Source organism: Catharus ustulatus, chromosome 4 (assembly GCF_009819885.2).
Source record: "Catharus ustulatus isolate bCatUst1 chromosome 4, bCatUst1.pri.v2, whole genome shotgun sequence".
Lineage (NCBI taxonomy): Eukaryota > Metazoa > Chordata > Aves > Passeriformes > Turdidae > Catharus > Catharus ustulatus.
In genome coordinates, this window is record NC_046224.1 from 33,397,573 (window position 1) to 33,519,468 (window position 121,896).

Below are 121,896 nucleotides of genomic sequence, written 5' to 3' on the forward strand. Positions count from 1 at the left end.
TTTGGTCCTTGAGCTGCAAAGATGAGATGTGACAGGAGCGGCTGTCACTTTTGGTTGACAGTGCTTTGTCAGGTCAGCAGCTTCCAGCTCACTGGGGAGCTCAGGCTCTGTGGGTGCCGTGGGCAAAGTCAGGGCCCTTCCCTGTCTCATCCCATCTCTTCATTAGAGCAGGGTTCAATTGCTCTGGTGGATATTTTCCTGCATCTGGACCAATGTCTGCCTACTCTTAAGGGTACTTCCATTTCCTGGTGTCAGTGGGAGTTGTGGACCTCCTGTAGCCAGAGGAAATATGTTTCATGGCAATTGTGCCGTGGCTGTGTCACAAAGGTCAGCAATGTGTTCATATTTTCTGGGACAGGCACATGGTATTTTTAACTTTTGTTAAACCCAATGCCGTTTTGTTGTTGATATAACTGGCAGTCCTTCAAAATGTGTTGGGCAAAATGGAAAACTTGCAAGAAATGCTTTTTTCCAATGTGACTTGCTTCTGCATTTCATTAAAATATAAGCATTCAGAAAGTCATCCATGTAGATGGGAATATCCATATGCACTTTAGAGACAAAAGAAGTTTTGAAAGGAAGGCCCACTCTGTAAGTTACTTATCATCTGTATCACCACAGCTGACTAGGAAGAAGTGGGTTGTTTGATCTTCAGTATTCCACAGCCTGAAGTCTATAGATGTCCCTTATGTTCAATTACTTTCTTCTGGTCATTGTAAAAGAACTTCACAGCCTTCAACCTCTTAAAAAAAAAAAAAAAAAAAAAAAAAGGGCCAGCTCTGGCCCACATTTACAATTTCATAGAATTCAGTAGGTTAGTAGCAAAGCACATATACCCTTAGGATCTAAATAATTTTCATAAAGCAGCAAAATATATGTTTCTTATTACCTTCAGAATCCTCAAAAGTTATTTTAGGTTAACAGGTAATAGATTTGTATATCAAGACTACAGCTTTTCAGCAGTGCTGCACATAGAGACTCCTGGCAAATAAAATTTTCATTCCAGACTTTATTTGCTTGCTTTCAGTGCACTTCAAGCATTTACAATTGCAACTTATTTTTTCTATTTCAAGTATTTATACCCTGTGGCTACATGGTAGCCCAGTAAATCCTGCTTACCTTTGTAAACACAAGATTTTTTTTTCAAGCAATTAATGAAGGAAAGATAACTGGGTAATCACAACGTTCTTTCTGCCACACAATATCCTCTGTTACTTTGATATCTCCCTCCTATTGCAAAAACTGATTATGTGAAGTTGAGAAAAATCCATGGTGAAGTGTTTTATTTACATGTAAAGAGGGGCTTTACAGCCTCTAACTCGGGTGCTTGCATTTACAGGCTGTCTTTCCTAGGCACCCTGCCAGGGGCAGAAGGGCTCAGCTGGAGGACAATGCTATGCACCCAGGCTGAACTGTCCTTCTGCACTGCTGTGTGCATTACCTACACCCAAAAAAGCCTCCTTGAAAAAGGTATTTTTAAGAAGAGTGGTTCAAAAAGCACACAAACTCAAAAATCAACAGCAGGATTCAATATTTCAATTGCTATTGTATTTTTCCAGTTGGGAGCAGAGTTTCAGCTAAATCAAAATATTCAACAGCAACTTATTAATTTCACTGGAATTGTAAATTAAAAATCTTGTTGCAAATTAGTTTCTACAATGTTGAAACAATTCACTGTTATCATTTCAGCTTTTCTGTCTCATGTATCACAAATTCTCAAATGTTTCACTAGGATCAGTCAGCTAAGAATATATTAATTCCTACTTCCCTTTTCTAGCCTGCTTTAGAGCTGGCTTTAAATATGTGTAGAATAGAAAGGAAAACTTTGCACAGATCCTGTGTCCGCAAGGCACTTTGGGGAGTCTTGTGTAAACCTCTATTAGGCAGTCTTGGGACTGCAAACAAACAAACAAAAAAAAAACCTGGAAAACACTATATAATATCTTCATGTATTTATGAAGTTCTGGTTGCCCTAATTCCACCAACTTCGACCAGAGCAGCCTTGAACCTTATCTGAGCATATTCAGCCTGCACCTCATGCCCAGATTTGGAGGAGTGAGCATCCCTCCACAAGGTGCTATGCACTGTCTTCAGGGATCATTTTCAAGAAAAGTTGAGAGTATCCTATGAAAAATATTTGAATCTGTCTGGAAGAGACCTCACCTTTAAATATGCAGATAGGTCTTTGGAAAACTTAATTAACATAGTAAATCTTTAAAATCTCCATGATTCTGAAGTGGACCAAGCGCAGGTCCTGTGTGTGCCTGTGCATTAGTAACTCCAGTGGCTTCTCCCTGCCTGCTGAGGGAGGTACAGTGCAGCTCAGCACACCTGCCCTGCTGCTCCTGCCCTTCCACCCCCACCAGAGGCACACACCTGCCTGGTGTCCCACGCCCCCCCCGAGAGGCCATGGGACATGAGAATAAGGCCTGATGTTAAACACTCCTGGCCAGCCCCTGTCTCATGCAGATGCACCTGGCCCACTTCAGGAGTCACTGGAAATAGAAAACTCAGAAATCATCAAGCCATTGTGGGAAGCTACTGGCAGCTCTGTACATGGAGATGAATAAAAATCGAGACAAAGCTGTGTTATAAAGAATTTAATTACAGAAGCTCTATCACTGTCAGAATTTTGATTTGGTTTGTCAATGGAAAAAATAATTTTATTGCTATAGAATTAATGCAGTTTTAATTAGAAATAATGCTTGAATTAAAAATTATGATAAATTTCTTATTGTAAAGATGCCATGATGGTAATACTCTGTCAAAATATTTGTTTTTGTAAGTGAATAAATAATATTATAATAATACTTTTTTTTTACCTTTCAATACTAGATCTCATTAGTGTGACCCACTATGAATAGGATGATGTTAGATAAGTATTTGAAAGTGTTTATGAAACATTAATGAGTTCTGTCCACAAGCCTTGGGGGGGAAAAATGTGCTCTTATAACAATTTAACAGTTGGATAAACTAAGGCAGGTGGTTTATGCAAATTATTAGAGGACAACACAGAAAAATAGCACCTCTTGCATTCTGAATGCTCTTACCCTCTATTAACAATTTCTGTTTCTATTTATTTTATTTAATTACAATTTAAAAGACTTTTCTAAAAGGCTGCTGCCATAGCTGCAGGCAGTGTAGTATCTGGAAAAATACACAATACTCTGATTAAATATAAATACATTCAAACAGACAAAATATGAGGCAGGCATCACAATGCTCTAAGTCTGAGCCACTGTTGATTGTACATAGGTTTTAAAAGGTGAATTCAATTCCACATCCAACTCCTTATTTCTTCCCACATTCCATCTTCTGTTGTTTGTATTTAAAAAAAAAAAAAAAAAAGCCAATGTATTAATGGAAGAGAACAGTCTGTCACCTGAGCTTAAATGGAGTGGGTTAGTGGCAATCTACTGCCCAATCTACTGCATCTGGAATCTGACTATACATCAGAGCCACAGGGCAGTTACACCATTTTGCTGTTGTACAGCACAGATCGAAAATGTTTTTCAGATTATTATTTTTTTAATAAAGAGGAAGAGGCAGAGTGTGTGGATGCCTACGTATTTCCCTAACTGGAAGAAGCCCTCTCTGAGGAGGAGCTCAGTAGAGTATTGTTGCTCATGGCAGGGGCACAAAGAGGCTGCAGTGGGGGAATCACACAGGATCCACTGTTCATCTTCATTTTCCTGAGAGCATCCCTGTGCCTTGCAGTTTTAATGGTTTAATGGTTCATAAAACCACCCTGACAGAAATTTAAAGTCTCTTCTGATCCGCAAATGAAGTTATACTTTGAAGCCACTATTTAAGCTGACCTAACAAGCCATGTTGCCATTGGCAGGTTTGTAAACGTGCTGAAGAGTCATTTGACAAGCAGGAGTGATGACATTCCTGATAGATTGTCACATTATTATTAGTTATTTAATACTGTACTGAAGTCAAAGACAGTTGCCTTTGTGGGGGAAAGTTTCTGTCACAGATCCAGCATATTAAACAGAGTATTGGCCAGATTACTAACAGTTGAAAGTAACAATTAATGTATGTCACGAGCACTGAACTAGTAGTCTAGAAATAAAATCTTGCTGATATTTTGTTGAATATTCAGTTGTAGATGCTAAGCCTGGAACATAACCAGGAAGTGTTTAAAGAGATAAATACTGTTCAATTATAGTCTCGGCAGTTATGCTTTCTGGTTATTTTTAAATTTACTTTAGGAGTAAAGATATATGTTGGGATTTTGAAACAGAGTTCAATTAAGCCTAAATTGATTAATTTTAATGTTCATGAAGCTTTAGGTAGTTATTTGGAAAAGATTAAATAAACAAGTAAAATACCTAGAGATTTGCAATCACTGAAGTCCTCTTTTCTGGGAAGCAAAAATCAACATTCATATCTATGTTGGACAGAACAAGCTAATAAATGAAAGCCGTCTGAAGGGTTCATTTGCTCTCCAACCTGTGACTGCACAGCAACCAAGGCTTTTTATGCAGAAGGTGCTGCAGTCTTTTCGTAGACAGATACTTGCTTATTTTCTAGTCACAGTATGCATTTACTGCTCTTTGCTCCATGTGGTTCTGCAGAACTATTGTAGGCACTTAGAGACACCCAAGTGCCACAGCACTGTCAGACAGGTTACACAGAGCTGATACGAGTCAGGGAGGAGCAAACTTGACTTGCCCATGCAGATGAAACACCTCTAGGCCCTAAAAAAATAGCATCTCTGAATTTGAGATTTGGCCACATCCCAAAGAGTTAGCCAACATGGGAGCTAATGCTGCAGTTCAGGCGCTGACATTTTGGAGTGAAATTGCCCTTTTGGTTACTTCCTCTCAGCTAATTCAAGCTCTTTGAATGAAAGGTAGATTTTACATGATAGAGTCATGTTTAACAAAGGAAGCAAACTGACTGAATGACAGGTAAATATGATTGCCTATCAGATTATCAATTGAAATAAATATTGTAGAAGAGCAGCCTCTAGAAATATCCTGAAGACATTTTTTTTCCCTAGGCACAATAAAATTACCAAACACCATTACGAGAAAAACTGTTGTCATATTTAAATTATCTTGATAGCTGTAGATTTGCTACAGTAGCTCTATTAAAGCAATCAGAAAATAATACACCAAGTAATCTTGAAAGCTCACAACCCTATTTGGCTGTGACTGGCATGCCATTGACATCAAAGGAGTCACTCAATGAATCATGTCTCCTCCATCAGTCTCACAGGAGCAGGTGAGAGACAAAATATATAAGGTATGTTTGAAGAAACAATAGCTTGTTTTTAGGATAATAATCAACTAATGTGCCTAAATAACACCAATCTTCTGTGAATCCACTGTTCTTCAGTGCTTACTACTTTTGAAAGAACACAAAAAGTCCTTAATCGGCCTGAAAGAGTGAAAGTTTTTGCTTGACTCTCAGTACCCAAAGAACAATTGTTTAGCAGCTGTGTGGTTAAAAAGCATCAGGAGAATGGACATAGAAAGAATTGAACACAGGGAAGCTACAAAATGAGAACATCTCACCAAGAACTTCACTGACATGAAAACCACAAGTTTAATACAGATCATAAATACCAAAAGCATTTGAGACAAAGCCATAAGGACCAAAAAATAATTCTATTGTAGTTGGAAAATCATCAATTCTCATGAAGAAAGCAAACTTGACACTGAATATACCATGAACTAGTGGGTTTATAGCCAAAGTTTCAATAGAAGGAAGCTTCTCCCCTGTTGCAGGAGACCTCTCATTAGGGGTAGCAATGAGCCAAGACACAGACTCTCATTCAACAACATGAGAAGGGTCCTGGTTTAATCTTCTTTGCAGCTCAGCCATCCTGACTCTGGCTACATCAAGTTCCTGCTGTAGGGTGCAACTGCAGTACTCTGACTGCTGGCTATTTCCTGCTGGACTGTGACTGCAAGTACTGGTTTGCAGACTGAGCACAGCTTTCACCCAGCTCAGCTGTGACTGCAGGCTCCAACAGCAGCTCTGACTCCATCACACCCAGACTGACCTCACAGCAGATCTTTTACCGCAGCAACTCTCTTCCTTGTTTCATTCTTCTTTGTGTCTCTCTGGATCATTCCTTCTTCCTCAGGGCTCCTCCACCTCTTCAAAGTCCTCTTCCTCCAGGCCCTCTGCCTCCAAGATCCTCCTGACCAGCCGAGCCACCTCTTTTATCACACTTATCTTTATTAGTCACAGCTACACCCATTAAGGGCAAGGCTATTCCTTTTCTTTGGTGATTAGTACAACCGTGACTTATCAAGGACAAGGTTGCCTGTAATGTCATCTTCTACACCTACACACCTCAACTTCATATAGTGCTGCAAAACCTGAGGCACCCCATTGCAATAAAAAGATAAAGAAAATCTTCAGAGATGTACTCAGAAAACTCAGAGACCCATGACAAAGATCACAAAAGCCTGAGAAAGGCCCAGGTGTGCAAACAGCAATATGAGGGAACTGAAGAGATGGCTGAAACAGGGAGAGGAGCTTGTCTTAGAACATAATGGCAAGACCTGCTGCTGCCATAGGACAGCCAAAACAAAAAAACAGGTTCTGACTTAAAAAGACAATATATTTACTTTACAAAAGATCTAAGACCATGTAGTAAAAATGAAGACTCAGACAGGAAAACAGATGACGTGCAAGAGGTAGTCATGCCAAACCTTAACAAATCAGCACCCAAGAAATTTAAAAACCTCCCTTGCAAGACCTTCTGGTCCAAATACCTTGAAAATCAGCCTGCAATAATTTGAAAGCAGTTGTAGGTAGTGTAGAATGCCCAGTATTTTTAGGTGCTACAAATTTGTTATGCAGCAGGAGAGTTTAATCCCTCAAGCACAGATTGTCAGGTATGTTTCCTAGTTTCCCTTGTGTTCAGTGCTTTCTGATAGTATATCTCAAGTGCAGCCATCTGCAATTTCATCTGACCTATGTCTTATAAAGCTTCCTCTGGTGCAGTATAGATTTGCTGTCAGGCAGAAACAGCATTATTCTTTTAAAAGGGAAGACAGTTAATGATATGCAAATTCTTTTTATCACACTGTTTTCTGATTAGTTTTCAGCTAGATGAAGTTCTTGGTGAGAACTAGCCATTTACCAGAGTTTTGTATTTTTCAAAAATCAGGTCTATTAATTTTGCATGACCGGGTTTCAGTAGTGAGGGGACTAAAGGAGTTTGAGAAGCTGCCAGAAGCTTCCCCTACATCTGGTGAAACCAACACCAGCCAGCTCTAAGATGGATCCTCCACTGGTCAAGGCTAAATTCATCAGTGATGGTGGTAGCACCTCCAGGATCCTGAATTTAAGAAGAGGAAAAAGAAATTGAGCAGCCAGAGAGAGGAGTGAGGGTATGTGAGAGCAAAAGCTCTGCAGACACTCAGGTCAGTGAGGAGGAGATGGATGAGGTGCCCTAGGTCCTGGGGCAGAGATCCACCTGCAGCCCACGGAGGGCCTCACAGCAGGGAGGTGGATGCCTGCAGGAAGCTGTGATCCTGTGGGAAGCCAATGTAGGCAGGCTCCTGGCAGGACCTATGCCATGTGCAGAGAGGAGACCATGCTAGAGCAGGCTCCTGGCAGGACTTACAGCCCTGTGGGGAACCCATGCTGGAGCAGCCTGTTCCTGAAGGACTGCACCCCATGGAAGAGAGCCACATTGGAGCAGTTCATACAGAACTACAGCCTGGCAAGGTTCATGGAGCATTGTCTCCCATGGGAGGGACACAAATGGGAGCAGGGGAAGTGCATGAGGAGTCCTCCTCCTGAGGAGGAAGGAGCAACAGAGATGTGTATGAACTGACAACATCCCCTTTCCCTGTCCCCCTGCACCACTGGGGTGGGGAGGGAGAGAAAAGCAGGAGTGAATTTGAGTCCAGGAAGGGAGGGGTGGGGGGAAGGTTTTTATAAGATTTGGATTTATTTCTCATTACCCTGCTCTGACTTGCTTGGTGAAAAATTCAATTAATTTCCTAAAGTCAAGTCTGTTTTGCCCATGACAGTAATTGGTGAGTGATCTCTCCCTGTCCTTGCCTCAACCCATGAGTTTTTCATTGTATTTTCTTTCCCCTGTCCAGCTGAGGAAGGAATGATAAAGAGACTTTAGTGAACACCTGGCATCCAGCCAAGGCCAAACCCTCACTACAAATTGCCAGAAGTCTAAATAATATAATTTTTTTTTTCCTGGATTTTTGTTCTGGTCTTTTTTTGTGGTTGTTGTCATTGTGTTGGATTTTTTTCCTTAAAACCCAAAACATTTTAGGATTGTCCCTGTGGTAGTTCAGGAAAGCTGTAGCTGTCTCCATTCCCCTCTGTTGCCCAGGTTTTCTAGCTGGATTAGATATCCCATGACAAGTCCTACAGCCAGGAAGTCACACGGCAGGTCAAGGGAGGAGCAGTTTGTTTAAGAAGCCCCCACAGCTGAAAGCTTTGGAATATGAAGCATGCAGACTACTGCTCCCATGAGACTCTTGAGGTATCAAAACAAAACCATTTTCAGTTGAAAACATGAGCTTCATTTTTCATCATAAAGCATAATTTTCATTAAGAAAAATAATTTCTGAGCAGCTCCAAAAACAACAGTCCAGTGGCATACACAGTTCAATGGCTTATTAAAACCAAAATGGGGAATTTGCATGTAATAAAACTGAGGCACAGCCAGGATATTCTCGGAAAAAAAAGAACCAGGAGACCTTTGCAAATTATTAACAGTCACAAATGCCAGTGAAAACACATTATCCAAAACCTGTTACCTCTAAAGTCAGGCACCTCCCTAGAACACTGAGAAGGAAGCAATCAGGAAGGTTTTGGGAAAACTCAGCAACTAATAAATGCCTACTTTTGCCAAAGTTGAGTAAAAGTCCTTCCTTTTGCCAGCAAGTGAATGATTCAACATGTATACCTCTTTCTCCATCTGCATTAAAATGGAATGGTCTCTCCTGTATTTGGTTGCTGGTATTATCAGAAATACCCAATCTACAGACAAGATGCATATTACCAAGAAAAGCACCTGACATTTTCAGCACAAAGTGGTGCAAAATCCCTACGTGCATGTTCAATAACCCAAGTGCGGCATGACAAGCCCAGGTTCTTTCAGATTACTAAACACCTCTTGTTCTCTCAATGTCAGGCAGCTGGCCTTGTTTACCACCCTGGGATTTATTGGCAGCTGTGAACTTGTAAAGGCTTTCAGAAAGCTGGCACTACCTTAGGGTCATATTGCAACATCCTTCCCAGTTTTCCCAGCAAAATACTTTCTGCTCCATGGCTCTAACAGTCAGGACCTTTCTTTTCTCTCAGTGATTTTTCAGCGCTCTCAGAGACTAGGTGAGAGGCAGGATGAAAGCAATGGGCACAGCTGTGAAGAGCATCACCACAAGGTGTGTGAATCTCAGCAGTGAGCTCCAGCCCTGCAGGCTGGCACCCTGCCCCAGTGCTGCCTTTGCAGAGGGGGGCACAGGGCAGGCAACCACGATGGACAGGCAGCCACAAGGCAGCTGCAGAGCTCATCCATAATTGCTACAACTGTCCTAGTGCTTCAGCAGCCCTGGGATGGAGGAAGGCTGGTTGAGGTAGATTAAGGAAAGATCAGACAGTGGCTTCCCAAGAGTAGTAGAAGCCAATCTGAAAAGGAAAGCCTACAATAGCTACTCAAATCCCTGTAATAGGTTTCTTCAGGGAAAATCCTCCATTAAGACTGTAATGGAAGAGCTGCCTTAAAAAAGGTGAATATTTGAGCCTTCCTACATTGTTCTTTGCTACTAACTTCATATTACTTTTCCCAGGCTCATATTAACTCTCAAGACAGCATTTTTTATTCAGATTTTTTGGTTTTGTTCTGTACTTACAAAAAAGAAAAAGGGAAAAAATCAAATGAGAAAAGGTGCAAAAAAATTCCATTAGAATGATCAGTGCTTCATTACAAGCTGTCTAGCATTTTCTGCACTGCATTTTTAAAGTCGAATTTAGAAAATATTAATATATTTATAGTTTATAGTGTTTATGCCTGTTTTTTTATATTCCTTCTGCCTTGGACTCTAAAATATCTGTTGGAGTCAGACTCCTCTTCTAAAAATTTTAATCTTCCCTGACTTACATTCCCAGTGTTTCTTCAAATAAAAGCAAGTCCTGAAATACAACTGCTTATCTCCCAAAAGCTACATTTGAGAGTATATCGGCACACTGTTCCCTAAATCTGTTTTGTAAATTTTCAGTCTTTTAGTTCAGTTATTTGCCAATGGATAGGAAACTCATCAAACAGCACATTATCTAGGAATTCATAAGATGGTATTTGGCCTCTGCTTATGCTGTGAGATTAAGACAGGCTTGTAGACGAGGACATTAAACATCCTATCATACTCTCCATCCATGGATACAGATCTCCATCCATACATATCCTTGCCTATCAGTTTCACTCAAAGCACCTGAGCTTAGGGCCATAAATAAGCTCCAGCTGGAGCTGGAGCCCAACCTCCCCCACACTCATCTATTCAAGTCACCCAAGAGAGAGCAGGTGCCATGGCAGTGACCAGACCCAGACCTTCCTCTCCAGGTGAACACCAAATGCCTTTCTGAGCCAACAGCAAAGCACATACCAGCTCATAAACCACTTGGGGGCTGGGCTCAAGTAAGGGCTTGAAATTAAAATATCAGGCTAGACATGTCAACAGTGCTTCTACACATGACTGCAGAAGTGCATTGTATGTCACAATTACATGCCTACAATTACAGGAGCAGAACTCTGTAAAAATTCTCTCTATTTGCAAACGTATATGAAAAAGATCTGTCAGGCACAGTAGAGAAAGGTATTACTTAGATGCAAACTGTTGCTTGTATCTGCCGGTCACAACAATAAAAAATGCAACTCTTAGGTGAAATTGCTGACTCTCTAGTCTCTTGGTTTTTTTTAAAACACATTATTGATGTTGGTGTTAGATCTTGCCTGATTTACTTTCATTTGATCCAGGCCTCTACAGAAATCTGTTGCCTAGGTAACAAATGCTATGCACCATAATAAGGCAAATTGCTGTTGAAATAAATAGTAATTATGGCCCTGGTTTCAAAAGTATTATCTTTCTCTTTGTTTTAAAGTATCCTTAGGTACAGCTGTGATGTCTGGCTTTGTTCACTTTCATTGTCTCATTGCAGGGCAGCAGGGGAAGAGACGGTGCCCACGCATTTGTGTCCTCTACCTCTGCTCCCCGAGCAGCACTAAGTGTGTTTGTATGGATATTTCCAAATGCTATTTGATTCCTCAGGGTACATCACTACAAAGTGCAAAATTCCCATCAGAAATAGCAGGGTTTGATGTTATTCTTGTTCAACATCTCCTACAAGGACTGCTTACGTGTGAGTGCCGTCTCACAGTACATCCCACACACCCTGCAGAGTTCTGCCCTGACCTGGGGCCTTGCACACCCATTCCTATCAATTACCTGCTGGATTTGCTCAGTATACATCGCTCTTCGTCTAATAGTTTGGTGATTCAGAAACAAGTATGAGCTTGAAGGAATCAATAACAGTGTCATGCCTAACATTCCTGAATTTGTGCTCATAAAGTATTTGCACTGAACAAACAAACGTGGAAGGGAATGGTGATGGCTGCTTCCACTTACTGCCTTATTCATCAGTTTTTGGTAGAGTATGGTGGTCTCAGCTCTCTCGTGCAATGACCACCTGGAGGGAACTTTCCCTGTGGGTGCCTTGAACTAATCATGAGAGAGCACTGACTGTGGGGAGCACTCATTCACCTGTGTCCAGGGGTTCCTGTCACAGTCAACTGCAGCACACACCTGAGATGAAGTTCCACACTTCACCTTTTTGCAGAGTAATTAGGTCCCAGAGCAAGGAAGACTATTGCTAAGCAGATATGTGAGGGGCAAAATGCAATTAAACCAGTGAGAGACTGTAACCCCATTGCACATGGGAGCCATCAGCCAACACCCCTGCAGGAAAGGAGCACACAGCCTCCCTACCACCCATGCAGTGGAAGAAGGATGCTCAGGTTATAACTCCACATGACAGCTCCTCTGAGTGCACTCCATGTTTCCCTCTGCAGGAATTAGGGTGCAGAAGACAAATTTATTCAGATGTAGAAGACATGTGTCTGTAAAGAGTGACTGCAATTCCATCCCTAGATATATTTTCCATTGACACCAGATTTACTGTATTGTAATGAACTAAAACACTAAATTATGATCCTCCTGACCAGCAGACCTCAGCAGTGGTGGCACTGTCTTTAAATCATTCTTCAGCTTAATGATTTTCTTGTGATTTCCCTGGTGTTTCTGCCTCTGTAATACCTTTGCTTATCAGAGCCTTCAGGCATTCTGCCTTATAAACTATCATAGACCCCAATTCAATAACATTGATGTGACAGCAACTAGGGATGTGAGAGGATACGAATAACAGAAATGGTCAAAATACCACTTTACTCAGGAAAGTGACTTTTTCCCATTAGGAGAAAGCTTGGGGTGAAGGTGGGCTTGGTTTTGGAGAGAAGGAGTAAGGCTAGTCCTCCTCTTGGCTTCTCTTCACTTGTCAGAATGAGCTACAGCTTATGGGGACACATTTGTATAATCACATCATCACATCAGGTTTTTGCATGGCTCACTTTGGTTGAGGTTCTTTTTAAATGGAGTCAGGATTACATTATGGAAATCCTTATACACCTACTGTTGGTAAGGTTAGTATATATTTTTTTCAAAATGCGATAGGAGCAGAAGCATCAGCAGTTATTGTGGTGTAAGCTCTGGGACATTGCCCTGGCAGTGGAGGTATAGTCAGGCTTTAAAAGCTCCATGCTGAGCATAAAATTACCAGTGATGGGAAGTGAATTTTCACCTATTTTGTCTACTTCTTGAGACTTCATAAAATGTGCAGAATATGGATTCATTGCCTCATTGAGAAACAATAAGGGAGTGGGAAAGAATATGGGCCTGGCTTCTTTAAAAAGCCCCAAAACCAATTAAAAAGAGTGTGTGTGTGTGTGTGTGTACACATAGGTACTGGGGGGCAAGGTGTGAGAGAGAGTCAAAGATATTTTATTAACATAACCAGTTCTTTACAGAGTTTGACATACACAATCTTATCTAATTATTGAGAATACTTAACATCACCTAACTCCAGATAAAAATCTCTTTCCTCCTCCCCTGCCCCCTCTTTTCTGAAACTTAATACACAGAGACTAATACGGCACAGAACCGTCTCAGTGAGCTTTAAAATGTAAGACGACAATTCATGACCTTTGCCATTGATTGCCAGCCAAGTTACATACGGCTCAGGGGCTCAGTGGGCCACCATTTGTCACCAGGCTGACAGTGAAATACGGCTCAGCCTATTGTTCTGCAGAAGCACCCTCAGCCCAGGGAAGTCTGCAGGACGTGTCCCTGTGTTCCCTGGGAGACCCGGCAGTGTTTCATTCCCTGGATAATCTGTCCAAGGGGTTTGGGACAAGTCACAGCCATCAGGGCAATGAGAGAGCTAATCCTTGGAATGGCTTTGGAAACGGGGTTACAGCATTGCCAGCCTGGAAAGGGTGAACAAGCATCATGCTTTTGGAAAGATCATTGTATCTTGGATGAAAAAAATAAAAAAAAAATCGCCTTCCTCAACCACACAGTGTATTTCTACAGTAAGCTGCTGTTTGTGAATACTGTGTTCTGCACACTGGGGGTTGCTGTTCCCTCTGTGCACGTTTCATTTAGGCAAAGGAAAGAAACTGAATCAGACTGTTTACTTGGGTGTAGCTACTCTCCCACCGTGCTGGCCAAATTTCCCTTGTAGGCTTAGAAAAACAGCTAAGGGCCAAGCAGGCTGTCAGACAGCTATTCTTTACAATTTGATGCCCACAACTTCACGGCTACAATTGTGAGGTACTTTGCATTATGTGAAATACACACTCACAGGATCCAAGTAACTGAGCACCCATTATGTGTGAAAAAGCTCTTTGCCTCCAATTACCACCTTCACAACAGGAACTAAGTTTTCCAGCTGACTCCTGAAGTCGCAAATTAACATCCTTAAAATCTCCTTTTAACACTAGAGATAGGCAAAAGATCTTCCTGCTTTCTACATTTCTGCATATGAGTATCCCAGAACCATCTGCATCTTGGCAGCACTGAATTGTTTGAGCACATATATTTCATTTAAATATTTGCAGCAGTACTCCATACCTAGCACCTCAATAATGTGGTCTCTGCCCATCCTTTGAGACCAAACCTGGTAATCCAAATGCATTTAAATCCTAAAAAACACGCTGTGATGAAGATGTTGCTATTCTAATTAGCATTCTAATTAAGTACCTATTTTGTACCTATTTGGGATGGCAGGGGTGCTTTCCTGTCAACACAAGTAAAACTGCAAGAAAGCCATATGCAGCCAGATGAGTGGTCCAGTTCCATCAGTATCTCCCCAGCAGCAGCAGCCTCTGACCTTCCAACTTTATCAATCGGACTGCTGGGTCATCTACATGAAGGCAGTAGTTCTTCCATCTGGGGATGCTTCTGATCACATGTATAAATCATTCAGAGGAGAGACTGCCTCTCCTACAGCCTACACGAAAGCTCAAAATGCTGCTCCTACAGTGATAAATATCTATTTCATGCCAAACAGAAGCAAAAGCACAATATGAAAATGGGCAGAAACACCTTGGAAATGGGAGAGCTGAATTCCATTCCACCACACAAGTGGAAAGATCTAAGTGCTTACCTACACACTCAGGTGACCCCCTGGACTGCCAAGCTGCCAAACAAAAAGAGAAGGAAAGTTCTTCAGATTGGTTACAAGAAATGACATGCTGGGACCCCAGCTCTTAGCACAGACAAGGATTCCAGACTTCCAGCCCACAGGGTTGGAAGTCTCCCGGACCTGCTATCTTCCATATCTTCTAGCATCCTATGCTGCCATGATGATCTCACATGTGATTCTATATTTTAAAATGTAGCAGCACATAAGCTTGGTAAAAGAATACAAGTTTTAATTCTAAGGGCAAATATTTGTACTTCTGCTTCTAAGCACTATGGTATTTGACATTGTTCAAATTAAAGCTCCAAATGTTAATCTGAGACTCTAGTTGGAGTACAGTGAATACAAGCCTCCTTCTTTGCTTGCCCAGTGACCTTAACCATTCTCTCTAGAAACAAGAATTCTTCCCTAGGATGCCTCCATGTTTTCTGGCTCACCACGTAAGTATTGCTGTGATAAATCCAGTAGGAACTTGCATGTCATGTGTAAAAAGACTGACCATTTCTCTTTGTGTTTAGCTATACATCATTTCAGGGTAAGGAGGAAGGGAGTTTGGCGGGGGGGCGAGTGGTTTATTCTGATCACTGATCTTTTACTGTGAAAAAACCATAATTGTTAATTATGCTGGGTTTTGTTACTCATGCTGGTATTTTCAAACTCTAAATGTAGCTTAATTGGATTAGGCTTCCTAAGGGAGGATTCGAATAATTTAACAACAGAGTTGCAGTCACAAGAATACAGTAAAGGCTGTAGCATGTCAGATAGGTCCATTCAGCCCAGCACTATATCTGATAACAAGCTAACTTCAGAGGCCTGTGAAAGGATGTTGGAACAGGGTCAGCACCTGGTAATACCCCTTCAGCCTCCAACATTTTGCAGATGCTGAGCTTCAGTTTGCATATAATAAATAAACCTTTGCAGGTCTTTTTCCTTGGGCTTTTTAGAAGATAAAAGTCATGCTAAGACTGAAAAATACACTGAGGAAATTAGATAAATATCAGAGCTCTGCTAAAGTCAATAGATTTACATTTGAATAAAGCCAGTAGTAGAGAAAAAAAAAAAGGTACATTTTAAAGTGAGCTACGAAAAAGCAGAGGAAATCATCTTGACTGGAAACAATAGGAATACGCCCTGGTATTATTTTATTCATCTTCAGGTTGACTCCCAGCTTCAGAATGTAAACTTCCAAGTACTCTATAATTTTTCTTCACACTGTTGAACATCTGTACTCTTCCTTCATTTTAGCACATGACAGTGTTATAATCACATAAATAGTAAGCTCCACCGCAGTACAATTTGCAGTTATATTCAGTTTGAAATCAAGCAACTACCTCTCGGATATGATCCATATCCTATTAAAAAGATAGTGCCATTTATATTTATATATTGTAGGTAGAAATTATAGTAGAATAAGCTAAAACATCTCAGTGTATCTAATCAACTGACTTTTGCCTCCCCTCTACACAGGGATGCACCAGCAGTGTGTACCACCCGTAGTGAAGTGTTCTGGCCACTACTGAAAAGGAAGCGTGATGGTCCTGCCATGTCCACACTCCATTCCCTACTCCCAGAAAGTAGGGAAGCAGTGAGTGTGCATGGTTTGTAACTCACTGTTGGGTGCATTGTAGAAGTTTGGAGGAGAAAGCAAGAGGCCTGGCAGCCAGGGACAGGACAACCTGTGAAGTGCCCTCAGACTACTGGCTAGGTCTTTGTCAAATCCTGTGCCATGGGTCTGGAGGATCCTCTACAGTCTGCCTCCTCTTGATCATACAATTGATTATTTTCTTAGCCTTTTTCTCGAGAATTAAGAAACAAAGGATCACATTATGATGGATATGATCCCAGGAAAGTGGTGGAGCCAGCATTCCTGGGTCTATTTAAAAGTGTAGCTGTGGTACTCAGGCATGTGGATTCATGGTAGTGCTGGGTTAGTGGTCGGACTCGATAATCTTAAAGATCTTTTCCAACATAAATTATTCTATGGCACAGAAATGAATTTTTAACTATCACAATACAAGACTTTATTGCCCTCGTAAAACTCTTTGTATAGGCATTTGATCAAGCTAAAAAAAGTCCTGAGAACAAAGAATATTTGAATTCTGAATGTCTTGGGAATGCTATAATCCTAGGACTTGCCGCCACTACATTCACTGTGAGTGTTCCAAAACCTGAGAGGTGTTTCCAAGCTAGATTTAGCTCAGTTATGCTGAGTACTGACAACAGAACTAAGGAGGCATGGACTATAACAGGTCAAAATACTTAATGTTCCTGGCAGTCTTAAATTCATAATGATACTTATTACAAGCAGGGCAGTTCCTTATTGCCAAGAAAACTGATAATTAACTTGTTTGGTGGAAAACATGAATATGTTCAGTACTGGAACAATTCATCAAGCACTCTCTTCTGAAACCATTTCAAGAGTCTTAGCCCAGTTTCCATTGAATATGGTCAGACCACAGAAACACTGTCACACCTTGTACCTTCTCATATCTCCCTTGACCAGCTCCAGAAGGGTCATCCTTTTGCTACGAGAGATTTCTCTGTCACAGCACCTCAGTTTATTGGTGCAACAGTGTTAGGGAGAATGTAATTATTCATTAAGATAAGTTCATACTTAGAGCAACATTGCTTCAGGGAGAAAAATTTAGAACCACCCCTCCTCCCTGAATGAAGATTACAAATAACTAAAATTTCTAAACTTCTTATGCTATGACTGTCTGAAATAATTTATGTTCACATCCCATCTTTCTTGAAGTAAAAAGAAAAATGCTTCTGTAAAAAGCAAAACAGAATAGGGAATCAGAAAATGTCTTATACATTAACTTAAATGCATCGTTACAGCAGAAAATCAGAATTTTAGCTGTACAAAAAGCCAAGAAATAATAATGGGCAGGGGTAGATTATGGACTTAAATAACTTAAAAAGTTCTCTAGTTTTCATGTTCAAAGCCAGACAACTTAAGCAGCCATCTAGCAAAATCCCTTCCCTTCATCAGGGAAAAATGGTGTATGTATATATGTGTGAGTGTTTGGAGAACTAAGCATAAAAGTAATTTCAAATAACAAAATACTATTTGTTAATGTGCTGATGACAATCCCTCTTGTCCCACACTGTGGTTTATAACACTCCCTGTGAAACAAAATACTGTGGTAGTTTCTTCAGTTTATTTGAGCATTGCATACCAGTGTATTTTTATTTTTTTTTGCAGTGCTGGGAGCAGCCAGCCTTGAGACACAGAGCCATGCCCCAAAGAGAAGCTGGACCCACATGGATTATCTTCCATTCTGTGACACCGTGCCCTGCAGCGCCGCCACGCAGCCCCTGAGTGCCTTGGTCCAAACCTGCTCCCTGACAGGTAAGGTGTGCTCCTGGGGAAAGGTAATGGAAATGGGGGAACTTCTGAGGGTGCTGCTATTGGCACCTCACTTCACCCTGCCCGTGACATCAGCCACTCCAGAGCACAGGTCCATGCATCCACCCACAGAGCTGCTGGGCAGTGGATACACGCCAGTTCTGAAAAATGCCAAGGGAAAGCTGAAGCTGCAAGACAACAGTGCTATGAGCAATGCTTGATACCTGCTCTCAGAGGATTACTGCTGAGTTAATCTCTTCAATTAACACCTTTGTGGGAGGTACCTTTTTCGGGACTTTGAGTAATGACCATCCTTCTACTCCTAGACTTTGTGCTTCGAGCAAGAAGTGCAGCCACAAGCTCATTCCAGCTGCCTTGAGGAAAATAATGGGACTAGTCAGGTTATCTGGCAGGTTTCCCCTTGGGTTCCTTATTTATTGGTCCTTTGACATGCAAGTTTGTTTTCCATTTGAGTATCAGTCCACGTGGCTCTCAGGATGGGATTCACCTAGCAAGAATGCTAAATTTCTGCTGAGAACATGCTAAAAAGTGGAGTCTGAAGAAGGCAGAATAGTTGCTTACCAAAAGCCCCATTTTTCTTCATTGACTGCAGAGAGGATTTGGCTAGTTTACATCACACACCAGGCCTTTGCACTCTCAGAATTAGGTGAGATAAATTTCATTTTCATCAATTACAGGAGCTTGAGCTGTATGTTTTGAATTCTGAGGTGATGAGCTCTATGAAAAGCAGCTTATAAATGAAATTTGGGGGCTTATGTCAGCTTAAAAACTCTGGTGGGTCTCAACAGGAGGCAGATCCAAGTCCTTAGTTCCTTCTCAGCCCCCTGCTCTGTTCAGAGGCATTGACCAGCAGCTTCTGTCATTATTCCAGGTTTTAATCTAAGCTTGTACTGGGCAATCTTCACACTAATAACTATTTCAGCAAATACTAAGAGCATAAAGGGTAATAATAGCAGAACTTTCAGCAGGTTAGTAAAAATGTCTACCAGAAAACCACAGTGGTATAAACAAAAACTCTTATTCAAATTTTAACCCTCAAGTCCACCTACACAAACCAACAAAAAAAATTACCTTCCTTTGGAAGTACCTTGAGAGCAAGTAAATTATCCAGCTGAAGACTGCAGTTAGACCTGTTTTGGTTTTTTTAACCTGGTATTTTGCAGTGAGGATGCTGACTAATTCACTCAAAATCTGATAGTGTGCTACTATTTTGCCATCATTTCCCTTGAGGGATAAACAGATTTTTTCCCAAATTGACTGGGAAAGCACAGGAGTTAGGAACTTCGCAGTCAAATATATGCAATAAATTTTAAAAACAATGAAGAAACCACTGAGCGCATGTGGGTGTGCAGTTCACAACCAGCTTGAATTAATTTGGCTTCTGAGTGACCAACTCTCAGGCTAGAATGAAACTCCAAAAGAAATTTGTACATTCTCAAAATCTAAAATATTATATTACTTTTAAGAAAAATTAATTAGCTTTGGAAATATTTGTTTTTATGACCTTCTGGGACTGACATTTAGACATGGTGGAGTTACACAAATGTTTTGAATACACTAACAAGGATGATGTTCAAAAAAGAGACTGAATTGAGTAGGATTTGCCAGCTTGAAAAAGTGACAACCAGGGGGAAATGTAAGGCTTACAAAGAAATCAAATTATTACAGAGAAAAAAATGTAGGGAAAAGAATATTCAATATTTCTTAAAAATACAGGAGAAGAAAACAAATGAAATTACAAGACAGAGAGGTTAAAATGTACAGGAGTAAATGTGAAGGGTTTTTTTCCACACAGATTTTAGTTAAATAGTGGAACTCATTGGCAGAGGACACTGAAGGCCATATGTATATGCAAGTACAAAAGACGACAGGAAAAGCAGATGGAAAAAATGTCCATCAACAGCAATGAAACAAAACTCTGAGGAATCAGGAACTGGCTCAGGAAAATTCTGGGTGCAGTCTGCTGGAAATTGATTAAGAAAACAGGAGAAAATGTCTTTGTGTATTTGCCTCGTTCTTGTGCTTTTCCCCCAAACATATGTTGTGGGGTCTCAGAAGTTTGATGGGTTTCTTGGACTTGTCTCCTGGTCCAGTGTAGCAAATTTTATACTTATGTAGTCAGTGTCTCTCCCTAGATCTCCTTCATTCCTATGACTACAAACACTTTCTAAAATTTCCCAGTGAAGCCATAGCTTCCAAGTGCATTTTGTCAAAGCCAGTGTATTTTATAATATGTCCCAGGTCCATTCTTCTCCAGTTATCTATCAGGCCTTTGTCTCCACAAATTCTCCAACTTGGTCATATTGAGGACTCTGATCTATATTTCTTGATGCAAGCTTTGGATATAAGGAGACTTCCCCTTCACATGTGTTTTTTCTTAAACACTATCAAAACAAAATCTTTTTTTAACAAATACAAATATAATTATCTCATGACATTCTTCCACTATCAAACAATCAAACTGCAGTAATGAGCAGGCATTTTGTGAATAACAAGTACAGTGAAAGCAATTATTAAAATTAAACAGAAACCTCCTTTTAGCAATTTTAAAATCATATTTTTTAACTAGCCAGAAATATGAGTATGAGAAAGATGCAAGAGCTAAAGCCAGAACAATGAGTCAGTGTTCAGACTTACAGATGAAGGAAGTATGAGCAACTTAAAAATAAGCGAGAACTGGTAAATAGAGAAAATAATAAATGCAAATAAATCACAGCTGCGGAGGGAATTACAGAAAGTTAAATGTTTGATGATGTGAAATCTAAGTAGTTTAATTCTAAGTGTTAATTATTTCAAGTGCCTTTTGCAGCATGCTGAGTTTAGTGAAACAGTATGAATCACTGTCTAGCCTTAAATATGAACCATAATAGAGTTTATTTCAGTGATGGTGTCTGCTTTCTGATTTTTCTACTACAGCAGTCCTCAGGCATTGTTTATTTTGGGGGTTTAAGGCCCTAGCTTGTGTACAGAACAACAACTTATCTTTCACAAATGTGTTCACACCTGAGTTTAAATAGGCAGAAGTGCCATTTTTCATTCCCCTAAGGTGAAGAGCTGCCTTGACATAAATATTGATATCACTGGTTATTACAGCTGCCAACAGTTTGGTCTCAGAATGGATCCATGCTGCACATCAAGCTGCAGCAATGTTTTACTGGAGCTCAGCTTCAAATATTGGTTCCCACATGTATGGGATTGGGATCCTGGTGCTGTTTTTGGTAAACTCAAAAAGCAAAGGCATCTCTGAAGTTGCCATAATATGTTTGGGTTTTTTTTCATGCCTTGACTCATTAGGGAATTAATGATGATGCGCTGAAAGAATGATTCAGATCCTTCAGGAAAAAAGGAGTGTTTGGTTTTTTTCACTTTTCCTTGATTCATTGGTCCAATAGAATAGAGCACTTCAGGGCCCACATTCAGAAGAACACACATTAAAAGATTCCTCTGATGCACATACTCAGACTTTCTCAGAGGTGAATGATGAAATTCAGTTTATCACAATGAACAATTAGATATGGAGAAGTTTTTCATTCCTTGTAACAGCAGCCTTCAACAATTTAATAAGAACTACATTCCAGGTATAATTTGCAAGTACCACTACATGTCAATTCAGCATTAGCTTTTGTGGATGCTGTAGAGGGAAGAATTGTCAAGTTTAGACTACTACACTGCTTATGTGAGAATGTCTCCTAACTTCCAAAGAGAAAGGAAGTCTTAGGAACTTATGGAGTTGCTTACATAAATCATAGTAAAATCATGTCTATATCAATGGAAGTTTAAATGTTAATAAAAATTCTGTGGTAAGAAATGAGCTGTTTTTTGGCCATGAAGTGCAACACACACTTATGCCACTATGTAAATAAGGATGATAAAATATGATCTAGATATTATCTCAGAATCCACGAGGTGGCAGTGTCATAGTTTTCTTAGTATTGCATGCTAAAACATTAATACTCTTTTAAAAAACATTTTATTTTATCACAAATCACTATAATATTTATTACCTCCAACTGAAAAATTTGGGGACTTATTTGACACATCTCCTTAGTTTTTAATATCTGTCAAGGAAAATTTATTTTCCTAAGAAAAGGCAGAAACTGTTGCATAAAGATATGGAGCTGGCTTCCTGTGAGGCATCTGTCATGGTCTTGGGTGTTCAGTGCTAGGGTGCCTACAGAAGCTTATGAAGGATTCTGAACGCAGATGTGATCATATCCTGCAACCAAAACATCACATCCAAAAATCAGCCAGTCTTCCAAATCAACTTTCTTTTACAGTGATAAAAGTAAAGTAAACAACAAATAGCAATGTCTCCCAATTTCATTTTTATTTAGAAAACATTGACTTTGTTATTTGGCAAAAATATTAAATGTTAGGCCTATTTTTGCTCATATCAGATTTCTTCAACAGAAAGCTCCTTATCTGGAAAACACAAAATATGTCCCCATGTACATGTGAATATATCTGCATTATGTTTTTTAAAATAGTAAGACTGCAGAACTGCAAAGAATATCGAAAGGAGAAATTTCTCTAAGGGACAAATACCCTTGTCCTATTCTACTCTTCCCCAGGAAACACCACATCCCTATTGTAAATGAAGGAAAAGGTCATGAAGAATTTAGCAAGTGGTTTCCTTTGAATTCCCTGGCTCCCAGTGCCTTTGCACCCGCTGCAAGGCTGTTAGCAGGCTGGTGTGCTCAGTCCCAGGGGCTGGGGCTGTGGCCATCCCCAGCTGCTGGCTCTGTGCCCAGTGGAGCCGGGTGGCCCGCGCGGAGTCGCCGTCACTTTGAGAAGATTAATGCGATTGGATAGATCACATCCGTCAGGATCCCTCAGATTCCCAAGAGGATGATTAATTAGTGTAATCTTATTTAAACTCAGTATGTCAATTTCAATCTTTTCTGCATCCAGGATGAGCTTTCCTCCCTTTTTCTAGGGAGCCCTTCAATAAACACCAGGCCATGAGGGGCCATGAATACACAGAGCTGTTATCAGCAGGGCTGGTGCTGGGATTTCCTAGCTGCTGGGATTTCCTATCTGCCTCTCAGAGCATGAGCTGCACATTTGGCTGACTCAAACTGTCACCACCTTCCAAAACAACTGGTTAGGTTCTGTAGTAGCTATAGTGCTCTTCTTAAAAGTTCATGTCTGTGACTGCACCTCTTCTCTCCTGACCACTCCTCCATGTGATTTTCACCTCTCCTTCTCCAGCTCTCCACGTGCCTCTGACTCTTATTCCCTTTCACAGTTCTCTCTCCTGGGATAATCTTGCCCATGTGTAACATCTCTGCTGTGATCCCAGCTCTTTTGCCATTCCATACTAAGTTGCATGATGAAGACAGCCACCTGGAGGTGCCCATTTGCAGGTGTCCACATGTGAGCTGGCTCAGGTCACACTGTGTGGTGGTGTAATTTATACCAGCACTCAGGTCAGGAAACAGGCAGACACCTGAAGGGAGTCCCAGCATACATAAGGCACACTTTACACTTCTGAGCCAGTCTTTCATCTTCTCTGAACATCTTCCATCTCCAGCAGCTCAGGTCACACCTGGTTAAGACAGAGCTTCCACCCTTCCTTAAAGCTTTGTCACCTGTGTCCTGCTGCAAGCCCAAGTCATGCTGCCACCTCAGACCTACCTGCAGATGCCACACCTGGCCAGTCTCTAAATCACAGGTTCTGTCTGAGGCATTCTCTGTAGCCTTTCAAACCTATCTGTAACCATTCAGAGCAGTGGCACTCAGCTCTAACACTGGCAGGGGGATCAGGCAGAACCACTTCTGAATCCCTTCAAAAGGCATGAAGGCACCTTCCCACCCAGGATGGAGGCATGCTAAGTTTATACTCAAGCTAGTGAAAAATACATCAAGGTTTGATTTACCTTACCCTAAAACTTTCAGATTTAAATAGCACCCCTGCTCCACACAAAGGAAATGTTTATAGGCTATTTGGATTACCAGGATATGAACACAAGAAAAGAAACGAAGTGTTCAATGATCCAAAATGTCTGCAATCTCTTTGTGTCCATTTAAGAATTATCTTCAAAACTACTGTGTCAATGCTAATGGTCTAATGCTACCTTTCATAATGAGAAAAAATCCCAGAATTCTAGAGTAAAGAAATTAAGGATAAATTTAGGAGCTGCATAAGTGTTAGGTTTTTATGCTTTTATCTGTGGATTTTGTTTGCTTTCTTCCTCAAAAGCAAAGTGGCCTGCTCCAAAATCTCTTGGACAACACTGGTGATAACTCAGCAAGGATAGTTCAATTGAGAGTTAATCTAAATTAATTGGTTTTAAAAACTCCATCTTTTGCATTTTCTTGGGTACTTCCCTCATAGCACCTCAGGCTAAAAAACCTCAGTTTTTCTTATCTGACTGTCTATAACTGAGACTCAGATAGGAAGATCTTCTACATTTTGAATCAAATGTATGAAGAAAAATAAAGTGATTCATATTTCAGATGCATTGATTTAAATTCTCGGCGTTTTTTCTCTTTGTTGCTGTTTCCTATGAAAGGAGACCAGACTGAGATCCTTGGGCATCTCACAAGGCACACGAAGTGATCTGGGTCTTGCCTGGGTGAGAGGATGGCTGAGAGTCCACCTCTGACACAGAGACCACCCCACACTGGGGTGATGAGGCAGGAGATCTTCCTTTCCTTCCTAGAAAGCAGCAGCCTTTCCTTTTTATCTCCAGTCACACCTCCACCCCAGCCACTCCCCTGACATGTTTGGGTTGAGATTAGGCTTGTCTCCTGATTAATGCCAATAGGATGTGTGCAATGAGACACATTGCAGCCTTCTAAGATAATGTTAACAGTTATTACATCACAATTGTCATAAAAGAGCACTAACACATACCAACAAAATGTTTGTAATACATTTTAGCTCTCAGAAAAGCATTAAAAGCTACTTTAAGATGTAAAAGGTCTGTCTGGCTTGCACATTCAGAGGAAATTGAAAACCCCCAACAAATGGCCATTCCCACATTGCCCTCAGTGCAACTTCTGAGAGTTCCTCAGCCCTACTCCTCTGTTTCTCTGGGGACTGAGAGGACAGGCTGAAGTGACCTGGATGCTTTGAAGCAGCCAGCTGACCTCACAGGCTAGCTTGACCAAGGCGATCTTCACATGGTGACCAGGATGCTAAAGGCAGATGATCTAAATAATTCTGATTTCTTCCCTGTTTCTCATTAAGTGCTTGCAGCAAAAATCACTGGATTTCACCAACAAGCAGCTATGCACGCAGTCAGATAAACAAGTAAGTTCCTAATCTATAGATTAACACCACAACATTGGCAAAAATAATGTTTTCAGGATCAGCATTATAGTTCAGGGTTTTCCAAAGCTTTGATTTCAAAGCTGTGATTTTAATTTTATTTTCACTTGAGGCTTACCTCTCTGACCTATTTAAGCATCAAAAAAAACTCAATTTCCTTTAGGATTTTTGGACATTCAGAAAGATAATTCTACATTAGACCTGCTTTCATCCCTCAGCGTCTCTAGAGGTTTCCTTCCTGTCTTAACTTAGTCAAGAGAGTGGTTTTCTCAGTTCCTCAGTCCCCCATCAGTAAAATAAGCTAATAGTACTTCCCAATAGTGACTTTTGGGGAAGACTAAGGCAGCAGGAGTTTGAGATGTTCTCCAGTATGTTAGCATGGGAGACAGCAATAAGAGGGAAGAGCCTATGTGAAAATGAAGAAAAGAAGGGTAAAAATCTTTCTAGTCTCTTAGTTCAGAGTCAAACTTTGGGAGCAAACGTGGGAGTCAATCAGAGCTGGATTTGTCCTGATGGTAATTGCAGCTTTTATACGATCATTTAAATTGTCTGTCAAATGAAAATATTTCTGTATAATGAGCATGCTATTAAAAACACCCCTGCCAAAGCGAGGGCAGACACAGTCACCATATCTATGAGGGACTGGCACAGATTCACAGCTACCACTGGGCTCGGTGAACACCAGAGCACAACTCCTGAGCCTTCCACAGCCCTCCACAGCAGGCTGGGCAGGTATTCAGAGTGAGTACCGTGATTTAATTTGGAAAAAAAAGCATCAACTTCCAGTCTCTCACTTCTGATGTACTCATTATACAGCTAAATCTCCCTAACTGGATACACTTTGTCCTACTGGTCCCCTCTTTCCTGCTGCCCACTTCTTGGTGGGGTGCTTTTGTTCCTTCTTAGAGATAAAATTAAATCTATGAAAGTGACCAAAATCAGTAAGGTGTTCTTACAAAACCCACATTTTAACTTTGAATTTTGCCTTTGTTAAAAATCTCTCAGCAGACAGAGGGAAGTGAAACATAAAATTACCAAGCTGAAGTAATTCTTTTTGGTTTGGCTCAGTATTTCCTCTAAGTTCCTTGTTTCATTTGATTTGAAAATGTTCCCAAACTCAAAGTTAAACTTTAAGCTCACCTGAATACTTGCTGGTATGTTTAAACATGCTTTCTCCCTGTATGTTACACAACAGTGCTATTAGTACCCAAAGGACTACAAACAATAAAATTGTAACAATAGTATAAGGACACTGATTTTTTTTCCTTTTTTTTGTTTGTTTGGGGTTTTTTGTGGGGCGGGGGTTGTTGTTATTATTGGTTTGGGTTTTTTTGTTGTTGTTTTGTTTTGTTTTGTTTTGGGGTTTTTTGTTTGGGTAATTTTTTTGGGGGGGATGTGGTTTGGGGAGGTTTTTTTGTTGAAGAAATGTACTGGTATCAGTATAGATGATGTTAAGGGCACAAATATTTCCTGGCTACACATTATGGGTGTGCTCCTGCCTAATCTAAAATTATGGGATTTTAACATTGACTTCATTCTCCATAGTATTACATTCATAATCAGCACATGTGTCTAATTAAATAATGAAAGTTATTGAAAGGAATAATCTCCTATCAAGATTCTCATGAGTTGGGTTGTATCCTAAACCAGCCGTATGAAATAGAGCTTTTGGCAAATATCACATGCTTACATCATTACAGAATCAACTATGTTATTCTAAAGTTAACTTTAAAATGCAGATTCTTTAATGATAATGAACCAAATCCAAGCCTGACTTACAATAATTGGCTTGGTAACAGAACATATTTCCTTATCTTCAAAAATGTATCAGAACAGGTATTGTACATAAAATGCAACACAATCTAAACCACATCTGAGAAACATCTCATATTTAATGACATTAAGTAAAAAGCCACTATGAGATTTTAGAACTGTGCTCTAATTCTTCAAGGAGATGTAGAAGACAAATTTTACATATTCAAGGTAAAGTGAACGAGGTTTTCCAAATTGGCAAATATTTGTGTATAAGCCCCTAGACATTGGGAAAAGATGATGATGACATCTAGACAGAGCTGTTCAAGACTAAGCATGTCAGGCAAATTGCCACTATCAACGACATCAGTTTGATGTTTTGCCAAAGACCTACACTTTAGTAGTTATAGAAAGCTAGGACATGAGTTCCCAAGTCTGCAAACACTTGTGTATGCAATTGATTTCATTACAAACCATTCTGAAATGCCTCTCCTTTCTCTCCTCCTGAGACATGGTTAATGTTACGGCAAGAAAATATAAGATCAATACAGGATCTCAGTTTTTTCAGTATTCCCTGGCATTTTGTGGACGTTTTACGAAGATGGTTTCTGGTTTTAAAGTGTCTTCCTCTCTCACACATGTTGAAAAAAATTTATTGGGGAAAAATCTTTGAATTAATTTGAAAACAGGTAAAGTGCTATAAATTCAAGAAGGAACTAAGTTAGTAGAAAATAAAGGGGCTTTTTCTCCTCAAAACCTCTGTTCCACTCCTTGGAAATAGTCCTTATAGCAGCATTACCTTAAGCAGTAGCATTCTGAGATGCTTTCAGACAAAGGAAAAATCTGAAGGTGATGGCTCCCTTTCAGTGCACAGGAGCTCAGCAACAGTATTACTTGTGCAAATGGCAACTGCAGAGCTGTGTCACAACCTGCAAGGATGAGCACAACTGCAAAAGCCAGGCTGCAAATGCTCATGGCACTCAGCATCACCTAACTTAGGCAAGTGCTTGATTTTAGGCATCCGATTATCTCTAGTGAAGCTTATGTCCTCCAAAAGTAGGCTGAATCAAAACTGTGTTTGCTCATGCATGCTCACACGCGTGTTAGCATAGTCACACCCTTCCCCTGCTCACCAGGTGCACACATAGCTGGAGGCAGGATTTGTTCCTGTGCTTTTAAATAGGCAGATTTTCTATTTTCAATGATCTGGATGTTATGCCCTTCGTAAATACAAACAGCAAACTGAGGGGGAGGGGGAAAGCTGCACCTTTATTACAGGAATCAGACTTAAAAGAGACTTGGGGAAACTTTCTAGCAGCTACTCCAAAAATAATCCTGGAAATATAAAAATCTGTGTGATTTCACTATTAAACAAAAGCAACACATCTGCAGTTAAAATAAAGGGGTGGTGGTGTTGGAATTTATTTTAAATGTACTGAAAACAATGTCAAGAAACAGTTACGCATTTTAACTAAGTGTGCAATAGTGGTGAATGTATGAATATTATATGTAGAAATTTCTTCACTTTGAAGATATTTTAATTTTGAGTATCATCAAGCTTGTTTTCAGTTATGCAAACAAATCTGCTGTTCCAAAGTGGCACATATATGGTTTGGTTTGGTTTGGATTTTGTCACTGTGCTTTGTCTGAAGCAGTTCATGCTGAGCTATGCTAGAAAAGTTCTCTACAGCATATGCTGGAAATCCTTTGCTGCTGCAGTGTGAATGCACCAAGGGCTACTGCACTTCTGTCATTTCCAGAGATGTGAACACAAAGACTAGTCAGCTTTCCATCCCTGAAATGATTTCTTGGGTTTGTATGTTCAGAGGTACTCATTCAGGAATTAAATGTATTTCAACACCACTAGGAAAGGAGGCAAGGTTCAGGGGGGGAGCAGTGAGATCCATCCCATCTCCTCCCCTGCCTTCTGGAGGGTGAGGTGCCCCTTCCAGTTAAGCTGATGTAAATCTCGGCTGCCATGAGCCCACCCTCCTCGGTTTCTGACCTTGTCCTTTTGCAGCACTAGCACTCACATTACTGCATAGCAGATGGATTTGAAGAGCTAATCTATCTGTAAACTAATCTTTGTTCTTCTGAGTGATTAATTTTTGCTGGATTTCTGAACTTCATATACTAGTTTCCCATGTGATCACCAAGGCTCTGGGGTTGGCACAAAAAGGACAGAGAGCCATGGCAATCCAGACTTCAGATGCACTAATCCCAAAATTTTCTTCCATTTTCAAGAATTACATTGATGCATTTACCATTTGGATTTTAGAATGGCCCAGTTGTGGTGTTCATTTACAGGCATAAAGACAAACAAGGAGGAAAACCTCATGAAGTTAAACGAAAGATTTCCCTCTGCTCAGAAATCACCTATCATCTACAGTGCTATAGGTGGAAACACCTTTGGTTATGATCTGTGTTTCCATACAAATGGAGAACTGCCCATGGTAGCATAGCAGTTAGAGATTAGGTCTTCCAACTGCACACTTCTAATCCTGGCTTTGCAAGGGACTTTTGCAACCACCAGTTACAGGCTGAAATTTATTCCAATGACATTGTTGACTCTCTTACAAACAAACAGAAAGTACTTATTTAGTTTTCAGAATCTATTGGCTTAGTTAATAAATGGCTAGATAATAAATGCCATAAAATGCAGTGATGATCATATCATTGGAATCTAGAGATCTAAATATAAATTCTAATATTTAACCTGTTTTCCAGAGAGGCAAACAACACCATGGGCATTTTTTCTCCGAAGTCCAATCCCCCAGCCAACAGTGTCTCTCTGCCCAACTTGTGCTTTTTGAGCCCAGGAAAGATAGTGAAAGACAGATTGTCTCAGAGTGACTTAAGGGACAAAGTAGTCACAGGAAAATGTGCCTCAGGCACAACCCCTTCCCTGAGCTGCCCCTGGCATTTGCAGCCAGGCTGCCTTCCAGTGAATAAGGGTCTACAGGAAATACAGCTACACATTCCCCCAGCAGGCTGTTGCACTATAATTTTCCCCTTGGATCACTGGTCTGTGAGGCACTTGAGTTGGGTGGGTTTACCTAAGGCTCTTATTTTGTTTATCAACATCCAAGGAGACTCAGACTCAGCTATTCTGAGTCCCCATTGCAGGATTCTGTGACAGGAGGCTACCTGATATCCACCACTATAAAGCTCAGCTCTAGAGATCTTTGTCTTGTGTGTTCTTAAGCATTAAATTAATTCCTTTCCGCTGTCTTGCTCCTTCTGAAATCATTTACTCATGAGTAAGCTCCACTAAGTCAGAAGTCTCTGGAGTCTCACAATGATATTTGCATTTTATATCTGCTCCCAAAGGTGTGAATGGCTGCAGAGGACAAAGAGTAAATCCTCTGATGGTACCACATAGCTGTGGTGCCATATAGTAGAGTGTGGCTCTGGAGCAACGCACCGTAGATTTGCATTTGATTCTGCACTTCTAGAAAATGTAGTTAGATCCAGATTTGCAAGGTATTTAAATATATCTTTTTCTTATTGAAATTAAGTGTAAATTGGATACATAAGCCTATGGACTTCATTTTGCTACCTGTAGCTATAATAAATAACTTCCTAGGTTCTGAACAGAAGTCATAATGATACCAATAAAACTGAAGTGGACACTTTAGTGTGTTGAGATGCACTACTGCCAATGCACAGAAAAATAAATCATCCTTTGTTTTCATTCTTCATGCTTACACTTGAAAGTTTAACTTCAACATAGACTTGCAATTCATTTTTCTAACTCTATGTTTGTATTCTTGGAAATATGATAGGGTTTGCTCATCAGCTTCCTATCTCAAAACACGTCAGGGCTGGAAAGCATGTGCCAATACACTCCCCAGTGCGTTCCAGTTCTCTTACTGAAAAGATCACCCTCACAGACTCTCCTTCACACTTTTGAATTGTTTTTTCCAGTGCCGTCAGCTTTCTAAAATGTGTCACACCATCTTATGCCAGACTGAAGAGGGCCAGCTCCTTTTGGACAGGAAAGAGAACTTAGGAAAATCTATAAAGAAACCAGGATGATGAATAAGAAGGTCATAGTTTCTTTTTCATCCATAACTGCACCTTAAAGGTGCTTAAAGTCTCTGAGAAGCTGTTCATGGTGTACACATGTCATTACAAGCATGATGAAAAGAGTATCAGATGATTATCAAAGCCTCAGTGCAGTGTCACTGTCTCATAAAACTGACCTAAAATAACATGGCATCAGCATGGTCCAAATGGAAAGGAAACATCTGTTTCTCCTTTTTATGTTAGTGACAATTCATTTGTTAGCTTTAGAATAGCACAGGCTGTCCCACTGATAACAGCCTGGGCGCTGGCTGTTCAGCCCAGGCAGGTGCACAGCGAACTCAGAAGTGGACCAAGAACAGATAACACAAGGGGCTGTCCGTAGGATGAACTCCAGATTAAATCTTTATCACTTTCTTTCCAAACCCTTAAGGCAGATTCTTCCAAATCTGGTGTGTCTGTATGGGTGCACAACGACTGACTGATCACTAACTGAAGCCCAACATGCAGTACAATCTAATTGTAGCCATGCTTTTCTCTGGGGGAGCTGACACTGTGTCTTCCTTTTCTAACTATTGCTGAGTATTAATTGAAATAAAGGTCATTGAAGTAAGTGGATGGATTTCCAGAGACTTCAAAGAAAGGAGATCCCATCAGTCATGAAGTTTAACAGAGAAAAGTGCTGAATTCTGCACCTGGGATGGGACAACACTGGATGTACAAACAGACTGGGGAACAAGAGGCTGGACACCAGCACTGTGGAAAGCGAGGCGGGAGTCCTGGTGGATGGCAAACTGAATTTGTCATGGCTGTCAGCAGTGCCCTGGCAGCCAAGAAGACCAACCATGTCCTGGGGTGCATCAGGCACAGCATCAAGGGCAAGGGAGGGGATTGTGCCACTCTGCTCTGCCCTGGGGTAGCCTCACCTCCAGTGCTGGAGGCAATTTTGGGTGCCACAATGTAAGGAAAATATAAAGCTACTAGAGAGCATCCAAAGGAGGGCTACAAAGATGGTGAAGAACCTTGAGGGGAAGCTGTACGAAGAGTGGCTGAGGTCTGTTCAGCCTGGAGAAGAGGAGACTGAGGAGAGACCTCATTGCAGTTACAACTTCCTCACAAGGGGAAGCTGGGAGGCAGGCTGTCCTCAATCACACATCTGGTTTTGCCCAGAATCAATTTATAGCTAGGTTAGATGTCTTTATCACTAGTGCCGGCAAGTCCATAGGAAAGGGGAGACAGGTAAATTGAGAAAGTGCTGAAGGCTAGCAGAAGGCTGGCTAACTGCTTTTTGAAAACATTTTGTTCTGATGTACAGCTTTGTCTTTGTACACATCATGGTGACATCCAAGCCTAAAACAAATACATGCAATATTTAATTTTCCTTACAGAAAGTTTTGATGTAAGGTCTGATATTTTTCCCATGGTTAATCATAAAACTGGGCAGTGTTTCTTACAGTTCCTTGTACTTCACTCATGAAAAACATTCATCGGTTTAAATGGTATGATTAAGGGGAGCAGAGTTGGGGCCAAAAAAGGAAGCAAGCAAAGGGAAAATAGATGTCTTCAGTAACTTCTATTGGAATATGGAGCCTTTCACTTAAAATCTGGTTTAAATCAGTAGCTGCTGAAACTCGTTACCAGAAAAAAAAGATGGATCCTTTGCTGCATGCCCCAGTGTTGAGACTTGCAATCTCTCGGCAGCTCCACAAGTGTACATTGCACAGGCAGTATTGCTGAATGACTCAGTTTCTCAGCACCTCTGAAAGATGAAGTCATCATCTGCTTTGCAAACCTTGTGAGGGAGAAACCCCAACCTGTGCAGTTTAGTACTCTGTAGGAAGCACAAAGGGGGGAGACAGCTATTTGACAGTGTGTATAAATTGAGGTCATTTGCTTGAATTACATGTGGACAGACATTTAAAGCACAGTCAGCACTGACACCATGATAATACTATATGGACTAAATTTGTTCACTACTACACAGTCTGGGCGGGTCTCGGGACAAGCCTAGGGGTGTCCATATCGTGACCTCTCAGGGTTAGGCTTTAGCATCAGTCAGGCACTGACACCTGATGGTGGGTGCTCAGAGGTTGGGAGTGAGGAGGGAGTCTGTGCCTGACCCTGCCGGTACCCACTTGGCCCGAAAACGCCAAGCGCAGGATAAGGTCCAGTAAGGGTCCCCCTCCTGGCTTTCCTCATCTGGAGAGTTACAGCCATCCCTCCAGCCCCCGGGCTGGGGGAGCCTGGCCGGGAGGGACGAGGGGAAGAAAGGAGGGGAGGGGGAGCGAGAGAAGGAGGCCCCCCCCTCCCTCCTTCCCCCCACCGCGCACCCGGGCTCCTGCGATGTGGTGAGTCACAGGCAGGTCAGGACCGCGCCGGAGGGGCGGAGGGAGCGCGGGGACCGGCTGATTTACCGCTGGGAGCCGCCACCAGCGCGGCGGAGGCGCCGGAGGGAAGGGCGCGGAGAGCCGCCCCGCAGCCCAGGTGCCGTGCGGGAGGGACGGAAGGAGGGAGGGACGCCCCTGCCCGCCGGGGCGCGCAGCCCCTGCCGCCCCCAGGTAGGGACAGCAGCGCGGGCTGGGGCCGGGGGCAGCCCGAGAAGCGGGGCGGAGGAGAGCGGCGGGGCCGCGGAGGTGCGCCGGGCTGCGCCCCGCTCCGCCCCGCCCGCCCGGGCTGGGCCGGCTGCCGGGCCGGGACCGCGGGGCCAGCCCAGCCCGCCGGGGAGCAGCGCTCGCCCCTCCGGCACCGGTACGGCACCCGCTCCGCTCCGGCACGGACCGGCACCCGCGGGGGGACGCGGGGAGCGAGGTGAGCCGGGAGCGGGCGAGGACGGGCAGCGGCACGGTGCCGCGCCGTGCCCCGCCCGGGAACTTCGCGGGAGCGCGGCAGCGCCCGCGGCCGCCGCTGCTCTGCCGGGGCGGGCCGGGCTCCGCGGGGGCAGGTGATAGCGGTGCGGAGCTGCGGGCTCGCCCCGGCCGGGCTCCGCAGGGCGCTGCCACCCGGTACGACCGCGGGCAGGGCGGGCAGCGCTCCCTGGGCAGGGCGGGCAGGCGGGCAGCGCTTCCCGGGATGCTGTCGGAGCGGCCCCTTGGCCGCAGCCTGAGCCGCTGCCCCTCCCGCTCTGCGGGCGCGGCAGGAGCGCGCCGCGGGCAGGGTCCGGCAGCGCAGCCGGGAACTTCCAACTCGGGGACGGTGGCTCCGCGATTGTGGTGGCCGGTCCGACCGCCTTCCGTGAGCCTGCGGGATTCCCCAAGTTGGGGATGTGTACTTTAGGGTTGCGCGGCGTTCACAGTTTTCTTTGCGGTATGGCTTTTTATTTGTTGTTGCGTTGGGGTTTTCTTCCAATTTTTAAAAGCAGAATTTGCTTCGAACGGTAAACAAATCACAAAGGACTCATATAATAGCATTCCACCACTGTTTCCATGTCAGCATTAAATTATGTGGTCTTAGGCTTTATATGTACTGAATGCACTCCTTAGAAATTGGAAGTTTTGCACATACATCAGTAGGGATTAATAATCAAATACCAGTGTTGTTTAACAAACTGTGCGTTTGTAACCTGTAGGAGGTTTATTCAAGCTGCAGTGCATGCTTTTCCCGAGGAACCTATGCCCTGTGTGGTAGTTCATTTGCTTTCATCCCACAGGTGCTTTTTTCATTGTCCAGCTGCAAAAAAAGGATGGTGTCTCTTTTTTGTTGTCTTTTTATTTTAGATCTGAGAGGTTTGGATTCATAATCAGGCAAGATAAAGTGTCTCACATGTTTCTCAGAGAGCTGGTTAAATGTTTACAGACCATACACTGTGAGAGCAAAAAGCTAGCCTTTGGCAGGAGCTGCATGTTGAAAACAAAGTAACTTGGAGAATGACTGTATTGCTTGTTCTTTGTGCCCTAATCCTTCTTCAGCACTGTATGATACTTTTTCTGTCTTCTAATACAAACTGAATCATTTGGAAACTGTGATATTTTGTAAAACATTCATCTCGCTATTTTCAGCAGAGAGAGTCAACTTCTTTGCCTTTTTGGTGGGGAGGGAATGAATTGTCTTTATTATCCTGTAAGGATTTTCTCTTTTTTTTTCCTCCCTTTTTTTTTCCTCCCTTTTCTTCAGAGGTTAACCACTGCATAGCAGTTCTTTATTGGTAAGCTGAAGTGCCCATGTTGTGGCTGGAGAGGGGTTCATAGACGTGTTATTTGCTCAAGTGTAGATGACAGTGCAGCCATAGATGGATGGGAGCTCACTGGGTCAGGGCAAGACAGCCAGAAAGCCAAAATTCAGCAGAGGTTCAATGAAAAGCTCATGAATGCAAAACTAAGTAGCAAGTGTTGTCTTTCCAGGACTGCCTTTCCCATCATGATTCTCCTGCATTTATGATTTTCTGGTACCTTAGCTGTAATCTCTTCTTCCTTGTCCAATGCAATCAAAGGGGGCAACCCACCTACTCTTACTCTGCTATGATCTGCAAATGCCTGCTCTGTATTTTTCAACTCAGATGAGAAATTCAAAGCCTGCTGCCTCCCAAATCTGGCTTCCAGAGCTCCAGAGACTAACTGGCACAGCTGGCTGCAGTGCAAGAGCAGCAGTCTTGTCTTCGCAGCCACAAAGGGAACCTGATGCCGGCAGCATGCTATGCTGGGGTGGCCAGAGAGCCAGGGCTGCAGCAGTGGGAGTCACAGAGCACTGGGTGATCTGCTTTGTGCCACGACTGCTTTGTGGTGGGGATGTGTCTAGACTTTGTTTGCTTCAGGCAGAAAGCAAGGAGAGGTCCTGCATCTCCATCTGTGTTTGTGAAATAGCTAGTGTAAGGGAAATCCTGCTTGGGTTCTCTCTGCACTACACGCCACTTCTTGAACAAGAAGGGGATGGGGTAGCTGAACAGCATTCTCTGAAACTACAGAAACACAAAATGCAGTAGGGGGTTCTGTTTGGTGCAAAGCAGAAGGAATGTGTTCAGTGTGTGAAACTTGAAACACACCTTCCTAAGATTTTGGGTGGCAACACCACCTTTATGGTGGGTTCCCTGTGAACCTCTTATGTCCAGGCTTTCTCCCTGTTCCTACCTTGCTGTCTGTTCTTTGAGCTGGTGGCAAACTTCGTGTTTCATTAGGCTGTTGCCCTCAGATAAGCCATCAACCTGTGCATCTTGTCTGCTGTGGCCACCGCTGGTGATTTTGCTTCCTATGCAAAGGTTGTATTGGTAATTAGCACACACCACTGTGCAACACATCACTGGCGGTCATGCCCCAAGCAGCATGCCTTCGCTCCATGCAGGACTCTGAGGATGGCATCTTTTGCTAAAGCCAAGGTGAGGAGGTTTCTGCTGTTCTTTTACAAAAATGTTGTGTTTTTCTTGGCAGTGGCTTTAAAAATCTGTCTTATACATAGTGACTGAAACAAACATGTTAGCAGAAGCCATTTTTAAATCAGTTTCCTTACCCAGGGGAAATGTAGTATAGACAGGGCCTTCAGGAAACGAATAATTAGGTGACCTTTTTCCCCCCTGAATATCAGGTCTGTTTTATGTAGAGCTGTTTGAAGTCACACAAATTCTCATTACTCTCCAAATCTCTAACCTTGCCTTGTTTAAGATACCTTTTAGGAAATCAAATCAGTGTTTCAATCTAATTTCCAAAGGCATTCAAACACATGGTATGTGTGCTAACTTGTTTCCTCTAGCATTAACAAATCTAGCAAATTGCCAAGCTATTTGCCTTGAGGAAAACTATGATGTTGTACAAGAAGATAAAGTATTTTTTTCTCCAATTTTAAACATTAGAAAAAGAAAAGAGAGGTAAAGTTATCAGACCACATTAGTCCAGGATATAACTCCTTTGAAGTAAACAGTGTTCCCAAGTAGATTGTTATGGTTTTTGATCTGTTCTGGGACTTTTTAGTCACGCTGTGATCTTTTTCAGTCACTTGATGTGGCTGTATGGTGACTGAGTCCCCTTGGCTCAGATGGACTTTCATTGAATTAGTTGCAAATGAATATGCCAAATATGACAGCAGAAAATAGAAGTGAAGATAAATAATTAGAGGGGCTTATAGCCCTCAAATTTTAAGAATTTTATTTTAAGGAGAGGCTGTGTTCATAAGCTAGGCACGAGGGTGCACGTGGTCTGAAGCAGTGAATGGTCTGAAACCTCTCCTCTGCCTCTCCTCCCAGCACGCCAGTCTCCAGGGAAGCAAGTGCTCCAGAACATTTAATTTTTCAAGCAGTTGTCAATAACAGAAGAGTTTCTGCAATGCTCAGGAGTTTAATAAGCTCAAAATTCTTAGACAAAATGCTTTTTTTGTGCATCCTATAGATCTGATAGTTGCTTCTGCTTGTCCCCAAAAAATGAACATGTAGTTGTCCTTGTTTGACCAAAAGGTTCTTGTTTGAATTCATGATAAATTTGGTTGCAAGTGCATGTGGAAGGAAAATTGCCAAATGCTTTCAGAAGATTTTAATTTTGCTCAAGTGTTCACACCATGGCCATCACCATAGTATTTGATGACTATCCACTTTGTTGTGTACGTTGCAGCTTTAGCCTCACATTGAAGGGTCACACTGGCGTATCTTATTTTCCTGTAGTCATACAGAAATAACAATTTTTTATGTAAGTTGCTTTCCTTTACTGCAGTTCCTTCATTTTGATGTTTATCCAGCTAAACAGTATCAGAATCTTTTTGACGTGTATGGGTATCATTTCTGTGAAGGATCAGTGACCTAGCTTGATATATTTAAAAGTTCAGCAATAAACCTAAATATGTGACATTTATTGAAATTCATTCTTTGCCATGGAGCTACTTTCTTTCAAAAATATTGAGAATAGTAAGGGATTGCAGCTGCAATTTGATTAAATCTGCAGTTGTTACCATTTGCCTTCTGAAAATTGATTCCCTCCCCTCCCTGTCCCCCAGCTTGACATGCTTATTGATTAAGAATTCTGCACTGGACTAAGCCAGCATATATTTGTTAGTGTTTGTGTGCTTCCCATGCAAGTTCAGACAGGCTTTCAACTGTGGAAGCCAACTCTATTCCTAAACTATTGGAAATGGTAAGGTTCCTTAGTAATTGTTTTAGACTATATGATGACACATCTTTGAACCCCATTGTACGAAGGAAAAATACCTTCTGACTGGAGAGAGGTTTCCTGTTTATGTGTGTGTTTGCTGGAATTAAGCCTTCCCCTGTGTGTTGGCTGAGTATTTTTTTTGTAATCCAAAATGGCAACATGGCAAATCACCTCCAGAGTTTATTTTTTGGACAGGATACAGGTCTTTTATTTTCAAAATAGCATAGCTCTGGAGTTGATGATGAAGCACAGGGACCTCTCAGTTACACTTCTACAAGCAGACTCAGTTAATTGGGGAGGCACACTTAAAAAGACAGCTAGATTTAAGCAATGAGTAATTAATTTCTATTGAAAATGTTATACAATGTAAGTTGTTCACTTCCCACACAGGAAGTTTTTTCACTTCAGCCAGATTTTCTTTCATCATAATGATATGAAATTTGCCAAATGTATGATTTATTTTATGAAATGGCTAGAATTGTAGCTTTGGTTGTGACTGAAGAGTCATGTAAAATTTTCTGCTTCTCTTCAGAGAGAGCAGGCCAGCAGGTGGCCTCCAGGTGGTAGCCCTACTGCAGGAGGATGGCAAGTAATACCTGAAGGGTTTTCAGCTGTTCAGACATGGGCAGGTGACCAAAAAATATAGCATATATAATACTCTTGCCTCTTCTTATGTGGGGTGTGTAGATTTGGGACCATGTGGCATGCCTTTGCAGCCTAACTGGCATAGCTGAACCTCCTTCAGAGGGGAGAGGTGATGAGAATCAGAAAGGCATTTTTCCTACAGTAGTAACAAGGCTGGACCGCCATGAATGTAGGCAGTAAAGTTACAGTTATTTATGAAATACAGTGTTAAGGTTTCTGGTTTGCTTCAAATAATGCTCATTTTAAACAACTGTCTGGGACTGGGAGAAACCTGGACTAATGGACTGATTACACTGAGCATTTGTTAGGGCTGAGAGCCACATGGCCCTGCAGTGGGATGTCCTCACCCAGCCCCAGCTTTGCCGGCTGCTACCCCTGCCCACATCTGGCAGAACATCCCCTCAGTTGAATTCCAGTCCCTTTATCACCCACCACAAACACTCAGGCCTACAACAACACATGTGGGTCTTGGGAAACTGGGTTTTTTACCTGCTTTAGTGGTTGTGCTACTTTTCTGATAAAAACCCTGAGCACGACTGTGGCCTCATGGCTGTCCCTGGGAGTTCTGCCACTGACTCTTCATGGACACTGGATTTAGCTCTGCTTTTGTGTGTGTCTTCACTGTATTTGAAAAATGGATTTCCTCTACTTTGACTTTAACAAAAGTTTGGTTTATCTTTTTTGACACAAAATTTTTTTCTCATTAATAATTGTACAAATTGTTAAGTCCTGCAGGAATTGTCTATTTTCATCTAACTTTTGTGGAAACAAATCCTTTCTGAGTGTGTTTAATGAGTTTGATGAAAACAATTATCATCTAAAATTAGAATTCCAAACTTACTTATTTAATTTTTCTTAACATAATGTTTCTTTTGTTTCTTTGTTTATTTTTTAGTTTGTTTGAGCTGTATGATGAACCTCACCTTTCTTCTACTTTGTTTTGAAACTAACCTAGCTAGTGAGATTTCAAGCTTGATAGAGGTCTATTGTGCCATGTTTATGCCTAGAGACATACATGATTTTTTATTGTTTTGTCTTGAGTTGTATAATGAATAAGAGTGCATTTTGGTTTGGTTGGCCCAAACTAAATCACCAGAATTTTAGGACCTTCAAAGCTATTTATTAAGACATGAGGGTTTGCTTCTTCCCCCCTACACACCCACATCACGGATGATCCTGTGAAGATAAAAGTAGCAAGTTTCCAAATAAGCCCAGCATTCCAAGTAGGCCCAGAGAAAAGTCCCAAATCTGTGGATTGTCCCAAAGCATGACTAGAAAGCAACAAACTGAAATAATTCCACAAGCTTCATTCGTTTTAGATATATTCTGGGGTAACTCAGGTTTGGATTGCTCTTGATCTTTGAGACAGTTTTACATTCAAAATTGTATTAAGATTTCTGTTATGGGAATTATATATCCTTTTATCTGTTGCTATTATATATCCTGATATCTGTTATGAGTGTTATTATATGGATATTATTATTATGTATATGTTCATTTATTTTCTGATCCAAATATATCAGATTCTGTTAAGTCTGAGAAAGTAGGATAAAAGAAAGCGAGGCAGTTTTGCTGAGGACAGTAAGAGGTGTTGGTAGTTGAATTAATGTTAAAAGTTGATTAATTACCCTCTCTTGATGTCATTGAAAATCTTAAATTAATTACTTTAGTTATATTCCATTTTCCTGTCTACCCTTCTAGAGAGAGGGTACTAATTCTACATGTTATATATAACTGTCCTATAAAACCTTTCCTTAAACTCTTTAGGTTTATTGCTTTTGCTCTTTGGATTAGAGGCCAATATTTTTCCTCAGGGAAAATATTTCTTGTTAATACTCAGTATTCAATATCATTCTTAGAAATGCCCAAAGCTGAAGTAAAAAAAATACAATAGCAATATTAATAATCGTTTAAAGAGTAGGTAGAATGCAAACAGTAATGGGCTTCAGTAAGCAGTGAGCCAATATGGAGCTCCCTATGTGATAAAGCACTTCTGCATCAGAGAGAATAATCCAAATTTCACCCTAGAAAATGTATTTACCATCCATTTAGATGAGTGAAAAATGTTGTTCATGTTTGAAGATGTAACTTGGCTTGCAGCAGATGATTGAAAACTATCTTAACTGTTGTTTAATTCTTCTGATGAAGGAAAACTTTGGTGAAAGAAAACTTTGAACACTTTGCTTTTGCCTTGTTATACATGTTCAAGGATGGAGTGCTGCATGATAATGAATTTTATCACTGTGTGTGTGTGCAGCACTTCCAAATAGTGGATGGGGGTGTTTCCCCAGCCAGGATGTAGGTGCCTTTAAACTCGGGGTGTCAATTCTGTCACCTTCAGTGGAAACCGTGCAAGAGCTGAAAACAGACGGGGGACCCAGATGCACTGTGCCTTTTTGCTTTACTTTGATTTCTTCATTTCCTAGTATTTAGGGTTTATTAAGCCTATTGTAGTCAGAATCTGAAATTCCCAAATGTCTATTTTTCCTGGTATTGCAAACACTGGCCTTAAAACAAATCACCAGAGTACGTGACATGGTGGCACCTTTTCACTGTATCCTTTTTTCCTTCTCAGAGGATTAAAGAGCTCCTTTTCTGGGAATGTCCTCTCCTGTGACATTTTCAAGATCTTGTCAGCTCTCCACCATAAATTTCCACAATGGGAAAATCCTATTGAATCTAGCCTGGGAACCTTACTATAAGTTTCTATCAGATTCCATTTTATTTTTGTCTTTTTTATCCCGACCTTATGTATACGAAAGAGAGGGATTGCAAGGCAAGTCCATCTGTGAGAAAAGGATGAGTCTCTCCTTCTCCTTGATAAATTCAAAAAGACCTAACCAACAACAGTCACCTTTTTTTTTCCCTGGTTGACTATGGAAGGCTACATGGGAGCAGGTGTTCTGAATGCAGAACATGCTGATAGAGTTGAGAGAGGTGAGAGCCAGACAGGAGCTAGGTAAAGTTAGCACAAGCATACATGAAATCACATGTATCACAGTAATCATTAACGACATTCTAATTGTAGAACTGAAGCCCATGATTTTCATGCAGAGCTCAAGAAAGGGAAAACGCCTTGTGTGGTCATTTTCAGTTAGAAGGCCTGTTTCCCAGTTCTGTGGAGTTTTCTTTCCTTCCTTCTGAAAACACATTTACAAAAATAAGTATGTATTTGTTCTTCTTCAGATGTAAATTGCTGTGATAAAATCAGCTGGGGTAGAGCTTAGAGACAACTTTGCTTCTTCCTGAAGATGGCTGAGTTGTGTTTGTTTTTTTCAAATTGAGAAGTTTTCATATAAAATTCTTTGAAAGAACTTCTTTTATGCAAATAATGCCACAATTGTTTTGTAAGCGAAACACAAGCTGAGCCAACCTCTGTCTGCAGGTAAGCAGGAATGGCTTAAAAGTTCCCCTGACTGCAGTGGGAGAGATCCCTCCTTATCTGAGCAGAGTATGTGCGCCCAAAATCCCTGCAGGGCACAAAAATAAGGTAACAACCAGTGAATTGTTTTCACAGTACAAAAAGCCTTTCAGGAAGCAGCAGGGAGCATTAAGAGGTGGCTTAAAAATTAGAAAGTACCCCTTCCCCAGCTGCAAGAGGGAAATCTAAAGTTATGTTATTTACTGAGACCACCATCACATGCTGTTAACAGGGGTAAAAGCCCATCAGTCAAATATTTGACTACTCATGGTTTATAGGGATTTCAAAGACTTATGGAAAGATAATGCCTGTGTCCATTAGCTAGTTACTTAGAAATGCGGCGTTGGTTAATTCAGCCTTTCTGCAAAGAGTAATTATTATCTTCATTAACAATATATAGGATTTTAAAGATTTACTCTTCTGCACCTGTCATTTCTGATACATCTTCTGCATCTCAGTATTTACCCTGTATCATCTATTGCTCATTTTAAATGAGGTAGTATTGAGATTCTGTCATTGCCACAGATCTCCTGTCTTTCAGCCTCTTTTAAGCACCCTGTTCTCTAGTCCTTAGTCAGCTCAACTATCACAGGAATCAATGAGAGTAATGTTTGCATAGAGACTGTGGAGTCAAGTCTTGGAAAAGATGATGCCTTCACAGGGAAGGAATGCAGCTTATCCTGACCTAGCTTGGGTCCAAAACCAGGTTTTTGTGTGAAACCCAGGTGCGTAAGAGTTGAGATCTGTCCACCTGTACCTTATTCAAATTTAAAATGCAAGAGTAATTATTAATCACAAGTAGTCCATATTTTTTGTCTGAACAGAACATACATGGTGCTAGTAAGTAATACATTATAATTTGAATATTTTAGTAGGAGCTGGGATGTAAAAGAAAATGTTCCTGCTAAATGACAGTGACCTTTCTTCAGTGTCCAAAATATTGAATTAAATATCAACTGTTTAGTAAAACATCATGCTCAGGAGCAATTGTTTCACTATAAAGTCCTAAATTAAAAACATACATTGACTGACTAATTTCCAGTTTTACCACTGGCCATTTTATTTTCCTTTTGGATAAACAGATCAAGCTTAATATTAGGGGGAAGATCCAGAGAGGCTGATTTGGTTTAGAGTGAGTTCAGGGTACACATCCAACAAAGGGATCTAAAAAGCTAACACCCACTGGCCACAAAGTGCTCAGGTGCTTGGATCAGCCAGTGTCTGCATTTTGTGCTGAATATTCATTCCCTGGATCTCACCTGAGCTGGAGTTCTGGAAGAGAGCACAGAGCAGTAAGAGACTCTGAGTCCTGGCTGGGTTACAGCTCCCAGCCAAGCTCCTTTGCAGTGCCCAGACAGGATGGAGCCAGGCACGGGTGCTGCTGCTGACAGGCAGCCTCCAGCACCACACACCATCCCTCTCCTCGTCCCAGCTGGCTTAGCTCCAAAGCATCAGGACAGCTTTGCCTAGGAGGACTCGCATTCCACTATCTGCATCTTCCCACCAGGACAGGAAGAGGAGAGTGAGGAATGATCATGGGTGGTGGATTGCTGGATCTCATGGCCAAAAGGCAGGAGAGTGCAGACAGGGGCTGCAGAGAGAGGGCAGGGGCCAAAAGCAGCAGAGCCAAGCCCTAGTCCCAGATTTGTACCTTTGGCCAGCCTGTTCATGCAGGGATGAGGACCATGTTTTTAAATCTGCCCCTCTATGGCAGGCACCACCGTACTGCTCAGCCTTTCTGTGCTATGCCTGTAGTAAACACCAGCACTAAGCCTTATGTGTGTTGGAGGTGTTTCATAAGAATGGATTCATTATCCCCATTTCACCCCTCTGCCAAAGGTAAATACCCTCTGAAAGTTGGAAACAGCCTCTTCGCTTATCTCACAGACTCCTTGAATCTGGCTCCAGATTTCCAAAGCATTCTGAAGAAGTCCAAAACCTCCTATCTGGGCCCAGTATAAATGAGAACCTCTAAAGAGCAACAGTTGCACATTTAAGCTTCCCAGGTCTCTCCAAATGAGGGCAGAGGACCGGCTGAAAGAAAGTAAATGAACCAGCTGAAAAATCCTTTCAGAAACAAAACACACAAAAAAAGATCCCATTAGCATGAAAAAACTCAAGATTGCTCAGCCAGCCCTGAACTCCTTCTTCAAACTATTGAGCTTTTCAGCATCTTCTGAAGGTCAACACAATATTTCAAAATAAAAATGTGGTTGACGGACCCTTGCTGAGGGACATCTGCCAAAAAAAAAAAAAAGGAAGCTGAGGCTGCTACAGATCAGCCACTCTCCTGATTGCAGCTGTGACACTGTTGCCTCTGGTGAGAGCCAGGATGTCAGATAGGCTGGTCCCAGGCCATTTGGGGATTTATGAATGCCAATACCGTAGAGTCCTTGGAAGGCAATCATGAATCACAGGTTCACAGCAAGGCAGCAGTCATGCCAATGAGTCGTCATTAACTCTGTTTCTAAACTGAGTGAAAGTAGGGCATCAGTTAAAGTGCACTGCAATAACATAAACTTACAGTGACAAAAGCGAGGTCAGCATTAAAAAGAAAAGGTCATAACCTCCTAACCAAACACAGATGGGAAATGAACGCTATCCTTGACATTGTTCCTGTTTGATTATCAAAAAGCTGCTATGAAGCTAAGTAGACCATCAGGTTATTAACTTTGGTATCAGGTAATGTATGAAGCTGAGGCATAAATAAAGACCCCATTGCTTTCACTAGCAAATTTACAAACACAGCCAATTCAGTTTTGTTTGCAGCTGTTTTGAGTGTTTGCACCACGTTTTCACTTGGGGCAAAGACCACCAAAGCTTTGCACAGAGGTGGTTTGTGTTTGGCAGGGCTGATTATCTCAAACACAGCATTACACAATCATGGTTATAGGTTGTGGAGCCAGCTTGAGCATGGAAGGAGTGCAGTCTGCTTCCCAGCGCTGAATTTACATGCAGACAAAGCACAGTATCAGCCCAATACAGTAGCAGCCCAATGGACTGTGCCAGGCCACATCACTTCAGCAGCCCCACAAAAGTTCCTAGAGGCAAAGAGATGACTTGGAGGCAACTTAAAGTCCTCTGTACAGTGCTGACACAGGCCCACAGGAAAAGCTTTTTCTTGGTTTTTCCTTTCCCTAGATGAGCCACCCCCAGCAGGCTGAGTAAAGGAGAGCTGAGGGTCTCATTGCAGCCTTTGGGCCAGTTCTCCAGATCTGTGAGCCCAGCTCCCTCGTACAGATGTGCTGATCTTGCTGGGACCCTGCACAGTTGCACAGTTTGACCATGACATCTCAGCTTGACAAGCTGTGTATCAGCCCAGGCATCAGCAACCTTTTGGAAATCCTTGACCCTAAGTTTTGTTGCTAATTTGCCTTGTGGCTCTTAGAGACACATTAACTAAGAGGGGTGAAGTCATGGGACACAGTGGCATGCTTTATGTGTGCCCACCAAGCAGAAAGCTGCTGCCTGACACTGTCCTGCCAGCTCTTTCAGAGGAAAGAATGGAGCCAGCACAATTTCTTTTGCTTAGTATCCTAGGTATTTGTACCACACCTTGGAAGAATTCAGGGACTTCTTGGGTTTTAGTTGCTGATATTATTATATTTACTATGACATTAAAAGGAAACTTGGTTATTTGGTGGCCTTGTAGATCAATTGTTATCATTCTAATTAAATATACCTTATCATCACTATTTTGGTAGAGTTGCCATATATCATATAATACGCTTTACCATCTGTATCTATTGACATATAGAACTTTTTTTTTTTAAGAGATAAATGTTTGGCTGTGAAGAGTTATTATCTCAGGGACTCCTAAGAACCATTAGCAGCAAATGACAATTAAACTGCAGGAAATGTCCTGCATCAAGATCATTCATAATTGCTGTTAGAACATTTAGATCAAATCTGTATGCTGTCTTGGTTACTCATGACTATCTGCCTTTTAATCTTTTTTATTTTTATGACCCATGCCATTCCTTTAATTATCACAGTATGGAAGGCTGTTAGCTTTACAAGACAGGAAAGGCTTCCAAAATATGCTCTGCATTTCAATACAAGAATTCAGGTAGATAGATATTATAACCATAAAACATAAAGTAGCAAATCTAAGTGCTGAGATAGTTGAGGGAATTGAGCTAAAACTGCTTGAAGCCAGGTTTGCTAACTCTCCTCTTTACAAAAGGAGGAACAACATTCCAAGGAAATTGCACTGTCCCCATTCAGTACAGACAGCCACAAAATGTTCAGACTCATGCAAAAAAGTTGATCAACAGGATTAACTCAGAAATGCTTTCTCCTACTATGAAGTGTTTTGATCACACCAGAAACAAAGACTTGGATCTTTACCTGAGCTTATATGATTTCCTCAGTCTACCAGGGCATATCTACATTTATCTCAACTCACTAGACATTGATAAAGGCCTTTTCTTTGCATATGTGGTGCAAATAGATAAGAGATGAATTAGTCTGTTCAAACATGAAAAATTTGAAGTGATCCCCAAATATCTCCATATGCCCTAGCCTGAACCAGAAGACCAACGCTGCCTTGTGTTATTAGTCATGACATGTACTATGCCAAGCATAGCGTGTTACTCTACTCACACACACAGATCTTTTCCTACTTGTACTAAACCTTTGGACTGAGTAAGATGTTCATATATCAGTCATCAGGCTGAATTATTTGCTGCAGATACCAAGCTGAAGTCTATGCTAGAACTGGGTTTATTTTACTTCAGTTGTAGTGGTAAGGAGCCACAGTAGCATCACAGTTATTTTCTTACTGAAGTTCCACAATTGCTGACTTGCATTTCAGATGAATAGCATGGAACAATTGTGTTGTTCAAAGTTTGCTTTTATTTTCCTGTTAGTGCTAAACAATACATCAGTTTTTTAAAAATCCTTCCATCCTTATCATCCAGATGTGGAAGGCTTTCCTCTTCTATTTAAAGATCCAAATCTATCTGCAAATATAAGCACGAAGAAACAGTGAAGGTTCTACCTTATTTGGGGTATTTCCTCTCTTGTCTTCAGTTATTCAATGTCTATTTTGAATTTCTAGTTCATGTTCTTTGTGGAATTGATTCCTCAGCCCTTAAAATAAGTATTACTTCCTCGCAGCAGAAATTTCTCTCAGTTCCAAGAAATGCTGTATTCCACCTATTAAATTAATCTTTTTGAGCAATATATAGCTCTTGATCTGTTCCACTCATTTGTAATATATCAGTGAGTATTTGCTGAGGTTCATTACGAAAGAACCAGAAGTACCATTGTAGCTCATCACAACAAAAAATGATTAAATAAATCCAGTTGTGCTAGAGACCATGACATGAGTTGGCTTTAGGATGTTAAGTTCTGAAGCAAGTTTCAAATAATATACACTACTGCACTGCAGGACACCTCCAAAAATGCCAAATGAGTGTAAGAATAGCATTTTCTCCACTGCAAAGGCTAGATTAGTGTTCTTGTGGTTTAAAGCCTGTTAAAAATAAATGTGCTAGACAACAAAAATGCTTCTTTTGATAGCTGCTGTGAATTATAATGGTATATTGGACCCAGTAATGGACTATGTATATTAAAGGGTGTGTTTTATGCAGGGATAATTTTAATTCATTTTTATGTGTTTGAATATTGTAAGGAAAGGTTTACAGATCAGTTGAACCAGCTAATGAAAGCAATTTCTTCTGACACACACGACTGCACTGTGTATGTAGAGGATTTAGTTAATGGTAGATCCTCCAGCAATTGCCTAGACTGTGCCCTGCCCAACAGTTCTTCCCCATCAGCCATCTGCATGCACACACACCTCTTGGAATAGCATAGAAACCTCCCAGCTCTGCTAGGAATTAATTTATGACCTAAATCACTGCTAATAAGTTCTTTGACTCCATACACTAGAAAACTGAATTGTGCTAGAGTGCATACCATGCTGTAGGAAAAATTATGTTCCCACCCTAGTCAGGATGAGTGACCTAACCTAGAGCTGAAATAGCACTGAAGACTAGGGAACATTAATTTTATCTCAGATTAGCCTTTTGAATTCAACTCAGGGAGAATTTGTATGTTTGCTGCTGACTTACTCAATTTCCTTCTTCTCGCTCTGTTGTCTTAAGGTAACTAGTTCAGATTCAAAACCAAGTTTTTAACTCTGAACTTAGAAAACAGGTTATCCTCACTAAGTGTTTTACATATAATCAACCTTGTGTATAGATGCAACTGGTTAATTGAAAAGTCTGATGAAGACACATCCATTGTAAGCTTAATCTGTTGAAGCTCATGGCAGTGCTGTGACAGATTTGCAGCAACTGATTAAAGTTGGATGAATGGAGCTGTTATCACCCCCTCTCATTTTCTCTGTCCTCTTAAATGATGATGCTCTCTCCATGGCACAGCCTCTGAACCACGGGGAATCAGGTCCTGCACTGGCACAGATTTTAGTCCAAAATAGCAAAGCAAAGTGAAATCTCAGGAGTAGTAGAGTCACTAGGGTTGCTCTGTATAAATTTGCCACCTCAACTCTGTCAGAGACCAAAGTAACAAGATGTACTGTCCCACTGGAAAAAGTATAAAACCATACTATCAACTTTAAAGAGGGGAAAAGGCTACTATTTGCTGACAATAGAGTTTTTGGAAAATGAATTAACATGGCTCTGCTGTTACCTAACCTGAAATGACCTGTCTGAGGACTAAATATGTTCTTGTACAAACACGCTCTCTGTGTGATAGAGGACCCTGTCATTTCCTTTCCTGTAATAAAGCAAGGAAAAATGAGATGTACCAAACAACCTACAAAATGCTTTCATGTCAGCCTGTTGTCTGAGCTTGTGTAGATCCATGGAGTGCTTGTGATTAGAGATAAATGGGACCAAATTTTCTGAAATGAGGGAAAGGCAAACAAGCATGGCTGTGTTTTCTGGCTTCCTTGCATATATGCCAACTTGAACATATTCCACAATAAAGCTAGGCCTGACTTGTCAGTACAGTTGCAAACAGTGCAAAGGAGATACATGCTGTCCAATATTTACAAATCATCACCCAAGTCATAATTAGAGGGAATGAAACTTGTAGGAAGAAGATTGCCATTGGGAAACTGTTAATGGTACAAAAACACTCAAAGCACCAGCCATAGCATTCACACTAATATGACACATCATTACCAACCATTTGCCATGGTTAACCAAAATCTATTTTCTCATCAGTTTTACTGGCTACTATCTGATGAGGGATGGAAAAATGAGCACATTATGACACCAGCTTTGAAAGTATCTCTTACAAAAGGAATAATCCATGTACAGCTATTGCTCACTGCTGGCTATTGCAGGCCAAAGCTCACAAGTCCTCTGCAGACACATGAAGGACACACGTGTCACAGGAAGGTCACAAAAGATTGAAGAGCATCCATCATTTAAACCAAGTAGAGAAACAAAAGGTTTCCTTGTTTTCTTTCTGCAACTGATAGTCTGAAGCCAATTCTTTGAGCTATAGCACAAGTATTATGGTTCTAATTAATCAAAACTCTTTAAGTTCAACAAATTACATTTGAGTATATGCTAAGGAGAGCTACTAGACATTTGAAGAGAGGAAAGACTGAATTTTTAATTCACCATAATTTCTCTGCTTCTTCGGCAGAGTTTGTATGATGTGAGGACTGTGAAGTACATGGTACTCCTGCCATGATTCCTATGCTCTCCCTGAGCTATAAATGTCTCAGAGTAGGGCATGTTCCTTCTGATATCAGGCACCTTGAGAAAAGATTCCCTGTATGCTGGAGGCATGGATTGTGGAGAACCATCTTCCCTGAAGAGCTGCCCGTAAATCTGAGCCAGAGCTTCCCATAGGTGGGAATCAGTGGATTTCCGTCTGGGAGGATTGAAACATCTCAAAAGTATATAAAGGAAAGCATTATGATGAGACTTAAATATAAGAGTAAAGATTACTTGGTTTTCATGTATTGCTCATGTTTTCCTTCCTGTAGTGGTAAAATAAAGTACCTGTTATTCCTGGCATCCTTTAAATCACACTGAATCCCATCTTTGTTCTTACTGTTAAATTTTCCATTCCAGCCTCATTTACTAAAGGAGTCTAAGGTGGAATTTTTTGTCTCCAGAGTACAGATTGAAATCAGTGGTGTTTTACTGAGAGTAGGCAGATCAGACTATCTGAGCATACTGGCCTCACATACCAAAATATGGTTGGAGTGAAAGAATATGTGAGATAGCATTTATGGCTCTAAATACCCCTGCAGTGCACACTGGTACTGGTTGTTGGACAGCTAGGGATCCTCTTTTTCAGACACTGAAAGAACAGGGAGGATTGTACACTTAAGACTGAGGGACATATTGGGTGGGAAATCTATTTGGGAACATTAAAACAAGACCATTGCAGAGAGTATACTGCAACAAATAAGGTTCCCATCATATAACCTTCCATCTTTTTTTCCTGTGTTGGTGGTCAGTCAGCCTCATCCTCACTCAACTCTTGTTCCACCTATTGCTTTCTCTCTCCACTGCAGGGCCACCTCTGTAAAGTGGGTTTCAACTTATTGCAGTAAACAATATACCTACCTCTGCCTGTTGTCAGAAATAGGGCACTTTTGGAATTTTCTGCATAATCTAGTATTTGTCAGAACATGTAGACTCATCAGAAGTGAATCTGCAGGAATGCATCAGTTTCAGCAGTTTCTTGGGTGGAAGTGCTGGTTGAAAAGAGGCAGACAGTCAGACTGGGCTCCCACTTCTCCCCGTGCTGGGGCCTTCACTTGGCACTGGCCAGGCAGGATGTCAACACAATTGTTCTTGGATCATGTGTGACTTCTGGGTGCTTTACACAAACTTTGACAGCTCTTGGTTTCATCCCAGCACAGAGCAGGAAAAATTTCATGATTTCGTGCTTTTCAAGATGTTAAGGATGAGAAGACAGTTTCCTGTCCTACAGAATATGGAGATCAGCAGTTTGTATACTAGGACTGTTTTCTAATTACAGCAATATCCTTGCTCTTTTTTCTTTTTATTTCAAATGTAAATCCAGGCTAGGTATGTTTCCAGGATTCTGTTATCATTAATTAATATCAGAAAAATGTTACTGATTTGAAGGAATATCTTTATGTCTCAATACTATAAGCGTGACTTGTTTTTACCAGCTAATACTTGCAAATAGCCAGTGTTTCTGATTTTTATCCCCAACTCTTGATCATGGTTCTTATCAGATAACAGGGAGGAAGAACAATTAGTTTCCAAAACCTCTTATTTTGTGTAATTAAAGAGGCAAACCACAGAAAGAATTCAGTGGATGCTGAAATAAAGCACCACAAAAGTTATTGATGGATTGTTTTAACCAATCTAGTGAAAACACAAGATTTATATACAGTTGATACAGCTCTGGTCTATAGTCATATTTTTATTTTGCATAAAGTCCTAATGAAATGAAAAGTTGATACAGATTCCTATTATTTAGTTTGTAATTTTCAAGGTCATCTATTTTAAATTCTCCCAGTGGTCACAAGCATTTCTGGATTAGCAACAATTGCCTAACTATAGTCAAACTAGAGGGATTTTCCCAAAGTATGTGATCATATTGCTGTTAGAATGCATAATTGTTTTCTCCATGAAGAAGCTAAATTTGGCTTAGCAACTGTGTCATGATGTTGACAGAAAATATCTGGTGTGACAGGGCATAGTGTGGATACTGCACTGAAACGCTCATAACCACAGCTCATTTCATTGATCTTTCAAGGGGGTGAAATATCACACAAGTCATCTGCCTTCGGTTTTTCAAGCCACATCAAACAACTGTGTGGAGATGTAAAAAAAAGAGAGAAGTGCTAGGTGGTTTGATTTCATCAGTTAATGGCTGTAGGTCACTTGATAGCCCTTTGTGTACAATACAGCGATACGCCTGTATCTTGTAAGGCTCACCAGAGTGACTTACTGCTGTGGTACAGGGCCTAAAATAAAGCTTGCACATGCCAAGCACCACATGATGCATAAAATATTCTAATAATATATTACAAAGCCTTGTCAACACTAGGGAGAATGACTGTTCCAAGAAGTAAGGCTGGCTGAAAAAAGACATTCTTCTTTCCAAACTGGGCCTTTATGAAAGACAGTGATTTGGGGAGCAGGGGAGAAGAGGGGGGGGTCTTTCTGCTCCAGTTCAACTCTTCACATTGTTTCATGTCTTTTCTTACTTTTGATCAGCTGTGCTAGGAACCCGTTCAGCCCCTTGAGAACTTGACAAACATCTCATATCCACACACTGAAGTGCCCCAACTGCTTTGTGTGCTGTTGTGTCCTGAGTGTCCTGGGCAGTTTTGCTTTCAGCTGTGCATACACCATCCTGTCCTAAACTGTATCAGTCAGATGGTTTAATGCCATTGTGGAAGTAGTTTGCTCTCTTTTGCTGCTCTACAGCATGCCGAGGGGTCTTGAGAAAGTCATCATAAGAAAATCCTTCTGTGAATTGTTCTAAAGGCAGTGAAATGGGTACCCACAAAGAACAGTGATTATAGCCATTTCTAGCACAACTATTATGACACTAAGCAAGATCGCAACACTTCTTAAACTGAAATAGTTCAGCTACTGCATGCTGCCTAGAAATGGGTTTCTGTTGTCTGATAAACTGACAGTTTAGTATATGAAATATAACCAGTTTTTCCATTAAATATATTTTGACAGATTAGATCTCTGACAATGAAGCCTTTTACTGCGTATGCCTCTGGGTTTATCGTGTTCCTGTTTGCCTTGCTGCAGAGGAGCCATGGACAATGCAAAGAAGCAGCTAAAAAATCAGAGATGAATCTTGGTGTAAAATACGATCTTCCTAACTTCATTGCAGACACACCAATTCAGAATGTAGTTTTATACAAACATCATGTTTATATTGGAGCAGTCAATAAGATTTACGTACTAAATGAAACTCTCCAGAACATTTCTGTGTACAAGACTGGGCCTGTTTTGGAGAACCCTGACTGTGCACCATGCGAAGACTGCCGAGATAAAGCCAATTTATCTAACAGCATATGGAAGGATAACGTCAACATGGCACTGCTTTTAGAAACTTATTATGATGATCAGCTCATTAGCTGTGGTAGTGTGTCCGGAGGCATCTGCCACCGTCACATCATTCACCCTGACAACCCTGCTGACATTGAAAGCGAGGTGCACTGCATGTACTCACCCCAGGCAGATGGAGAAGCGGATAACTGTCCTGACTGTGTTGTTAGCACTTTAGGAACCAAAGTTTTGGTGACCGAAAAAGACAGGTTTGTCAACTTCTTTGTTGGAAATACTGTGACATCTACATTTCAACCTCCCCATGTGCTGCACTCAATATCAGTTAGAAGATTAAAAGAAACACAGGATGGTTTTGAGTTTCTCACGGATCAATCTTATATAGATATCCTCCCTCAGTTCCGTGACTCGTATCCCATTAAGTATGTCCATGCCTTTGAAAATGATCACTTTGTCTATTTTTTGACTGTACAGAGAGAAGCTCTTGACTCACAATCTTTTCACACTAGAATTATCCGCTTCTGCACTTTAGACTCAGAGATGCGTTCCTACATGGAAATGCCTCTTGAGTGCATTTTTACTGAAAAGAGAAGGAAGAGGTCCATCCGAAAGGAGGTATTCAACATTTTGCAAGCTGCCTACGTAAGCAAGCCTGGTGCAGCTCTAGCACATGAAATGGGCCTTGGGCTCAATGATGATATTCTCTATGGTGTTTTTGCACAAAGCAAACCAGACTCTTCTGAACCAACCAACCGATCTGCTGTCTGTGCCGTCTCTGTGCGAACCATCAACGAGTTCTTCAACAAGATTGTTGACAAGCAGAACATGAAATGTCTTCAGCACTTCTATGGGAAAGACAGCAAATACTGCTTGAACAGGGTAAGTGATAATTGATTTGTTACATTTTGGGGACTTTTATTCTCTCTTGCCTATTCCATTGCCAGGTATCCATCCCTTCAGTTTCAGTTACAAAATGTGAGTTTCTGATCACTGCAGACTGCTTAGCATTGATGTTGATTATCTCTAGAAAGATTACTTCTTGTAAATTGAGTATAAAAATTGCTGAGGTCTCTATGGGGCTAAAAAACATAGTTTTTTGCTTGAGAAACTATGATGCAGATAAATGGACCATTTAGACTTATTTCTTTTAATATTTAGAAAAAGTATTCATAAACATTCATATTCATATGCACTGAGGAGTCCCTGAAAAACATCACGTACTTAAAAGTATGTTAATGCTGAATCACTGCTCTTCTCAGAAAAAAATGAAAGAGCTGGTTTGGAATATGCCATGAAGAGCCAGATTGTAATGTAGTTACTCATGCTTGGTACAGAAACAGTCCAACTGACATCAGTTTTCTGTGTGAAAGAAGTGTCAGTGAAATCTGTATCTGAACAAGGTTTCAGGTGGTCTTGGGTGGGAGGGTTGCATTTCTGTATACCATGACTTCAGGTCATATGCTCTCCAACCATATGAAACACTGTGAGCAGAGGAAGCACAGAAATTTTCCCTTTCCCTTCCCGCCAGTGCTGGTTTCAGGTCTTGTAAAAGAAATACAAAATCTGGGAATTGGGCGCTTAGAACAGTTATTCGGGAACATGGAACATTAGAACTTTCAATCCCCTGCTTATGAAGCAGGCCCTTAAATATCCTAACTGGAGAACTTCATTTTCTCCAGTACAAGAGATTTGGAGCTCAGAGGTGGCACGCTGTCTTCTACCAGAGGGCCAGAGCCTCTGTGGTGGGGCTCTCCTCAGGCCTGTGTCAGGACAGATCAACAGCTCAATCTGCATTTAGAGGTGGATGGTATCTGTCACATCCCATTGTTGGGACAGCTCAAAGTGAGAGTGGGAGCCACAGACCTTCTTCACCCCAAGTATCACCAGTGACCAGTTCAGCACAGCTGCTCAGCAGAGTAATCAGGTTAGGATGCGGACCAATGCCCTGGTTGGAATGGGATTCTAATCTGTCTAAGAGAAAGGCTACTCCCCGCTGCCAGAGGTAAGACAGGGCAGTCTGGGGAGAGGAACCCATTACAGGGACCCTGTGGCTTCTCCCCAGTAGCAGCAATGTGCTTCAGAGGGGTCTGAAGCAGTCTGAACATAACCACAGCAGCCTTGGCGTTTGGGGTATGACTGCTTATAGCAGGCTCCAGGTGTTCAACACAGATGTAGCATTGCCAGTGGATACTGATACAGCAGCCCCAACAGATACAGCATTTCATTCCCTTTTTTGTGGGAGGGGAACAGGCAATTTTCAGGAACTAAAAACAAGTTAGCAAACATTCAGCACAGTAGCTTATCTCTCTTCACTGTGTTTTTGCTGTCCTAATTTTTCATTTCAGGTAGTAATATCCTCTTTTTTCTTTTCTTTTCTTTTTCTTTTTTCATTTTTCAGTTCATTTTTAACAAGAACCATTGTCCTTCTCTGAAAGTATTTTATTCTATATTCCTGGGGTATATGATTTGTGAATGACTGTCTTTAAAGCTCGTGGCCTTTAACTTATCTCATTCTGCACTTGCCTATACACACATTTCATAAGATGATCTCTTCAAAGGAAAACATACCATTAAAATATTGACAGAATAATTTGCTGCTTTTCACATACTGAGAAGTACTTTCGTGTTTCAAAAGCTTTTCCAGAGTCTGCTTCTGCTTTGCATATCAGAATGAATGTCTTGTACTGCCGACGTGTTTATTATAGTTGCCTATTTTCAAGAAATGTCATCACAGCTCTGATTTCTGCTACATTAAATTGATAAAGGGAAAAATGTTTCTATGATTTCTTGTGGTTCTTTTAAATGGCATGAAGGCAGTCAGAAATTTTTGTACTGATTGTTTGCTTGACACTGAAATATCAAGACTGTCAAACTTTGCCATTCCACTTCCTTTGCCTTATTCCATAGGACTCATTAAGGCTCCAGTAAAAAGGGTCCTTTGAGGTTTTTCAGGTTTCAACTAGCCAGAAAAATTGGAAATAATTTTCCAACCATCCTTGATACATCTGTTTTTCTCTGGTGTGTAAAGTAGACCTGAAGGGTTGGAATATGAAGGAAGAGAAGAAGCAGGCAGAAGAAGGAAAGCATGTCATTTCTTATATTTGTCCCAAAAATTTCAAATCTCATCTTTCCTGATTTTACTGGAGATCAAATAATAATTAATTTTAAAAGTCTCTTCAACTCTTCTTAGGCCCTTCTTTGTATGTTATAAAAGTGTACATGAGGGCATAAAACATTTTCCCCCTTTTTTTAAGTCACCTTCAACTTAAAAGAAAGCTTTTCTAAAATCTGAGAGTTTGTCACAGGTTAATTTTGCCAAGTTCAAAACTTGTTTCTGTAATATAGCCAAGATGATCTTTGATGTCGAGAGGATGAAACCACAGACCACTCATGGAAGTGAAAGGCACTGATCACTACAAAATTGAGTCATAGGACAGTGAAAGCAGTCCAGCAGTGAATATGGTATACCACTAACTTCAACATTAAAAAGAAAAATGAGTCTCTATCACTCCTTGCGAGGAAATGCTCTCTGATAATTTACAGTTAGAGTCTGATTGATGAAAGTCTTTTCATGTTATAAAAAAAAAAGTCCCATAAGACCATTGTATATAATTTTGTTGGACTTTGGGTAGTCCATCTTTTTAAGTGGCTGTCCCTCAGGGCTGTTTAATCTCAGGCTTCTGAAAGTAGAATTAGACCAAAGTAAACCTGAGTGATACATCCAAAACACTTCCCCAGCTTCTTCTCATATTTAAAGCAAAAATAAGAAAAACTTCCATTCATCTGGATGTGATTGGCAAAATTTGTTCCATTTTGGCCTTGTTTTCTAAAGGATTGAAGTTTATGGGGTTATGATGTTTTAGATCTGTCTTTCTGTTAGTTAACCTTACAGCCTCAGCAATAAGAAATCTTAAAGGACAGGTCCCATATAGGCTTGGGCTATGGAAACTGATGAAATTTTAGGAGTACCTTTCTAAACATCAGAAGGACTGACAAGGACTGAAGAAGGTATTGCTCACCCATGGGAAAAGTCTCCATCAGAGCTTAGTTGAAGAGCAAAGTCAACCAACCATAAGATATAAATCCAGACACAACTGTGCTTCCCTTACTCCAGTGCTCATGGAAAACTTCATAAAATCAAAATAAAACATTTCCAGTTGTGTTTAAGTGTAATAGATATTAAACCAAAACCTGGGCTCACTGAAGTCAGGGTTAGGAAAAGTGAATCTGATGGAGTATCTGATTGATGTCAGATGTACTTCAGCAGAGCCATGACCAGTTAGTACTGCCACCTAATAATTTCCCTCAGTGAAGAGCTGGCTGACACATAAATGATGGCAAGATGGAAACAGAACTGGCTTTGAATTAAAAGAAAAATTGGGAGTAATAGTAAGGAGTTTTATTGCTTGAGTCAGGACAAAGATATCTGAGAGGTGGCTGTGGGGGGTTTTGCATCACTGTTCAGGAATCTCCCACAACAAAGAGAAAATTGGGTATAGTCTTTAAGCAGGGTTTATGTGGCCAGTTCGTCATTATCAGCCCCAGTGTGGTATCCTCAAAGCTGAGGTGTACTTAGATGAGGAAACAAATGCTGCTTACTTCATTTGCAGGCATAGTCCAGTAGTGTGCATCCTTACCATGGATTAAATGGGATTTTTCAAGTGAGGAGGATGAGTTGATTTTAGCCTTGACATTCTCAATTATACATTTCAGTGGTCATTAGATAGATCAAGATCTTACAGGCTTTTTTTGTCCTTTCTGCATCTCTTATGTGCTAAACAATTATAAGCCAAATTACCTGACTTTAATTATTATGGATTTACATGATAAAACACCTCTAGAAATGAAATCCAAATTCAGCTCTGTAAAGATCTTACGTCTTTGTTTTTTTCTACAGGTAAGTTCAGGTGAAGGCCTAAAATACTTAGACCTCACAGGAAAAGAGAAACCACAGATAGGCTTTTGCCACCATGCTCCCAGAAAGTGTCATAAAGCAAGATAAACTGGTCACAACTGCTTTTAAATGAAAGGCATAAATAGTTGGAAAACTTGAAAGGAAAATAGAAGATCACCAAAATAAAAAATAAAGTGAGGGTAAAATAAACACATGGTGATACTTCTTTATTACCATTACACACATGACAGATGAGTAAAATTAGGTTATGCTTATATTGTAATGGAAGAAAATAATTGCTGCCTTCTATCAGGAAACCACAAAGGCACTTATTGATCTGTCATCTTAAGGCTGTGTCTAAGAATATTTAATAAAATAAACAGAGACAAATAACTCTTTAGAGGCCCTATAGCTGTAATATCCCACACCATTTGGCATAAAATTTTGTCAGGTTTAAAAATAACACTACATGTCTCTGATTAAAATGGGTTGTTGTCAATTGCTCAGATAATCTCACAGCATGGAGATGTTTTTATATTGCAAGTAGAATGTGACTGAATATTTTCGCTAAAAGTCAGGCACCAGAATCCATTCGATTAGTTCAGTCATTATTCCTGTGGAAATGCTATATCAGATGGCATACAGCACTCTGCCTGGGCATGAAATCTCTTCCCATTCATATGCAAGCTCCTCTGTGGGGTTCTGACATCTCAGAACAATAAATGAGGAGGGCAGAACGATGGGCAGAGGGCACTGGCACCTTTTAAGACATGCTAAAACCCCGGTAATAAGGGGATAGGCTGCATGCACATTGCTGCTCTGCCCTCACTGCCTCTCTGCCCTCACTGCCTCTCTGCCCTAAGTCCTGGCAGTACCCAGGGTCTCTGCTGTGCCTGTACCGGGGCTGTGCAAGGCAGGCTGTGCTCACCAGCAGCTCCCCTCCACCATTAGGTACGTGGCCACCTACCCAGCTGGCTGTGGAAGCCCTGACTGGGGCAAACAGCCTGGCATAGGGGATTGCAGGGAGAGTCTGGTCTCCAGTTAAACTGCATGGGAGGGACACAGGTATGGGTGTGTAGGGGTGATGTATGAACATGGGTGTGTGCCTGGGAAAGGTTATCTCAGGCTGAACCAGATTTAGCAAACACTTGGCTACAGGGCTAAGGACTCTTCCATCTCCAGCCACAGGGACATCCTCATGAGGGAGTTCCTGAAGACAAGACAAGGAAAAGGGCAGGTCAGGGAGTTTTTGTGGAAGGTACCACACCACCCCTAGTGGTAAATATCTTTGCAGACCCTTCTGAGCCCCAGGAGCTATGGAGTTTGGGGGCTAACCTCTTAGTCAGCGACGGCTGCAAAAACTGTGGTGTTCCTTCTCCTGGTGCCCAGTTAGGGACCTGTCTTTCTTTGCTTCCCAGTGCTACTGCTTGGCATTTTATCATCTTCATGATGAAAGCTGGATTTCTCTGTGAAAAAGCAGTATCCATTAAACTACCATTTTCTGCAAAGGGCACAGCTTTATCAGCCACAGTTACTAATAAATGTTCCATTTCCAGACTTTTTAATCAAATTCTTCCACTGAAGGCAGGGTTCCCTATTGGTTATTAGTGTGGAAAAGTGACTCTGCTGCTTTTCTCTGGAATTGCACAGAAATAATTTCAGGCAGAAAGTAATTTTTATTTTGTTAAAATTGATGTCTGGTCATGTGGTTTTTATGTCTCAGCTTCTGAAGGCCCTTCAATAAATCTAAAGACTAGAACTGGACAAGGTATAATTTTCTTATCCTATGTAGCCTTGCAAATTATAAAAATTTTACAGTCTTACTAAAAGAGATGTCCAAAATGTATACTAGTAGTTATATAATACTAAGAACACTCCCTGAAGATGTATAATAGTTAGATCTGAGCCTTTTTTTTGAACCAAATTCTAAAATTGAAGTCTGCTGATGACTGTTCTGCAATGGGACCTTCTCGGTCCCTTCTGAAAGATCTGCTTGGATTTCTTTAAGCACAGTTCCAAGTTCCAGGGAAAGAGAATATGATTATGCAGTGTGCTGTGTGCAGATCCAAGTCCTGGATTCATCCCACCTGGCTTTCGTTGGTGGTTGACCCATCTAAGCAAGCAATGAATTTTCCTCTGGTTCTGCTGCCAAACAATGGAGAGACACATAAGTCCTGACAAAGCAGACATCTGCCTTTTAGCTCACTCAGCACCCACCTTACCTCAGCAGTTTTGTACTTACTCTTACTTATTCTGACTCAGGACCACATCTGGCCATCATTATTGCTCACTAAAGCAACAGTAGGTAATTACTATGCAGGAGAGAGCTGTGTTACTCAAACTTTCTAGGTGGCATGTGGGTTTCTGATCTCAGACAGCTTTTGCATCAGAGTGGAATTACTCCTCATTTCCAAACATACAAGTAAAACCAGAATCAAATCCCACGGTAAATTAAAAAAAATAATAATGCCAAGGAAGAAGATCCGTGGCATAAGTGGTTCAGAAAGCAAGTGCAAGCCATATGAAATTATTACTTGCACTGTCTACAGGGTGTGTGAAAACAAAGAAATGCTAGAGAAGTGATCTTGCAGGAAGTGGTAATGACAGCTTAATTTTCTTAAGGCAGATGTCACCTGCTTTTATACACAGCCTGTGGAAATTAGGGCAGATTGCATGATTTTCTTCTAGTTTCTTGACTTCTTTCTGTCTCATGCGTCTTGCACCACTGTTTTGGCTAGACATGCAGTTGTTGTGCAATGTTTTGTTGGAATAAGGGTCTTCACACTCAGCATTATCTTTGGATAACTGGTCTAGATGGAATTTCCAGCTTTTCTATTTTACCAGAGCTTACTAAGGGCTTCTATGAAAAATGAACCTTATAGACGCTACAAATGTACAGCAAAATTGCTTTCATCAGCACAACATCTCCAATGCATTACTTTATTTCTTAAAAATGTGTAATTAGTCAACACCTCTTCTTTGATAATCTGTATACTGAGTTAAATGCTAAATTAATATAAAGGAAATCAGCAAAATACAAAGATTACTTAGGTCCATTTTGTCTTCTGAATCAATAGGATTTACTTAGTGCTAATGCACTAACCAGATTATGAGAACTAATGCAGTACTGTTCAATGACAAAAGCAAATAACTCTTTGAATGATCTTGACAAAAGAACATGAAATCATCTTAATTTGTATTAACTAATTACATTTAACATAGATGTTTTTACCTATTACCTTAAGTGGGGCATCAGTACAGTGACTTCCCCCATCTCATTTTAGGAGTAGATCAAAGCAACAAGTATTAAGAGTTACTGAAATTATACTGTGTAAAATTTTACACTGATGGAGTTTTTTAAAAATTTTTATTCTCAGAAAGGGACATGCTTTCTCTGTATTCCAAATAAAAATCTTTGCATTGCTTTCAAATACATGAGGAGTATTTGGGAAAGGAGGAAGGAAGAAGAGGGAAACAATTCTTTGTTTAAAACAAAAAGAGGAAGAAACTCTTCTACCTTTTAGAGTAAAGCTTCATTGCCTCAGCAGAAGTCCTTAGAAACAGAGAACCCAGTCCCCTGTCCCAGGCAGGTTCTGTCCTGCATGAACACTGGACTGAGTTCACAGCACCCACACACCCTCAAGGTGTTGTTCACCAGAAAGAAACCAGAAGCATTGTGGCTCTGCTTCCATGGGAACTGTTTAGCACATGAATTGGCTTCCACTGGCAAAATTGAGCTCTTCAATATGATTCATTTTTCCCTTCCTTAGGATTGCAAGAATCATCATTACTATGATGATGATCAAGTCACTCTCATCTTCAGACAACTACCTGGCTTCACTTAATTTTTTGGGCTAGTATTACATTCTTGTACTTTCAACAGAGAGGAGCAGTGATCAAATGCACTTCTCACCTGAAGAGAAATAATGCAAGCAAGCTACCCAGAAAATTAGGGTGTATCAAGAACAGCAAAGCTATATTGGCTGAAAATACATGGAAACATTTAGAGAGCAAAAAATTAGAAAGTTCTTCTGTGTTCCTCATGGTTACTCTTCCTGTTCAGAGTCTGCTGTACATGTAAATTCTTCACCATTATGTGTTTGGTTCCAATGGAACCCACTCTGTGAAAACTGTAGTTTGATTATTCATCTTGATTCACTGACTTCCACAAGAGATAAGAAACTTACACACTTTCTTAAGTTTTAATGGTCTTGGTAACCAATTTGTTATGTAAAATCACCTATTCTTTGAGAAACTCTACAGTAGTTTCTTTGGAAAAAGATTTTTGCCATTTGCAGACATCTGGATGCAGGTCATTTAACAGCAGCTTATTTCTCCCTACTCCATGTTATGCCACAGACCTTAAGGGTCTTTTCCAACCTAAGGGATTCTTTGATTCTATGAAAGGAGAAATGCTGTCGGCTCTTGTAGGTGACCACTTCTCCTGAGGGAGAATCCCAGAGCTCATCGTTTTTTCAAGAAAAAACTTAATACTTAGAATTTCGATTCTTGACAGCCAACAAGTTAAAAGTCACACAGACAAACCAGCAGAAAATAAAACTCATGCATATTCCTACTTTCATTTGAGCTTTACATCATAACTGCAGTATTTTATGACTGACACTAGGAAATATCACCTTGTTACTTTCAGACCATTTCTCCAATTTGTCAAATTAAATTTTAATTTTAATGATGTCCTCCAAGTGGCTCACAAGACACTATGAAATGTTCCACCGTGATTAAGTCATTGATTTCCAGTTTGTTCAAGACATTATACATAATATCAAGACATTATACATAATATCACTTTCTATATGAGCACTGCACTTAACTAAGAGCAGGTTTTGACCATCTCCAGAAAAAAGAACCTGGAGGAATGTTTCTCCAATTTGCAGTCACTGCAAATTAGAGAAAATCTCACAAAAATGTATTTGGATTTTTTTCCCCCTGGGTATAGTATTCAGAGTAGAGACTAACTTTTGGATCATTTTTCTGACACTGACCTAACCAGGTATTCTTCTGTGATTTTCATTAGTTTCTGTAAGAATTCCATCCCCGCTTTGCACTTTTGGTGCTTTGCACATTTTTATGCTCACTGAATATGACATACAAACCATAAGTTAGCTGCAAAGCAGTGACAGCTCCTGATAGCTCAGCTCAGCGATGTTTAGAGATTTTTTTTGCATATTTGTCTTCTGTGGACCAAGTCAAGGGTAAATTCCAAAACACCGCAACTTCCCGTATGAACAAATAAGATAACATTAATTATCTTCTAGCCTTCTGGACACAGCTGTAAGGCAGGGCTTGCTCACACCTCACTGCATTCCAGCAGCACACCTGTGCCAGCTTAGCAGTAACAAAGCCCTGTCTGTGAATCACACGCACAATTGGCACCTCCTGTCCTACAAGGGAAGCAGTGTAGCTGAACCCAAGCACTTACCCGTGCTCCATTTCAATAGTTGTGTGATTTCTCAGTGGAACTTGGCATAGTATCCAGAGTGCATCATCTGACATCAGTTATTTTTCCACATTGACAGCCAAATGGATGGTTATGTGTACACTGGGAGAGAGGAAGGGAGGGAGGGAGGGAGGGAGGGAAGGAGAGAGAAAGAGAGAACCAGGCTTAAAAGTGTTAATTTAAAGCAGCATCTTTGACAAAGTTTTCCCTGTTATCAATCTTCCTTTAGTTTTCTAAGTAGCCTTTTAATCTCTGCATTTCTACGCAAAGATCAAAGCCTTCCTATTTCTTGAACAGCCAACCCTACATTATGGTTAATCCACAAAGCGCCAGGTTTTGTAAGAACCATATGTGTAACAATCTGCAGGTTCTTCAGGAGATACACCAAATTATGGCATCTGTGAGGAAGGCTGAGCTGACTTTGGAGAAGCTAAGGGCAAGCAGGGAAATCTAACCACTTTTTCCAGAGCTTGAACAGGGTTTCATGAGGCAGCAAGTTAGGATGTTTAAATTGTGCTGAAATGACTATGTAGGAAGAAGTACTTTAAGCTTAGCACAGAAGCATCTCTCTCCAAAGTCTTTGCTTATGGAAAAAAGCAGTTACAGGAAAGAGCAAAGATCCCATGTTGGAGGAGGGGAAAATCAGAAATCTGCCTTATTTCAAAAACCATGAAAACTGTACATCTTTCTGCACTTGAACCATTCATAGTCATTGTATGAGTAATCTGCACAGATGTTCCAGAAATACTTTTAGACTGGGTAGGATATGAGTGCAAAAGAATACAGCTTTTAGCTTGTTTGGTGGCCAAAACAAAGAAAAGCTAAACCTGCCCTTTGATGATTTAATCCAGTCAAACACTGGGTTAAAAATATTTAAGGTGTGTTCCTAGTTCAAAGTATTAGTTCAGTTCCTGCTGAACAAAATACACTATATATTAACAATTAATAAACTGTTAAACCTTTAATATGTGGATAACCAAACTGTTAGTTCACTGCTGTACCAGATCTAATTTAGAAGCCCTTTCTCTGTATCATTGAGACACTGCACAGAGATTTCAACTGCTCATTTGGTCTGATGTAGGCTTTCACCTAAATGATACAGTAAACTGGCAGAAAAGCTGGCATCAGTGCCGACTGCAACTTCCAGGGACCACAGAAAACCTCACCTGCCAGTGCTGTTGCTGGGCTCAGCTCAGAAACAGCACAATTCAACAGCAAAGGGCTCAGCACTGTTGATAGTATTTTCAATGCCTTGGATTTCAGTCCAGAATTCACCAGTTAGGCCAACAAGAAATTCTTCATTCATTGCTTTCTTTTTCATACTTTGAGGAAAGACATCTGAACCTAGAAAAGAAGACAATAAAATTTTACTCCTACATGCTCTTTAAGTGTGTGATGCAGATCTATTTGACTTAGTAAAAAGACTCTTGAGTGTCTTGAAAACATTTCTTTCAAGCTTCTTAAAAGATGTTTGTGACAAAAAACAAATCAATAAAAAAATAGGAGAAATTAAGCTCACTATTGATTTCAACAGAGGGAACCACCATAAGATCCTTTATAATCTTCCTAAATGTTTATTCATTAAGTATGTCACAGTAGGAACATGCCACATGACTTCCAAATTTAAACTGGTTAAAGATCCTTTAAGGGATTCCTGGTTATCTTTATACAATGTCCCCAAAACAGATGATGTAATATCAATAATAATAAATTATCGGTTAATAGATTACTATTTAATTGTTAGGGGGTTATATTCTTCTTCAGAGATAACTTAAAAGTGTATTGTTCAAGACTTTTTTTCAATGAAAATTAAAAACATGCAACCTCTATTCCCAAATTAAGGAGAAAATCCTGCAAATGCAGCTGTTGTTTTAGTACACTCAAGACATACAGATGTCAGATGAAATAGTGCATGAACCATAGATGATCCATATAATAATCTGTGCAATTTTTAAAATCTGTCTTCTCCATAGTTTCATTTAAACATACAATCAGAAACTTGTTTTTACTAATTTATCTCCCTTTTCTTTCTCTGGCTTCTTCTCCACTTAAGTGTCTCTTGTCTGAAAAAGGTGGTGAAAATAGAGGGAGAAGAATACTGGAAATTGTTATTTTAATGTAAAAAATCACGTTGTTGTTAGAGAATCTTTTTCTAAGAAACTGTTTTAGAAGTAGGTGTGTCACTGGGCAGGCTCTGCAGTATAAGAATTCTCAGACTCCTGGAGAAGCAGCATTAAGGAAGTTGCTGAGAAAGGATACCTTGATATATCTGCTTCTACACATATCATCTAGTTAAATATAGATCCTATGTCTTATTCCTGCAGACATGATTTTAAAAGTTAATAGAAACATTCCCATAGCATTAAGAAGTTTTTGCCTTCCTCATGAAACATCATAACTGATGAAGCAATTAAGTTTGAAACATCTTAAAATACTTTTGGTCGAATGCATTTGTGCTAAATGACTTCATTCTGACAAAGATGTATTGCCACTCGTAAAGGCAGCACTCATCTGTACTTCATTTTCAAACAGGCTTTTTCAAGAAACGCTTCGTACTGCAGAGCACAAGATGATGAATATCGCTTAGAAGTTACGACTCCTCTGCAGAGGGTTGACTTGTTCATGGGCCAGTTCAACAGTGTCCTGTTAACTTCAATATCTGTCTTCACCAAAGGGAACCTTACCATTGCTAATCTGGGAACTTCAGAGGGCCGCTTCATGCAGGTAAATATTACTGTGTAACTGCAATAACTTCACAATAAAACAAAATACTAGCGTTTAGCAGGATGGTGAAAAGGGAAGAGCATTATTACCCCAGTTTAAAAGGCATTAGAAAATTGAAATTATCAAATAAATTGAATATAAATTAATTGTCTAATAGAGCATTCAGTATTTTAAGTTTTTACCTGGAGTTTGTGGTTTGGAACAGTGCTTGAGGAGCAAATTCTACCATGATCTCCAGCTGTCTTAGTTCACAGAACAATATTGGTGCATACAAACAAGAGTTCTTTCAAAGAAGACTAAACTGAAAGCACTGTCTTGGATAGACATCAAATATGCCTCAACCCCAGCTGGGGCAGAAAGGTCTAAAACAGTGACTGATTATTCAGACAGCTTCAAAAATACACTTTGTATGGTCATTTATGCTGGAGGATCAGATTAAATCTATTCAATGTAAAATGCCAAGACAGTTTATAATGTAGAGGCAGGAGCCTCAGCATTAGTTGTTTCTATATACTGATACACTCCTCTGGCACCAAATTCCTTGCTAGTGTACCCGTAGCCTATGACTCACAGCTGTAGAATTGAGATTAGCTCCTTCTCCACCTACTTTCAAGTTTCTCCGAATGTGTATTAGATTTTCAGGCTCTTGCTCATTCCTATCTCACTCTGTTCTTTTGGATTATAGTTCTTCCTGTCCTAAAACAAGTTTTTCATAAAAAGTGATAAATCACCCTCCTGAGTAGTCTGTCTCCCTCCACTAAGTACATAACTAATTTAGACAGGTAGATTATACTACATGACTTCTTTGTAGGTGACTAATGAAATAAATATAACACTTACAAGCAGCAGTCTTTTAAAATCTTGGCAGTCAAAATCAAACACCAGAAGACAAAGACAAAATACTTTGAGTTCACCCATCTTATTTCAAACACTATCATCCTGGGAGAGCTTGGCTTCTCCAGAATCCAGCCTGGATGTGCATCTCAGCCTGGATTCTTCTTGCACCCAAGGAGCTGTGTTATTTCAATTTGCCAGTACTATTTGTCTGCTAGAAAACTTCCTGAACTATTGACAGTCTTCTGGCCTTCTTGTTCTGTAGGCTATAGAGAGTCATCAGAGTTAATGAGAAGACCATCAGTTGCTGTGCCATTCCAGTTTTCCCACTTCCCATAACCTTCCATTAGAAAAGACTGGGGCATATGTAGCCCTTAATGGAACTAAGCCTTTCCTTTCTTCTCTTCCTTCCCCTCATTTTCTTGCCACATGCAGTGCATAGGGTTATATATTGTCCTCAGTATATGTACCCCATCTGGATAAAGGGAATCCTATACCTCCAGTCTTCTGCACAGACTGGACACAGAACCAGCTGCATAATGCAAATTCTGTAATGTTTCTACAGGCAAGGAGTTCCAAGTGATTTGCTGCAAAGGACAGATGAAAAAATAGGGAAAATCATGTTTCTCTTCCTACCTCTCCCAGCCCAAAAAAAAAATTTAACAAAACTTTCAATGACAACCCTGCCAGTTTTACCTTAACTTCCCATGATGCCATTGGTAAATTTAAGCTGCAGTTTGTCTTCTGTGCAGGAAGGGCAAGAGCTACATGCTGAGCATGGGCCCAAACTGCGCTCTGTTCTTGAAAGCAGATACTGATTCACACTGCAAAATGAGCAATTTGTTTAACCTTTCTGAAGTCATTTCCTTATCTACAAAATACAATTAATAACAACTACTCTCTTACTCCCAGCATTACTTCTGGGCTGTCACAAAGCTTTTAGGAAGGTTTGGTAGAAAGCACAAGGGAGCATTATTTTTATTTATAATGTTCTTTAAATTATTCATTCAAATCCTGCAGCACACACTTCATTCAGATGTTTGCCCAACTCAAGGAACAATTAAATATTTCCAGAATACATTTCCCATTCCAGGTTCAGTTACAGATCAAAAGAAAAGGCTATTGTGTAAACTGCACATGGCCATTAGCAGAAATATTCTCATCATTGAATCAGACTGGTTTCAGCTACAGGGGGAAGTCAGCATTGGGCTCATATTGTACTGAACAGGAGCTCTTTCTTTGAGGGTTTGGTGCAACTAGCATAAGAATAAGCATAGTGACTACCTTTAATGATACTACCTCCAAATAAAAAGTTAGTATTTGTTTTGGTTTTAAATGATTTTGGAGGGGATACCAGATCTGTAGGATATAGCAGACACTGATTTTTGCAGAATTTAATGTTCTCTTACTTTTTTTTTTTTCTAATAGCAATCTAGGAAGTGCTTTTAACATGTTCATTAGGAAATGCCCAACTAAAGCAGATTTGTAGTGTTTCTATGGAAATATAGCTATTAACTGCAATGAGATTTGGATCATTAAAATTTAAGCTATTATATGATCATTACTGAAGTAAAATGAGAAAAAAAAATCAGGATAATCTAACAATGGCTTAATTAATCAAAAATATATCTCCAAAGACTTCTACATACCAAATAAATGTAATGTTCTTCTTGTTTCATTCACAAATCTGTTGGAACATAGTGCAACGAGTCCTCAGCTCTTCACTTATTATGCATCTCACTTTTGCACAGTCATTTGCACTGATATTTTTAAGTCTTTGTACAAGCAAATATTGAATTTTCCTGTGCAATCTCCTTGCAGCTATTCAAAGCTGACTTCATACACAGGTATGCTTTCAGAGAAAATTAGTTACAAAATTCTGCCTAGCAGGGAACCTGTTTTAAAACTGGATATATTGTGTTAGTATTTTGAGAACATATTATCATGCCAACTATTTAAAAGCAAAAGAAAAAAATATTCAAGTATGGCTTTCTATATTTAGAAAATCAGCTCAGCCCTTCAAGTGCACACAGTTCATCTTGTATCTTCTTTGAAATACCAAACCTTGCTATATTTAGACAATTTAATTTCTGACATAAATTTCAGTACTAGCAACCATCCATGAGATTAAAAGAAGTAGTAGCGCAGTAACTCTGTCTTTGACAACAGCACCCTGAAGTGTCCAGATATGCTGCAGTTTGGTGAAGGTAATGAACATTTGGATCACATTTTTGCTGTATTAATTTAGGGTTTCTTTTAGTTGTCATGAAACATTTTGGGAGGGGGCAGGTGGGGATCTCCTGAAAACTTAGTGATCTTGTCATCTAAATTGAGTTGAAGCTCCAGGTCTGTGCTGTGGAAGCAGTACGTGCAGCACCAAGCTATTGAACCTGAGAGAAATTTATTTGAAAATCTTTCTCATATACCCCCATTATACTTGCTTACACTTGATCAGCAGCTAGCCACTTGATTCTGTCTTTTTTTTCTTTCCTCTTTCTTGTCATCTTTCAGTTTCCTTTTGATTTTCTTCTGCTCATCTTTTTCTACCTTCCTACATTCCTCTTGTCTCTAACACTTATTTCTATTTCCTTTTTTTTTTTTTTTTAACCTCATGGCATTGCTACAAAATTTAACAGATTTAACATGTAGGTTTTTTCCTTCTGTAGGTGATGGTTACCACATTCTGGGGTTTTGAGATATTTAGGGATATATCACAGTTAATAGTTCCTAACTTCACAAGTCATTCCCCCAAAGCATTACCCATCAGAATTGTTAATGATCCAACTCAGAACAAAGCCCATGTTTTACTTATTTTAAAAGGTTTTCTAAAGACCCAGTAATAATCAGAATGCAAAAGCAGGCATGTTTTATCCGACCAAGGAATACTCACCTGTTGTTTTCTGCTTTTAGTTTGATAAAATAAATTATTCACTTGAACAACTTTGGAAAGCACTAATACTGCAAAGTAAATACAGCCTCCTTCACTAAATGTGTATTTTTTTTTAGCCAAAATTTGGAACTAATATAAAATCAATCTGGATGGTCCAAATACAGAAGATGCATGTGTTCTTCTAAGTAGGATAATTAGGGCCATGAGGTGAATTCCAGATCTCTCCTGAAAACTGCTGCAGCCCATTCACATACTGTGCATGTTTTGGCTGCCTCAGAAATGTCAAATCTGTATTTGGCCATGAATAGATTGGAGTTTGTAGTTTACTAAATATTGTGGAGTTTCTGTTACAAAACAGACCAGTAATAATTTTTGTAAGACAGCTGACATGCATGAGACAGAAAAGAAAAATGGTTTTACTTCCTTCCTAAGCTGAAGCCTGACAACAAACTTTTTTTCCCCTTCTCTTTTTTTTTTTTTCTGCTGAGAAGTTGCAGCTGTTTCAGCCTTTCTTATTGTGCTTGTTTTCAGACTGTGACTGGGAACACAGACTGTAACTACAGCTGTTGGGTGCAAAGTAAATCAGGTATTTCACAGTGGTTATTTGATTAGAAAACAGCACCCAGTCACATTGCTATAGCTGAGGAATCATATTTTCAGCTGGTGCAAAACAGCCTTATTCTCCTCAAACTAAGATATGCTGAGAATAGTACTCATAACTGGAAAAGACACATTACCAGCCAGTATTTTGGGAAATTATAGTTTGTCCAAAAAACTCCACTCCACGATATATTGAGATAATATATTCTTTTCTTTTTTTCTTGGTTTTAAGGCATTTTGGGTTTTTTCTGCCTGAAGTTGGCATTTTTTCAGAGAATGTTTTTACAATGATGATGAAATGAGTTCAGGAGGGGGAAATCTTTGTGGTAGCTCTGGGAAGTGTGTGATATGGGAACATCTAAAAAGATTTATTCTTAAAAGCTCACATTTGGTCTGGCCATAACAATGAACAAGAGATCAATGCCCTTGACATAGCAGAGACTGGATTTCATCCTAAGGTTATGTTTGGAACAGAATAGTGCATGTGCCCCCTACACTTGAAGCTGACCTCAAAGACTTAGCACCCCTGCAAAAGCACCACAACTACTCGTTGGTGACCTTGAGGAAGAGGGATGGAGAAGTTTTCACTGTATGTTTTACAGCCACAACAGGCATCCACTCTCTGTAGATGCAATTTTGGCAGCAGGGCCACCTCATCCTTCTGGCTGTGGCAGTGCAGCTCAGTGCACAGCGGGGCAGCAGCAGTGCAGAATGAGGGACCCCACCACGGCCCCTCTCATCTTCATGGCTCAGTGGGACATCCATCCTGCTGCTTCTGGAGCTGAGGAAAGGCTCTTCCCAAGGGCATACATAGACTCTGAAGTGCCACCAGCCACATGCTGACTGCATCCCTGTTCCCATCTGGCTGAACATGAGCCAGCTCTAGATGAAAAGCCAAGCATTAGCAAAACATGGTAATGCACTGTCATGTCTGAACAGATTCTGGACAGAAAATGTCTTTGGGCACAAAAACCAAATGTGATGGTAAGATATGCCTTGCTAGAGTACTGCACATCAGGCAACAGACCACTCATCCTCTCAGGGGCTCTCTGCACTTGTTAGACATGCAACAGTACAAATTAATCTAAGCCTGATTCTAGAGAACCATTAAATCCCAGACTTTTTGCTAAGAAAGTTAATATGGGGTTATAGTAAAGGTTGAAGGAGCAGAGTTCTGGCAGGGGCTAAGATGGATAAGGCAGAGGTATGAGGCAAGTAAAAGCACACAGTCGTACCTATCTCAGTACCCTCCAGGTTCTGGCACTCAGAGATACTCTGAGCTGGAAATTGCATCCATATTTTGCACTTAATAGTCATTTATGGACTCCTTTCTCCTCAGTTTTGCTTACTATTTTTAATTTTGTTTTCCCCTCCATGGTATGCTGTGACAATGACTTTTGTAATTTCAGTCCGCTTTGAATGATAAAGAGCTTTTGGGAGTTTCTTTAAACCTGCTGCTTTATAATTTCCTTTGTTGCCTTTGATTCTGTCTGAAGAGAAATAGGAGTGGGGTACTCACAAATCAAGAGTTTGGGAAATTCTCTCACACTAAGCACAAATGTGTTGTCTTTTACATGCAAGTAGAAGAACACTTGATAATCACACTCATTTCCCAGGAATACTTATGATTAAAAACAAACACCATAACCAAACTTTAACACACATCTCATTTCCCCAAAAAGAGAGAACTTAGCATGTGTTGTAGCTGCTTTCATAGACTACATGCCAGGGAACATAATGCATGCTACAGAAATCAGTGAAAAACCATCACATCTGCTTTTTATTTGTGACTGCATTCAAAGATTGGGAAAATTTGTCCCAGAATTCAGCAAGAGAGCCAAGTCTTCAACATTGCTCTCCTCTTGCAAACAGCAAAGCAGCAAGACCTCACCACTCCAGGAATCAAGAGTCAGAGCCATGGTGCCTGTCAGCAAAATGGGTTGACATAGAACAAAGAAATACAGAGCTTTGCATCTTTCACTGTGCTTAGTCAAATTCAGTTTATACCGTAGTGTACTAGAAGCCATATGCACCTTTGAATTTATCAAACTCCTCTTGATCCAGTCCCTGTCCCTCCAGATAAATGTGGTTGTGATAAAACCCATGTGTGCAAGTGGCAAGCCATATTTGAAACAAGTGCAAGAAGGTCAAGAAATAGATGACCAGGGACTTCAAACCCTACAGAGCCTGGAAGAGGAAAGAGTGATGGGATGCCCATGGAATCATTGCAAAGGTTGTCCTCAGTGCCCACTGCTGTCCTGTCTCAGCAGCCCAGCAATTCATCTGTCTTTTCAGTACTGGCAGTCTGACCTATTTAAGGCTAAATGCAAACTGTGCACACAAGCATTGGTAGGAATGTGAATAGCTGCAATCCTTCCATCTTTCATTTTTAAACCAACAGAAAACTGTGGCAAACTCTTGTTAAGTAGCATTTTCATGTCTATAGCTCAACTTTTAACATTTATGATAGCAGTTCTTTCTGGGGTAGAGAATGTATCTTGATTCTCAAGGGGAAAAAGGGTATCAAACACAGCATAATTCAAAATCCATATAGCCAAATTAAAATTAACACCTGGTGCTGGATAACTGGTTTGAGAGCACATATGTTTTAATATTCAGTTTGAGTAGAAAAGCTTACACTCTTCAGAAGAGATCCATTATATTCTTCATGGATTAGAATGATATACAGCATTTAGAGAGCCACATATGTGCCCTTTGCAAGGCTATGCTGCATATCCCAGGGCATTTGAGGCATTGCACAGTAAAGTTAACCCTGAGCCTATCTCTGCTGGATAATAGCATACACCTGCCAGACATCTAGGGAAAAAATAACAATATGATACTCAGATTGGATTCCTTTTAGGAGGCCTCTCATTTTTGCAGAAGACATTTCAACATGTAGACAGTAACATTTGTAATTCAATCCTGCTGACTAGCAGAACTGAGCATCAGAATGATTTTTAAAATAAGCTGTTGCATGCTGGTTTTCAACTCAAGTTATTACAGTCTTAATTTGCCATAGTACGCACAGACAAACCTAGACTCAAGTCTTCATATTTAACATTAATGCTAGCTCATGGAAATGAAATAATATTTAAATTAATAATTTTAGTGCTCATGGACCTTGTTGATCGTTGACTTCCAATCCAAAGAATACATTAATATATTCATTATTAATTAACTGTTGGTTGTTATCTTCATGGAAGTAGTTCATGGAAGTAGTATGAGCCCTGCTGGAAGAAAATTGTTTGTTTTTCTCTAAATAGAGAGTCATAAATATTGTGTTTGTCCTAGTTACTAATATTGAACATGATTCTCAAAAGACATCAGAAGAGCCACGTGGATTTAAATGAAGAGTCCATCTAGTTCAGTGCTCTGTCTCCAGTGGTATTGACAAGTGGACCCCTAGTGACCCAGACACACATAGCTACTACCTTCTGCTTCAAGTCTCCAAGTATTTTTTCTGGGAATTTCCTGAGCTATTGATTTTTGTCTGTTTATCTCTTTCCATGTACCTGTGGAGTTTCCCTTTGAATGTGCATTTTTCTTGCATTCGCATCCTTTAGCAGGGAGTACATAGGTCATCATATATTGCCAGGATGTCATGTTCTTTTGTTTGCCTTGAACCCAAGTCTTGGTTTTGTCTTTTGGTGGTGTTTAGAATTTTTAATAGAGTTAAATCATGGAGTAATAGAATCATTTAGGTGAAAACACCTCAAGTATCATTGAATCCAGCCATCAACCTAACACTGCCAAGTCCAGGACTAAAAAATGTCCTTAAGTGCCACTTCTACACATCTTTTAGATACCTCCAGGGGTGGTGACTCCACCACTTCCCTGGGCAGCCTGTTCCACTGTTTGACAGCCCTTTTGGTGAAGAAATGCTCCCTAAAATATAATCTAAACTTCCCCTGGTGCAACTTGAGGCCATTTTTTCTTTTCCTATCACTTGTTACTTGGGAGAAGAGACCAACTCCAAGCTGGCTACAACCCTGTTTTGGGTAGTTGTGGAAGAGAGTTTATGGTTGGTCTCTACCTGCTCATGATTCTCTATTCCTGTTTCATAGAAATTCCACATGTACCATACTCAAGCATTGTTCATTACAGCCTTTTGATCATCTTTGTTACCCTTCTCTGAACTTTTCCCCTTTTTAACATGCTCTTTTTGCCAGGAGGCAAGTAGAACTGCACAGAGATTTTCAGTTTCAGCCAACTATATGTTATCAGGGTGTTTTCTGGTTTGTTCTCTAATAGTTTTCTGATAATTTCTAAGCTTTTATTAGGTTGTTTTTGGCTGATGCTAAGCAGTTAGATATCTATCATACACTGTTTTAAGTTAATTTTCTTTTTTTGTAGTTCACCTACCATTTTATTGCCTTGACACGCTTCTTGTAAAGTCCTTCTGCCATCCTTCATAGTCTGTCCTCATCCTAACCACTTTGAATACCTTCAGATCATCACAAAACTTTCTTTAATGGACTACTCAACCACTTTTCTAACTCATTCACAGGTGTATTGAACAGTGTGGACCCCAGCACAGACAGCTCGCAGAACACCTCTGGTGAATTCTTACTATTGCAGTCACTGACCATTTACTACTAATGTCTGTTTGTTCTCCTTTGGTTAATTGTCTGTTCTAGACCTTCCCTCACTCCTAATTGCTTGAGTGCAGGCATGGAAATAAGCTTTCGTTTCCCTTATGCTCCGGAGAAATTCATGGTTATAAATTAATTACTAAAATGTAAATAAAACAAAAAATCCAACCCACTCTCACCCCACCAAAAAAAGACACTCCCAACACACCCAGGATTTTATAGTCTTTGCAGAGGGAAATCCTCTTGTAGTATTAAACCATTTTCATGGTAGTGGTCCCTGTATGTTGGTGTGTCCATGGCAGATGAAATTTATGCTGCACACATTCCAGCTCAGTCCCAAGCCATAAAAATCAGAGCTTTATGAGAACGACACTGGAGTCCTAAGTAGCCTCTTCCTAGTGCTGTAGAAACTGTCTTCAAATTGCTTTTTTTTCCCAGGATTATGTTGGATAACGGTAAGATAGAATTTCAAGGACTGGGCTGATGTGTGCAAAAATCGCACAGTTGTATAGACCAAAAAGAACATTTTTACATCTAGTATCTGTTATAGCAGCACTGTAGGCTGGTAGATTAGTTCTAAGCAAAATCCAAACTTTTATTCCATGAGCTAGGAAGTGTAATCCGAGCTTCCTGTATGTCATGAGGTCAAAGTCTAATCACTTGGGCTTTGAGCAGGTGATTTGACTATCAACCTTAGTAAAATAAAAGTCAGTCAGTGTTTAAAGTACCGAGTAATTTTTCCAAGATTGTAGAGATGGAATTCAAATTTTCATGTATTGCTCTGAGGTTGGAATGCAGATGTGTTTAAAGAGTTAACACTGTGGCTCAATCAGAAAGAATTCTTGGCAATAAGAGGAAGCCTGGATTCATGATGGAAAAGAATTCTTAGCATTTTATAGCAGTGGGTATTCGAGATGAGACACGGCTAATGATCAACTAAAAAGGTATTTGCAGCTGTGGTGCTACCTCTCCCCATAATGCCAACATTAATCAAGCTTTTTCATGCAGCTTTCCAGTCCATTCTATTTTTCATTGTCCTGAATAGAAAAACAGAGCTCATGCCCTATTACACTGAGTCAGAGACCATACTTCTGTGTCACCAAAAACGATCATACTTTATTGATTTCTAAAATCTGCACTTTCTGTGCTGTGAAATAAATCCATAGCCAAGTCTGTAACAAAGCCAGTCTCATTTTTAAAGAAAAAAAAAAAAGCCTCTTGCAACCCCAAACTATAAATACCTCTGGGATGTGAAGTAGTTATCGGCATGAATTAACTGCTCATATATTTTATCTAAGTCTTGAATTACATCAAAACATCAGCTATAATTACAGCATCTCTAAGTCTAGTTTTGGAGTCAGCCATCTTGTTGAAAGCCCTTGGCAGTGCAAAAAGCCAGTGAAATCGTGTAAGTCAATGTCCTGGCTGTTCTGATTCTGCCTTCAGAGTCAGAAGAAAAGCTTCATTATAGTAAAAAATGAAACGTTTGACATACAAGTTATTTCCAGAATGGCTTCAATCTTTTTAAATAATGAACCCCATTGAATCCTAACTTCTCAGCAAATGTTGATTATCTAAATTCCTTAAGTAAACTACACGTGATGCAGCTTTTGAAACATGAACATGATCTTCCCTCATGTAAACAATCCTCTGCCTTTGTTGCCTGATGCTATCACATTTGGGTGCACATCCTTCTGGATTGCAGGCCCAAGCCTATAAAATCTTGCTATCAAATATCCACCCCGATCTGCAGATGCTTTATGCCTCTGCTTAACAGCCATGACTCATCCTGTTAAAGTCAACAAAGTTACAGTAGTAAAGTTAGGCGTGTGTTTGCAGAAATAGACCCGGATTCTCAGAAGAATTTAGGTAACTCGAGATGCAGAGAGATGGGTACTGAGGGAGTTTCATACTGGCGTGACTAATCTCCCTAAGATCTCCTAAAATCAAGAGAGAGAAAGGGAGAAAGGGAAGGTTTTTGCAAAGGGGCTTCAGGATGACTAAATTAGGCTCCTGTTTTGGAGCATCTCCTAAAGGAGCCTCCACCGTTCCCTGTAATTTAAGTGCTTTGAATGCTCAGTCCTGGACACCCAGCTTACACAGAAATCAACAGGAGCCAGAGCTCAGGGGGCCCAGCCAAAGCTTGCAAGGAGCTCATCAGAGCAGTATCCATCTCAGCAGCTCTGGGTGTTGAGCTCTGTGTACTCGTGGCTCTGAGCTCTGTGTACTCGTGGCTCTTAGGGGTGCCCACAGCAGCCGCCTGCAGTGCCTGACATAGCTTTGCAATCTAATTGCCCCACGTGTGTCAAGACCAGAGACTCTTGACACGGGCTAAAGTATACTTTTCAAACTGAAGGACCAAAGTGAAAATAAAAGGAAATGTTTTTGACTTCTGAAGACCTGGAGTTTTAGGATTCTTTTAAATAGATATTGTAGTTAAAATGATTCACTCTTAAAGGTATAGGACTCACCAAATGACCTATCTTCATTTTTTATGGTAGTTTATAAATACCTGAAATTGAAGGACTAGGAAACATGCAGCGACTCCTGCATATTTTTATAAATACAGTGTTTTATGAGGATCCTCCAGTAGCCATGATTACCTATATTAAATAAAAGTAGATTTTATAGTGCATTAATCAGATTATGATGGAACATTATGCAAAATATTATTCATTTAATGCACAGTAATTCATGCAAGCAGAGAACATGAGACAGCTGAGCAGCATGCATTTGTGTTACATACTGCCTGCTGATTTTCAAAATTTCTTTCTTTCTTAGATAGTGGTTTCCCGTTCAGAACCCACAGCTCCACATGTCAGCTTCCAGCTAGACTCCCACCCCATCTCTCCCCAGGTTGTTGTCAAGAATTCATTAGCAGATGATGGCTATACCCTGGTAGTGACTGGGAAAAAGGTGAGTGGTTCATAATCTAATCCTCCTGTGTACAGTGTAAACCTGCCTTCAGAACAGCAGCTATCAGTAAGAGCAGCTGTTCACACTGCTGCTTTATGCTCTGCATCCTCATAACCCTGCCATTCCTGTGGTACACTGGGGGTGCAAGTTTCCTCCAAGATACAGTTTTTCTCCTACTAAACAAACTGGCAGCCTAATATTGAGAAATGCTTAAATAATGTAAGAGCTGGTGATATAAACCAACAAAAGCCAGGAAATGCAAATTTTAAGGCTGAAACCCTGTCCCTAATTCAAGTGCTTGCACAGACAATACACACAATGGCTTAAGAAAAGAATGGTGCTCAGTTTCCTGGCTTTTGTAGGTTTGTGTCATAGCATTGTAACTTTTTAAGGAGGATTGTTTGTGTGCAAGAGTTACATGGGTGTCTGTACAACTGTAAGTCAGTAGGGCTTGAAAATTACTTTAGCATGTAGTCTACAAAGAGTTAATAAAAGATGAAGATCTATCATAAATTTGCTATTGTCATAAGTAGATATGCATTGAAGAATAGTTTTAAAACATCAGCAGATAATATTACAGATAATCCTAAACCATGATTGTAAGCAATAATTTGACCCCTTGAGTTCTATAAGGACTTACAGAAATACATCAGCCATAAAGATTGCTATTAATCATTTACTAGAAACGTATGAGATATTTATAAGAGTGGTCTTCAGAAAATGTACAAAATAAATTTAAGGAAGGTCCTGAAGTATAAAGAAATACACTTATATAGTAATGTAATTATATATAAATTTTAATATTTTGACAAAAAATAATTCTTACATGTTTAGAGTAGCTATTTCATAACTATCCTGATATTTGAAGTAATACAAATTTTAGGTAGAGTAAAAGTTTTTTGATGAAAAACAAGTACATGGGTAGTCACATGCTGTAAGTGTGCCACAGATATTAATACAGCCTCACCGAAGTTGAAATAGCCATCATGCCTATTTCTACAAATGTATAAACGAAGGCATACTGAGATACACTGAGATACAGAACTGGGAGGAGCACGCTGCTGTTTTCTTTCTCCATCAGCAAAAAATGCTATCTTGCTGTAAACACCAGATGCTGGTAGTAACTGTATATAACATTAAGATGCCTTTAGGGTTTCTCCCAAGCGAATTTAAAATCATGTCAGTTAAATTACTTATAAGATCCTATAATTACTGAGCTAAAGAGAAGTCGAACTGTGGCTTGCACATCTGAAATCTGAGTAGCACCATCATGCTATGCATAAATAGAGATTCTCCTTGCCACTCAGTGCATGTATTAAAAGGATGTGTGCATCATGTCTCTCCATCGACAGATAACAAAGATCCCTCTGAAGGGACCAGGCTGCCATCACTTCAGGTCCTGCAGCCAATGCCTGCTGGCACCAGCCTTCATGCAGTGTGGCTGGTGCAGCCAGCAGTGCCTCAGGTCTTCTGAGTGCCCCAGCAACACCTGGACCCAGGACACCTGCTTGCCTAGCATTTATGAGGTAAAGTGGTGGATTTCTCACATCTGTCTCTTGAGGGAAAAAGAGTCTGCACTCTGTAGACATTGTCTATTAATGTAATCATGATAAATTGTCAGCTTTCCTCAACTCCCCCAGTCTTGATGTCCATAAATCCTCTCACATTGTCTCCATGAGTACTGTGGTCTGAGATGCTCATGGGTGGACAGGTTTGTCTGGTCATCCTTACCAGCCTTGGGAGATCCCTTGCCCTACAAAGCGCTTCTGATGGGGAAACAAGATGGGTTTGAGCAGCCTGGCAGGGGTCTGACAGGAAAGCCAGTAACAGAAAGGAGCATCCCTCCTCTTAGACTTCTCTCTGAGACAAAAGTGGAGGAAAGCGCTTCCTGCCCAGAGCCACCACAGCCTGACCCTGCAGAGGAGGTCTCTGGCTCTCTCTCCTCATCCATCCTTGTATTGGTTCCAGTGTTGGAGGAAAGTCTGGTGTTTCTTTGTGAGAAAAATCCCTCCTTTACCCTACCCAGCTCCTAGGGAAATTGTTTTTCCATACTGTCCCTCCCCATCTCCTCGTTCCCATGTGTCCCCTTGGTACCAATGAGGAACAAGCCTGTAGCTGCACCCCCGGTACAGGGGCAGCCAGAGGCTGCTGCCAGCCAGCCAGAGCTCATCCAGGGTGTGTGAGAACAAAAAGGCACAGATGAGCAGAGAGCTGCGCCGGCACAGTCCAGTTTTAATTCAGCTGTGGTTGATGCAGGATTTGTACTGTAGGTGGGACCAAATCTTCCCCTGTGAAGTGTGACATAACTGGGAAGGCAGAGGTTTGTAGGGCAGTTGATGGACTAGAAATCCAAGGGAAGGACAAGCGTAAAACTCTCTGGTAGCGTTTATACCCGTTCACTTGTGTTAGTGCATTTAAACTACATCATGTAGTTAAATATACATTTTTCTTTACTGGAATACAACTTGTATACAGAGATGAAAGTTTGATATGCTAAGCTCTTAGAGAGAAAGGGAGGAAAAAGTGGGTTTTTAAATAAATAATGTATTTCTTTCATCCAGGCATATGATTTCATGTACAACAATATTTTCAAGTTCTAATGCAAAACTGCTTCTAATCCAGAAAGAAGTATAGAAACACATGCTTACGGGGTTGGTTTTTTCAATGTTCACCTTTCAGACACAAAATTTAGGATTAACACAGGCAAAATTCAGTGAAAAAAAAATGAAGAGGTATAGGAATCAAACCCAAAGTGGATAGAAAATGGAAGGGGGAGGGGTGGTTTGCCTCGCCTTCTGTGGCCATTTACTTGGGACAAAGCAGATGCACAAAAATTGCCAATGCAGAATGTGAATAGTTTACTTCTCCTTTATTTAAAACCACATTTATTTCAAAAAGATTATATGAGATAGTGAAATAATCCTTTCCAGCTTTAGTCTGTATGAGACTGAATCAGCAATTCAAAGTGTACAGTGAGAATTAGCTCTTACACATTTTTCTGTACCTCTGCAGGTACAAGGTACTCACCTATCCTGCTCAGTTTGTTTCATCTTTTCTAGACCTCAAACACCCTTAGTGTTTTTTAATTTGCAAACTTTCCAGAAGTGGCAGTATATTTCCATGGCTCAAAAAATATTTCTCAGGCTCTGAGCTGCTCAGTTTCTGATTTTCAGAGGGGCTTAACTCATGTAGCCCTCTTTAATTTCAATTTTGAATGTGTTCACCCAGCAGTTTTAAGAACCAAGAGCCTGGAGCCCACGCACAGGCGCTTAGACCAAGAGGTGTATCCCCACAACCATCTCTGCAGTCCCTGGAGGGGAGCACACCTTGGAAGTGGGGCAGTGGGAATAGGTGTGAGGCTGGCTAGGTGCTCCCCTTCCCCATGTGGCTCAGCCCAGCCTGCTCAGCACAAGTTCAGTCTACCCCTGAAATGAATATGGATCTGTGACACTGATGGATCTTAAAGTGAATCTCGAATTACTGCATGCCAGTGCTGGTAGAAGTTGCTTCCAGAAGGTTTATCAGGAAAAAAATGCAGCTGGGTACTTAAATCCATTGGATTGCTAGCTGTTAAGACAAATTTCATGCTCTACTGGACCATGACATTTAACATGATTACTGAAAAAATATAAAACAGATTATTCATCATCTTCTGATCTGTCTTTAAACTCACATGCATAAAATGTAAGAAACAAGCTAGTTTTGTTCCTAACAAACAGAGGATGACTGCTTTGCATAGTACCTGAAATTCAGTCCGAACCTCTCCCTAATATTTTGCAGCTTTCAGAGGGACAGATTGCTTGAGATATGTCATATGATCACTTTAACCCGAGGGGAACAGATTACTCCCCGAGGGTCTGCTCCAGTGGATGTTAGCTAAGTCTTCAATGACGTTTTCCCAGGTTATTGCACAGAGTGGTGTACAATAGGGAGAAAAAAATTATTTTCCTCTCAGGAGGGATGGCAGAGAAGAAGCCCAGTGTTTTCCCATGGAGCCCTGTAGATGCTTTATCTATTTTCCCTGCTTTACTCACTTTCCCTTGGAGCTGTGGGTTGGAGAGGAGCTGTCAAGTCTGCCCAGACGTAGACAGCATAGTAGGGAACACACTGGAACATTCCCCCCACAGCCAGCTCCCAGCCTGCTCCCATCCACTGCCTCTGCCAACAGTGAGGAGTTTCATCAGCCTGGACGAGCATTTCTAGAGGGAAGCCAGGGAGGGAGTCTCCTCGGAGATCCCTTGGTGCTGGAACAAATTGCAGGCATCTGCGCGTGGCGTTCAGGTCACGCTAAAAGGTGAAGGGTCGAAAAGAAGAAATAAATTGGTCTCCCTTCTGATTCTTTGTTGTGGTTAAAAATCTGACATGGTTTGTTGTTGTTTTTAAAGTGAGTCATTTTAGCTGGCTTTTATATCAAGAACATCAGTCCTTCTGCTGCCTGTTTAGGTTGGAGGCTTTGCTGGAAATTTCAGTTGTGGCTGTATGTGTTTTTGTCTTTGAATTAAAATTTTCTTCCAAAAAAATGTATGGAGTATGTAAGTGGATATTAACTTCAACATAAATAGAAGGAAAACAAAATGCTTTAAATTTTGCCAAAAACAAAATGTTAATTTCCTCCTTTAACCAAAAGTTCAAGGAACAGCACAATGACAGACCTTGCAATGGACTTGCTCCATTTTATCAGTGGAGATAACACAATATTTTTTGAATCCTTCATTTTTAAGTGGTTTGCATTTTGATTGCTTTCTGTTATTACCAGTGCAATGTAAGTACAGTAATTTCACGATTACAAGCCACACCTGATTATAAGCAGCAACTCCGAGTGTCGGCAATGTTTAGGTCTTTGTCCATATATAAGCCGCACCGGATTATTAGCCGCACTTTCGTTTGCAGCAAGGATCCGCGTGCAACTTTCACAAACTTGCCAATTAGTAACAGAATTGTGGGATCATGGGGTTTACTGGCTCGGCCCCACTCAGGGCGGCCGCCAGGGAGCGCCCCGGCCCCACTTGCCTCTGCCACTGGGAAGCGGGAGAGCGGCGTGCCCAGCGCTGCTGCTGCTGCGACGCCACTGCCCCGCTGCCTGGGGCCGGGCGGGCTCCGCTTTGGCTCGGGGCTGCTGTGGGTTCGGACTTCCAGGTTGGGAAATTTCCAACATTTGTTCGTATATTGGCCAAATGTAAGCCGCACTTCCGGTTTGGGGGAAAAATTTTAGTCAAAATGGTGCGGCTTATAATTGTGAAATTACTGTACACAGAAGAGGCCTGCATATACCTCAGTTTAAAGACCAGGAGGTTCACTGTCCATTCTTGTCAAATCTCCCATTAAAAAGTCTGGAAAATCACATTTGGTTTTCAGACATTTCATCGTACAGAACAAATGGAACAAAATAAATCTTGAATAAAAATGTGGGAGTTCTGCATAATTTAAAAACAAAACTTTAAGATTTTGGAGTTTTTTTTGCTATCTGGAGGTATTGCCTTCTAAATTTGTTGACAGAATGTACTAAATACTTGCTATCCCTCAATTAAGGCACTCAATTAAGCTTGCTATCAAAAGTCTCTTTTGCCACATAAGATCACTAAGAACATGATGATGAGCACCTTCAGTTTTTATTTTGTATGGCTTTGTGAAGCCCTCATTTTGCTAACTTGTGGATTACATTTCAAACTTTTCAAATGCCACATGTCAATATATTGTAAAAATCACTGGGACATCCTGTACCCCCAGAGAACAATTTCAGTTTCTGTCAGGGCTTTTTATTTCAAAAATAGATAATGTGCTGAGATATTAAGTAGAGTGGAAAACTAGAAACTGAAGTCAAATCCAGATTTTGAAGAAGAAAACTCCAAAGAAATAAGGATAAGTTAAACTTGGGAATAGCACAGGTTTCATGGGCTCAGTATGGCTCCAAGCTCATAGCTGCAGTTGTGTGTCAGGGAGCTGTGAGTGTTATCACTCCATTTTTGCAGATTTGTACAAAAGTGCTGTTCCTGCATAAGTTCCCTCTTTGCTCATTGAGAGCTGATTCAAAGCTCTCTAAGACAGGAAAGGTTCCTTCTGGTTTCAGTGCATTTTAAAGCAGACTCTTTGTCTGGTTTCTAATGAGGGCAGTAAATTTCCCCATATATAGTGTATGGTATAATTCTTTTGAAGTATTCTTCAGCTGCCTTTCTATCTACAATAGTTCATTTGTGAGAGTCTTGAAGTATAGCTACAGGAGAGTTGAAAAGAAATGTGCTGTCTTACTGGATTTCCAGATGAAATAATAGCCAAGGATCACTCAAACACTTTCCTTTCAGCTTGAAAATTAAGCCAGGTTGTTTGAAGGACACAGCTGTATTGCATTTTAGGGACAAAATTATTATCACTAAAGCATTAAGTTTAAGATACTTAGGGACTATAATCACAAGCATAAATTCAGTCTCTCATTCCTTTCATTCTTTTTTGTTTGTCTAGTGGTACTGGTATGTTTGCAAAATTGTGCCATATTGTCAAAAGTCCTCATAATTCCTGAGCTAATGTATTTTTTTTTTTTTTGGTTGGTTGGTTTTTTGGTGGGTTTTGGCAGTTTTTTACAGATAGTACTAACCAGTACTTTTACAGAGTTTTGTAAGACTTCTATAGTGTTCCTACGTTTTTCCCACCATTGTTATATTTTACAGGACAATTTACAATACACACACACACACATACAAAAAAAATGCATTTCCTTTGTAGATTGTCTCTGTGTTTCTGAGGGGGAGTTTATTTTTAACTTGGAATTAGAGGTGACCAAATGTAAAATGTTTAAGGAAAGAATAGCAGAAGTCGTGTTAACTTTATCACAGTCAATGTGGTATTGGATTATGGTGTCTTTGAAGCTACTTCACTCTGAACTCAACTTTCATCAAGCTCACAAAAAACTGTCATTTGGGGGCTCTTTTGTGTTCAGCATTCAGCTTCTAACAAAATAAGTATATTGTATGTTTAACACGCCAGAAATAAGATGTGAAAGACAAGAACAGCAGGATTTTAAAGACTATTACAATGCACAGCTTGTTCAGTGCCCCTAAACACTATCTTTCAAAGCCTTCTAGTACAGGTTTTGTTATTTATTGCTGCTGTCATAGAAAGCTCATAATGTGACAAATGAAAGGTGAAGAACAATTAAGATAAATACTAGGACACAGTTACCAAAAGAAATGCTTTTCTAAAGTTATTCCTTTGCCCATTCTATAGCTCCAAGTGAAGTTCAAGAAAACCTGATTCAACTAACACAGTTTTTTTTTTTTAACAGATTCTCCCAAGCAGTGCTCCCATAGAAGGTGGGACAAAATTGACACTGTGTGGATGGGATTTTGGATTCAGCAAAAATAATAGATTTGAATTAAAAAATACAGTAGTCCATATTGGGGGGCAAATTTGTCCTCTGGAGGCAAAATCTAGCAACAAAAATAGGTAAGAAACCTAAAATATTAATTTCCATTTTTACAGATTTTTTTAATGTGGTATGGATTTTTTTTGCAAATACAAACATTCAGCCTATAAGTATCATCTCTGATTCTGAAATTTCAAGTTGGAAAAAATCTCGTAGTTTAATAAACTCCGCAAGAAGAACAATGCTCAAAATGGAGATGAAATAAATCTAGTTTCTGCAAATATCTCCTGCAGTAGTTTTTCTGATTTGTCTGTAAAATGCTGTTCAACATCTGTGAAAACTGGCAAGAATGAATCTATTCAAAGGTTTGAAAAGGGGGCAGTTCCTTTGGCTGGCATCCTGCTGGGCTAAGTTATGTCACCTCTGTCTTCCTGATCTGTAAAGCTGCTGGACAGAAGTGTGAGGAGATGCAGGTATTTCGTCATCCAGAAGCTTGTGACCCTCAACTGCACCTCTCCTCCTCAGAAATAAGTATTTGAGGCACTGGGATAATGGCTTAAGTTTAAGACAGAGGTTACTGTGGTTGTTATCTTTCAGAAACATAGTAATACCCTCTCCCTGCCACCAAAGCAATGCACAAATCGTGGCACAGCTTTCTTGTTCATATATACAGCAATGCAGATACTCCAGCAAGTGCTCCAGAAGTGTTGGACACTCTCTTAACTGCTGTTCTGAACAGTCTTAACAGAAACAAGATGATTTAAGGAGACTAGATTATATATGAGATTATGTGAATGTAATATTATACATTGACACATGCTGCTGCAGAAGTTCAAGTTTAATTTTTGGTAATATTTTATTTTTTACAACAAACTTGTGTATATGATTCATTTTTTTTAATGCTATTGTCTGCCAAAATTTGATACTAAAGGAAAGTACAAAAGCATCCATCACCCATTGAATAGAGGTATTTGGTTTTCCTATCATGCTTCTTTTTTCTGAAATGTATATGATGTACTCAAATTATTTTCTGTGGCCAAGTATTATAAAGACCACAGCATTTATATTTAGTATTAAAGAAGAGGGACACAGTTCTTTCAGCTGTTATTTCTGAAATGTCTGTGATGCAGAGACTGATGATCTGTTTAGTATGGATTCCCCATTATTATGGGCTTGAAGTGGTTCTATTTCAATACGAAAAGAAATCAATCAGAAAAAAAAATTTAATCCCATTTTTTTCCTTGTTTTACAAAGGCTGGAATGCACAGTTCCTCCTGCAAAAAGTCCAGGTTTTAATATATCCAGTAGTGTTTCTGTTGGACATGGCAAAACACTGTTCAATACATTTTCATACGTGGTAAGTATTATAATTAAACCATTATAGTCAAAATTTGCTTCAATATTTACTGATAGGGACTCCTCATGAGTCCAATCTAGCATGGTAAATTCTGTATTCATGTTGGCTTTATTGTTATTTCATGGTAATGTTAATAAATGTCTTAAGACCTCCTCTTTACATTTTGAAAATAATTTTATAATCCACTGGTTTTATTTTTACCTCCCCTCAGAATCCTGTAATAACAAGTATATCTCCCACCTATGGCCCCAAATCTGGAGGAACGTTGCTGACTGTAGCTGGAAAATACCTAGATAGTGGGAACTCCATGAGGATTTTTGTTGGTGAGCAACCATGCACTTTGAAAAGGTAATGTACTAACTGAAATGTCTTGATTAAAAGCCTTGGAGTTAAAAAAACCCCTCAAACATATGCTTTCCTCTCCTTGTGTTATTCGTTGGGGAATTTATACAATAAGCAATATCTATCCTGAGTTTAGACTAGCTGAAAGATTTCTAGAAAGGACTACAGTTCTCTGGAAGTCTTGTTTATTCGGGAATGTCTTCATTAACCTCATTAAAAGGTTGCATAGCGAAATGTCAAATCAGCTTCTAATGGACAAGAAAATGCTATTTCCCATCATTTTTGTCACCCTGATTCACACACACTCAGCCCTCTCTCTTGTGTTAGCAAGAGCTGCTGTTCATGCAGCAGCTGCCAGTGGGCACAAGTCACCATTTCCTACTGCCTTGTTGGGTGGAAACCTGACCAGTGTGACAATGTCTGTCCCATGCAGAGGAGCACTATCTCTGCACTGCTATCAGTGAACAGCCTACAAAACAGAGGCAGCATCAGTTTGGGACTTTCCTTGGTATCTAGAAAATAGTTTTGAAGGTTTAAGCTGGAATTTCTTGTGGCTCTGTACTGGATCCAGTAGGAGCTCAGTTACAAACCTTTGATGTGTTCTGTGTGGAAATGCCTTCAACTGTAGTAATTATGTCAAGACAGACACAACTGGCATCATCACCAGTCCTTCATTAAAAACTTCTCATGCCTTCTCTCAGTAGACTTATTTCCAGGCAACTCTGACTCCTTTTATTACAGGCAGCTCCACAAAGCACTGAATCCTCTCCTCTCTGCAAGTTTCCTTCTTCCTTCTGTATGACCAGCTAAACCCAAACCTGTCCCTTACCCAGCTGCCTATGCCCATTTATCCCTCATACAACATCTTCTTACCTTATCTGTCCCTTGCACAACCACATGTCCCATACATCCTCACAGCACAGCCAGCCAACTCCATCACAAACTGGAATTTCCAGCTCCTACTTACTCTTGTCCAGCTAACCCATTATTTTATAACCCCCATCCTCACTGGACAGGCAAGGCTGTTTTCACTCCTCAGCAATCAGTACAGCTATAATTCATTGAGGAAACTCCCTTCTGCACTGTTCTTACAAACCATCTTCCCACATTCAACCACAGCTGTATATAAGTGTTAAATACCACACACAGATTCTCTGCTATGGGCAGAGTTCTGAATTTGGGAGCCAATCTATCATGGCACAAATCCTACTTGGTTCTGTGCTTAGGTACAGCAGGATGATTCCAGAATTGTCACCTCTGCGGACAAAGGCAGAATCTGGCCCAAGGTGTTCCAGAAATAGGATATCCAGCAATTCCTCTGAAATTTGAGCATCATCTAATGATTATGGAAAGTCATTGTGGTAAAACCTCACACTTGTGGAGGATGTGGGGAAGCAACAGCCTGTTAGTTAAGGCAAGACTCAGTGTCAGGAGAGATTAAATTTATTCTTTACTGCTAAATGATTTATTACATGCTCTTGATCAAATCAGCCAAGTCTGACTAAATCAAGAAAAAGGATTTAAATATTCAAGTCTGATCACTAAAAAGATCTTCATCACTTCTGTTTCTTAATAATTAGGGATGCATTTCTTGGTGTCTTTGTCTCAACTTGTCAGCTAATGGAGAAATATATGAACATTTTGGGAATGATTCATTTGAGACTTCTGCTACGGGGTTGGGACAGCAGCCAGCTCAGATGCAGATGTTGCTCAGGTGGACCTCTGGGTATTGAACAATAGCTGAGACTTACCCAGTATGCATCTCCAGCACCCCTCTTTCTCACTAGCCAAGTTGCCTGTAGACTTCTATGCAGGTCTTAATTTCTCATGGCAGGTGTTTTTCTAGCTAAACAGGCAGCTTCCCCCAGTTCTGAGGGTAGCTAGAGCAGCTACTTTTTTCCCTTAAGAGATGTTAAAAAGCTTCCAGATATAGATGAATTAATCACTGTCCCTTATAGTGAACCCCAAACTTCCTGAAAAGCTTTGTAAGTTGTAGCCAATGTCCCTTTTGTCTAATTTGGAGACATCTCTTACATTCCATGAGAATGATCTCACTTGGATGGCCCATGGATATGCTTGGGCCCAAATCACTGAAACCAGCTGGTAGAGTTACATTTGCTTCTCCAGTCAGTTGCCACCCTTGTCTCTGATGTGCCCTGCTCCCTGTGGCCACATTTCATGTACTTCACACTTGAGGATCCTCCTGCTGCCCACTCACCCACTGAGCTCAGTGTAGCAGGAAGAGGACTTACACAGTCAAGCAGGATAGCAAGGGAAAGGTGAATATCCCAGAGACTCTGCTTATGTGCCAAATTCAGCCAGCTCTTTTTGTATTTTCTCCTTCTTTCTCTTTGCCCTCTGCCTGCCCCTCAGCATCTGGTACATTCCACACAAGCACCTTTACTTGAGGCTTTTAACATAGAGTAAGTCCTGTGGATTTGAAAGACGCATTATCCTTTGGTTATAGCAGATCAAGTCATTCTCCTTAAACATGGAATGTGCCCTTGTTTTCCAGGCTGGGAGCTGCCTTTGCAGGGTTCAGGGGCTTGTGGGGTTGTCACCAGTACCAGGGCAACACCTTCCATTAGGCAAGGTGCAAGTCAACTTAATTAAGATCAATCTTGAGCCTAAGCCATGCTGTTTCAATTTCTACCTTATGTCGTGGTTACTTGTTGCAATTTGATTATCCAATGGGAAAATCAATGACGTTTTTTCAGAAATAGATCCTTAGGCAATGTTGGGGCTCAGTAAAGGACAGTGGTTTAGGCCAAGTACATGTTTTATAAGGGTGACAAGCAATCTGTTTTCAGTCCCCCCAGCACATCGGCGAGCGCTGTGGAGTGCTACACTCCAGCACAGCAAATTCCCCAGGAATATCGTGTGAGAATGGAAATCGATGAAGCTATTCGAGACACAAGCAGACATTTCACATACAGAGAAGACCCAGTTGTTTTAAACATTCATCCAGCCAAATCTTTTCTTAGGTGAGTAAAATTTTGTTATAGAAATAAGAAAAGCAACAAATGAACGAAGAACCGCTATGCTGCTCAGCAATCTATCAAAAGAAATTGCATTTTTATCTCTATCTTCCATGCCAATTGTTTCTATTATGGTGCAGTTGCAGAGGGCAAATCATTTCCTTTCAGAGGTGGAGGAGAAGGGGGAAGGGTGCCTCTTTTCTCTGTGATTTCACTCCTAGCTGCTGCTGAGCCTACCTGTGATGTCCTGCTGGGATACTCACTGCACAGCTAAGTGTGTCTCCTGTACTGTGTCTGGACATTACACTGATTGCTGAGGAAAATCATTTAATGTGACAAGTCAGCAGACTCAGGAGAGCAAATGGGTTTTAAAATAGTCTAAATACAATGCTATATAAATATTATGAATATATATATGTATGGTAGTATGTCTGTGTTTTCAAGTGACATATTTATGGTCTCAGTAGCTCTAATCCAAGCCATCTGTCTTTGCCAGAAAAATGTCAGAAGTAAAAAAGCACCTTTTTCAGCACCACTGAAAGCAATAGGTGAAGTTAGCAAATGTTAAATATGAAAAAGCAGCCTCTTTTAAAATGTACACATTTCTTTTATGCCCTGGCTTATCACAGTTTTAAAAATTATTTTTCTTTTCTTTTTTTGATTAGTTGTTATAGTAAATGTAAAATCTGTTTCTCAGAAAAATTATCTCACTACTCAAAGCTATGTATTTGCATTTACCCAATATATCCCTAATTCTGGTTTTATGTTATCATTTACTGTAAAATATAATTTGTAATTAACTTTACATTAGGGTAGTTATTTATCCTACTTACCTTCTCTTTTTCTTTTCTTCTTTTGGTAAATTTTCCTAGTGGTGGAAGTACAATCACAGCTCAGGGAATCAACTTGAACTCAGTGTGCTTTCCTCAGATGGTGATTACTGTACCTAAACTAGGAATGAACTTCTCTGTGGTGAGTCAGTCTTAAAGATGACAATCTGTTATCTTTTCATCCTGGTGTGGTGAATGGTTGTGAATTTTCAGTCAAAATACTTTGATTTTTGCTTTGAAACTTTGGGGCTTCCACTGATATTTTGGTATTTTCTGCAAATATAAAATCAAAAGCTAGTATTATTTTTAAGAATTTCTGATTGCCAAAATCCCTCTTGTGGAAATCTATCCTAACTTTGATAAGTTCAGCAACTAAGTTTTAAGATGGGTTTGGACTCTTTCAGTTGGGTACCTCTGCTTAAACAGCAAGTCAGTCAGAGATGTAAGTCTTCTTCCGAGGCAAAGATGGCATTTGTTTCCTAGTTTTACTGAAACTGCCTTTTGTAAGCTTTTGTCTACACATTTGTGTTGTACCTCCAGCATTTTCTTATCCTTTAAGGTTTGCTTAGTCTAACTGAAGCTAAATTGACCTACACTCTTTATGACATGCTACTTACTGCTCATATGCTCAGCTTATTTCTAATGATCATCATACACTGTTTCCTGAATTGAATTCTAACTATTAGACCTAGGTTTGCTCAATGCATTTTAAATGGTTATGTCTGCAAATTTGCAGTCTTTTATAGCTTCAAGGTCATCATATTCTTCATGATCCTAATTTGTATAACATTATGAGTGTCAGGACCTGAATTTCTGCAGAATGTAGTCGTGGCTTGTAATTTAATGGATTCAGATTTTAATCTAAAAATCAGTTCCTTTCCAATGAAATACAGTGTTAAGTGTTATCAAAAAGTCACTTTACCCATCAGTCAGAAAATAAAACCTTGCAGTGAAAGCTACCAAACTCAACATTTATTAGATTTTGAGTAATGTGAGCATAATTATTTCTAAGCACAAAGGATTTTGAAGGAAAAGATCATTGCTGAAATCAGGTCTTGAGATTTTGCTTTGTGTAAAGATCATTCGTTTGCTTTTTTCTGTTCCCATGTGGGAATATGCAATATTGCTTCTCTTCAGGCCCTGATACTGCATACCTTGTCAAATATTTAGGACTTCTTAGAATCTGAACAGATTTCAAAGACATGCAGTTTTAAAGAAAATCCACTGTCCAAAAGTGACTGGCCACTCCAGGCAATAAACACCATAGAATTTTGTTTTTTCCCCCAAATATTGGGGAGCAACCTTGCCTTTGAGCAGTGTTTTGCTTTCATGCTGCCTCCAAGCTGCTGTTGAAAAAAGACATGGATTTAGTCAGAATTATCTCCTTTATTGTTTTTCTTTTCATACCTTGCAGTGTGTTTGACATTTACCAACAAATAAATCTCCTGCCACAGCCGATCTCTAAGAAATTGCCCCAGTGTATGAGCAGCTGTACACAAGTTCATTCTCCCTGCACAAAAGGTGGAATATAACCTCAAATGGATTATAATCCAGAGTGCTTTGTACTTTGACATTGCCCAAGCAATATATTTTTGCTCTACTAAAATTAAAGGCTTCTGGCACTCAGTCGCCTTCCCTTCCCTGTGGCAGGCATTTGTTCTGCCACTATTCTATACCTTGGGCATATTTCTAAAGGAAAAGTATTAATTTCTCAGGTAGAAAGGGAAGATTTATAAGGGCCAAAAAAAGATTGTACTGTGTAACTGAGTAAATTTCTGGTGGAGGATGCCTATGGCTGTAGTCTTACCCAGCCTGCACTGGAAGTTCTGGGCTCTCTGCATGAGGGGATATACCAAAAAACCCCAACATTTCATCCAGTCACTACAAAATAAAACAACGAGGAACTGTTTCCAGCAGAGAGCCAGACCAACCATCCCGTTTATAAAGGAGAAGACAGATTGTTGTCCTGAACAGACCAAAGAAGTGCTCAAGAAGTGCTACAGCTGAGGATAAATGTCTTTTTGCTTCTTTAGTTTGGGAAAGGATGGCTAAATGAGTCATTTTTTAGATTGTTATTTAAGCCCTTTTTCTTTTCAGTTTTCTCTCACTAGCCTCCTCCAAAAAGCTGCTTTTGTCAGCACTCAGAAACTCTGGCTCTTGGGAAAACCAAAGCCAGCACTGAAACACATCCCAAAGCATCAAAGGAAAGTACAGCTGGGAGGGACCACAACAGCCTAGCATGGCCCACTTCCCTGTGCCAGGGGCAAATGTACCCAGACCACTGCCTAACAGATACTTGTTTAGGCTGTTATTAAAGCTCCTTGTGAAAGAAATTTCACAATCTTGCTTAAACAAGCTTTAGAGAGAGCTGCTCTACCTGCTTACCTAGTGGTTTGGAAAGACTTCTTTCTAATAATTAACCCAAATCCTGTGGCTAATTACCTATCTTCTTGTTTAACCCTCTGTGGATACAAGCAACAGATTATCAGTCTCTCCTGCTAATTTTATATATTTGCACTAAATTATGATTCAGCCTTTCTCTTTTCCAGTTAGAATAACCAAACCACTCCTGATAAATTCTCCTGATAATGTTGCTTTCTAGAGCTCTTCTCATTCTTTCCCCCATCTCCCAGACCCTTTTCCATTTGCCTAAAACTGGAAGTGCCCAATTTAAAACAGGTCTCACCTTTTCCTGTCAGCTCTCTAGAGTCCTGATGGAGTCACCAAGTAGCTGGAGGGTCATTTCTGTAAACAGCAGGAGCTGTTGGGGATGCTCTGCATCCCAAAGTCTCAGGGAGCAGAGCCAGTAGACATGCCCTGGGGCATTTGTTTTTCTATGCCTCTTTCCATCCAGGTGTTAGAGGTGAGTGGTACAAGTGATACAAAAGTTTTTCTGGAAGAGCTTCCTATAAGAAGTGCAGTTTTTCTGAGACTGAAGAGTTTTGGGCACAATGTGCCAGCCCTCTGTAGAAGAAACATTTAAGTTGAGCTTTTTAGCTCAGTTCTTTCAACTTAGTTCTCTGAAAATTTTTCTTGTAAAGAGCAAAAAATGCCTTGTTTCCATTTTACAGTATTCTTTTTATATTTATTTAAATTTCCTTAAAATTGTTCAGTGCTGTGTTCACACTAGTTATGTTTATATTACATTTTATGTTAGCACTGTCAAAATAATACATTTTGCCTTCTCTGAATTTATTTCAATGAGCAAAAAAAATGTATTGAACCATATGTTTCAATAATTGCAATGTGTTTCTTTCTGATTTCTATTTCATGAGTTCTTTTGATCATTTGTTCTGTCTAGGGGAGAAAAATGTACAAATTTAGGCAGTGCTGCATAAATTCCCAGGAGCTCTAGAGAATGCATAAGAATACAGAAACCTTCTCATTTCTGTCCACATGTCCAGCTCCTGTGTGAGGTACACAAGCAGGGAAGCAGCTCCTTCTCTCCTTTCACTGTGCCTGTAAAAAAACCCTAGGTGCAGTTTGGAATGGTGTTTGATCAGGAACCTGTCTTGTAAGTTGTGCTAGATGATTCTTCTGCTTCTGAGCACTTGGGAACAATGTTTTTTTTTCTTTGAAAGCCTGTAGTTGACATTGATTCCCCCAAAGTGAACAAGTGGTCATTTGGGGATCATTTCTTGTAGCATTTTTTATATTCCCTCTATTAACTAATTTGGGTATATATTCCCACTGCTTAACCTCTTCTAACAATGAGTGTCCCAAGATATGCAAGGCTGCAAAACTAAGGAGAAGCATTTTTTAGTACATGATCTTCAACAACTGATCCTGTAGCTATACAAGATTTTCTCTTTCTACAGACTTTTAATTATCTCTTCAGTAAGCAGTCTTTTGAATGTTCTTCAGCATTTCATAATTTCTCCCTGCCTGGTGCCATTTCCTGCTGTTTTACAGGAGAATTTAAAAATATTCTGAAGTTCGTTCGATGCTTACAAGTCTATAATCAATCCATACTCATATTCATCAAGATGCCTAAAATTCAGCAGTGAGTGTCTACCTTAGATGTATTAAATAATGATAAAACAAATTCCCTGTGAAGTGTGAATAGTGAGTGTGTGATAATTGAAGATATTCATGATTCCCTACCCAAAGACACCTAGGCTTGGATCCTCTATCTGTCTTGACTCCATGGCACAAAGCTGCCATGTGAAGAGTTCCCCAACAAAGTGGAAAATTTGTCTTTCTTTTCTGTGCCAAATCTGTATCTCATACACATCTCCTGTCACGGAAAGGGTACAGCAGGGATGTCAGGGAAAAGCCCCTGTGTGAAATCACCAGGGTGCCAGGGATGCAATGCTACAAGGTACATTGACCATCCCAATCCCATGTGGACTCCCAGTCAGTATTGATCACCTTGTGCAAAGGGCTGGCTCTCAGACCCAAGAGCAAGAGAGGTTTTACTTCACCTTCCGCTCTGATGATCTGATAGACTGGAAGTATCATCTCCCATGCCTTCATCCAAGAAGAAAACTAAAATAAAAAGGCTACTAGCCCATTAGGATCATCCATTGTACCACCTGAAATGGCAGCAGAAGGCAGTGAATTGTCTGAAAAACCCTCAGGGTACACTGCTTGAATGTCACTGCTTTACACAGAAAAGTCTTCTGAATGGGCTGCTCTTCATGTTGGACCTGTATTTTCTTTTTCTATTAAGAAATCATCCTTTGGCAAAGACAGTTGGAGAGTCTCCAGGCCTGCCTTTAACTTCATTCATTTTTCATTCTTCACTGGAACTCCAAAAGTTTACTTTTTATGAAAGAACAAATTGGCCCTTTTCTCCTTTCTGACAGCTGCAGATCCTGTAATACACATCCAACTGCCCCTCTCTAATCTGGGTCAGCTGCTGGGAGACCTCTGGAACTCAGAGATCCTCCCTCATACTTTTCCTGTTGTTCTATCAGATGAAAAAAATTGAATTGAGCACTGAATTTCAGGTTCTGTAGGTCAGGTTTGAATTAATTGCCTCAAGGGTCATATTTTACAAATGGAACAAGAACACATACCTTAAGTGATGAGTCATATGCATTGTGCAATGGATTATTATTCCCTTTGGGGTATAGCATTTACTTATGCTTGTGAAATGCTCCATAATTTTTATATTTTTTCTTCCTATTTGTCTTCAGATGTAGATTATAGTCACAAGAAAAATGTAGGCTTAGCTTTTAAAGTGAATGTACTTTAAAGTTTAATTAAATAAAAGTTAAAGGTGCTGGATGATAGGCAGTATCTTAATTGAGACGGCAATAGATTGAATTAGGGGGGGTTTCTTGGAGATCCTCAATCCAATATTTCTTGAAAACTAAACCATCATATTCTTCAATTGCTAAAACCAATTTCAAGGTAAAAATGTCATGTCAAATCATGTACCAATAAGGGCATTGCAAATAAGATTTTTCTTGACCTTACCAATCAGTCACATTGCATCCCCTCCAAAGAGTATTATTAGATTTTTATCATTTTCTGAAAGCTTCTGCTTCAGAGACCAGCCTGATGAAGTAAAGTATCTGATTCTAATAGATAGCCACAAACAAAGTTATGAATACCACTGCTATTCATTTAATGGACATCACTACTCTACAGTAGATAAAGAGTCTAATGAATTTACATTAATCAAATAAATATAATGATTACATGGGACATATTTGGGTTTATAATTATATATATATTAGTAATCCTTTTTAAGAATTGACACAATATGATAGATATCTTAAAGAATATTCATATATCATGGAAAAGTATGGCTTGAGCATCAATTATACTAATGATGCATCTTATTATTTCCATACTAATTGAAATTAATCTCTAGATCTATGTGATAGAACAAAGCCTGAGATATGATCAGATAATACCAGTATAGCAAGGTATTCAGATAACAGTCTGATACTCTAAGCAAATGGAGCAAAAATCTGCCTTGTCTTGGTCCCACAGTTTACCTTGTTGACATGGGGGTTACAAAAATATTTCTGAGTTTCTGCTAGTTGGGCTGTTAGATACACAGGTGCAAGTCCCATTAGCATCACAGAGAGCTCCACCAAGTTATTTAACTGAGTGCTGAACTCGCAGCTCACAGACACGTAGGAGCTCTAAAACTGTAATGCTCAGAGTGTTGAAAATGTTTCCCTTGGCAGATTCAAGATTTCACAATATTATTCACAGAAACATGAATTGCTATGGTGATAACAGAAAGCCCTGATTTGCAGATAGCTAATTTAATCCCACTTTTCAAGCTAATATGGGTATATAGCTGATACAGCCTGAGTGGTTATGTCACTGATTTGAAACAGCAAAATTACATTGCATTAATTCAAACTAATTTCAAAGCTCCTTCAGGCAGCATTTGATAATGAGAACAAATTTATTTTGAAAAACAAAAAAGAAAAAGTATATATTTTGGCCTTCTCTGAATGCACAAAGGTATTCAAGAGCATTGTTGATCTTCCAATGAAATCTCTTGTAGAACAAATGTAAGATTTATAATTATGAGGAGCTTAGTCTCATTCTTTCAGGAACACATGTCAGATAGGCTCTTTTGTATTTTTTTACAAAATAAAAAGTTTGATCTTCTCTCAGGGCGCAGTGCTCAAGGGACTACTTGAGCAGGTTTGTAGAGTTGGAAGAGAAATACTTGTGTGGAGCTGAAGCAACTCTGTTTGTGCCAGAAGTCCTTCAACCATATCGCGGGTAGGCAGCCTGAAAGGCAGCACAGGGAGGGAGCACACGATGCAATAACAAACAGAACGCTCTGCAGTTTGTGTGCTGCAGTCCAGCGTGCACTGTGCCTCCCACTGCTGTTTGGAAATGTGCTGTTGACACTATAAGCCAAGCTCTCCTGTAGAAACCTTCACAGTTTGGACAAAGTTGACTCTTACAGAGCACGATTAATCTAATTAAAGATTAGGTTGTTGTCTAAAGTGGATCAGGTGACACCCACTCTGGATGAGCTGTTGTCCCTCTGTCAGCTGCAAAGGCGGTTCAGACGAGTCCTGCATTTTGTCCTGGGTCGCATCCCCATAGCACAGAGCATCCTCTGGAAGGTCTTCTCATCATGGGGTGTACCAGCAGCTTTCCCCAGGGCAGGCTGTCATGAGGGACAGTGACAGAGTGAGGGGTGAGTGTGGCTTCATGCCTGTTGTCAGGCAGCTCCTGCTCTGCAGTGAGGGGCAAACATCCCTGCTGGTCCGAGATAAAGTGCAAAGCCTGTCCCACAGTCACACTCTCAGCAGGAGCTCACATGACTGCATACCTAGGCACTAAGTGCCACACATCTGGGGCCTTAAATACACATCTCTAGAGAGAAAATACACTTTGGCTAGCTTTTGTGGCCCAGAATCCACAGTGGCTGTGACTCTAAAGCCCTTTCGCACAGAGTCCACAGTGCCTTTCTGGAAACATACAAACTTAGCTACACTGTGGGTTTTCCCACTGTTTTCCACTGTTCCAGTTAGCATTGTTGGCTTTTACCTTGTCCTCTGGTCCCTTACTATTGCTTTGGTAGTGAAAAAAAAAAAGAAATCCGTGTTGCAGTCACTGTGTAAGCTGAGCTATGGCTGCTCAGTACACCAGGGTAGCCTTCTGATGGTCCTTGGCTTTGGAAATCATTTTCCATTAATTATCTGCAAAATATTTACTTTAAAAGTGCTGTGAACAATCAGACCAGGAAGCTTGTTTACTTGAACATTTCCTCAACAAGAGTGCAAACACTATTGACATGAAGTTTTTATACTTTTTCTCCCAGCTCTACGTAAACGCTGCATAGCACCGATCAGCATTTTGCTTTGGTTAAAGAAGAACAAGACCTTGGTGTTTATTTTTTAAAATATGTGTATTGTTCAAGAAAGTTGCATTAATCAGTGACTTCCTATGCATGTACATACTGCAATTGCCTCTTTCTTTTTTTTATAGGCATGTAACCACCGCTCTAGCTCAGAGATAATCTGCTGTACAACACCTTCACTGAAAGCTTTCAATCTCCAACCACCCTTTGTAACCAAAGTGTTCTTTATTTTTGATGGTGTCAGCTCCCTGTACTTTGATTTTGATTACGTAAATAATCCTGTATTTAAGCATTTTGAAAAGACAGTGTTCATCTCAAGAGGCAACCAAAATGTTCTGGAAATTAAGGTAAGAAATGCTGAAATAAGTTTTTCAATTATTCGCAAGCGCACATCAGCAGTACAGTGTGGAACAGACTTTGATGAAATAAAGGAAGCCCCAAGAAAGTGAGGGCAAAGAGAGCACTGTGTTCAGTACTGCATTCACCTGAGCCCAGTTGTCACAATTTAAAAGATGCAGAGCTGAAAACAAAGATATATATATATATATACCAGGGTGATTGTTGTCATCAGGTGAAGTGGGAGAGGGGTTTTCCTTGTCCTTGTGGGAGGACCACACTGCATCAGCTTTGGATTGTAATAAGCTGCACCAGCAGTTCAGGATTAAACATGGCCAGCAGCCCAGAACCTGAAGTATGTGGTCTGTGCACGAGCCCTGGCTCTTACTGTCACATGCTTATGTGTCCTTCCTCACAAAAGATGTGGTCTGGCTTCTTCAGTTCTTCTGAGCTGAGGGAAACTCTGGCCTGTGCACAAAGTCACTCATGAGGATCAGTCACTGCTGTAGCCTAAATATTTATGGATCCATAAAAAATGCAAAGTTGATGCTGAATGCCTCTTCAAAGTGCAGTGAGAATAGCCTACCCAGCACTGAGAAGCATCTCTTAGGAATTTGAGGCCCTCAGTAGCACAGGTCACTCTCTACTACAGTGCTGCAGAGAAAGTTAAATCCATTCTGCGAGAGTCCAATTTCCTGAAGTCTAGTTTTTCTGAGTATTAAATAGAAAAGGTATAAATATGGGTATTTCTAGTTTACGAAAATTTATTGGTATTTATATGATATTTACATAGATATCTATAATTTATTTAAAATATAATGGATACAAATGTTTTATGGAAGACAATCAGTCTTAATGCTTGGGTCATCTCTTTGTCACTTTTGTGTCACCTCTTTGTCACTCTTGTGTCACTCCTGCACACCTCTGTAAGCCAAAACTTCTCTCCCATCACAATGAAGAAGTCTTGAAGCCCTAAGGTCTTTGACTCCAAGATGGTCCAGTGGACCAACTTCTGGGCTGCAAGACATCAGAGGAATTATTTCAGAGTTCCTGCCAACCATGCTGAGTTCCAGTGAAACTCTGAATATTAATCCATCTCTGCAAAGTGTTTTGAGCAAATAACAAAGAATAATTGGTCTGATTTTTACTTTTTACATTGTTTTTTTTCCGCTTAGAGCTCTTAGCCATGCAATCACTTCTTCCTCAATGCGGAGCAAATCTCTTGTTCAGTTATGGAGAAACGCTACAAAGAGTTCTGGTGTGCGGGTCAGCAGAGACCTGGGAATATATTGCTGCTGCATGGCTCAGTGCCTCTGTGCAATGACAGTAGTGTTTTCCAGTATTTTCCAGCTCATGCATATCAACCAGTTGGAAAGAGGACTAATTTGGGTAAAATTTCAGGATATTGTAGATTGGAAGGAACCTCTGGAGGTCTTCATAGTCTAACCCCATTGCTCAAAGCAGGGCTGAATTAAAAATTAGGTCAGGCTGCCTATGGCTTTGTGTAAATGAGTTTTGAGAATATCCAAGAATGGAGATTCAACAGCTTTAAAACACTCCGCTCCACTAGCCTTGCATTGTATGTCTTATGCTTGAGATCCCCTCCTAGCTCAGTGACCCTCTTCTGTACTTCATCCAGTTTGTCAGTACCTCTCTTTTTCTGTGGGGTTCAAGACTTGACACAATTCTCAAGGTGTGGCTCCACAAGTGCTGACCAGAGCAGAACAATCACCTTCAATCTACTGGCTTTGCTGCTGCTAAAATGTGTGCTGAGCCTTCATCACTAAAGTGGCATACTGCTGCCTAATTTCACATTATGGTCCAGTATATCAGTCATTTTCCTAAGTCTGATATAGTCTGAAAGCTCAGAGACAGTGCATCCTATCTTTGTCCAAGTTGTCAAAAAAGATTTCAAGCAGTATTGGTCCCAGTATCAGCCAATGACAAATGAAGATTTGATCTCTGTCCAATCTGTTTTTCAATCATTTTTTATACCAGTCATCCAACCCATACCATCCTAAGTTTTTTTCATTGCTAGGAGAAATTGTGTTGCAAAACTTGCTAAAACCGAGGTTCACTTGTCCAATGCTCTCCTTTTATCTAGAGAGCCAGTCCTGTCTGCATAGAAGGCTGGTCAGGCAAAACACACTCTTGGGAAACCTGTGCTGGCTGTTCCCAATCGTGTTCTTGTCCTTCCTCTGCCTGGAATTGCATCCATGAGGACTTGCTCTGTAATCTTCAGAGATACTGAGGGGCAAAAATAAGTTGAGTTTTTTAACTCTCTACTTTGTTTACTCTTTTATTCTCCCTGAAGAAGTCTCAGGTTCTGATAATTGCTGGGATAAAAACCCAAACATTTAGATAAGAAAGGCTGACTGAGGATTGTGATGGTGACAACTGACCAAAGGCATCGTTTTGTAGTATTAACCTGTAGTGTTGGCACCCAAGGTAGATGTCTCCCTCAGCCTAAAGTCCTGGTTGTTTCTTGACAACCAACTGGAGAACAGCATTAGTGAAAGCTAACAGGCACCAATTTGACATCTTCCTCTAAATAGAATTAGTTATAGTGGGGTGCTTCTATCAAAACAGTGAGACAACTTTCATAAATTATAGTCAGGAGCCAAAAGAGCATTACAAGCCATATTGGCAACACTTTTCCCTCACCCCGTACCCACATTCAAAAATACACACACACAAGTCTACATGCCTCATGATCATATTTTGTGCAGTAATTAAGCAAGCTCAGCATGAAATTAAATGGCAGCTTGCTTCAGTGAACAGTCTGTTCTACCAAACCAAAGTTCTTTTATCTCTTTCTTAATTAGTTTCAGAGGGGCGGAGGGAGCTTTTATCACAAGTTTTTCAATCTAACTAATCTAGTGTGACATATTTGGCTTTCATCAAATGACAGTGGGTACCAATTGAAATGTTCTGTTTGGTTTCCCCTGATGACCACAAGATGTTTTTGTAAGAAAATGTTATACACAATAAAACATTAGGTTTTCTATTTAAAATACAGTCAGGGCACTGTGTGCCACAAATGCCGGTCCTCCTTGTCTTCAATGCCAGCCATCTCAACATCATCACTGTCATCCTCTGCCAAGTATGTTGCTCTTTCAAGTCTCTTGGTGCCCACCATGCCAGTCAGAAGGGTCATGATAGAGTGGTACCAGACAACTCTCTGCTTCAACACCATGAAGACACCACTTCAGAAGTGCTCCCATCTCCTGCCAACATGGAAAGCTGTCAGGGCAGGAGAAATTCTGGTGTTTCACTGTTGAGTCTGCTGAAAAGGACAGAGTCCACTTGCTGCCTCCCCCAGAAGCCACTGATCCAGACCTGCAAGCTGGGCTGCTGACAGCACAGGGCATCCTAGCTGTGAAAAAAAAAATTAAAAACAAAACTAAGCATCAAATAAATATGAAAAGCATCTTCCTTCAGTTAGCCCAGAGACCTGGTGTGTTCTGGGGTTGTGATTGCTCACTATTAAGTATATTTTCAAATATAGATTTTCCACTAGAGAAATACATAGCACAGTTGTAATTCAGTGTATAACAACTGGCATACTATACAGCACATCTGAGATCTTGGCTGTGCTCTGGCACTTCTGTTTTAGAACTCAGAGTAGAATAAGAGTTAATAAATTGCCTACTCTATTCTTAAGCCATGCCACACATTCTTTGTGAGACAATCTTAAGGAAATCTTCTTGCCTGTTTATAGGTCACTCTATTGTCAATCTTCTTTCACATTGCATAGGAAATTTTTACTCTCAAAACCTGGTCTGAAAGAGAGCAATATGGACACTGGTACTTTTGAGCAAGTTGAAAAGGAACCTCTGCAGCTGCAGTAATTGCTCGTTCTACCCAAGTCAACCTACTCACTCTGCTTAGGAGCTTCAAAAATGAAGCCATCTTTCTGATGCCAGTCTCAGAATTTCCACACCTTAATTAGTTTACTGTTCTTCTGCTACTTTTAGACTTTTACTCAAGTTATTCCCATCTATCTAAAGTTGTGAGGTGGCTGTGCTTTCATATTGGGTTGCAACAGCTACCGAGTACCGCTTGAAGATTAACTTCTCCAGCTTGCATTCAAGGGTATTGCTCACCAAGAAAAGGGGAATGCACATTTGAAAAGAGGAATTTTTTTTTTCCAGTTCTCACAGAAGCCAGTTTCCCCCTTTTCTTAAAATGGTAGGGAAATTCTGTTGTCCCAAGAGCAAAACCACTGGTGAAAGCATTTTGAAACTTTCAATATATTTAGACATCGTCGTGAATATATTTGAAACTATAATATATTAATGGTAATGTAATGGTCATAGTAGTAAATGTAAGTTACCACCTCTATAACTGGCTAAAGACCACCTTAGGAAATATCAGTATGATTTTTTTTTTCCATCAGTTTTGGTGAAAAAAATCTAGGCTAGAAGAAGAGACCACTCAACCACACTCTCCAGGATAATATATTTATCCTGAAGATGGAAGAATTAAATTCAAGTCTTTTGAGGTACATCATTCAGAGGAAAGATTTGAACATGAATGGCTCACAATCTGCCACAAGTCTCTATACTAAGCACTAAGCATTCATATGCTCCCTGATCCAGGAATATTTTCTTACTTAACGCCAAACAGAATGGCTTAACTAGACAGAAGATAAAGTACAAAACGAACTTTTATGGCCAGCAATTAAAAAACATTTACCTGGAGTCTGGCTTTGCCATCAAAATAGGACATTAAACTGGCTCTCCTATACCTTTATTACAATTTTCCCAGGGTTCAGTCTCATTCTGAAGCAGATCTAAAACATATGCCATAGTAGGATTATTTTTTGCCCCTCAGAATGGGATTCTTGTTTTCTTTCCAATATACAAGGCTTCACAGTGGTGTCAGCTGTGATGCTTTCCTCCCTTCCCATGGAAAACTCCCAGATCCAGCCCATATAAATAGGCTGTATTAGTCCCATACTCCCTTCTCCTCTTCTAATCCCACTTAACATGCCTCTTCTTTCATCTTGAGCTGGACTGTACATGGGCTAGGGCAACTTCTTAAATAGACATGCACTCCTGAGCACAAAAGATCCTAAACTTGGCCTTTGGATTCTACTATCACAATATCAGAAGGAATGATTTTTCATCCAAGTCTGGGATGTGAGAACAGGTTTTCTGGATAAGAAGTGTACTTTTCATGCCTCATCTTTACTAAGGTTTTGTGGTTTTTGCTCTGTGGAACACAGTTTTAACAGACTTGTGTATTATTATAATTAATTACTTATTTTTGAAAGCTTCACTTCTACTACCATAACCACTTGCAAAACAAAATGTTTGAGATGCCTTTAGCTTGTGGATAATATAATGCCAGATTTGTGTAAACAACAGCATTACATAATGTGTCCTTTCTTGAACAAATTATGCAAAAATCTAAACAGGACCAACAGGATTAATCCCTCAGACATTTACAATTTCAGAAGATTGTATGAGCAGTATGAATGACAGCAGATTTTATCTGAAAAGTCTACCATCCTACACTGGCCTGCCTGTCAAAGTGACATGTACATGAAATAAGCCTATACATGCATATTGACAGGACAGTGTAAATTCTCATTAGTCTTTTATTTCACAATTTATTTTTCATCAAAAATATATTCCAGGCTTGTAACTACTTAACTTTTATGAGATGGTTATGTAATATGAAATTGATTTTTTTTCCAAGGGAAATTATATTGATTCAGAAGCTGTTAAAGGCGAGGTGCTAAAAGTTGGAAATAAAAGCTGCGAAAACCTTCTCCTGCAGTCAGAATCAATTCTGTGTACGGTTCCCAGCGATCTCCTGAAATCCAACAGTGAGCTAAATATAGAGGTGAGGCAACTACACCACACATGAGATATTAATGCCATTTTTATTATTATTCACAGTGTCACTATTGAACCAATAAAATTTAAGTCTAAATAAAATTTAAGCTTAAGCCTGTGCTTACAGAGCTCTCTCTATCCCTGTTTGTTTGGGATGGAAATTCAAATAGTATCAGCTATTTAAAAATAAATATGGTCGTCATTGTTGATACTACCTGTTTGTGCAGAGAATTTCTGGAGCCTTAGGCACAAAGTAAGACCTGAACTAAGCACAGAAATAAAATTATAGTTATTAATCCAAACACAAGAGGAAACGTGGGGAAGAATGAGACACTCTAATGGAGTAGTTTTAGTTTGGAACTCACAGGCCCTTTTTTAACAAAACATTCTGCTGCAGTCTAGAGGATCAAATCTTTCCTGAAAGATTTTTTTTGTCTGCATTTTATAGTTTAATTTCAATTCTTTTCGTAAGAAGAAAACGACACTTAGGACAATTGATTGAGTCATTGCTTTAAAGGTGGTTTCATTAGAGTCATTCAGTGTGCTACTGCAAATTTAAATTGTAGACATACTGATTTATAGAATAAGACATAAATCTTTTTAAAAGATAAAAAATAAATCATAAATACATTTGCGGGTTTTTTTAATATATGAAAAAAGGAAATTGGAATGGGATTAACTTTAAACTATGGAACTGCACTCTGATTCACTGAAAACAGTGGAGACTTTGCTGGTCATGTAAGTGTGACTAGGATCAAAGTCTACATGAGCTCTTTGAAGCAGGGACATCTACAGGGACATCTATTTTTTCTATGTCTTTATAACATTCACCTCACAGGATGCTGGGCTGTGAATGATATTCCTATGTGCTACTGCAATCTAAGTAAATAGTAGCAACTAATTTGATTTATTAATATAGTAACTAGTAATTTATTTTAATATTAATTTATTTTTTAAAGTAAGTATTTATTTTCTTGGATGCATCAGGCAAACTAGAAAATTAGATGTAGTTCTCCTTTTGACAGGTCTTCCAGACTTCTAAGTGCATAATTTCATATTGTACTTGTGCACAGGTTGCATGCAGTAATATGTTGTATTTTTACACATGCAACCAGCACTAATATTGCATTCAATTAGTTCTACTATGTGATATTTTCTTAACCTCTAAGAAACAGATATGTGTGACATGTTTCATGCACAGAAAAGAACAAAGCATAAAGGGGTTAAATAAGGTTTCTACTTGTTTACTGGCAAGGAGACTCAGAAATTGTAGTCTGCCCAGCGAAGAAGAAAATTTGCTCTTTTGACGGGCAAATCCATCATTACAGTACCCAGAGGGATGAATTCCACAAGAGGAAGAGAAAAGATGGCCAAATGCATTCCAACTGACTGAGCTAGTGCTGTGTGACCTAAAACAGTTTTTCCCTTTTAGCTGCTTGGTGTTAGCTTGGTTGTTGGTTTTTGGGGTTGTTTTTTTCGTTTTGTTTTGTTTCTTTAAACTGTCAGCAAGCGAGAAGCTGGCAAGGGACAGGCTCACGTGACCTTGGGAACTAAAATTCAAGAACGCTGTCAACAAGAGAGTGAGTTTGATGTTACAGCATATTTATGCCAGAAGGACACACATTAAAGACAGTTGGGCTACTTTTTTCAATGTACATCTCAGCCCCTATAGCCCTAGGCCCATTCCATGCACCATATGAATAAAAGTATGAATTTAACATTTTGAATTCGCATCTGGTAACAGTGGAACCCTGTTATCCAGGGTGCATGTGAGTGCATGCTGTGTATCAAATACAGAACTGTGTCACTACCAGAACTCTTGAAGGTGACAAATGATGACTGATTTGACTAAGGTGGATCTGTTTTCATGTACACCAATATAACAATTTCTCCATTCAGTGTCTTATATCAGTACACCATCACAAAATCGAGATTTGATACATATGGGACATATCAGCTCATACTTTAGTACTAATAATCTAGTTCTTACTTGTCTTTGGAAATCATTACACTATTTTTTTTTCTTTGTTATTTCAGTGGAAGCAAGAAGTTTTGTCAACAGTTATCGGAAAAGTGCTGGTCCGGCAAGATCAGAATTTCACGGGACTAATTGCTGGAATTCTTTCAACAACAATCCTAATTTTTATCTTTTTGGCCGTTTTCTTCTGGAGAAGGAAGAAAAAACAAATTAAAGGTCCATCATAATCAATCCCATCAAATAATTCCATTATTATCTTTGATTTTAAAAACTGACATAATTTCATGCTTTGCTTTACTGCCATGCATTGCCCTCTTGTAACCTGTCAGCAGAGGTTTCACAATCAAGTCCCAATGTTCAGTTGCATTTCAGTGCTTGGCAAGAGCCTGAGCTGGGTGAAGGGCCACACTGTGCCTTGAGCAGAAGGATTTCTGAGGAACTCTGAGCTGTTAGGAAAACTTAGTAACTTCTTTTCCTAACCAGCTTCCATGCATGGAATCATGAGTACTCCAGCTTCATCCAGTTGCCTTGCATTGCTCCAGGCTGTGCCTGAGTTGTGCAAGACACAGAGTGCTGCAGTCTCCTGGTCTCTTTTTACCCTAAATCAGGAACTTGTTCAGACTCTGCTTCTTCTCTGGCCCCTGTGTCTGGGTTTCCTTCCAGCGGGAGCTGCCACACTGTGTAAGGTGGGAGGAGGAGGAGAGCTAGTGTATAACCAAGTCTTGTCCTGATGCGCTGTCACAGTCAGACCGTGAAGCTGGCCCTAGAGTCTTCAAAGCTGTCTTTGATCTTCCAGTGTAGCTAAGAGTGGGTCTTCAACACAAGATTTTTTTTGCAGAAAATCTTGCACTGTAAAAACAACTCAAGTTAAATTCCTGCATGTCTGCCACAGCAACAACCTGACCGTCTTCCCAGCAGAGCAGAACATCTAAATTTAAATAAATAGATAAATCAACATTGGCATGCCAAAAAATGAGGGTTTTCTAATATTGCTTTCTCCTTCCCCTTCAGATCTGGGAAGTGACCTAGTTCGTTATGATGGCAGAGTGCACACTCCTCACCTGGACAGGCTGGTGAGTGCAAGGAGTGTAAGTCCAACAACAGAAATGGTTTCAAGTGAATCTGTGGACTACAGATCAACTTTTCTAGAAGGTATGCCTCTGTTAGGAATCAATATGGAGGATATTTTACACATCTTGATTTCCATATGTCTTCAGATGATAGCTATTTTGATCAGTATCCTAATTTCAGTTTCTCATCTGATTTGTCTGTGTTTGAATTTTTGGGACTCTCATGTGTTCACAGGCTTACTATTTTAACTGAGACTCTCAGGTGCTTCCCAATATTAAGGTGCAAAGGATTTTTACATCAAGTGGCTGTAGGTTTGGTGTGTCTCAGTGACTTCCTACAGTTATAATAAAGCAGTTCTGTTGGCCCAACATGGAACATGGAGTCTTGTAAACTGATATTCTTCTGTCTGTTAATGCCTCTCCTGTAAAATAGGACATTGTGTAATGCAGAAATGTTAATTTTAGAAATTAAGCTAAAAGGATATGAAGACTGTGACAAACTGAATGGAGGTCCATGTGCACCTTTATGCCAGTCTCAGGGAAGAATAATCCTATGCCAAATACATTTTTATGCTGTATAATAAGATTTTAAAGTGGGTATTCTTCAGAAGAGGAGTCTGCTACACTTACCATACCATGCTAGGGTCCTTTAACACTGTGGAGACCATGTTCTGTGATTACCATTAAAGAGCCTTTATCTATTAGGAGTTACCACATTATGGTGTGTGAGATATCACAGATATTTGTTAGTCTTAGTATAGACACAGTCTTGCACTGTTTCAGGTGCTGCTGTATACAGTGCAATAGAAATAACTCCAAAACTTTATTCCACCTTTGCAAGTCACAATCACAGATCTATCCAAGACACAGGCCTGCTCCCACTTCCCGTATTATTCTTAATTGCTACCACCAGCTCGTACAGGAAGTTTCTTGATTGAAAAATTTCCAAAGGGAAAGGAAAGTCTGTGCCACTGGTTAGGAGGGAAAGTGGTACATGACACAAAAGTATGCAAAGATTCTTGGTGGAAGGTAAATCCCCAGTGGTCCTGCAGCCACTGTGTATTGGCAAAGCACAGTGGAGAGTGCATCCAAGAAGGGCGTGTGTTCATCTAATGTTCCTGTAGCAACGTCAATGTTGATATTATCAAAGAATTAAATAAAAGAAACATTATAAAACATGCAGGTTTACATTTAGCAGCTGCAAAAATTATTTTGCAGCCATGGCTAGATTATTTTACTGTGTTTATTAAATAGATATTTGCCCTTAGTTACAAATAAACTTATTTGTAAGTTGTAGGAGTTGGTATTTTTGCTCCTAGATAAAGGAATAGAGTATTTCTCAGCACCATGAGTGATAAAAGCACTTTATAAAAATGTCACATGTTTTATACAGAAATAAATAAAGCATGTCTGTACAATACTTTTTACTTTTTGTAATAAGATACCTGATAATTTCTGATGGTAAATTTACTCCCCTTTTTGTGTTTTTGACCCTGGACTAAATTCAGCTCACTGACTCCACTGAAATCATTCCAGACTGAAATTGGTATAAACTAAACATAGTTCTTTAATTCAGTCACACAAAATGTTAGGAAAAAGGTTTTAAACAAAACCAATTTGAAATACCTGAACAACATGCTGTTGGTAAAAAAATCTCAGATATATACTCCTGGATTTACTGAAATATTTTCGTTTCTGCTATATCAGATGGCTCATGTTATTTTCATGAGTAGCACCAACTGTATTATCTTCAGCAGTTACAGAAAATGAATCACCTCTAGGCATTTCCCTGGTTGAATATTTACTATTGGATAAATATAGCTAGTCACCAGCACTTGGGAAACCTTCATGAAGTGTAACGTTCCCTACCAAATTAGAACATGACAATAATAAAAAGCTTCATGTTTTTAATTGTTCACTACCTCCTCCTACCATATTGCTGTTGTTTTTCTGTTTTACTCTTGTTACTCCCAATTACTAGAAATGCAATAACCTCTGTTTGGCAAGAAGTGACAAGGCTTCATTCCATCCCCTCAGAAAAGTGGAAGTTTTGCCATTTACTTTCATAAAAGTAGAGCTGAGAGAAGCATAAGTTTCTAGTGACATGGTTTTCCTGGAGGTTGGCAGATTACCAATGCATATTTTCATTCTCCCTTTGTGACCAAAACTTCCATAAAGCCAAGTCACTTCCAAACTGATAAAATCAAACCTTGCTTACCAATGCAATAAAACTCCTCATTTTTCAAGAAGTTTGAAAGGATTATAAGAGTTTCTGTTCATTTTGCAGATCAGTTTCCAAGCATGTCTCAGAATGGATCGTGCAGACCTGCCCAGTATCCTCACTCTGACCTCTCCCCGATTCTGTCCAGTGGAGACTCAGATTTAGCCAGTCCACTTCTTCAGACTAATGTCCACATTGACATCAGTGCCTTAAATCCTGACCTGGTCAAAGAAGTGCAGCATGTGGTTATTGGTGCTGACAGTCTGATTGTGCACTTCAGTGAAGTAATAGGAAGAGGTGGGTACTGCAACTCCTACATTGCAAACTGCTCCTCTTTTTGCACACCCATTCATTATAAACCATTCTGAATAAGGTGTCTATACAGAGATTTTTATCAACCTTTTTAGCTCTTACAGCATTGCATGCCATGCACTGAATCAAAGGGGGAAGGAAGAGGCTTTCCTTTGAAGTCAGTGCATTTGATCAGTTGGAGAAGACACCATCAGGAGGAACTGAACTTATGGGCTTGCTGGTCCCCCTCCAACTGCCTCGCTAGCACCCTTTCCCAGGCTGCAGAAAGCTCAGCCAGGGCTTCTGATCCATGAGGCTGTGGTATGGGAGTGGATCTGCAGGACATTATGTGAAACCTAAGGCAGACACCTAAATGTCAGGGAATGCTGAGGCAGGAACACAAGTGACCTTAAACTTGGATGACAGAGGAGACTCCTGCAGTCTTTAGAGTATACAGTAAAAGTCCGTGGCCCAGGTGAAATGCCCACACCCCTTTTCCCTCCTCAAGTTTCCACCAGCTCTGAGGAATTTGCTGCTTGTTTCCTCCCAGCAAATGCTCTTCATATCACCTCATTCCTCTCATGCCAGATGCAGAAATATGTAGCTCCTGATTCACTTCCCCTTAGTTTTGATTAGTCCCTGATTTAGCAAGTCTCCTATTTTTCTAAATTTCCCTTTATCACTCCTATTCCTCTACATGTTCATAAGCAAGTTCCCTTCACCTTTCATAGCCCAAGGCAGTGTTTCTGCTAGGGACATTTTTAAACTCTGTATGATTGACTACCTATTAGTAACCAAAGTACAAACTGTATTTTCAGTATTTCTACAGATCATGCATGAGAGGTCTCTTGTTGAGTATCATAATACTGATAAAAAATTTGCTATAAATTATATTCTTAATGCCTCTTCTGCAGGACAAGAGCCACAAATCAAACAAACAGTCAGTGTATTTCATTTCTATGTATTACACTTCATCATCCCCAAAGCAAGGGTGGGCCTTTTTCTTTTCTTTTTTGTTTTGGAAAACTCCAAGTAATTTCCCATTTTTTAAATGTTGAAAAATATCTGGAATGACACAAAGATAATTAACCATTTTAAATTTTCTCCTTTCTAACCAGAAATGGGCCAAACCCCAAAATGTTTTAGACACACCCAATCCAAGCTTTAGGATTTGTGCCCAGGCTCCAAGCAATCTGTGGTCTGATGGGATTTTAGTTGCTTTTATAAAACAAACTTTGGATTAATTCTACCGAAAGCCGAAAGCAAAGCCAACTGAGCTCTGACCAGAGCTTATGACTGGAATGTAGTAAAATTAATCAGATAGTCTTGTTCTCTGTAGAACTCATACTCTTTAAAAAAATTTTGTTTTCTAACTGCAGATATTAGTATTTTAAAAGTGTCCAGTAAATAGTTCATTTGTGAAAGAAAGCCACAACTGCACATACATAATTTCATTTAGAGAAATTTATTTGTGAGACTGAAGCTCAAACTTCACTGTTTCCCAAACTGGTAAACCTGACTTCTCATAGGAAGTTTTGGTAGACAACATCATTTGCTTGGCAAGAAAGCGCAGGATTTCTGTGTCTCTGGCAGTTCATCTCACTGCTTAGACCATGAGAAAGAAGGCAAATTTTGTTCAGTATCTTCTAGTGATATTTTATACTTGGAATTAGGCCATAGAAAAAACTGCCAAGTGGTGTCATCAGTCTGTGATCAGTACAGCAACTCCCAAACCATCCACAGCCAACACATCACTTTTAACATTCATCATTTTCCATGGAATAGCAAGACCTGAGCGACTGTAATCCCAGAGTGGCTGTCCTTTCCATCAGACGCATCAGATAGATCAAGTTTGTACAGTCCAGTGGACCACTTAGCATGGGCTTGCAGATCACTGGGAACAAACAATCCAGTGGTCATGTCGGCTCCTAACTGCTCCCTGTGCCTTCCAGGTGTTCTCCTTCCACACCTATGTCACAGGAGAAGATGGTGGGAATGGGCTGACACGGGTTTTGTGTGCATAGTCATTACAAGAAAATTAAATATTTGTGGCGCCAGCTTAGTCATTATTTATACTCTCCATTTAGGTCAAGAAATACCAATTATGCTGCAAATAGAGTTTTCATTTTATGTAGTGGTGGTTTTATGTAATGGTGATTTTATGAATGGTGGTTTTATGTAATGGTCCAATTCCATTTATTTTAATATGTTAGTTAGGAAGTATGTATTACAAGTGTTGGGAATTGGACAGGAATGGAGTGTGATCACTTTCTTAGAGTATAATTGCTAACCAGTGGAAAATACCAGAAAGTTAATTTTACTTCTTTAAGCTAATACTTTTTTTTACACAGGACATTTTGGCTGTGTGTACCATGGGACATTGCTGGATAACGATAGCAGGAAAATTCATTGTGCTGTGAAGTCACTGAACAGTGAGTTACATGTTTAATAGTGAGACATTACTATTAATTCCAAAGATAACTGGGGTGAACCAATAAATTCCAGTGAAGCATGCATTCAGAAACAAAGATTCGTAGTTGCAGCTGAATCAGATTTATCTTTGGAGCAATTCCAATTGCTTGAGATTACCACAACACATTGGCGTATATTTTTACATCAAATGAAATGCCCATAGATTTCCTCTACAAACAAAAGAACACTGGAAAATAAGAGAAAGGTAGTGTCATGTTTTATTCTACTGAGTCCTTAAGATTTGGGTTTGGAAGTTAAATTGCTGAAGAGTGGGCAAAGCTGCTGGAAAAGATAGCATAACAACATTTGTTAAGGACTTTACTCAAGTGTTATTATTCAATTTTAAATCGTTCAAAATAAGAAATGGAGAAACAGAATTAAAATCACCAACAGCCTGTATTTGGTCATTGTAGGAAAACCAATGCACATAATCTGGTTGTAATGTGGAACATGGAGAGCATGGTTGTAGTCTCTCATTATCACTTTGTTGTGCAATGACATACTGTAGAGAAATGAACCCTAGTTTGTTTCTGTTTCTTTTAATTAACTCCTTTTATTACTGTGTTTCTCAGGGATAACAGACCTGGACGAAGTAGCTCAGTTTCTGAAAGAAGGAATAATCATGAAAGATTTCACTCATCCCAATGTTCTGTCACTCCTGGGAATCTGTTTGCCCAATGAAGGATCCCCATTAGTTGTTCTTCCATACATGAAACACGGAGATCTTCGAAACTTCATTAGGAATGAGACTCATGTAAGTACCTGGTGAGGTATAAACTGTAATGCAAGTCTGGCCACACCCTGCTCCAACACCACACGTTTCAAGCTCTCATAATTACATTACGTCTGCGACTTGCCGCTCTTACTACACCTTAACCTTTAGCACTTGCTTAGTCTGGCATCAAGCCCAGCCACAGCACTGCCACTCCTTCCCTTCCCCCTCAAATTCCTCTCTAGAATGTTTCCCAGAAATTATCAGCAATAAGTATTTCTCATTTCCCATCCTAAGCCTCTTAATAAACAAGTGTGTTTATGAGATCTACGTCCAGGGGCCCAATCATCTACTGGTCAAACTGGCACATCTCTGTTGACTTTAGCACAGCTGAGCCAGTCATCAACATCTGCTCTTCCAGCTCCTAGGTAAGGGACCTCCATATCCCGCTAGTGTCACAGTCCATTTATTGTCAATAATTTTTCTTCCTATCTTAAGAAAGAAAACAAAAACTGTTGTACAAATGATGAGTTCTCTCTTACCAACAATCTTCCCCATGTCCATTGAAAGACTGTAGATTCCTCAAATGTGCTTCGCTGCTTTCTCTCAAGTAGGAGACCACAGATCTTACCTCAGGCAGTGTAAGCCTTTACACTTTACACTGCAGTATTTCACCATTTCACAGTGTTAGGACAATACAAAGTGACTTCTGAGCCAGTAGGATTTTGTACGTGCTTTTATGGCAATCAGCAATAGCCAGTACAATTTTTTTAAAAAAATGCATTTTGACAAATTTTTTGGAGGAGTTTAGCTGTCTGAGGCTGGTACCTGCTCCCATTTGAGTTTCTTTCATTCTACAAGCACCAAGGACCTTGTCTATAAATAGTGCCTCAATCCATTCTGAAAGAAATACAGTAATGACCACAGTTGGATCAGATTGTTCCACAGAAGAAAATTATAAGGAGCAATGTCAAAAACACAAAAATCTATCTGTAGGATCCTTACTATTACATAACAAGTCATATGATTGCCATAAAAGACTTACAGGTTTATGTTTATATTTATTTTGATATTTAACATTTTGAGTATCATCTCACCATATAGGCAAGCAGAAAGAGTTAACAATCATTGCCAAAAACATTCCTCTGGTAACTGCTAAGGTCTCATTTCCCTTTTTCATGACATCATACTGGTGCCCCTATTTTGTCCCAAACAGGACTTTCTCTTTTCTTGGTCATCTTCAGCTGACGAACTCCAAATTCATAGTTAGTACCTTCCACTGAGTTACATGCTATCATTCTTAAGTCCACATTTGTGAATTTTGTGTATCATTGAGGTTTGAGCATACTGTTCTGCTTCCCAAGCCAGGTTATGCTGCTTATGCTGTAAACTCTACTCTTCTGGAGAGTGTCAGCTTTTTTCTTTTCTTATAGTGTGTTTTCTCACTGGGGGTAAGGAGTTGACCTAAACTTAAACCAGTTTCACTACAAGCACCAACCTTTCTTGATCATTCTGGTGGCAGGAGAGGTTTGTAAAACCTAGAGTCACAACATAAGGCTTCAGCATTCATTTTATCATAAATGTTTGTATTTTACAGAATCCTACAGTAAAAGATTTAATTGGATTTGGCCTTCAGGTCGCAAAAGGAATGAAATACCTTGCAAGTAAAAAGTTCGTCCATAGAGATTTGGCAGCAAGAAACTGTATGTAAGTACAAACATCTACTTTCAGCCACATTACCCCACTCTTCTGTGTAAAACAGTGAGATGAGATAAACTGAAGTTTCCAGAATTCTGCTATTTTTTCATCAAAAGATGGTGTTTTTTTCATTGCTCTGCAATTATACTGATGTTTGTCTTGCATAATGATGAGCTACTCATCTTGCTAAGAGCTCATTTCTTACACATAGGCTTTTTTTGAGTGTGAGAAATGAGAAAGCTGAGGTCAAAATCATTGGTTAGAGTTTAAAAGGCATCTCCTAAGGGAAGTTAAACTGCTGTTGTCTCAACTTGCTGTGCTTCCACCCAGCCTCTTCAGAAGCAGCATGTCTTGCTGCCACACCTAACCAGGAGGGAGAGGAGCACAGGGGAACTTTGTGAGAAAAACAGGAACACAAAGAAGCACAGTGAGACCTCTTGACAGTAGTCTTTCATTACATGAGTATGAGCTTACTTTGGCTCAACTAGGTGCACAAATTAACATTCAAAGAATCTTACTGGTGTCTGGGAAGCCAGACAGTTCGGTTCCCACAAAGACAAACTGATACAGGAGTTGCCAATATGATTATGCTGATTTATCACTGATGTTGTGAATTAATGAGGCACAGCCTTAAACATTAAAGTTTATTTTTAGCACATCATAAACTGGAACTCTGGCTGCAAAAAGGTCATTAACCTGTGACATCAGATATTTTATTCTTTTTTCAAGGGTGCACACCTGTGCAGCTGAACATTTTTGTAGAGGTATTGATTTTTTTAAAGGATGAAAAAAGCCACAAGTAGATTTTCAGGATTCTTAAGAAGAAATGTGTTAGGTTACTGAACTAAAGACATAGTTCATCTAGTCAAAGTCCAAATAATGGCAATAGGACATTCCCCTTGGCCTACTGTCTCTTCCTCGGGTGAGGAAGGAGCAACTCTCAGGGTGTCTCACATGACCACTGAATGACTGCTTTTGTACTTCCAAAGGGATCAGCACTTCGGAGCCTGGAGAGCTGCTGCCACAAGACCCACTTTCCCCAGTGGCCATGTGCAATCCAACACTCAGTACAGGCTCTGCTACAGCAGTGATGTCTATCAGAAAGGAAGCCAGCATGCAAATATAGTCCTCAGGAACTCTTAACTCTATTCCGCTATCCTGGAGGAGGAGCAGAAACCTGCTATGGCATAAACTGTTTCCTGTTGACCCATCAAAATTCCCTCCTACTCCCTTCATCAGATTAAGTTACAACATCAGTAAATACAGCAGATGGTTCTGTCCCATGCACTGGGACTTCAACAGACCAGAGTTGTCCAGACAGAAAACTCATAAATTCAAGACAGGGAAATGTTATGTGTAGACACTGAGAGAGACAGGATCATTTAGCCTGAGAAGGTTCAAGGAGATCTTATCCATCTGTATAAATACCTGATATGGTGGATTAAAAAAGAGGAAGCCAGATTCTTCTAAGTGGTGCCCAAGGACAGGCAGTGGGCACAAACTGAAATAGGGAAAATGGCATTTAAACATAGTAATGCTTTTATTGTATGGATGACTGAACACTGGCCCAGGTTGCCAGAGAGGTAGTGGAGTCCTTATCCTTGCAAGTATTCAAAATCACCTGGTTTTGAGCAACCTGCAGTAGTGGAACCCTGCAGGGGAGATAGTGGTGAGCTAAATGATCTTCAGGGGCCCCTTCCAACCCTTCCAACACCCATTCTGTGACTATGTGGTGCTGTAAGAGGCCCAAAAGGAAGTGCTTGCTGTGGCTAGGTCTGCACATGTAAAGAAGGATAGGCTTGAAAATGACAACACCCACGCTCTGTCTGTTTGTGTCAAGGATATCACTTATCAGGACAAATACCAAGCTTAGGAGAGGCAAAGCTAAGGAGGTCTTCTGGTGTGACTTCTGGTAAGCTGTAACCCCAACAGAACTTTCGTTATGCCACCATTTTCTCCCAGAACAGACACTAAACTCATCCTTAGATACAGGACTACATTATTACATAAAGGCAGTCACTGAGATAATGATGGATCCCTCCTTACCAAAACTGAGATTAAGTAGGAAAGATGGTGCATTGACTTGGAAATAAAAATGAGCAGGTTTTAAGGATACAGAAGAAAAAACAGCTGTGGAAGTAATGATGTAGAACTCCATCAGGATGTACAGGCTATTAGCAAAAATCTTTTTATACATAGCAATTGTTTTAAAATAACTGTAATTCAAATTGTATAATCATAACAATATCAGTCATTTCCTGAGTTCATTCACTGTGTTAAATGGGTGTCAAATATACTTTGCTGCACTTTTGTTTCAGTGTTACATTCGTTTCATAGATCCCAAATAAAGTACTGCCATCCAAAGTCACAGTCTCAAAAATGCAAGTTAGTCATTATAATCCACCAGTATGGTAAATCTTGCCTGCTCAGTTGCAAATAACACCTTTTGTCATTTCTCTAGGTTGGATGAAAAATTTACTGTCAAGGTTGCTGATTTTGGTCTTGCTAGAGATGTCTATGATAAAGAATACTACAGTGTGCACAATAAAACAGGAGCTAAACTGCCAGTGAAATGGATGGCTTTAGAAAGTTTACAAACCCAGAAGTTCACAACAAAGTCAGATGTGGTAATGTACAAACATATTTGTGTCACCTATTTATTTCTTTTATATTGCCTGAGGCACCTTTCTAGTATTTAATTAATGGAACAACTCCAAAACTTATATTTGAATATAGCTTTTGTGTCACATAAGAATAAAAGACTCTTTCTACATCCAGAAAGTGTATTTGTCCCAATCACTAAGCAAGAATTATATCTTAGTGCTCAGGAAAGAATTAGGAGTTTAACCCTGTTCCAAGGGAAACTAAGGACATTCCAAGAAGCCAGGTTGGAGCTCCTATAGCTCCCCTGCTCTAGGAGGGGCTCTGGAAAGCTTGACAGAACAGGCTGACTTGGAGACTCGTAAAAGTTAATAGTTCTCCAAAATACTTCATCTGCTTTATAAAGAATTACTGGCTGCCTACAGCAACCTCAAGTATTACCTGGCCATTTATGAAGAAAAAGTTGTTGCAATGAAGTCATTTGGCTGGATTGCTTTGTATTTTAGCTCTCCATTCAATCCAGATTCAGACTGATCTGTGATGCATAGACTTTTCACCATGTCTATTGTCTTCAGCACGTATTTACACAGAGTTAGTCAGATCATCAGTTCATGTAAACTGGCAGAGCTCCATTAACCTCAAAAGAGGTCTGCCAATTTATACCAGCAAAGTAGCAAGCCTATAGGCTTTTAAATTCTTTCATTTACTTAGTTGAGATTCTCTGGCTCTTTTTTAAGTGGCTTCTCAAGTCCCTACAGCATTTATTAGCCCACTTAAAAGAAAGCTGAATGCAGTAAAACAACTTTTCAAAGGTAAAATCCATGCAGCTGAATGCTTAAATCTGTCAAACCGTCTTCTGAAACAGGAATGTAAAGCTCCCCAACCTCTTAACTTTTTATTTATTTCTTCATTTTCTTAGTGGTCCTTTGGTGTATTATTATGGGAACTTATGACACGAGGAGCACCACCTTATCCTGATGTAAATTCTTTTGATATAACTGTTTACTTACTACAAGGTAGAAGGCTGCTGCAACCTGAATACTGCCCTGATCCACTGTAAGTAAATAGTTTGCAAAGGCTTCTGCAAATGCTGATGATTCTATAGTATTACAGTAACTGAGACTGTGGGAGGAAAGAGAGAGTTGGGTTTTTTTTCTTTTTATGTGTTTTCATAATTGAATACTTCTTTTATTTGAATGGCAGGTATGAAGTCATGCTGAAGTGCTGGCATCCGAAACCTGAGATGCGTCCAGCATTTTCTGAACTTGTTTCAAAAATATCAACAATCTTCTCCACTTTTATTGGGGAACACTATGTTCATGTCAATGCTACTTATGTCAATGTGAAGTGCATTGCTCCCTATCCTTCTCTTCTATCATCACAAGACAACACAGACGTGGATGTTGACACATGACGGGTATGTCTGAAATTAAGGAAAATCCATTCTTAGTTGTATGAACAAAAAGCAAAACATTTTGTCCACTAGTTTTTACTGCCCGGTCTTTGTGAGAACACTGTTGCACATGTTTATGTTGTTGCCCAAGTTGCACTAGTACAAGGACACAATATCATCTTGTTTGAGGATACAGGATTCCATAAACCATCACAGTAATTTCCAAGTGTTTGGAGAACACCATCAATTTACCAAATGGAAATGTGGTGGGCTACCATCCAGAGCTGGTTCCCACAAAATGTCATTAATGTGTGCTCAGACCCAAGAACAAATGCCATGAAAGTAGAATATCAATCAGTATGGCTGGAAGGACTGTTACTGTGCATGTACTTTAGAATAATGAACAGTGCAGAAATGGTTTTCACACAAAAGGCAAGAAATGCAATAACAAGAGTTTAAAATGTATTGTCATCCCACATGGGGAAAACTTTGGATTTTTGAACTACATCAGCAAGGTTTCAAAGAACCTGGGCAGCCAATATAGCCAGCCTCATGGTGTCTTAACAGAAATCAAAATCAAGAAATGGTGTGCAGTAAAATAAATATACAAAAGTATGATTGAGTAAGGAGTGGGTAAGGAAGATTAAGGCAAAACTGGACCTGAACCTGGCAAGGGATGCAAAGAATAACAGAAAAGGCTTCTACAGGTACATTAATCAGAAAAGTAAAGCCAAAGAAGGTGTTCCCCCTCTGTTAAACAATGCTGGTGGACGAGAAGTCTGAGGTACTTAACTTTCTTTCCTCAGTCTTCAATGGGAACATCTCTTCCCACATCTCTTGAATGGATGGACAATAGGATGAGGACTGGGAGAGCAAAGCCCCTCCCACTGTAAGCAAAGACCAGCTTCATGAACACCCAGGGAACCAGAATGTGCACAAGTCTATGGCACCTGATGAAAGGTATCCCAGAATCTGGAAAGAATTGGCTGATGCAGTTGCCAAGCTGCTCTCCATGATTTTCAGAAAGTCATGGCAGTCAGGGAAAGTCCCAGGTGACAGGAAAAAGGGGAGCAATGTATCTGTCTTTAAGAGAACAAAGAACAACCCTGGGAACTACCAATTGTCAGCCTCACCTCTGTGCCTGGGTAGGTCATGGAACAGATCCTCATAGAAGGCACATGAAGGCACAGGGCGGTCCTTCACCGGGATTCAAGACATCAGCACAATTTCTCCAAGGGCAAATCCTGCCTGACCAGCCTAGTGGCTTTCTATGATGGAGTGACTACACCAGTAAAGAAGGGAAGGGCTACCAGCTGTCATTCTGTAAAGCTTTTGCCATGGCCCCCCACAACGTCCTCTAAATTGGAGAGAGATGGATTTGATGGGTGGAGTGTTAGATGGATGAGAAATTAGCTGGACAGTCACATCCAGAGGATAGTGGTCAATGGCTCAGAGTCCCAATGGCCATCAGTGACAAGTGGTGTCCCTCAGGGGTTTGCATTGGGACCAGTGCTATTTAATGTCTTCATTAATGACATAGACAAAGGGCATGAGTGCACCCTCAGTAAATTTGTAGATGACACCAAGCTGAGTGGTGCAGCTGACACACCTGGAGGATGGAATGCCATCCAGAGGCACCTGGACAAGCTCAAGAAATGCCATGAGTTTTAACAGCACCAAATGCAAGGTGCTGCTGCTGGGTCAGGGCAGCCTCTGTACCACCACAGGCTGGGGAAGAACAGATTCAAAGCAGCCCTGCCAAGGAGGACTTGGGGTGCATGAGGGGCTGGACATGAGCAGGCAAAGTGCCCTCCCAGCCCAGAAAGCCAAATGTGTCCTGGGCTGCATCAAGAGCAGCATGGCCAGCTGGTCAAGGGAGGGGATTCTGCCCCACTGCTCCACTCTGGTGAGACCCCACCTGGAGTGCTGCATCCAGCTCTGGGGCCCCAGCACAGGAAGGATATCAATCATCAACCATGGTGATAAGAGTTGGAACACCTCTCCACTGGGGAAAGGCTGGGAGAATTGGGGTTGTTTAGCCTGGAAGAGAGAAGGCTTTGGGGTGACCTAATTGTGGCCTTCCAGTACCTAAAGGGAACTTGCAGGAAAGATGGAACAAGACTATTTACAAAGGTATGTAGTGACAGAATAGGTGGAATGAATTTAAACTGAAAGGCAGTAGGTTTAAATTAGATATAGGGGAAAAACTCTTTACTATGAGGGTGAGGATGCACTGGAAAAGGTTGTCCAGGGAAGTTGGATGCCACATCCCTGGATTTTTCACCATTCATCAATGTACCCACAGCAGAGGGGCTGGATCTATATGATCTTCAAGGTCCCTTCCTGGGCCATTCTATGATTCTCTGATTCTACATCTTACCAGTTCTCTGGTATAGT

The 121,896-nt window shown here is 40.2% G+C and overlaps 1 protein-coding gene across 3 annotated transcripts; it reads left to right on the top strand.

Moving 5' to 3' along the window:
* The first annotated feature begins 33,626 nt into the window (after nucleotides 1-33,626).
* On the top strand, nucleotides 33,627-121,381 carry MET (MET proto-oncogene, receptor tyrosine kinase). Of its 3 annotated transcripts, none has more exons than XM_033058350.1 (21): nucleotides 33,627-33,736; nucleotides 52,979-54,193; nucleotides 66,199-66,390; nucleotides 78,091-78,225; nucleotides 79,578-79,751; nucleotides 85,502-85,662; nucleotides 86,837-86,939; nucleotides 87,151-87,287; nucleotides 90,092-90,265; nucleotides 91,132-91,231; nucleotides 99,010-99,228; nucleotides 104,924-105,070; nucleotides 107,101-107,257; nucleotides 108,053-108,193; nucleotides 110,399-110,629; nucleotides 112,975-113,055; nucleotides 113,668-113,849; nucleotides 115,405-115,514; nucleotides 117,967-118,132; nucleotides 119,026-119,162; nucleotides 119,310-121,381. In XM_033058350.1, exons 2-21 carry the CDS (start codon nucleotides 52,994-52,996, stop codon nucleotides 119,518-119,520), a joined length of 4,158 nt encoding a protein of 1,385 aa, XP_032914241.1. In that variant the 5' UTR covers nucleotides 33,627-33,736; nucleotides 52,979-52,993; the 3' UTR covers nucleotides 119,521-121,381. The 3 variants fall into 3 exon arrangements, with proteins under 3 accessions (XP_032914241.1, XP_032914242.1, XP_032914240.1); XM_033058351.1 differs by lacking the exon at nucleotides 33,627-33,736 and adding an exon at nucleotides 33,898-33,986; XM_033058349.1 differs by lacking the exon at nucleotides 33,627-33,736 and adding an exon at nucleotides 36,465-36,483.
* Nucleotides 121,382-121,896: the final 515 nt, after the last annotated feature.

Bases quoted from the DNA above. Each gene is read 5' to 3' on its own strand.
- MET (XM_033058350.1), top strand. From the start codon at position 52,994: ATGAAGCCTTTTACTGCGTATGCCTCTGGGTTTATCGTGTTCCTGTTT. The intron at 87,288-90,091 runs GTAATGTACTAA...ATCTGTTTTCAG, and splicing joins CAACCATGCACTTTGAAAAG to TCCCCCCAGCACATCGGCGA. The intron at 90,266-91,131 runs GTGAGTAAAATT...AAATTTTCCTAG, and splicing joins CCAGCCAAATCTTTTCTTAG to TGGTGGAAGTACAATCACAG.